This window comes from Pyxicephalus adspersus, chromosome 6 (assembly GCF_032062135.1).
Source record: "Pyxicephalus adspersus chromosome 6, UCB_Pads_2.0, whole genome shotgun sequence".
In the NCBI taxonomy this organism is placed as follows: domain Eukaryota; kingdom Metazoa; phylum Chordata; class Amphibia; order Anura; family Pyxicephalidae; genus Pyxicephalus; species Pyxicephalus adspersus.
Genome location: NC_092863.1, coordinates 43,303,296 through 43,447,474, shown reverse-complemented (window position 1 = coordinate 43,447,474; position 144,179 = coordinate 43,303,296). Strand labels below are relative to the sequence as shown.

The window sequence follows — 144,179 nt, the reverse complement described above, 5'->3', positions numbered from 1 at the left end:
TAGTAGGTATGTAACCAAGTTTTTTTTAACCCCCCAGCAGTAGTCCCGAATGTGACTCGTGGTGGATTTTGTTTATGGACTGAAATCTATTATCCTTCACTGAGTCTGTGGGGTAGGGTAAATATTCGGGGAGGCTTTAAGAGTGTGTATTATTTTTTTTATTTTTAAGTGATAGTAATAAAAAAATCTAGGCTAAATTAAACACCTTTTTTGAACCACAGTTAGGAAAAGTTAGCCTAAAGGGTAGGAAAAGGAAGGAAACAGACAAAACAGAGTCCACGAACAAGGAAAAAAAATAAAATGTATTTTCCTCTAACTCTAACTATAGATCATATAACATTGCTCAATAGGGAGCTGTTCTTTTTTTCCCAATTGAAGGATACATTTATGCATCTATTTCTTAGAAAAATGTATCTACTATATAGGTATGGGAAAATATACCTATCAGCAGGTACTCCAAATCATGGAGCTATTTGATTTTTCTCTATACAAAAAATTCTTCCAGTTCCTAAGTATAGGCTACCAACAAATCTGCAAAATGAAATTACCATCACACGTTTAAACTAACAGCATGTACAGTATGAGGTAATAAATTCACAGTTTTATAATTTATGTTAAAGTTTGCCCCTATTAATGCATTTAACTAATGTGATTGAAAAGCCAGCAAGCAACAATGGTGTCCTAATTGCAACAGTTGTATTGGAATAATGCATAATGGTTGATATAATAGAAGAATAAAGATTATTTACATAAAATGTGAATTTTCATTTTTCATGCATCAAAAAAATACCAAAAATCATGTTTTGGTAATTAAACCAAGCCTGCTGCCAGTTAAAAAAGGCAACAAAATTGTTAGCAGGGCCTGATGTACTTTGTGATGCTACCAACACTTACACACAGAAGGCATATGAACAGTTCCACATAAATATGAGGGGTTGCTGAGAAGTTCCTGGCTTTGCCTAGAATAAAGAGAGACAGAGTTATGAAATAACACATTTATTTAACATATTCCCCCCTAAAAATGATGCACTTGGTACAGCGTAGTTGCAGCTTTTCTAGACCGTTCAAATAAAAGTCCTGGTTTGGCCGCCAACCAGCTCTCAGCAGCATCTTTGACGTCAGAAATGTCCTCAAAATGTTGCCCCTTCAGGTGTTTCCTCAAATTCGGGAATAGATAATAGTCCAAAGAGGCCAGGTCAGGGAGATAGTGGACCAATTGGAAACCCGGGGTGTTCAATTTTGCAGCCACAACGTTGGACATGTGCGCAGGTGCATTGTTCTGCAAAAAAGGATCAATTTGGTCAACTTTCCACAGCCTTTCCTCTTAAGTGCCTCCTTCAGCTGGTCCAGGAGGTTAGCATAATACTGTCCAGTGATACTAGAGCCCTGAGGTAGGTAGTCCACCACCAGAATACCATCTTTGTCCCAGAAAACGGAAGCCATGACTTTTTTGTCAGATTTCTGGTTTCGGAACTTCTTCTGCTGTGGGGCCATTTATTTGACTGTTCCTTGGATTCAGGATCATAGATGTGGAGCCAGGTTTCATCCTCAGTCACTAACCTAGCCAAAAAGTCCTGTGCAGCTTCAAAATAGGCCAAAACGGCTTTGGATGCTTCAACTCGTTCCTTCTTCTGATCACTGTTCAAACATTTCGGCACCCACTTCGCTGAAAGCTTGCGCATGTCTATGATAGTGGTAATAGCAAACCCAACAAGCTCCCGTGAGATGTCAAGTATCTGGGCTATCTTTTTTGAGGATATTCACCGGACCTCAATGATCAGCTCAGGGACAGCATCGCAGGTCACCAGGTCAGTTGAGGTTGGGGGGCGCCCACTGCGGGGCTCATCTTCAACAGTGAAATGCCCAGTCTTGAAACGAGATATCCAGATTTTGACAGTGCTGTAGGAAGGACACTTCTCCCCTAGTGTTTGTGACATCTCAGTGTGAATTTCCTTTGCTGACTTTCCCTGGAGAAACAAAAACTTCATGACGGCCAATACCTTACTAAAGATGTGAAACTTGCTTGTGCCTCTGCCATCACAGCTTCTGACTAAAAGAAAAAACAGTTTTAAGAATCGCAAAGAGCTGATATTTGCACAGTTACATACTAGGATACTAGGCTGTCATATGCCCCCACACTCATTTTTCTATTTCATTTGGAAGGGGGCAAGGCCAGGAACCTCTCAGTACCCCCTTGTAAATGTGCAAAAAATGATGATTAAAACATAATTGTGCCCATGTAGTGGGTCTATGAACAGATTAAAAAACTATAAGACACAATCTTCAGTATTTACAGTAAAAATATATCTTGACTCCATATTATAGCATGGCCTTGGTATAAATAAGTAAAAGCAATAATAAAAGAAAAATTGGCAGTCAATTAGGTCTATTTGTAAAGCAGTGACATTCTGTGAAACATTTCTCGGTGGAGAATCTTCCAGGTCTGTATGTTTCAATGGCAGTAATTGATTCTCCATCAGAGAATGTTTTGTGCTATGTCAGAATAATTGCTTTATAAATAGAGCCCAATGAGCTTAACCAACAAAAGGAGAATGAAAGAAAATACAAAATTAAGTGTTTCATAAAAATAAGTTACATTCATGTAAATAATATGTTTTTAAAATACCAAAAAAGGAAATGCAGTTATAATTTACAACATTGAAATTGCCGCAGGTAATGTGACACACATTGATTATATGCTTTATTTTTTAACATATGAAGAGCTGTCTCCATCACAACAATAAGTATGCACAGTGCTAAAATGAACTCCAGTCTACAGAAAAGCAGGGTCATACTTTCCTGCCATACGGGCTTTCCAGCGATAATATAAGACTAACTCAAAGTTCCAGCGTTTCTGGAAAATTGAGCTGGGAGGAATCTTTATACAAAACAAATGCGAGCGTTGAAAGTGTGAAGTTTTTTGTGTCCTTCAGGGAGGCATGTGTAATTCAAGAAATAAACTGAAGGCAAAAGCTAACAAGGGTTTAAGGGAAAAAATACATTACTTCTGAATTTTAATGCTGCACTCCTACAATAGTTCCTTTAAAATAAATTATGTCCTATTCAGATGGGTAAACTACACTTTGGAATGATGTATAGCACTAAAAAGATTAGAGGAGACTTTTGACACAACACAAGTGAGTTACACCAGCAATCATACAAAAGGTCAGCCTGCCTCAATGGCTAAATAAGATCAACCCTGTAACCCATATGAACAATGCTAAAAAGTTAGTAACAGTACAGTGATACCCTCAAGCATTCATTTTACAGGATGATCCCTTTGTTTGTAAAACAGCAACCTTTACTAGATTAGATTTACTGCATTCATATTTACCGTATACACACACACACACACACACATATATATATATATATATATATATATATATATATATATATATATATATATATATATAATGGAATTTACTTCCAGAAGTAAAAACAATTATTATAAATAGAAATATACAACTGAATCCTTATTGTTTTAATACTAGTATCTTATTATATGTATTATATTATATTACAGCTGTCTTTTTAAGCATAAATTATTCTATTTACAGAAAATCAAACACATGATGGTGGCTTTCACTAAGTCTCCACAGGCTTAAGGGGCAATATGCTGAAAACACAACATGCATTGGAACACATTAATGCAATATGTTCAATGCAATCTCTGTGAATGCAGCTGGATGTTTTGTTATGCTTTGGTTTCATTGCTGAATTAAAGCAAAGCCTAAGCATCCATCGAAAACGGCCCAATTACTTTCAATGGAAAGAATTAAAGGTGTGTTGAAACAACTTAACCAAAGGTGTTTAAATTGTATCAGAAGCAGTGGAGACTTAATAACCAATGCATTTGTGCATGTCCATTTTTTCAATATAGGAAAATGTAACAAAATGCATTAAAGGAAAAAAAGTCAATTGTGATAGATTCAAATATGTTCAACGGTAATGTAAAGAACTATGAAAGGAGAGACTAGGAGCACGTTTTTTAGTGGTCAAAAGTAAAAGGTATGATTATTACATGGATAGTCCACAATTCAAAGTGCAACATAAGTACAAATTATACAAAATAAATCACAGTAATACCCATGGGATTTCAAGGTAGAATATCTAGACAGATGTCTATCTGGCAAACAGAAGTGATGAAAATTCACAATAATGATTGCTGTTGTTGAGTATAGTATGGCAGGTTGTATGAGAATGTCATAAATGCGGGTTAGAAAACCCAACGCATTTGGCCCTATTGGGCTTCTTCAGGGGTATTCAAAATAACCGTACATTGTAATTGGGAGTTTTTTTTACAGTAATCCCTAGTGTAGTTGACACTCAGCTACGTATTCAACAAAAGAGGATTAAGGACTTTATATATAGCAATGAAATGCTTTATCAATTAGAATATCTGCAGATAAGCAGATTTGCAGTTATACAGTGTCTTTTTCTGATAATAAGGGAGTGCTTAATTTTTTTTGTAAGGGATCTGCCGATATGCAGACTTCCAAGACAAAAAAAAAGAAAAGAAAGGGGATGACGATGGCATTGGGCTTGGCAAGAGAAACATGAGACTTGCTAGTGCGGTTTGCTGATCATGTTTATGAAAAGAAACCTAAACACCACTCCATCTCCACTAGAAGAAAAACAATGTTATTAAGGACAATGCAGAGCTACAAGTCTGCATATCAGCAGATCCCTCATAAAAAATGCCAGTTCCTTTCATGATTCTTTACTTTATATTATCTAGGGTTTGGTCAACTAGACTTTTAGCAATATTGGAACTAGCCATGGTATATACTTATCTTACTTCTTCACCTCCAGATTCTATATTCAACTTTAAGATGTTTTGTCTATAGCCAACTTTTCACAAAGATGATTTAGCTACCAGTCCCCTAGAAATTTAAGAAGCTGAATTGCATGAGCACTGACTGCATCAGATAGAAAAGCCATGATGCAAATAACGCACTGGGATTCAGATTGGTATTGATATTGGTAAGTATGGTGATTAGAATAAGCTAGATCTACTTACTGTGGTGGGAAAAAAATGGTAACTAAAATTTTTTTTAAGATCACCCTTTTAAGATTACAGCCTTACCCTCAGTCTTCTACAGTTGCACAGGCTCCTCTCTGCTACTGAAATAATCGCTTTGATATTGCTTCACATAGTACACATCAAAACCTGCAACATGTCAGATTGAGCCTGCTCATTTCCAGCCATACCCTTTTTATACATTCAATTTTAATTTATTTTAATGAAGACTAGCCATTAGGGATGAGCGAGCGAGAATATTAAGTTCGATCTCGCAGCGAATCGGGCCTTTCTCGCTTTCCGAAAATGTAAGCAAGAACGGCCTTCTGGTTCGCCGAGAGTTCGAGGTCTCATCGAACAGGAGGATTTCAAGGGCTGCATTAATTAATCTCTAGTGCCCAGGGATCGCGCAAACAGGAGGATTCCCAGGGCTGAATGCAGCTCTGGGAATCCTCCTGTTTTAATTTACTCTTCCAATGGTTTTGCGAAATCGCTTCGCCGAAATTTTGCGGAACCAATGGAAGTTCGAGAAAATTTTCACGAGAATGCCAAGGGCATTCTTGCTCATCCCTACTAGCCATTACATGTGGGCAATTTCTAAGGCTGTATCTGCTAAATACAGCCTACTTAGGAAAACCTATTCCACCAGACTGACATCCACCAATCTAGGCATTTTGGTACTTGCATAAACTACTACTACTTAAAGCCCAACGAGATCATGGATGATGTCTCTTGAAAAGAGTATTAAGTCAAAATGCTGTGATGATTTGGGAAAGCTATGTACAGCAACCTCCCAACCCCTACAAGATTCATGGTCTTCCATCATTGTAGAAATACAGAAGCCTAGAGATGACATCACTAAGCCTAAAATAATGTATAACATAAAAATTATAAGGTCTCATTTAAATTCTTTATTAACATATTGATAATGGAGGAAAGGAGGAACCAGGAAAGGCTTTATATTAAATATAGGCAGATTCAACACTTATATCTAATGTAATCCAATTAGGTAAACAGCAATGTGGACATTTTAATATTATTTTATAGCAGCTTTAAAATGTGATTCCTTCTAGTGAAATGACAAGGTGACATGTAAGACGATGTTTGCATATTAATACAGTTGGTGTGTTAAGTAATTTCCAATCATATATAGATTTAAATGGCTATTTACTGGAGCATTTACATTTTAAGTATAAAACCCTTTATTTTATTGCTTTATGCACTTCAGATATTCTCCATATTTATACCTGGAATAAAACACACACATATTACATAGAGGACGTAGGCATTAAAATGTCATTGTAATTCTTTTCTTTATTTCCTTTTTATTCACAAACCCAATTACAAATTACTTAAGTGACCCATGATTGAGAATATAGGTACAAATTATTCTATTACAAAATGACATAAAACTCTATTACCAGTTATTTTGAAAAATAGGAGGTAGTTTAATTTAAACATAATAATACACATTATTCAGAAAGTGAAGCAGAATGATACGCTTATGAAGAATCCTAAATGAAAATACTGCTATCATTTTTTTTCATATAATGTATATCAGACGTTTTACATTCAAGTCCTTTTATATCAGCTATGCCTTTTTATTACTTTCAAGATAAGATCCTCGACTTATTGTACTGTATGATGAAAGACAGAAAAAAAACTAAATATAACTAGCAGTGCTACATATTCAGTTAGTGCCTGTTAGCTTTTAACCTTCTGTTCCTCCATTCTTCCCACTTCTAATCATTTTGTCTGTGGTAGAGCACAATAGCCAAATGCAGTAAAGGCAATGAGAGGAAAGGGCTACAGAACTGGGAAAAAAGCTTCACAATAATTATTGTGAAGAGTGAGGTAATGTAGTTTGCATATGTAATTTATTATGTATCGCTATTGTCATGAAACAATAATAAGTAAACCTGAAAATCAATTCATGTTATTTTATTTTTCATGACTGGTTGCTTTTCCTAAATTTTTTTTTTACTTAGGGCTCCTTCCAGTAGGTGGTAAAAAAAATGTGGTTGCCTTACCATTTTTTTATTGAGACAGAAACCTGGAAGTTCTCAAATTATACATAGATGGTGTTTGACAGTTTTATACATTTGTTGCTACTGCTGATCCCACAATTTGCCATGCAGAGGACCAATATGAGGAATGTGCTAAAAGACTGCTGGCTACTTTGCAGTAATGTATTTAGTGCTTTTTTTTAAATGGTACTACTGCAGGTAACCACACTGGCCCCTAAAACTTAATATCATTGAAACAAATGGGTTATATTGTCACTCCCAACTTTTTTTTTCAGGTATTTGCTTGTGGTATCGTTGCCGCACTTTTTTCAGACACTACATGTAGCTGTGAATGTACTATTATTCCATATACAAAAAAATAAAAAAAGCCATGGCTTTCAAATGCAAGCAAACACAAGAATTTGCTAACTCTTTACCACCTCTTGGGCACCTATCACCAACTACATGTCCAAAAGTGGTAAACACTAGTCTTGACATAGCCTTAAGCTGGTCTATCCACCTTATCCCCTTCCCAAAAAATGTTTAAAATGAACTCCATCAGAGTCCTATTAAATAAAAACATAGCTGGTAAATTCCCTCATCTAACCTGAGGACACATGGTCCCCTTTCAGTTTAGTTTACATGTAGTCTAATAATTTCTATGAGTTTCCATTAATTTACCCAGTCTAATAAATTTACAATCTATATATAAAGTCAATATTCTAAGATTTTGCATATTAGGACATAATAAAAAATTATCTGGTTCTTTGCAGATCCTAAAATTAGGTATATACTGTATGTATAAATAGACACAACTTTATTACATTTTGAATTCTTGATAAGATTGGCCCAATATCCTAGAGCTACGTGCTTCACACTGGGCATACCTGGTCAAATTTTTTTTACTGCCAGGCATCCTTATGTGCCTAGTTGCTGTAGGCAAGACTTTATTTATTTTCCACAGCACACAAGCAAAAAATAAAACTGCTATAAGTCTGATATTGGGTGCAAGTAACCTCTCAGACATTGCATGCTTAACATTGTGCAGGTTTTTTTAGGGGTATCTAACCCATGTGTTGCTTACATAGTTACATAGATAGTTAGGATGAAAAAAGACACAAATCCATCAAGTTCAACCACTGGGGAAATAAACACACTAGAAACCTGTATATCAGAAACAGTTGACCCAGCAGAAGGAAAAAATGCTTATAAAGCTTGGTTTAATTTAGTCCAACAGGGAAAAAAATCCTTCCTAATTTCCTAAGGCAATTGAATATTCCCTGGATCAACGGTCTCTGGTGTCATTCATAATTCATGTATTGCCCAGTTATATTCTGTGCTTCTAGAAAAGCTTCCAGCTTTTCCTTAAAGCAATCTATAGAACTTTCTAAAACTGCTTTCTGAGGGAGCCGATTCCACAACCAGAACCCTAACCTTATGCTGAGAATAAATCCCCCCCCCCCCCACATGCATAGAGTGCCCCCTTGTTCTTTGAAATGACCTTGAAGTGAATAATTGAGAAGAGAGTTCTCCTTGTGGACCATTTATATATTTATACAGATAATCTCCCCTGATAGCTGAGCTCCTCCATTCCTTTTATTAGTTTAGTTGCCCTTCCTCATCACTCTTTTTTGAGCTGATGTCCAAAACTGGACTGCATATTCCAGATGTGGTCTGACCAATGCTTTGTACAGTGGCAGGATTATGTCTCCATCTCTGCAGTCTATTCCTCTTTTAATACAAGAAAGTATTGTGCGTTAGCGTTAAAAAATTACAGCTTGGCATTCCATGCTAATATTTAGTATATGATCAATCAAAACCTCCATATTCTTTTCCATTTTTGATTACCCCCCCCCCCCCCCACTATGTATGTGTTCCCTGTAGACTGTTGACAGTATATTGGAATCATAATGTGCCCATAGATGAAATAGCTGCAGGGCTAGGTAGTAGCAGGGTTGTACTTGCAGGTCACTGTCCCGCTGACTGGTAGGACACCACCAGTTTGTATATTTGCACTTTCACTCTCCCTGGAGCTCCTGAGGCACCTTTCCCATCACTGCAGTCATAGATTGTGCAAACACGTTGATGTCTTTATGTGCCTCTATTTTTCTTGCAGCTCCACCATGTAAATCCTTATTATTGATTTTCTAGTCCATCCCCATGCAAATTATTTTGTCCAGTGCAATATGACTGAAGGACTAGTAATGTATGCAGAGATCACAGGTGGAGTGTCACATTCTACCCTATTGTCTGACAACTTCCAAAATATCAATGTCCGTGAAATTGCTGATATTAAGAACTCCTTCTTTTTCCAGAACCACCTTTTCCATTTCTGACATCTCACGGCTTTTCCAAACACGTCCAGCTTTGTGTCACATCAGGAATTGCATTTCCTGGTAGAGGGAAAGCATCAGGTTCTTAGGCAGGGAGATTGTTCTTAACACAATTGCTCTATTTCCTGCACATTGTTTCCTCACGATCTTTAAGGCTCTTCTATTTTGGGGTGAAGGGAGTTTTGGGTGATCACAAGTAGTTTGCCTGTAATAGGTCAATATGCTTTATCTGACTACATAAATCTTATATCTGAAATGGTGTCTAAGAGAGTGTAAAGGTGGTATTACAATGTGCAGTATTCAATGGCTAAGTTTTTTTATGATGAAAAATAGAACAGCAAGGACAGACATTCAATAAATATGCACATATTGTAAAGCCACTTATATAGTATGTAAATGTGAAATGTTATATATTAGTTAGTGATGACCTTGACTACTGCTCACTTCAGTTTGTCCTTCATAGTTCTAAGCTGTTAAAGCTTTGACATATATATCAGAGTGTTGAAACTTCCAGCTATGCCTATATTAATATACAGCGCCTTAAAACTTCACTAATTTACTTCCTACATAATATTGATTTGGTGATCAATGAAAATCACTCTTTAATGGTAACTCCTCTGTATGTTTTACTCTTAGGTCCTCCACTATCCATGAATTAGTTTATTATCATACTATATTATCGTTTGGTAAAAGCTTTGTCCTTTTACTGCAATGATAGGGAGGTGTTTAACTTTGTGACACAAATCTTTATCATCTCTGTGCAAGCAATTTCAAGTTCAATTATTTCAGTTAAGCTTTTGGAGGTACTAAAAAGATATTACTTTTCTATGTCATAATTTTAATTTTGTGTTCATGTTTCTGCAGATGATGAATCTAACTCGGGAAGAAATTCATTGAGGAAAAAAAATATATAAGTAGACATGAGGAATTCACATAATCACTTTTGAAAAAGGTCTAAATACAAATTCACTTTAAACAGATTTAGGCAACACAAAAAATAAAAAAAAGAAAAGTCCACCCCTGAGAAATACCTGCTAGAGAAAGTATGAATATTATGTAAAAATATGCAACTGGTTTCACACATCTTAATTATCTGTATTGAAAAGGTTAAAAGGTTAAAGAGTATATGCAAAAGTATTGCTCTATTACATTGTTTTGACTTGATCATTATTAAATCTTTTTAAATGACAAATCTTTAGTTGTTATTTTTTTTTAATGGTTTAAAGAGAACAACAGCAAATAAAAACAAGTATTAGGATGCTAATGCTGTCTAGCAATCATTGCAAAAAACTTATCTATTGATTAAAGGGCATCTCTGCTGTTTTTAAGGCAAATTGTTTCCTAAATTATAATTATTTTGTACATTTGTATGTTTTACATTGAATGCAGGGAACTTGTGACATAGGATTCCCAGAGCATGATGGATAAACAGCTGCTTTACAAATTAAACATTAACTTTGAGAACAACCTCTGCCTCCTGAGTAAATCAACAACTTCAATTAAACATTTTATAGGAGAAAAGGTTAGTTGAAGGAGCCACTGCTTACATCGATTTATATAGGTGTGTAAATTCTTGCTTTTTACTACAGACAGGATAAGGAGTCCTCAGAAAGATATGAAAATTAGATATTTGTTGGTTGCACATAAAAACCTAATATATTTATCTTTAATATTTCATATTTACCTGGCTAAAAATACCATTAATAAAAATGTTACTTCTTTAGTCCTGACAAAAAAAACTCTGGTGCAGAAGACGCGTCGCCTGTCCTTTTTCTTCTACTGGCTACCTTACCTGATACCGCACTGCACAGCAGTGAGATCTAGTAACGTAGACTACTTTGGAAAAAAAAGAGTGCCGACCTAACTGCTCATCCATGAGATCAGCATTTTTTTTACCATGTAGGAAAAAGCCCCAAAGTCGGGCTTGCCCAGAAGAAGCAGCCAGAAGCCTCCTGGGATGTGTAAGGTAGGTATCCCAGGAGGCTCTGTGCTCTCATTCTGTCTGTACCACCGCAGACAGGATTCACTACAAAAAAAACATGTAAAAATTTGTGATAGGTCCACTTTGTCCCACAAAGCACAATGGCAGCTGAGGACCTCTATTTAGTCCCCACTCCAAAAGCAACAATCAAACCGAAATGGAAACCACTAAAAACAATCTATAGCTAGCTTCTAAGGCAAGGTACATGAAAAAATCTTATATTGTTTTATTTTTTTTTAATGAAAATTTGTGTGCACCTTGTCTTGGTTTTAAATGCTTGGCTTGAAGCCAATTTTGACAATGTTTCTCTATCACTTGCCCCAGCACTGGTAGACCCACCCTCCTAACTCTGACTCTGACAAGGGATCCTCGTCATCACCTCTAAATTATTTAGTGCTCTGCTTATCTCATTTAGAAAATCTACTCCAATACTCTCTTGCTAACAGGACCACAGTCCAAGAAGATGGTGGTGATGTCCTCTACCAGGGGTTCCAGGATGGCATTGTACAACTGAAGGCTCCTGCACAAGTTGCCCAAGTTCAATAATAACTCTGAAAAACGGCATCCAAAACATGCTGCAATTCTACATTCCAGAGGTAGAAGGTGTGGAGCAGGTGACTTGATGATGATGAAGACGATACTGGGAAAGAACAAGCCCGAATCATCTGATCCTGACTAGTTGGTCGATGAAGATTCAGAACCAGAGACCTTTACACAAGCAGGGCTGAATGATCTCGTTTGTGATCTAAATCTTTCCAAAGACAATGCAGAACTTTTTGCTTCAACAGAAGCACTTGTATAACTGTAACTCACTACAGAAAAAGAAATCATAACTTGACAACGTTCTTCACTAGTGATGGCTCACTGTGCTACTGTCATGATATAAATGAACTCTTTAACAGTTTGTCACAAGAGTATGTTCCATCTGAATGGCGTATCTTCATTGATTCCTCTAAATGAAGCTTGAAAGCAGGATCACTGCATAATGGTAATTCCAAACCAAGTTTTCCGATTAACCATTCTGTTAACCTAAAAGAGTCCTATGACAACATAAAGTTACTACTTGAAGCAATCCAGTATAAAACACACCAGTGGAACATCTGTGGGGATCTAAAGGTCCTTGGCTTGCTGATGGGAATGCAAGGAGGATTCACAAAATTTTGCTGTTTCCTATGCCTGTGGGACAGCCAATGTACGGGAGACCATTATGTCAAGCGTGATTGGCTATCAAGAGATTCCTAGACCATACAAAACAAATATAATGGCGCGACTTTTGAGGTAGTATATAAACACTATAAGTATATACAAAAAGAAAAATCTTTAATTTTTAATTAAGCACAAAATACATAAAAAGGTCTAGATTTACACCACCCCAAACAATTTTGTGAGTGTGTAAAAAAGGCTCTAGTTTAAAATGCCCAGTATATTTCATCAGCACAACGAATATCCAAGCTTATTGTGATACTGTAATAGATTCTGATAATCTAACGCGTTTCACAGAAGTAATCAGCTTCATCAAGGATTACACATGTACAGATCATCAAACAATTTAACGTACTAAAATATAATACAGATGAGCATATAATTAATTACTTCATACAAGTATAACCCATGTGTAGAAATTTTTAACATCCAAACAGTAGCGAAAATTCTCCATACATACATACGTACATACCATAAAATGTGTCAATATTCAAGTATAACTGAACCTGGCATAGGATTTAAGACAAGGAGTGGGAGAAACCACCATCCACAGTGAGAGCGTGCAGATGTGTCACCGGATGTGATGCACATGCAGGGGAGTCGATTTTCAACTGCAGGTATACCGACACCGCATGCAAATTTTGCATCCAGAACAGGGAGCCCATGCAGCAAAAGTGAGGACAATTAAGGAGGTGGTAGCAGAGCGGAGGACTGGTAGACAAACGGAGGACGGCGAAACCAGGAAACGGAAGGACAGGGTGAAAGCGGAAGGAGGGGAAGAAGGGAACAAATACAAACAGGAAAAATCAACAGAAAATGAACAGTCAAAAGAAAAAGCAGACCCACAAAGGTCCTGCCAATATATTTTCATTCAAAACTTATTTTTCGTTGACCTGTGTAATCATCCTAATTACAAAGTAACTCGTAATTAATGTTTTTTTAGAATGTGGTTCTAGTTTCACAGGCCACATCTTTCCTTTTCGTAATGTCTGCTCTTAGATTTTTCTACGTTCTTTCATCTCTTCTAGTCAGGCATAGGATGTATTAATTTTACTACTTTAGCAATTGTTTTCAACCATTTCATGGTGCTTTCCTTCCTTAAATTATTCAAGTTGCTATTTGAAGTTTTAGTTTCCTTTTTGCTTATGGATTTTGCTCGATACTAACCAGAGGACCCCAAGGATAGTTATTTTCATTCCCTGATGAACTATATCTATGTCCTGATTTTAGGCAAATTAATACTATTGTTCTAGCTGTCAGTATCAATTAGATATATAAACAGTGTGATACACTAAAGTGAACAAAAATGAAAACATAATGAAGGTAAATAAAACTAACACATACTAAGTAGTAGACAAATTGAGACTGACACCTGCTATTAGAACAATGTATCTGTACCTTCACCTATGTCTACCTAATATATTTAATTTACATCAAAGTACATTTGCCTAGGGTTAAATATTATGTACAATATCTTATCTCAGTTTACATAGAATGATAAAGAAGCACTGTAAATCGCTATATAAATTGTTTATAAAGATACCCATATGTGTTCCTTTTCACACCCAATATCTTAAGGTGTTAGGGAGTTTTCACTGGAGTGAAAGTTCTATCCAATGAAGATAAAGACCAGCATTTCTCAACCAGGGTGCTGTGAAACCTTATGGTTCCTCCAGAGATTGCTAAGGGTTCCCTGAGCAATGAGAAATGTAGGCCTTTCAGGTCTGTTCACCTAACACAAATAATCTTTTTGACTATTCGTAGGGGTGATGTTCTTCCCACTGGCTAGCAAAGTAACAGGCATTCTTCCTGGTGACCACCACACTAATATACTTTGAGCAGTGAATATAGTGATTATAGCAGAGGTTTCTTTAAGACCTGAAAGTTATTTCAAGGGTTCCCCCCTGTAACAAGGTCAAGAAACACAAAGTTCTGATCCTTTCCTGCCTTGTCTAAAGCTTTGGTTGGTGTTTGGCCTTAATGTATTATTTGTTTTTACCTTACTGTATTGACATGTATTATAGACTGATATATAAATAGGGATATCTCATATAGAATGTTAATATTAAAAAAAAGTGTTTGGTTGCAGATCTTGATGATTGGGAAGTGTTGTTAAAAAAAGTCTAAATAGATGATAATATACCACAACATACTAAGTGAACATATAATAATGTCAGACTTTTGCTAAGGTTTAATCGCAGAAATCATCTATGGTTTAGTTAGAACTTCAATATCTACATTGCATTTTACCAGCATGACCTGCAGCCATAAGAACACCACTTTAAAATCAGATCATTACCATGATGGTTTATTTTATTTTGTTGCTTTGTTACTTGTTTCTGTAGCTTATAATTTTCTGGAGGCTAAACTACTGGGTAAACACAACACAATGGCAAGAACAGAAAACATTCAAATCAAATTCACAACCCAACTGTTAAATCCCAAACACAAATATTAAAAGGATTAGCCCAAGGAAAATAAAGCTGGTTTTATTACAGTTTATAAAATCCGAGACGGATGTTATTTTATCGGAAACCGCTTGAACAGATTACAAAATCACTCCTTTCAAAATTCTATGTAAATCCAAACGCTGGAATCCAAATAAAAAGAAGCACCATGAATCCAAGAAAACAGAAGACAGGATTAAATTGGTGCAATGGAACCAATTTTAGAAGAATATACTACTCAATAAACATGCAACCAATAATATTCCTTGGTAAAATTAATTGTGTTAAATCTTTACTGGACAGAACGGCAACGGTTACCACAGTGCAATAACTCTCCTCTTCATAAAGCACTCGCATAGAAGCAGTGTAGTCCCTGCCAGACGAATTGTTACTATTAATTCTTGTGGGTAAATTCTACACACGTGAAGCAAATCTTTTAAATAGCTTTCGGAGCTGAGGTTATTTTTCTTCTACTGCTGTTGGTGGTATAGAAAAGCGAAGCTGTGAAGCCTTTCAAACATCAGGACTTTAGGATAAAATCATCTCTATGTTGCTTGTATAGTATTAGACTTTAATTTGTTTTTTGTATTAAAAAATGAAGATGGTTTTGTGTTCTAGATAGTAAACACTAGAATTTAATAGCACATGCAAAAGAAAAGCACAAATGACATATAAAGGATAGTGAGCAGCAGATAAAAAAAATCAAAATGTAAAGACTCTAATAAACATTGATTAGAAAATGTAGGTAGAAGATGTATCCTAAAATTAAAACTGAGAAGTAATATCTAAATCTGAGCAACAATATTTGAAATGCCAAAGTGTGAAAATCAAGAGATGAATGGCCTGACAAATAAAAATGTGTTTAAATATAAGTATAGGGAATAAAACAATTGGGAGAAGACGTAAAGGGGGGTAGTTGGCTTGTTCTTGGGGTCTCTTAGGTTTATAGAGGAGAGTAGGGAGCTCCCTATTAACCGAATGCTGGCTTCTTCTGAAGTGGAAGAAGTTACTGTATGAGAGATTATAACTGGGGGGACTTTGCAAAGTAGATTTAAATGTACTAATAAAGATTATTAAATATGAACCTTTTACATTGGTGGAATCTCTGTCTGTAGGAGTTCTTGCACTTTAATTATGTAATTTATACTATCAGCCCAAGATTTGAGATACAGTATGTTTGTCAATAAAGAGCAATCAGGCTATCAAAAAAAGTATAGATATGTTTTATTGCTTAGATACACGGACATGTAGAATGGAAAGTAAGGCTATATATTTTTTAAAGAATGGGTGCACTTGGTATGCACATCCAAATATAAGCCAAATTCCAAAAATAGATGCAAGGACAATGCAAACATATGTGCACATATGTTAAAAATACAAATACAGGAACAAAACAATAACGGGAAATTTATTACATCCGGGTCGTATATTGGAGCTTTTCTCCTGGGATTAACTAGTGACAGAGGCAATCTGGGCATGTATATAAAATATTTTCAAATCACCTTTAGAAATTGCATGACCAAGATCTCTTCACCCATTTATTATTATCTGGTATAACATCATATTTATATAGAATAGTGCCACCACTATTGTGAGTTTCATTTTTTCATATTTCAGAAGAGTCAGGAATTTTCTTGGTGTGCAGGTAGTAAAATAGAGGAATGGCAGCTGATGAACAACTGCAGAATAGATGGCATTTATTTTACCATTGATGTTCTAAAGAATTCAGCCCTATATACCCAATTCCTACTTCAGTAAAGCACCATATCTGCTGAAATTTATCTGAAATTTGCTGAACAGAATTTTGTTGGATTTTTTCAGTTAAGTCCAATATTTCTGTTACAAAAACCTATACAGGGGTTTTGCCTGTCTGAAAAACATAATCAATAACATACTGAAACCCGTTGTAACAAGTACTGCAATTGCTAAATAATATATTAAAAGTGCAGACATGGGCTCAGGAGATAAATTTAATGGGGTTTACCTGGATGGAAAAAATTGCCCAAGAATATGCTAAATGACAGAATGCTGAGCAATAAATTTCCTGCTCCAATTCAAGCCCAGGGAGGTGAAGAGATGAAATTAATTGCTCACTTGCACTTCTGAAAATCTCTCATGTATGGTTCAATGTGATCAATCACATGAGATTTAAATAGTGTAATTGAGCTAGATACTAAATTGCCCATGTAGTTATCTAATTATTTTTTTAATTCTTAAAGAGACCCTGACATCTAAATTTGTAAATAGTCAAGTTATTTGTAATATAATTTTTAATTGCTATTACCCACTCTAAACAATGATTTTTCTAATACTATTGTTGTTCTGCTGAACACAACCTCAGCACTGTTCGTTTATACATGCTTTGTTAGACGCTTGCTGTCAGTGGAAAAGTGTTTAATTCTTCCCTGTTTGTATTAGTGGCTAATAAATTTTGGTCCAGAGCAGGAAATAGTATTTAGATACAAAGTCAACAACATACCATTACTTCTGGTGATAAGGCTTTTTTAATCGCTGGATAATAAAACTGGATATAAAAGTAAGAGGTACAGTATGTGTATTCTTACTTGAATCTTGGTGTGTATACATTCTTCAGATCTTTGTAGTAATCTAGCATTAAAAATCCCTGATCACTGCTATGCTCTTGTCTTATATCTGTATGTTTCCTGTTCCTATAGTGGGAAGACATGCTGGATCCATTTTACAGCTCTGTAATATGTAATATCTGATTTCAAAGGCATATGTTGCACGGAAAGTGGATTTATATACTAAGTGGCAATAGAAAAATTAGGTAAAGGATTTTGTTCCTGGTGTACAGGTTTAAGTATTTTTATTTTTCTACTAATATTTTTCATGGCCATGGGTTGTTAAAAAGTAGCTCACTATTCTCCAAGCTAGCAGCAACTTTCTCTGTAGTTTTCAGGTACAGTGTTGTAAAAAGACTTCTAAAACCAGATTCAAGGAATATTTTACCTTTTTAAAGCATTCAGAATTTTTCAAGTAATCAGTAGTAGAAAAACATAGAATTGTGCCTTCTATAAATATGATACCAAAGATCTCAATACTGCTATGTGCTTGAATATTTTTGATAATCAAAATGATGACATTAACCACCTGACCGATAAGCCTGACCTTGGTACGGGCTAAAAAAAGTTACTATTTTCGATAAGCCCGAACTTTTCTCACTGTATGAAAATACAGTGAGAAAAGTTCGGGTTTATCGATCACTTACCTGGTCCCGCTGCGATCGTCCATCCGTCGTGTTCCAGCGTCGTCCGGGGTTTCCCGGTGACGTCGCTGCATGCGTCGGTGCGGGCGGGAGGCGGGGCGGGAAATTCCAAATTTTGTATTGAGTTCCTTTGCATTGAACTCAATACAAAAAAGCTGTATTGAGTCCAATACAAAGAAATCCTTATATAATATATATATAATTGTATTATATATATATTTTTTTTTTTTACATGATTGTGTGTTTCAAACATTTTTTATATTCATGATATCTACTGGAACCCTGTTCGGACATATTTCTGTAAGTTACAGGTCTACAATTTAAAAAAAAAAAATCATTAAAACCTGTAACGTTTTTGGTACAGAAATCTAGACCTCAGTGTAACACCCAGGTGGTTAAGGAGTAAGTACATTATTTGCAAACACTGTCTCATGGCAGTTGTGGGGGTCCCACTGTGGTGGAGATGGAAGGGAACCGTTTGGTAATGCCACCCTTAATGGCCTGGTAGTGACATAAGCAACTGTTGATCTGCCACACACAAATCAGGCTACCTTACTGAAAGACACCCTGACTGAAGATTTTAGGGAGGGCTTATTAATAATGGGCAGTGACTTTAATTTCAGGATGGATAACACTACTACTATTTTACTAACTGGAGGGGCTCAGCTTACTGTAATAGACATAAATTAAAACAATGCCTTTGTAGTCACCAGCTCCTGGATGTATGGATGTCACTCCCGGCTGTGATCCTCTCATGGTCTGGAAGGCACACAAAGTTGCAATTCCCAAAGTTCTTTTTAAACATGGAGCCAGACTTAAAAAGGCCAGACAAACAGAAGTTGCAGTTCTGCTTACATAGATCTACCAACTAGAATCTACTTATACGGCTAGGGGTTAGTTGGCAGCCTTGCCTATTAAATTGTCCACAATCACTCTTGTGAAAGCTAAACTGGTGAGGTGTAAGAGCACCTTTATGAGTTTGGGAACAAGAGTGGTAGGATTTTAGCCCAGGCTTTTAGATCCTAGAGGGAAAGATCCTACATCTTATTCATAGTTGATTGGAAAGGATGCATACAGTACAGAGTCGAAATTATTGTGGCAGAGTTTTTTCACAATCACTACAATAGGAAGGAGCCTATTCTGCCTCTGATCTCTGCCAGTCTGGTACACCCAATTTTGAGGACCCAGATAGGGAATCTCTGGAGAAATCTATTACAATAGAGGAACTTCAATGACTGCTCTTTGCAAGGTACCTTGCTTTTGGGCAAGGTACCCGGCCCAGGTGGCTTCACATTACATTACTACAAAAACTTTTTTGATGGCTTGGCCCCACTTTTTGAAAGATATAAATGCCATTGTAGAGGTAGGTAGCTTCCCACTAGACTCCCTTAGAGCCCATATCCCTGTCATACCGAAGGAGGGTATAGACTGGCTTCATACACAAGTTATAGGCCAAATACATTACTCAATCAACATCTCAAACTATTTGCTAAGACACTTGCTCTGAGGCTTCAAACTTTGTTAACTAAGGTAATAAATACATCTAGACCAAGACAGATTGATGTTCTCCAGAGAGGCCAGATATAACACTCGGCAAGTGTGCTGTGCATATAGTATTGTTCTTTCGTGTTTTTATACAATAATACGTTTTGTGCAGTGTGCATAAGAATCTTCTCCTGTTTCTTTTCAAACTATAGTACGGCCCCCCGACAGTCTGAGGGACCGTGAACCGGCCCCCTGTTTAAAAAGTTTGAGGACCCCTGCACTAGGTAGTGGGTATGCACATTCAAGTATAAGCCTAATTCCAAAACTGGATCCAATGACAATGCCAACAAGTAATTTGGTCCTTGATACACTTGATCTACAAGTTGTGATATATTATTTTATCTAATTTAAGAATTTCTGTATGGCTTTATCTGTCTTTAATCCAATTGCCTGCAGGGAGGATGGGAGCGCAATCTTCCCATGTATGGCTGGAAATATATCTCTTTGAAGGTGTATGGATAATATCAATCATTGTTCTAAAGCATTTAAGACTGTGTTTTATTATACCCAAGTCTACTATAGGTGACTCTATTATTTGCTTCAGAAGCTCTCTGATATATTTGTTTCCCTGGAGCAATCTTATAAAGTACATCTGGAATATTGTACACACAAACACCTATCAATCATGCTTGGTAGTGTTACCAGTTTTTATTTTTGACAATTACTTATTCTGAACATTTAATAAATAATATTACAGTTAATAGGAAACAAATGCTGTTAATACTTTATTTTGCAGATAAGCACAAGATGCAGTCTAATTCTCTGTTAGACCAATGAATACATTTTTCTAGTATTCAATAATAATCATTTCTTAATGGAACTAATTTTCTTTTTAACAGATCCTCAACCATTTCTAAACTCCCAGTATTTGCTTCCATGTGTTGACAGATTGTCACGTGATATTTTAACTAGAAGAAATAGCAATTCAGTTTGTGTAATATATCATCACTTAGCTCAGGGGGATTAATTTGTTTTCCAAGACTTTGAAACCAGGGAACACCAGGAGATCTTTATGCTTCTCTGATGTATTTATTTAATTAATCAACATTTGCGGAAGAAAGATTGATTTAGCAAAACACAAAGATAAAAACCACAGCCACTACCGTATTACACACTGTATGCCTTCTCTTGTATCTGTTGTCAAATCACTGACCCATGCTAAGTCTGGTTTGTAATACTATGTATTGTATCTAATTTGTCATATGATTATCTGGAAATCCTATAAAACTGTGTACATCAGTGAAATGTAATGCAAAACTTTGGAGGATGTGGAATGGGTTTTTGAGTACACTGCAGAAAAGAAAAATTAGGATTTGCCTAATAAATCACTTGATTCACCCCATGACTTTAACATAAGGAAATAAAATATTTTTGAAAATGCTTTTAAATGCGTTCATATAATACGTTAAAAAATTTTTCTTTGCCTCTCTTGCCACAATGAGCTTTTGCTGTTACAAAATTAAGAGGGTAGTTATTTCTACTGATAAATAGAATGTCTTCTTTGAACAGCCCTTGTAACAAGCGCATAATTATTGGGCTCTCCTGCCCCTGTTAATTTACTTTCCAGTGCACAGGGGGAGGGGAAGAACATTGGCACACCATGTTGGCATCCCAATGGCTTTATTGGGATGCATCAGCTGGATTTAACCCTGGCCCCTGGCACACATGGTGGGAAGACAGGGCTCGGAGCTACAGGGAGCTATAACAGTGCCTCATGAACCAGAAGTAAACTGTGTACATTGGATTCAAAGCAGAGTAAAGCTGAAAGTCTGCAACTAGGAGAAAGTGCAGTTGCAAGGCAGTTCATAAAAGCAGATCATAAACTAAATTTAGGATGTTTCATTTCAGTCGTTAAAATTTCTTAATTCATGTAATAGCTTTTGGGTGTCTAGCAATAAATGTCATTATGGGAAGATTCTTGCAAACTAATTAAACTGTAATGTAACAGAAAAGTAATTTAGGGCATCTATCCACAATTCCTGGACTTGCCTAAGCAGAGGACCTTGACCAGACAATCTATTTGTACAACATCAAGATATGATTTATAAAAGTTCTTTGTGAAAGTGTTTATTGTTGTATGATATTACCAGACCAATGTTAATAGCCACTGCAATCAAGTTTAGGGATCTCTTTGCACCTATGCTCTAATATTAAAATATTATAGTACAACAACTAAAACAAGCCTTGATGAAACACTATCCACTATTATTCCCCATAAAAAAGTAAGGATTCTATTTTGTTGATGTTGTTTTTGTTGCAAATAAAAGCCCATAAAATTAAATAAAAAAGCAGCTTTTGCTGCAATACTAACTTTTATCCTATGTTGACCCCCACAGTATTTTATTTCCATCACAACATGTGTTAGAAGATTGTCATCATTCAAATCACATAGCCTGAGCCAGGGGTGACATGATCCTAACCCGAGATGACCAGACAGTGCAAGAGAAGCAGCATAGAGGTGAGCTTATAACACTATGCTTTTTCGTCCTAGCAGATGATTTTTTTGGCTTATAGGGCCTGATTTTTTTAAAGCTCTCCATGACTGGAGAAGATGCACCATCTTGAAAGAATCTGGGTGATCCAGCAAACCATGGATGGAATGGATTGGTTTTTTTTTTTCAAATCATTTGCCATTGATTGGCAAATGTTTTTAATCATGGACCAGATTCAATCAAAGTTTGCTGGATCACTCAAGTTCTCCAATAATAGTTTATCTGGTCTTGGAGACTTTTTAAAAATCAGGTCCATTGTGTTGCATTTTCCTTTACCACTCCAAGCACTACTGTAAGCTGAAACCAGAACATTAGGATTCCTAAAATACTTACATTTAATGATGACTTTGTGAATGTGCACTGTATCTGCCTGGAGCTTTCCTTTAGCTTACCCTTCAACCAAATGTTTAAATTGTTTTTTTATATTACTTTTTCACTTTTCTCTCCATTTATCTACCCATATGCAGTAAGAAGCTTTGGTTTAATAAGTGATTATTTTACAAAACAAAACATAGAAAACAACTTCCTTGAGAAATCAATACTGCAAACAGCAGTGCATACCCAGCTGTGCATTCAATAATGACCAGACGCATAAGGATAGGCAATCATACAAGCTGTTACCAGGTACTCTCCAGCACAGTCACTGCTTAACACCTGTACAATTGGTGAGAATTTAATTCAGCTTTGTTCCTTGAGCACAGTTAACATAAGGATAGTTGCATGCAGAAGCAGTAGAAAAAATTCCATTTACACATTTTGAAAGGAAGTGACTTGTGAAGGATTCAGACATGTAAGTGACAGTTATCTTTGTCTTTCATTTCTTTATTGTAGAATTCATCATGACATAAATGTAATTACAGTTTCCTTGACATGCATAATCATGTACATAATAACTTGCATGTATGCCTTTTTTCTCACATTTCTCATGAATTCATTATTTAGAGTAAATTCAGCAATGCCAGTTTACATAATCTCTTAGCAGTAAGTATTCTTGAGCATAGTTTAATAAATGCTTATTTCTTACAGACACAGGTGACAGAATATTTTCTCTTGTTTTAAGTCTTGGACTAATTACTTTTTTTCAGTTAATCAATTAGCATTCAGATATCAGTGAACAGAACACACAATAAGAACCCCTTTTAAAATCAGGACCCCCTTTTTTTTTTTAGAGTACCCCTTCACATCTAGACTTTTCTTTTTCATCAGAGACCCCGCTTGAGATCCCACATCATCCCCCACTTCAAATTAGTGCTTCTGACTACACAGAAAGGTTGCCTTTTACATAGAAGACTCCCTTCACATTGGATTCCCCTGTAAAATCAGATTCCCTCTTTAACATTCTAGTAATGTTATTGTTTGCAGTTCTCTATTGTCCGATGGCAGCTCCTCCGGTTCTGTGTACAACATTGAGCTAACAGACAGTAGTCATGACAAAGGCACCTACCGGCCCTCTGGAGTAAGGGTCCCAGCCTAAAACAAGACCTCTGCACCCCCTGTTTTTACACCACTGGGTACCACATCATCTAAATATCACCTTCAGTCTGCACATAATGTTTTCCACATGTATTATGAATGTTCGCAGAGTTTTTGGCAACACTATTAGAAAACATGATTTCAATTTAAAAAAACATGCTGGGAAGATCCAGAGAAAAGTGAGTTAAATTCATTGCAGAAAATGTGTACTAAAAGCAAGCAAAAGTTAAGTATTTGACCACTTTTTTTCATCAGGAAGCATAAAAGCAGTTGTAGATAAAATTGCACCAATCTCTGAAATGAGACCATCTGAAATCTTATCAGAGCTGAGAACAATTCTTTAAATGACCAATTACTTGGTAAAAATCATTCCCTTTCTTGCTGATGTGTTACCATTTCTGAAATAACTTTTAATGGGAATCCCAATGTAAAAATGTATTTGACAAAATAAATGAACTTGTTTCTAATGCTGGTACATTAGCATATTGTGAACCCTATTTACCAAATAACATGCAAGTAAGCCAAGCAGCTAGAGCATTTATATGGTATTTACTACACACATACGATTCTTGCTTAGATATGTACAGCTTTCATTGCATATACAAGGCTAGTTTACTAACAAATATGTCTTCTAAAGCTGAGCAAACAGCCAAATAAACATGTTTTTTTTTTTTTTTTTTTTTGGGGGGGGGGTTATGGTTTTATCCAAACAGGATATGAATTTAACTTGTAGGTAACAAAAAGAATCAAAATTCTCCTTGCTAAGCAGAAGTGTGGGTAAAATAAAAAATGTCTAGTATTCTCAACAAAATTGGATTGAGAGCAAAAGAACAACTGCGCCCAGCATATAACAGTGATAAACACATTTTATAAATGTAAAAATAGAACTTATTGTGGTAAAAGATTTATTTTATTAATATTATTATTCATAAAAAGTATTTATATATATTTATATATATATATATATATATATATATATATATAACCAACATATTACACAGCGCTGTACATTAAATAGGGTTTGCAAATGACAGACAGATACAGACAGTGACACAGGATCTTATAATCATACAAAAGAAGGGATGGTGGGAAGTAGTGAGGGTTTTAAGAGACATTGGGTAGGCAAGTTTTCAATATGCATTCTTTCTCCACATCTTAGATTTCAGCAAATTAGATCTGCAAAAGTCCTGAAAGAGCTGTATGCATATTTTTAGCAGAAATATCTCTAAACCAAAGCGATACCTCCCGAGAACACTTCAGGTTGCAGCTGCAGGGTTCCTGAGAATGATCACCGATTTGGTGTCAGCCGGAACTCTTAAAAGCCAGAATAATGGCAAGAGGGAGATTTCAATGGGTACCCAATCAGTTTGAACAGTAGTTTCTCACTGAAGCGGTCAATATTGTAACATAGACAGTGAAGGTTGTAAGCTGAGAAATAAAAGCTAGAATTGTCAATCAGAAACTTTACAAACTAGCTAGATACATTACTCTTTTAAAGGATGTGAATAATGAAATGAGAGACTCATAGATGTATATTTAAAAAGCAGCTTTTTATACTTTTACCAAACATTCTTTGCAATGTGCATATAATTTACCTGACAGTGACTGATTCAATTGCAGTGGGGGATTGGTGATTGTCACATGCCTAGCTTTATAAATATGCTCCCTGATCCTGTACCTATATTTAGCAGTAGTATTATCTAGATCTATCATATTAAAAGTGCAATTTAGTTTTGGACACTGATTATTACCAAGATCAGATGACTTGTTGTATAAGGATATGTCAAATGAACTAAATAATTTCAACCTTGAAAAGAGATAATTAAAGGATATAAACAGACATTCTGTACACATTATTTCTGTAAATGGCACACATAATTTAGCGAAAAAATAAAGGGGGCAATTTACAGCCACATACATTAAGGATTATGTATTTCAAAAGCTTTTTGCAAATGTAGAATAGTCACCCAAAGGAGTTGGTTCACTTAGTAAAATTAACATTGGAGAATGACAGTGATTGAATTGTCTTTGGTGATCAGGAAGAAACTGTTAAAGCCAACTGGATTACATATTATGCATTATTTATTTGCAAGTTTGAGGTTCTGCAAATGCAAGTGCAAAACCTGATCTAGTAATAACAAAATTCCCCAAATCTTAATGTATAATAACTATTACTATTACACCAAAATTGTTATAATTATTTTATACCAGGGCTGTCCAACTCCATTACTCCAGGGCCAGCATCCTCAGCCACTCAGTTTATTAAAATCCTCGCTTGTTTGTGGCCCTCAAGGACTGAAGTTCTACAGCTTGGTATATGCATCATCACATGTTGAACAGTAGGTGGCGCCATAACATGCTTTTTTTTGTATCAGGTGGTTAAATGTTTGGTTGGTGCCTAGTTTTGTTTTGTTTGTTTTGTTGGTTGTTATTGGGTGTTATTTTATTTTCCATTTGTTTCACAGTAAACCATTACTATATACCAAAAATTACCCTAACTAATAGGCAAACCTCTTCAGTGGATACCCAACTGATACACCTATAGGTTTGGTTACAGCTATTGCACCAGTTATGTGGTGTGTGTATTGTAGGGGAAACTAAGGATTGGAAAACAGAAGCGAAAAAGATAACAGGGAGAAATACAAATATATATTACAAACATATAATATATAATAATATAATTTCATAAAGTAATATACATACATTAGTTTGTAACTGTTTAAAATACCTAGTCCTAGGATAAAATAAGCACAAGAACACATGACAAAACCAGGCACCAGGATAATCTCAGTATGTTCTACAATACAATAAATTTGCTTCATGTGTCACAGCACGACTAAAGGGGAAGTGTACTGCCACAGATTATATTGGGACATTTCTATACTTGTAAATAGCATCACTTGGCCAGAAGAAAGGGACTTTGCAGCTGAATAAAATATATATTTTCTAAGCGTGTCCTCCAATCTAGATACAGTCTAAGTAAAAAAGGTATTTTCAAGCAAATCATCCAACATCAAGACTCTACAAAGCAGGGCTTTATGACAGATAATCACTATTTGAAACATACAGCAGTTGAAAAAAAAAACAAATCAGCACCATTGTGATAGTAAAAAACAAAATTAAAAAATCATTATAAAGAAAAAAAAAGAAATGTAAAAAACAAAGCATAAAAAATGGAAGAACCCTTATATGTACTTTAACATATTCTTAAATACACCAGAGTGAGAAGAAAAAAAATGGGACCATTTTCACAGTTATGAGCAGAGCAATATGTCATGGACTGCTGTTATTTTACAGACACATGTAATGTTTTGAGCTAACCAAAAGTAATGCATGTTCCTTTTCCTCCAACCCATGTTAAAGACTATCCTTTTTTTAATGCCTCCTGAAATTATTGATTTCATTATTACAGGTTTGCCTGCAATGAAATGAATTTATAACTGACTGTTCAAATGCCATACTACCTACCTCTGCGCTCTTAATGAACTAAGCTAGATAAGAAAAAAACGTTTACATTTGACAAACTTCCATGTGCATTGCATGCATGGTAACTGTGCTTCTTGATTTCATCTGCCAGTCCATTGCAGTACAATGTAGTGATCTAGTGTCTAGTAAAAACAAGAAAATCAACCTATCATCACGTGTAGTGTAAAGCATAATGACTGCTCATAGGGTGATGTCCTCTCAAGTCAATGCTAATTGGCTGCTGCAGGTGGTGGGCATGTCATTTTTTGGCCCAGAGGGAATATGGGGGAAAGTGCTTCCAAAACCAATTCCAATGCATGCATGGTTGTAAAATGGTGCAAAAACCAATCACAATTAACTACCTATTATCTATGACTTATTACTGGTAAAAGACGTCTTACATATTGGTAGTACTGGTAACATTTAGTGACATATCTGGACAGCTTTTGGTTCACAATTTGCACACTATTTGACGGAGAGCTGTAATAAATACTTTTTCCAGATATGCTTCTTTACAAATGATTTATTTCCAAATTAAACTTAGAAATAAGTAATTGCTTGCAGCATCTTAAACTTGGAAATAAGTAATAACATGCAGAGTTACAAAGACTTTGAGGTGAGTCAGTGACATTGCTGTGTTCACATTTGTCTTTGATTTAATACAGTTTTTAAATAAATTGTAAGCAGTTGAAAAAACTAGGAACAATTCCTAACTTAAAGAAAAAGAATGAAATTATTTTAAAATCACACTTAGGGGTTATGAATTTGTACAAAAAAAACCCAAAAAACATTCAACTATAAAAAAATGTTTTGTTTATTGCACACAAAATGAAACAACTGATCCATATGAGCTAGTTTTTACAGGAAGTATCATTTATGCTATAGAAAGAAACAGATGTCTATTTCCATGTATTTAATATTAATTTTCAACTCTGCATACCCAACAAGGGGCTTGACAAAAGCTCAGCAAAGGATAAATGTATGAAAGAATTAATGACTAGTAGAAACAATTAGATTATGGGATACATTTTTGTAACGGTAATCTTACACTCCAATATGAAATTGTTCAGCATACTAATCATATATTAGTGGAAAGAACCTGTGTATATCCCCAGCAATTATGACTTTCTATCAAAATAATTTTTACTTGATGTTTCCCATAAATATGATTTTTTTCCTGGTAGGACACATTTTAATTGCTTACATTTGATGCACAAAAGGCAAATCTAATTCCCTTCAGAAATAATTGCTTTTTTTACACTGTATCTAATTTTCTTATTGAAACTAAGAACCAATCTGTTAATTTTCTCCCCCGACAAGCTGATGGAATTTACATACACATTATGATGATTTGCTTCAAAGATGCATGCAAATATTTGCTCTGGCTTTTACAGTATTTAAAAACATTTTGAGTGTGACATTAAGTTTAGGATTTAAAATTAGGCATATATATATATATATATATATATACACTGTATATATATTTATATATATATATATATATATATTATATATTATATATATTTACAGTATATATATATATATTTTTTTTTTTTGTCTAAACACCCACAGACAGATGCTGTTCATCTTGCGTTCCATTGTGCTTATACTACTATGTATCCTACTTAACTTTTTAAATCATAAAACAAAATATCTGGGAAATTCTCTTTAATTAGTTTGTTCTGTTTTCTCTTTGTTTGTTTGTTCTCTTTATGTAATAAATCACATAAGTTGGTTAGTGGGCATGCTATCCTCCAACGGCAAACTAATTTTACTACACACAGAGCACAACTGGGCCCCATGTGTATTTTGTGTCCCCATGAGTTCATCAGTTGGGATTTTATGCCTGTTTAAGTTATTCTCTCTAAGTTATACTCTTCTAGTATTCATAAAGATAAAAACTTCACCCATCTTCATGCAGGATGATTTGATTTTACACCTGTCAGTCTTCCTATGTATATCTGTTAATGTATCACTGCAAATTTCATTTGCTTGGCTTGCATTGAGAAAGTTGCACAAAAAAAGTGGATAACAGATCCTAGCACACAACAAAGGGAACAGTTCCAGGCACACAACTTCTGTTCATAGTAAACAATTATAATTGCTTTTTCCATAGCCACTTCTACAGTGTTTTTTTCTGTATAGTTAAAGATATCTAGTGTTAGATTACAGGTATCTCCTAAACCTACAACTGCTAACTTCCAAAAGCAAAATAGCTGCACCACTATGGAATAAGTCTTAAAATTTGTACCTCATAAAAGCCTTAACACGGCAATAAAAAAATACATAAATATAATACAATTCAGGTCCCACCAACAAGCTAAAAACACCCAAAAATGTAATCACCAGTTCCCTGATATGCCAAAAAGAATTCTTCTAAATGCTTATAGAACCTCATTCTTGTGTGTTCATTCTAGTCTGATCATTATCAATATGAATATCAATATCAAAGTAAACTGTGTATAACCTTCCACACTGTGTAAAAACTCAATAATATATGGTCAAAATGAACATATGTAGTTATAATTAAAAATGCCTACAAAGTGCTATACTAATGTGCAATATGCAGTATTGCATGGGGAAATATTCAGAAGGCAAATTGGGGATTACAAAATACATGGCGTTGCAGGGAAAGGCACTCTACACACAAATGCAGCCAATTCAGAATAATCAGGAGGAGCTCCTGACATAGCATTGTTTTTATTTTTCTTCTGTAGGTAGGTGCTACATCTTTTCCTTCTCTTTGCATGTGTACTGATTACTAACATCAAGCCTAGAAACCATTGACTGAAATCCTAACAAGTTTTTCCACTCAACTGCAATTATTTTCTGTATTAGGGAAAAAAAAATCCTAAACCACGCAAAGGTTCATCAGGGTCCTGTTGAAGATTTGAAATAAAAAAGAGGCCTGTAGCTGGTGGGGAAGAGAGGTCAGGGAAAAGCCAACATGACCGGGAACAAGGGAAGTTAGGGATTAGAAAAGTTTAGACACATGTTAGGCAGAGTTGTGGGGAAGTTTGGGATAAAGAATTTGAAAAGGAAGGGTGGGTAAAAATAGGACATAAAAGGGGGGTGGGGAAGTGGGGGGACAGAAGGGTGCGAGCTTTCCACCCACCTGCCCTGTGTTTGGAATACAAGTGGAAGGGGGGGGGGGCATTTTGAGGTGAGCAGTTGAGGTCCTCGGAGGGTGAGCTCTCCCAAAACATTGGTGATTTGGGCTACCTTGAAGTGGTGTTTAAGAAAGAGGGCTGCAAGTGGTGTTCTTGAGCCAGTGGACTGTTTTGCATCTAGAAACATAAGTTAGGTTGGGTAAAGCCCCCAGGGTTATTGTGTGGTGAGCAGTGTCTCCGAGGGCTTGCAACCAGGAATATAAGGGTTAATTCAATTGCTTGATAGTTAATTAGTTGCATTGTAATGTTGTAAGGTAATTGTTATGTTTTTTGGTTATTAGTGTTATTGCTGTCATTGAAATAAATTTTATGTTGAGTTGTAAGTTTTTTTTGTACATACTGTTGTGATAATAAATTATAATAGAAAAAAAAAAGAGGGTCATGAGGACAGCAGGAACCATACAGAGACTTAACTATTTGAATGGCACATGCTGTTAGCACAGAAATATGCTTATATAGCCGAAACGATACTTTTCTTATACATGACATGTAAAAGGGAGGAGAAGGAAGTGTTTAGGACTGTTCCATGAAGCATATTTATTGGGGACAAAATTAATTAATTTTGTCAAAATTAATTAATTAAGCCCTAAGCACTTTTTGCTGAAGAACAAAGTCTTCTACTATTTTACAGTGGAAAAAAAAGTGTCTTTGTTAATAGAGTAATTTTTCTAATTTCCATAATTACTACCAGGACTACTTAAGTACTAAGCATGGTTCTTATAACTCTTTTTTTTATATTATAAGCAAGAATTATTGCACAAGAGCCTATGCAGCTCAGCTCAAAATTTGGAAACAGCAGACCAACAGTGCCTGAGTAAAAAAAAGCCCTGTGTGCTAAAAAAAAAAGAGACATTATTACTTCTTACTAAAATATATAGTGTACTAAGCTTTCCTAAAGAAATTTAATGCAGAATGATTGTGTCAACGGCATTATGAAGCAACTCGTATTCCCTTTGATAACTATTATTAATGGCAGGTAGTACACAGGAAGCTACATGCTCATTCCACGTGAATTTCAATAAGGCAATAGTTCTTGATTAAGAATAAAAATAATGAAAGCAAAATCTGTTGAACAAACAATTCATAACTCACTCTGATTATTTACCAGTGAGATTCTCTCTGTGATTGATTTAAACTGGCAGCAATTTCTTTGTGAACATTTTTTATTACATGCTCTTCCTGTAATGCCATTTAACATATTTTAAATGGACAGATGGAAATTAGTATGCAAATCAGATACTTTTATAATTGATGCAGGTTCTCCATTAAAAGCTGTTCATGCATCGCTTAACTCTGTTATACTGGAAAATTCTATAACATTAAAAGCATGGTTTGCATGTCATAAAACAAACTGAAAAATGTGTATTAAAATAAAGTTTGTAGTTTTAGCTATTAAAAGCAATACTATATAAATAAAATAGAGGGTCATTAACCATACACATCCTGCTCTGTTAATCTGAATTTATTAATATAAGATATGATTTTCAAAAGACAATATAGGCCTATAACTCAGAAATCTGCCTCCCAGCAATTATATTTTGTATAATATATGCAAATATCTTCCCAATTTGACTTCAATGCATATACCTAGGCATTTGCTCACTTGCTGGTTTTCATACACATCTACACATTAGACTGGACGTGCAACAACTGTGCCATATGCTTGAAGGGTTGTTCAGCTTACCTAAATGGGTTTGTGGAAAAGTGTTAGCGTATATGAACTTGTAAGACCCTAAAAACCTGATTGTGGAATATGATGGTTAAGGCTAACAGTTATTTGTCCTATAGAAATGCCATTGTTATATTCAATAATACGGTCCATTATTGAGTAGTGGATAGGTCTGCCAGTAGACTTCTACTTAGTAAAAACATTGAGTTCTAGGGGGATGTGGTTTGATAGACCCCAAAAAGGTATTGCCAAACTGCACTAAAATAATACTATTTTAAAAATATTTAAAACAATTACATATTATGACATAATCAGTGGCAGGTCTCCTTCACAAAGTTACTAAGGAGTATTTAACGACAGTAACCTTCCGTTTAGAAACTCTAAATATTCAGAAAATACTTTTTCACTCTTTGCCCTTCCAACAAGTAGACACCCAGAAAAGTAAAGGATTTGGAAACCTCCTGGAAACTTAGGCCATGAGGTGAGCAGTCATGACTATGCACTTAACAATACTGGGGGGGTGTTTGATTCTATTAATGATTTCCCAGCCTAAAGATATGCTGATATCCCTGAAAGTCTCTCTCCATTCAGAAAATTATTACTCTGATGCAACATCCTAATTCTGAAATTGGTGATGGATATCAGATAGCCTAAGATCACAATGAGTTGGTTGATTCACATACCACTCTTGACAAGGAACTCCAAAAGGTCAAAATTAAATTGGTAGATTTAGAAGATAGAACACATAGAAAGTATGTGAAATGTAGAGGTATAACAGATTTGGCACCCCTGGCTGATTTAAGGTACTTACAATAGCTCTTATTGCAGTTATCACCTGATGTAGATCTTCCTCTGAATATAGCCTATAGACTTCTAAAACCAAAGTATCTCCCTGCAAAACTACCCAGAGCCGTGGTAGCACATGAACATTTTTTACATTAAAGAATAGCTAATGCAGGCGTCCAGAAATATGTCCCTTACCAGATCCATATGCTGGCATTTCAGTTTCATTTCACCAGGAGACTATGGCAGCAATTAATAAATTCCTAGCTGTCCTCGAGATTCTGAAAATGGAAAAAACATCCACTAATTCATCTCTAGATGCCTATTCTTCTAATGGTACTACTTTAATGAAAATAATGTTAAATAATGTTAAAACAAAGCACAACACACATTCACACATGTACATTAAAATGCAACACTCCAGGAAAGAAAAGTGTAAAGAAGCCTTTCCAATGTTTTTCTACTTTATTTAGGTTGATATTACTTTTCCAATGTTGAAAGGAGGTTTGTGCATTAAGAGTTCCACTATTTTCCCAATAGGATTCTGTTACCATCTTTATGTGTAATATTTATTAAATTCTAAAAAAACGAACTTTTTTATATTATTATTTTTTAACTTTTTTTTAACTTTTGTATTTAATTAAATGTACTTTATTGCATTTATTGTTAACAGTGTTAATTTCATTTGTATATGTATATGTGTATATTATTTGCAGCTCTCAAGTCTACTCCTGAGGAAGGGTGTCACACTTACCTCTTCCTCACTAAAGCGCGGATGCATGCGCATGCGGGCAGTTCTGACACTGGGCATGCCTCTGTTTTCAAGCTTTATTGATTCGGTCCAATCCACTGGCCAATCAGAAAATAGCTTCTCGACCAGCCCTGGCTATTTAGTTAGCTCACACACTGCACTATGTGTTCGTGCAACATGTCTCCATTGTGCTGAGTCCCTAGTTCTGCGAGCTAGTTTCTGTTCATTTGGTGCTTAATTCAGTGTTTCCTCTGAATTTCTGCTCCTGCGTTTCCACTCCTGTGTTACCCGTCCCTGTGTCACTAGTGTCTGTCTCCTGGATCCTTCACAATTGTCCTCTGGCATGTGACCCAACCTCTCTTGCTTGCAGCCTGCCTCGACCCTGGCTTTCCTTGACTATCCTTCTGCTTTGTGATTTGGTACCATGTTTTGTCCATCTTGGTGTGCCTAAGGACCGGAACCTGGCAGTGACCAGCAGCATAACATCCTCACCATCAGAGGCTCTGGAGAAAACCTGATCTTAGACTCTGTGCCTTGGCCCTTCACAGGGCTCACATCACCTTTGTGCAAGCCATAGCACCCCCTAGTGGTCCTGTCCATGTGTGACAGTTTGCATGAACCATATATACACCCTCCCAGACCCCAACCAACTGCTCACCCAGAGGCTGGACATCCAGGAAGCTACTCAAACCCAGGTACTCCACCAGCTTTATGTGCTCACTACCCGCCTGGATCAGCTTCTGGTCCCCTCCAGTTCACCTGTTCAACCTCCAGTCCTGGTCCAGTCTCCTGCAATAACAATGGCCTCTGCACTTCACCTACCACCCCCACAACGATTTTCTGGGGATCCCAAGGCTTGCCGTCGCTTCATCAACCTGTGAAATATACATTTTGAGCTTCAGCCACAAAGTTTCCCTACTGACTGGGCTAAAGTGGCGAACGTGATATCCCTGCTTTCTAGAGAAGTCTTGGCATGGGTGTCTCCACTCTAGGAAAGGAAAGATTCGGTCACCTGTAGCATTGAAGCTTCCCCGAGCCTTTTTAGGAGGGTTTTTGATGAACCTGCTCGGGCCTCGGGCCAGCCAGCGCTCTCCTGCGTCTCCGCCAAGAGTCACTTACCGTGGGCCAGTTAGCTGTTAAGTTTTGCACTTTGGCAGCGGAGCTCGTCTGGAACAATGAGGCCCTCCAGGCTACCTTCTGGCAGGGTCTTTCCGATCGCATTAAGGATGAGTTGGCTGGTTGAGAAATTCCGAGTGCTCTGGATGACCTGATCTCCATGGCCACCCAGATTGATATACGTTTCCAAGAGAAATCTCACTCTGGCAAGGTCCTCTCCACACGACTAGCTCCATCCTTGCAGCTGCCTCTGGAACCACCAGTCCCCCCTGTTTCTTCTTCATCAGAAGTACCCACTTGTTGGAATACAAGTGGTACTGGGCTGCTCGCATCTATCTCCAGAGGAAAGATCCTGGTGCCTATCTTCAGGTCTCTGCATTAACTATGGATTGAAAGGTCACTTTATTAAACTGCTCACAGAGGCCAGGAAAATTCAGCACCTAGTATGCTCTGATGGGGGCATGCTAGGTCATTCTTCTCTCCTCTCCCCTCAATACCAATTTAGCTTCACCACAAGACATCCACCGTTGCCCTGAAGGCCTTTATCAACTCTGGGGCAGCAGGAAAATTTATCTCTGCTACTTTTGTCAAGGAGTGCACTTGGCCTATAGAGCCACTGACTCAACCTCTGCGTATCTCTGCGGTGGATGGAACCACTCTGTTCTGCTGCCTAATCCACTTCCAAACTTTGCTCATAAAAAAGTCTGTAGGTGTGCTTCATCCGGAAACCATCACCGTTCTGGTATTGGCTTGGGGCCCCTCCTGCCACTCGCAGTGGTTGACTAAGCTCAAGCCTCTCAACCCGCTCACTCTCTCCACGTCTTTTCCAAATGCCAGGCCAAGCAGCTTCCTCTTCACTGCTATAATGAGTGTGCTATAGCACTCATACCTGGTTCCACACCTTCAAGAGGGCAGGTATACCCTCTCAGTCTCCCTGAGATTAAGGCTTTAAGTGAGTACATCAAGGAAAACCTGCAGCAAGGATTTATTTGCAAGTCTACTTCCCTTGCTGGGGCAGGATTCTTCTTTGTCCAGAAGAAAGATGGAACTCCCTGCCCCTGCATTGACTATCGCGGTGTGAATGCCATCACAATTAAGAACCGATTCCCGTTGCCGCTTATCTCCGAGCTTTTTGACCATCTCTGTGGTGCCCAGGTCTTCACCAAACTGGACCTCTGAGGAGCCTATAACCTAAATCAGATCAAGGACGGGGACAAATGGAAGATAGCATTTAATACCAGGGATGGGCATTATGAGTATATGGGGATGCCCTTCGGTCTCTGTAATGCCCCGGCTGTCTTCCAACACTTTGTCAATGAGGTATTTCGTGCCCTGATTTACATTTGTGTTGTTGTCGATCTGGATGACATCCTGATTTTTTTCCCCTGACTCGCCTTCTAACAGACAGCATGTCAGCCTGGTCCTACAAAGACTCAGAGACAACAGACTCTATGCGAAGAGGAATCTTCATTTTTTATTGTCTACAGCAAACATCCTCGCCTTCCATCTCCTATGCCCTGCTCTACTGAAGTACCTGCACTCTGTGCCCTGCAGAGGAACTTCAACTGGATTTAGGGCTCAACATCAGAACACCTAGAGCAGTCGGCGGCCTGTTACAAGAAGTTTGCTGATTGGCATCGCCGTAAAGCACCTCCAACCTGGGGACAAAGCCAGGCTATCCACCAGGAATATTTGTTGAAAAGTGCCTTCTCTAAAGTTTGCTCCATGTTTCATCAGACCTTATGTCATTTCCGCCAAGGTTAACCCAGTTTGTTATAAATTACGTCTTCCTCCACATCCCAAGCTGCCCAATGCTTTCCACAAGTCTCTACTTAAGCCATTGGTCTTGAATCGCTTTTCTCACCCTCTCCACTGGCTACTCCTGCAACCGATTGTTCTCAGGCATATGAAGTCCATCAAATTTTGGATTCCAAGTACATGATCAACTGGAAAGGTTTTGGCCCTGAGGGGAGATCATGGGTTCCTGCTGCAGATGTGTCTGGCCCTCTTCTGGCTAAAAAGTTCCACCTCCGCTTCCCCTTGAAACCTGGACTCTGGGAGGTAGGGAGGCCCCGTAAAAGGGGGGGGGGGGGGAATGTCACATTTACCTCTTCCTTACTAAAGTGCAGATGCCTCTCTCCGGTGCATTTGGCCATTTCTGACGCTGGGCGTGCCTCTGTTTCCAAGCTTTATCAATTCGGTCCAATCCACTGGCCAATCAGAAAATAGCCTTTTGACCAGCCCTGGCCATTTAGTTAGCTCACACACTGCACTCAGTGTTCGTGCAACGTGTTTCCATTGTGCCGAGCCCCTAGTTCCCAGCCAACTTCCCTGTGCTCCAGTGTTCCAGTTCGAGTGTTCCTGTCTGTCTGTGGATATCCCTGAGTTACCTGTGCCTCCTGTTGCTTCCAGTGTCTCCTTTGTTCCCTGTGCCTGCACTGGCCTCTGTGTCACTAGTGTCTGTCTCCTGGATCCCTGGCAATTAAACCCCTAGCGTGTGACCTGACCTCTCTTGCTGCCTGCCTCAACCCCGGCTTTCCTCGACTATCCTTCTGCTTTGTGATTTGGTACCATGTTTTGCTCACCTTGGTGTGCCCAAGGACCGCAACCTGGCAGTAACCAGCAGCGCAACATACTCACCATCAGAGTCTCTGGAGAAAACCTGGTTACTGCTTAAACCCTGCGCCTTGGCCCTTCCCAGGGCTCACATCACCTTCGTGCAAGCCATAGCTCCCCCTAGTGGTCCTGTCTCTCCGTGCATGACAAAGTGGACTGGTTCCACAAACCCCTTGAGGGAAGACTAAAGACATAATTGCTAAAATAGAATTATGCAAATTGTTGTTTTAATTGTTTTTAGTGTATGTATATTAGTGTTTAATAAATTGTTATGCAAAATACTTTTTTTCAGAATTTAATAAATATAAATAGAATCAGTGTGTAAATGGTGGGATGCATAGCTGTAGATAAGGAGTGGTTGCTGCTGACTTTGGTTGGGTTCTTTTTGCTGTGTGTTTAGGCTAGTCTCAGTTAATGAATCAGGGATAAATAAAAATTAAATACAACTTTTTATTGTCACATGCTGCATGCCACTATATAATTTTGCAGATGAGTAAATCTTATCTAGTTTATTTTATAGCCAGCAGATGCGGTTTGCTTCTCTAAGCTAAATGAATACCTATATACAAACATTATATAACTGACATTTATAGATGAAAATATTTTAAAGCTCTTCTAACAACATCAAATGGTAACACAATTTTCCAGTAATTAATTAAAAGAAGAAAAACAAATCCTAAATGGTTGGAAAGTATGGGTAGACACCGATTGTGGCACTTTTCATTTTTTATGTGCTTTTTGTGTATGTTGATTAATTAATTTAGAAAGGTGGGTAATCAAATATAAAGCTTTTAAACATGTGAATTGGAACCTGACATTATGTGGAGAAAATCCTAGATGTATGTACATTTTAGATTTGCTACAATACATGAGAGATGGATGTCCATAGAGTGTGAAAAACTGCATTATATCTCCACATTATCACTATGCACACCAGTGGGTGCTAGCAGATTCACAAGAAAGTTGTATTTCCAAGGACACATAAGACTAGGTGTATATATTAAAAGATACATACATTTAAAAAATAAAAAGCAGAATGCTATTTATAAAACAGAGAATCAGACATTTCCCCAAACAGTCCCTCATGGGAATCTTCCAGGTCCATGTGTTTCACTAGCAGTAATTACCAACAGGAAACTTTTGAGGGAATTGTAAGATTCCCTGTTTTATAAATAGAGCACTAAGATGCATAACAAAATCACCCCCCACCAATACCACCTTGTGTCAGTACTTTGTAGAACCACCTTTACTTACTTCTCTACTAACTGTGAACATCTAGCCAGGGCAAATATTGCACCCTGTTCTATACTGAACTATTCAAGTTCACTTAAACTGGGAAATACCCCATTAGTGGACTGTAATTTTTAAGTCATTACAAAGATTGTCAATAAGGTTTAAGTCTGGGCTCTTACTAGGACATTCACTTTTTTCCCTTAGCTAATGTGTGGTCAATTTTGCTGTGTACTTCAGGTCATTATCATGTTAGAAAGTGAACATTCTTGCCATTGACAGCATTCTGGCTGGATAGCAGGCATTCTTGGAAATTTGACGGTATTTTGTCCCATCCATTTTTCTTCTATCCTGACCAAAAGTAGTCCTTAATGCAGAGGAATACCCACACAACAGAATGCCACAATCTGTATGCTTTATGGTGTTCTTTGGATGGTAAGCTGTATTGGTATTCCACCAGATGTCCCATTCGGCAAATAGTTTGTTTTTTGCCTCCTCTTACAATAACACCTCTTTCCACTTGGCCTAATATCTTCAAGGTACATTTTGTACAAGTTTAATTGAGACTCAATGTGGACTTTCTTGAGGAGTGGCTTTTTTTCTTGAAAACTTTCTCCATTTGTGGCACCACTCTTTGCCATAAATTCCCAAAACTTCTTTGAATCCCCCCCCCTTTCCCGCTTTTCCATCTAATATGAAGTAACGGCCTAATCTGAGCAGGATCTTAGTACAAGTTGACCTGAGGAGTGCCAGATTTTCAAAATTTTCAAAAATGACGGATTTTTTATGGTTTTATATGCTGTATATACTTAACAGAAAATGACTTTCTCTGCAATTGGCAATGCACAACGTTTACATTTTACACCACCTCTTTTCTTTGTTGAATCCACAATGGGGCTATACAGCAGCACATAAATGAAAAAATGAGAAGGAATGAGCAGGAATGTTAGCACGTGCAAGCAAGACCCAACAGCTGATTCTGGAGTACTGCACCGTCAAAACATAAACCGTGGCTCTTGAAATGCATGCCGGAAATCTGAAGGAACCAGATTATCGATAGCCAGATTTTTAAATGTCAACCTGTATTAGCAAACTTTCCTCTTTTTAAATATAGACTACTTTTAACATTTCATACCCATCTCCTGACTTATGCCAGTTAACACCTTTTGGCAGTGCCTTGCCACTCATAGTAAAAGTATTTTTTAGGAGGGGTTGGTCCTTTCCGTTTTTTTATTTTTTTTCTGAACTGTTATCTTATTTTTCACCCAGATTTCATAAATTGCCTTTAGTAAATCATGCTGGAAAAATCTCCCCTGTGATAGTAAAAAAATGTAGTTAAAAAAATAGTAAAGTCTCTATGCACGTATGTAAAATGTGAGAATGTAAAGAACAGCTGTGTAATTCATGATGAGTATTGCAATCAACACCAAGTGCAAGAAATAATTATAGGACTATTATTTAACTAGTGAGCTGAGGACAATATTGAATATTTGCAGCCTGTAAAGCATTAGAACAAAACCTCCCTATATGCCCTTCTTTGCTAGTCCCAACATGCAAATGCAGAATAGCAGCATTGTTCTGTGCCTCTGCGTTCAAACAGGTGACACTGCATGAAAGTAACTGCTAAGAAGTTATCTCTGTCTTCCGGTAGACAGTCCAGCCTCACTAGAAGTGGGAACTGACTACACGTGCTAGCTGTATTATTTCTGCAGTCTGCTGCTGACTGTTGTGGAAGTATACATTTATATATTATATTAAAATAATATACCAGTAACTAAATACAGAAGTGTCAGCTGCAAACATTTGCAGATATGGTAAAGCCAAATTCTTGGTCACATTGTTTCTGTATCATAATATTTATTCTAATGTATATTCTTGGCTTTACCATACCAAATTTGAAAACAAATTTGAGAACCATGTCAACAATCACAGGGTGACATTCCTAAAAATTCCAATCAAGCAATAAATAGTTTGGTAAGTGTTTCTCTTACCAGCTGTAAAAGTAACAATAAGCATACAACTAGCATATACACACCTGAATATAAGAATGCAGACAAAGACCTTGTGATTCAGCAATATCTGGATTTCTGAAGGAATCTCCTATTGGTTTAAAGTCCACTGCAGCCAAAATAGATGAATCTGTAACAATATATTAAATAAAGTTCAGATCAGATGCTGAATTGTATTGATATCATTGACACAGCCTTTGCTTGGTTTGCTATCCTATCTTTTTAACTGCTCCTTTCAAATTTCTTTAATGGAAATTCTACCTCTCCAACTCTTCACCCTGTTGGTGTTCCCCAAGCGTCAGTCCTTGGACCAGTTCTTTTTTCCCTGTACACTTCGTCATTTGGCAAGCTCATATCCTTCTTTGGTTTACAGTACCATCTGTATGCAGATGGCACAAATCTATTCGTCCACCCCTGACTTGTCTGAGTCTGTATAAAGTTTCATGGATGGCTGACAGGTTTTTGAAATGCAGCCTGGATAAAACAGAACTACGGTAATCATTTTCCCCACTCACTTTCTCACAAAATCTTTCCGTTAATCACAGGGTTATTTCACTTTCTAGAACATCCCAGGTCCTTCCACTTGCACAAAACCTCAACCCCACCTGTCCTCATAACCACCAAACTCCTTGTACATGCTCTTATCATCTCTCGTCTGGACTACTGTAACATCCTCCTCTCTGGTATTCCACTAACCTGACTCTCTCCTCTACAATCTTGGAATAAAACTTGTGTTTATCCTCCACAATCTGGTAAACATGATTTTATTTATGAAGGAATTTCTCTACTAGCTATCCTACCTCTAAATAACATACTGTATTCCTATGCCCTCTAATATAGAATATAAAATATACACTGAATACAATTTCACTTCTCTCACACTTCACTTGAAGTGAAATTAGGCCTCAAAGAATAATTCAAAGTTGTTTTTTAGTTTATTCAAGTTCCAAGCATGTAGGCATATCCAAGTGACTTTAGATGTTTGCTGCCGAGATAGGCAACTACTTACTAACCTCTATATGTGCAAGGTAAAGAGGGAGTAATTAGGTTAAAAGAGTAAATGTGTCCAGTAGGAATGTACCATCACATTAGCCAGGATGGAACGTGCATTAGCTAGGACAGTAGGAGAGGTTTTCATCAAGGATGGGAGGGAGGGCAGTTGAAATAGAGGGGGTCAGCCACCATGAAGAAAGTGTAGGCTAGGACAGGAAGACTCAGCCAGTCTAGTAAGGACCAGTCTAGTAAATCAGCCAAGATGAAGAGGGGTCACCCATGATATACCCTCACTGTCACTCCAATTCCTGGTGCGTATACATTCTCCCTCACTAGCACCGATTCTACCTCCTTACCATAAACCCCTGCACACCCATCTCCTCCTGCTCTTACTTACTGTCTATATGTGGCAATGCTACTGTCCAGGACTGCTCCTTTGCTTCCTTATCCCAGTTTCCATTTTCAGCTCTGTTTTTCTCAGCCCTCTTTTTCTCTTGTGTGCAAGCAGGGAATAGTCATTAGGGTAAAGGCAACTGACCCAGAGGGCAATTTATTTGGCTCTACAGCCAGACTTCCTGGCCTGGAAGCAGAAGGTACCCAGCTATGCTATGTAGACAGAGTTCAGTTACATTTCAGTTTTGGAATATACAGCAATTTAGGTTGTGAGGGATATTTCTGCCTATTGTAGACTGGAAGGTACTGCTTTTACAGTTTATTTTCTGTAAGTCAGTGACAGCAGGACAACAATGAACATTTATCACTATGACATATGTGTATACATATATGGAACCAGAACAGTGACCTTTATTTATACATCCACATATCCTTATTCTAAATCCATTCTTGACTTTAGCAGTCACTTTAGTGTACACTGAAATGTTATTTTTAAGTGCTTCTCTAATTCATTTGTTTGTATTTTTGTATGGCAATACCGGTAGAAGAAAGAGATTAATGATTAATGTGTTGAATTAGGTGCTTCAAGTCAGTTTTAAGACATGGCTAAAAACTGTGCATTACTGCAATGCACAGTATGATAAATGGCTCAAAATGAACAGCACCCCAACAAATGTAACCAGTATAGTACAACTGGCATACAATTTAGCATATTACAGTGCAATAAATAGGTGTCATTTGCAACCCCTATTTATTGTACAGTGCATTGTAATGTGACACTATATAAATACACTTTAATATTACTAATATGTTACAAGCTGTGTTGTGGTGCGTGGGTAGCACCTTAAAAAATAATTGGGATGCCTTACCATATTGCACATGTGTAGTAACACACTACAAATAGCTGTAAGGTCAAAATGAGCCCTAAAGTAACCCTTTCGTTTCATTAAATACCTTATTAACTACAAATTATATAGGTTTGGCAGCTCAACATTAGAATAAAGTATTTTTCTACCAAAATCTACAGCTTCCATGCTTTCTAAACTGAGAAATGTTGTTCCTTGTAACCATTTAACCACAATGTATTACAGGGGAATTTGAGAAATGTTTGTTACTTCCATGTGATCAGGTTACAACATTTTATCCTTAATTTTTACATCAGAATTGATTATGTTTCAGCAGACACCCACTCCCACCTTGTACTTGTACCAGAAAAATAAGGAGTCTATGACTCAGTTTCAAGTGAAAATGAGCAAAGTAAATTTACAATGGCATTGGTTTCAGTCATTGCAAAAAACTGAACTTAAGTGTACTGTTTCCTTCCTAGAATAAAATGGAGTCATACTTTAACGTGTGTTTTGTGAAAACTGTTTAGAATTGTCTGCTTTTTGTTTCATCTAAGAACTAAGTTTTCAAGCCTCATTTGAATTAGATTAATTCAAACTGATGACTGTGAAAAACATTCTAATATTGTTTATTTGTACACCAGGCTCTCTGTATGTGGATGACAGCATGATGCTTTCAGTTGCTTTGTTTGGCAATAGATATCCTACATCACAACAAGGGATTCTTAGATCTAAAGATAATTGAGTGAAAGCACTGGGGTGAAAACTGGTCTGGATGAAGTATAAGTTTATATTTTAGTGCTATCATTGTCCTACTCTCCTAAATACATTTGACCTGCCTTGGCCCTTCATGAAGATGCAGTCTGAAAGAAGTCATTTATTCACACATTTATGTACAAGATATCAGAAGCTTTTGGATGAAAAAGATTTTATTTACTAAATTGGCCGATCCTTATGGGGATTAGAATGCAGGAAACTGTAACCTTGGCATAAGGCCCTATTTTATGGCTAATATGTTTAAAATACTTTCTGTGTAAAGGTCACATATTACTAAAACAATAATTGTTTTGACCTTTCTGTTTACACTTGCAAAAATACATCTTAAAGAAATACATTTTAATTAAAATAATGGTAAAGTTGAGTTTAAATAGCAGTAAGATTTCAGTTCAGGAGGAAATATAAATACACATATATTTTTATATTATATTTTACATAAAAACTAATATGGAGCTACATTTCTTTGAAATGGATTATACTGCTTTCAGGTGTGATAGATAGATAGATAGATAGATAGATAGATAGATAGATAGATAGATAGATAGATAGATAGATAGATAGATAGATAGATAGATAGATACGGCAGATAGATGAGTGGGGACCCAGTGTACATACTCTCTTGATGAATAAACTTTTAATCTGGTTGTGATATCATCAGAATATGCCCAGTTTTTGTCTAATCTCAGTTGAGCTTCCTGCATCCAGGGAACAAAGTTAGCAATGTGGAGACTTGGAATAGATGTTTTTTTCTGAAGCATATTATTGTTGTTGTGATTTTGAAAAATAGGCTGAGCATGCAACTATTCCAAAAAAAAAAAGACTTTCTTCTAGATGGCCTGAGCACTGAGATCCAGCTAGCAGAAGTGCCTTTGTAAAAGTTATCCTACAAGCAGTATTTGCAGCGGAAAATACCCCTGCATCACCCAAATACGATGTATTACGTATTACAAGGGCAATTCAGTTTTGGGCCCTTTCGGGGGAAATATGGTTGAAAGCACACTCCCTTTTTATTGTAATTGATCTAGCAACAAAGCTTTTTACAGCAGTGATGTCCCCCAGGGCTTCCTGCATAAAGGAGCCTGCTGTGATCTTCGAACAGAACAAAACATTGGATAATCCAAATTACAATCACAGAAAAAGATATTTAGACTGATTGTCACTTTACTAACAACCCCCATTTTTAGAAGTCCTACGTTTATTTTTACTGTTGCGCACAGAAGTTGTGTTAACTATTGGACGCAACTGGCACAGTTCAATAGGTACCATGGTTTGACCACACTGTGCAGTGAATTGAGACTGCTGTTCATCTACGCCATAATTTCCAGCACCACATGCATATAGACAGGAAGTGGCTGTACAGAGGCTGCATAGGATTAGTGACATTAGGATGCAAACAATGACGATAAAAATGTCCCAATTCTATTAGTTCTGCAGTGGGCTTGTAGTTTGAATAGACACAAAGGGCTCTATAAATAGAACTGACACTCCCTCAGATATGGGTGGGAATCAATTACTGCAATTGAAACACATAGACCACATAAATACAGACAGTGACACAGGAGGAGAGGACCCTGCCCCGAAAAGCTTACAATCTAGAAGGTGGGGGAAGTAACACACAATAGGAGGGGAGATATGTAGTGGTGGGAAGTAGTAATGGTTTCAAAAGACAAAAGAAGGGTAGGCAAGTTTGAAAAAATGGGTTTTGAGTGCTCTTTTAAATGAGCAGAAAGTAGGAGCAAGCTGATTAGGACAGGAAAGATCATTCCAGAGAATTGGGGCAGCTCTAGAATAGGCTTGTAGCCATGTGACGAGGTTATGAGTGAGGAAGTCATTAGTAGGTCATTGGAGGAGCAGAGAAAGCGGCTAGGGGAGTATTTTTTTTTACCAGAAATGTGAGACAAGAACTATGGAGGACAGGCAAGCACAGGAACTTGAATTTGATTCTAAGGTGAAATGGAAGCCAATGAAGAGATTTACAATGAGATGCAGCAGAAGAGGTGCTATGGGAAGGATATATAAGTCTGGCTGCAGTGTTCATAATAGATTGTAGAGGAGAGAGTCGGGTTAGTGGAATACCAGAGAGGAGGATGTTACAGTAGTCCAGACTAGAGATGAGTGTGTACAAGGGGTTTGGTGGTTTCTGGGGACAGGTAGGGGCGGATTTTGGAGATGTTGCACAGGTGAAAGTGACAGGAGAATATGGGGGGTAAATGAGAGGGCAGAAATCAAAGGTGACACCAGGACAATGTGCCTGAGGAGAGGGAGGAATGACAGTGTTGTTAACAGTTAGATATATGTCAGTGGATTTGTAATTTAATTAGATGGCTGACAGGCAGCATGAGACCTTATCCAGGACTGAAGGAGACAAGTCAGGGGTGGACAGATAGATTTGAGTGTCATCAGCATACAGATGGTACTGTAAGCCAAAGGAGGATATGAGACTACTGAGAGACGAGGTGTACAGAGAAAAGAGAACCGGTCCAAGGACTGACCCTTGGGGAACACCAACAGGGAGCAGAGTGGGAGAGGAGGAGTTACCATTTAAAGAAACTTGAAAGGAGCGGTCAGACAGATAGGAAGCAAACCAAGAGAGAGCAGTGTCACAGATACCAATGGAGCGCATGATTTGTATTAGAATGGGGTTATCAACAATGTCAAATGCAGAGGAAGGATCAAGGAGAAAGAGGAGGGAAAAGTTGCCTTGAGACTTAGCTCTAATGGGATCATTGGCCACTTTAGTAAGGGCTGTTTTAATGGGCATCTCGAAAGCCAGACTGAAGAGGGTCAAGGAGAGAGTTGGTGCTCAGGTAATCAGTGAGTCTTTTGTAGGCTAGGCGTATAGGAAGTTTGGAGACATATGGGAGAAGGGAGATAGGACGATAGCTAGAAGGTAGGGAAGGGTCTAGTGAGATTTCTTCAGGATAGGGAGAAATATGGCATGTTTGAAAGTGGAGGGGTATATACCAGTAGAAAGGGAGAGGTTGAAAAGTTTGGTTAGGGCAGGGGCCAGAGTGGGAGAATGGGCACAGAGTAGATCAGAGGTAATTGGCTCAAGCGGACAGGTATTAGATGGAGTTGATGAAAGAAAAGAGGAGACTTTGTCCACAGTAAAAGGGCTGAGGGAGGCCAGTGATGAATTACAAGTGGAAGGGGTGAGTATGGTTGGAGTGGCCTGGTGAGCGGAGACATCATGTCTGATATGGTCAATTTTCTCTCTAAAGTAGAGAGGGTGAGGTTGCAGAATTTGGAAAATACCAGGTCTAAAGTGTCCGGCGATAAGTGTGGGGCCGTTGATGTTCTGAGTGAGTCCAAAGGAGGAGGTAATGGAGAGAAGTTTGACTGAGGAAGGATGGTTGGGCTCATCCACTGCAACATTAAAATCACCGAGGATGAAGGAGGGCAGGTCATGGGAAGGAAAATGTGAGGCAAAGTTGGCATTAGAAAACAGCAACAATGAGGGATAAGGAGCTGAAGAAATGGACGGAGTGGATTGCAAAAGAGGTTAAAATGAGAGAGGGCAGGGTAGGAAGAACTTTGTATGTACAGTTAGGTGAGAGAATGAGACCAACACCACCCTCTACTCTGTTGCCAGGTCTAGGGGTAGGTGTGATATGCAGGCCTCCATAGGAGACCGCTGCAGCAGAGGCAGAGTCAGAGGAGGAAAGTTTCAGTGAGAGGCAGGAAGTTCAGAGATTTAGAAAGGAGAAGTTTGTGTATGGAGGTTAATTTATTGCCAACAGATCTGGCATTCCATAGACTGCCATAAAAAGGAGGTAAGAAAATATGGGTAGGGTAAATAGGGATGCAATTAGGAGAGGGAAGTCGCTTGCTGAAAGTGTATGGAAGCGAGAGTCTGTGGGGGAGGGGGGGGCATGGTTGGGCTAGATTTTACCAAAAAGTATCAGTAGAGAAAAAAAGGTGTAGGAGCACAGACAGAGAAAGCAGGAGAGTGAAAGGGCAAAGAGACAATGAGTTATCAGACTGGGGAGGAGAGGGAATAGTGCCAGCAGAGTGCAGGGTGAATAATACATTTTAACAGAACATTGAGAATCAGTTGAGTACATTAAACAATGTGGCAAACAGTCCATGAGAGCAGGTCCAGTAATATGGGTTGTAGTGAAGCTTATCAGCTTGTCGAGTTGCAGGAGTGGGATAGGATGAGCCTATCACAGAGATGGTTTGGTGAAATAGCAGTTCAGTATGGCAGCAGCAGAGTGTAATTGTATGTTCAATTCTGTTCTAATCCCTGGTTCAATTCCCTGTATTCATTCCCATTGCATTTAAGATTTGGGCACGTGACCTTGCTTTGGGTCCTGAATATGAATGGACTGATAGGAGAGGACTAGGAATTTAGGATATCAGTTGAACCTAGGGTGGGGTTGGCAGGGCAATAATTATCAATGTGCACTCAGTTGGAACTATGGGAAAGTGAACAGATAACTCTATGGGGAGATTGAAGTTGGCGCAATCATTTTATCTAGGGAGATATATTGGGAGATGTACCATACACAATCAGATGAAGATTGCAGGGGAAAACAATTGGATACATGGGGATGAAATTTGGCAGGCAGAATGGGAGATGAACCTGTAGGAAAGATAAATGCAGAATATTATATATTATTATTATGAATAATTTCCATTGCACTTATAATTTTGGTATTTAAGATTTGAGCACGTGACCAGGGTCCCCAAGTGACCTTGTCTGTTGTTTAAATAGAAGTGATTTGGGCCCTGACTATGGATGGACAGGTAAATAAAATAAATCCATTGGTGAAGTGCCTGGAGCACATGTGTAGGGTATTAAAGCATATTCTAATGGAGACTGAGAGAAGGGTTGTTTCTATCTCTATCTCTTGTGTAAAATAAAGGACACATTAAAAGTCAATATTTGTCATGTTGGGTTTAGCATACAATGTAATACTAATGGGGAAGGCATTCAAATGTTTGAACAATAAATAGGGGACAGTAGAAAGCGGACACTAACAACTGGGAGCAAAAAAGTTGTTGTGTTTTGCCCTGCTCCTGCTGTCATTTCCTATAGGAGTGGATGCAGCAGGATGTCTCCCACCTCCTAGGTGTTTTTAGGTGTTTTCAATACAAGTTGAGCTGGTGAAAAAAAGAAAAATTACATCACTGCTGTATACTTTCTGTACTCATGGACATGCTGGTGACTTGTTACCAGAGCTATGCGTGTTTGGAGTATTTTTGGCCTTGTTCTGCTTTTTGAAATAGAATTATGGATCCATCAAGAAAGCACTAATTCAGCTGAAAAAAAAAAGTTGTTTTGCTGTCCTTTTTGAACATTTTCACAGAAACCTACCGTAGTTCTTTTATTACGCGTGGATATTAGTTGTGAGCTTTAATGATCTGCTACAGCTGATGACCCACAATTTTACCATGGAGAGGACACTTTTGAAAAACCCTTTATTTCTGTGCTGCTTGCCAGATTCCCTAACTCTAAGGTTATATGACACTGCAGGCCCTATTTACTTTAGAACTCGCACTGCCTTTGTACACTATGCCCTTCTCTATTGCGATTGTACAGTATACTAGGTGGTGTAACATGCACTGGGAGTCCTTATTTATCTTACTGGGACAATCAGCGGGACCAGGTAAGAAGCCGGCCGGCATCTTGTGTTCTGCCGGCTGGCATCTTGTGTTCCGCCGGCCGGCATCTTACCGGTCCCGCTGGCACCCGACGCTGGAGAGGGAGATCGACGGACGACGCTGGACGGAGGACGACGCTGGAATACGAAAACGATGCTGGATGAGCACAGGGGGACCAGGTAAGTATGGATGGGAAAAATCTCGGGGTTAACCATCCTAGCCATTTTTTTTTGCCCGAACGAAGGTCGGGCTTAACAGCTAGGTGGTTAACAGGTGCCATTCTTCAATGATGTTACTACCTGAAAATGTTTACAAGGTTGTAAATGCAACTTAAAAATACAAAAGAAGTTTGTAAAAGGACGTGTGGAATGGAAAAAGCTAGAAAGGGACTGGGGAGTAGACAAATTTAGGGTAGTTGGGATTGCTGGGATAAAACAGCCCTAGAGGGCCACTTGGTTTTAGAAAACAAATGAACTTGAACTTTCAACTAATACTTGCCTTTTCACTGTGTCCCATAGGAGGATCCTTTCAGTATTGGATGTTCACTGACAGGAGCTCAGTTGCGGGGTTCTTGTCAGTGAATCTGCAAATGTTCCTCAGTCAAACTGTTGTTGATGTCCCCCATCCCCCAAAAATGGTTTAATCCCTGGAGCAAGTCAGGCACAGAAGCCAGGTACAAAGACGGGACTGCCAAAAGTCAAGGTAGCCAGGTACATGGGCAGGCTACGATAGCAAGCAAAGGAGCCGGGTAAAATTGGAGACTGAACATCCACCTGCTCCTGGCTACGTTTAACCTGGATTGCTCATGCACCTGGCACTCTGTCTATCCTGGCCTGCCTCTACACCTGGCTACCATTCTTTCTAATGTTGCTATGAACATGGTTTCCTTTCTGGTCTACCCAGACACCTGGCTCTCTTTCTAACATCTCCTGCCAATGTTCCTGGCTCCATTTTTGTCTGTGCTGGCTTGTCCATGTACCTGGCTACTTTTCTGTCTATCCTTGCCTGCCCATACAGCTGGTTCCCTTTCTGTCTAATGTGGGTTGCTCATGCACTTGGTTCCTTTGCCTGTGATAAACATGGTGCTCTAAGCCACACTTCTTGCAACCACTAATGCAAAAAAATTAATAAATAAAAATGACCCACTCATTGTTTCCTTGCCACCAGGCATTTCTCTCCTCTCGGGCACAGGTAGTAATGTTCTAGTATGTCCAGACATACTCTCGCCTTCTTGCTATGGTTGGCATGCTATACATCTGCATTGTCCCTCTCTAGGGAAGGTGTGATACCTGTGTAACCTAATATACTAAGCACTATGGACAATATTTCAGGTGTCAAAAACATTTGAAAATGCTTAAAGCGTACCTAAACTCAGAATTGTCACTTTACATAAAAGGGTAGACAACCCTTTTATGAAGGCTAAAAATTCTGTCTTTGTTTAGGTGCAACACACTTTAAAAAAAAAAAAAAAAAAAAAAAAAAAAAGGGGTGCAGCACCACCCCCTAATTCTCAGTCACCTAGGCAGTGGAGAATGAATTGGAGCGCAATACTTACATCACGCATCCCGGGAGGCTCTTGAGTGCTCCTTCTGTGCATGCCTGAGAAACATTTTTCGATATCACTCATCAGCAAATTTTTTTTTTCCATCTTACGTCACCCGATCTCGGGCCTGGGTCGGGTGATGTAAGATGAAGGACCTGAAAGAGAAGATGAAGATGGTGGCTCTGGGACAACGCAGGACACCCCCGGAGTGATCGGACTACCTTTTTTTTAGTTTAATTCCTCTTTAAGCGATTAAAAACACATTCCACAGAGTTCTAAAGAGGTGACGGGCAGCAGACTGCTCATAGAACTTACATTGAGCGTGTGCATATCTGTGAGGTAACGCTGCTTCCTGCACATTCAATGGACCCATTTGTACTTTTTCTACCCTTTCCTGCAAGTGGTATTTAGCACTCACTGCTTTCATTTTCTGAACATATTTACATTTCAGCTGTCTCCGGTAAGCATTGTCAGTCACAGGTGAAATACATTTAAAGTTTACAGCCGTCTGGAGTCAACATACATTCCTGACTGACATTGTGCCTCAAATCCTCCCGCCCTCACCTCAGAGCAGCTCACATTTGGGAGAAGCATGAGGCTGTGTAGGTTTATAGCTCCATTGTCTATGACATCACTGGGTTGCAGCCAATCAGCTTGCGGGGGTGTGTGCGGCATGGAGGAAGAGCTTATCAGCTCTCCGAGATACAATTGCTGGCAGGTTGGCTGTCACTCCCTTTCAGTATCATCTATAGGAAGCTGTCACGTGTGTCTCGCTGCTGTATACATCACATATGGCGTGTAGCAGAATGGCTCCTTCTATCAAGCTGGCTCAGAACATCAGGAACCCCCTGCGGGTCGCCGCACGCCTGAGGTCCTCCACAGCCACAGCTTCTAAGGTGAAAGGGGCTGCTGAGAACAAGGAGCAGCAGACGGGGGCCAGTCAATGGCCTTTGGGGTCCCAAGTAGATCACATTGAAAGATGCGAACATTTGGGCAGGAAGCCTTGTCCTGCAGCCACCATAAACTTTGAGAACACACAAGAAGCCTATAACAGTAAGGCCACCTGGGAGCTGCTGAGGAGCATCATGGTGTTCTGGCTCTGCTCTATCGATCAGGTTGTGAACAGAAACCAGCAGGTAAGTTACACCTAATGGTGGGTACAATCTTATACTAAATGCAACCTGGGATGGCCAGTCTACCATCAGCAGGTAGAGTGAATCTGGCAGATGAATGTGGGCAGTGCCAGTATTCAGCTGAATCATTCATAACTCAGCCCCAGGTGTAAGCTTAATGTAGATCTGCATGCATTATTCAATTGGTGATTCATCAGTAACAAATGTTTATGTTTAGGGTTCCAAGTCAAATGATCTGAGTTGCTTTGATTTGCTTCAGAGCTAAAACAACTCAGATTCATCTGTCTGATCACCATCTCCAAACATATGGTCAGTGTGGAAGTTTTTATGTGAACTTTGTCATGTCATGTGAAGTTTGGGAGGTAAATGAAATCCAGTCATTGGATGGTTTATAATTCAGATCAGAGATTGCTGGGGATTCCTTGATCAATGGGCAGTTTGTGCCTCTCAGGTCAGTAACTGATCCCATTGATATTTTGGCTATCTTTAAGGTTGACATTCTTCCCACTGGTCAGCAATGTAAGCGGCATTCTTCCCACTGACCATCACACTAATGTGCTGTGTATATAGTAATTATAGAAGGGGTTTCCCCAAGACTCATGTTAATAAGGTTAAAAATGATGCTTTAGAGTGTTTTTAGGGTTCCTATTTTTTTTTTCTTAAATATCTGCCAAACTTTTTTAAAATCCCTTTAAAATGTAAAACCACTCCAACTACTGAAGATCTTTAAAGGAACACTGTAAATAAACTACATAATTTTTATTAACTGATCAATGTGAAATACCTTTTATTGGGGAGTAGCAGTTAAAACTGTGGATTTTTTTGCTCCTGGACACCTACTGGCAACTGCAGTTTGGTGATCCTTCCAGGAATCCAGTTCCTGTCTTAGGTTCACAATGCTCACTCACTGAGCTATGGTGTGTTGCCTTAACATACTTTTTGTCCCACCACAGCAACAGTGTTAGGACTACAGAACACTTTCACTCTCTATCTATGCAACAATAGATGGGTGGTATTAAATGTATTTACCAGACCAAATGGGATAAAATCAGAGAAGTGTATTGTTAGGGTTTATATACCCTTTAAAGTGGAAATGAGCTATACAAAAAAAAATGACCTGCCATATTGATTATTGCTAAAGGGACAGGCAAATATTGAGCGCCTCCACCTTCATCCTTGTCAAATCTTCAGCCATCTAGATTAGTCAGGCTGGCATGTCCTGGCATCATACACTGCGCTGTGCATTCATTTTACTAATAAAGAACATCGCGACCAGGCAGGTGAAATGTTTTATTGCAAGAGGCAATAATCCTGCTTGCTTGCATTTTGTTATTATGGAACTTCAACTTAAAATATACCCATACTGGGGAAAAGTGTAGTAAACCAATATTTGTTTTAAAAAGTAGACCCCATAAAGAAGGGTAGTACCTTCTTCTTCCAGTTAACATTCAGCAACCTCCTTTATTGTCCCCTCTAGGGTTCCGGGTACTTTCTGAGAGTTGGTAATTTTATACACCCAGGGGAACTACTTATCTCCCCAACTTTACAGACTTTACTTCCTTTACCTCCCTCATCACTCTGCATGGCCGATTGGGTCTAAAAGATCAAACCTGGGGCTTATACAAGACAGAGGACCATCCCTGGCCCCACTGTTCAGTTGAGCTGTCAGTCACCAAGAAATATAACTGACACACGGAATGAAGGATGGTAAGCTGCATACTCCCCCACACCTAGAACCTTTCAGTATTGTTCTTCTACTAGCCAAAAGAAGCAGAGCTTGGGAGATCTAATAAAAAATAATTACAGTATGTGCACATGGGAGGGTGGTAGTTGAAGCAACTTTGTTGCCACCTCGAAATATTAAGAAAGACCTATTTACATTTCTCCTGGGTGTGATCTGCAGACCCCCATACTACAACAGTGGACATAGTAAAGTATGGGGCACAGAATCCTTTGTAATGGTAGTTTTTTAACAATGTGCAGGTTGACATTAGGACTGATACGTTTAGAAGTAAATCTGCTGCTGATGTCCTATTAGATTATGCTAAAGCTTGTCAAGGTGTGCCACCCTTGTGGGTGTGTGCAGTGATATCATCAATAGTACAGCTGTGTCTGCTTGTCATGTCTTGTTACCTAACAACTCCCTGTGTTTCATTCCACATATCTCCTAAACTGTGTGTTGTATGGACCTTAAAGACCAATGTGGCTTTTAACTTCCTAACCTCTAAAATGCAGGTAAACCCTGTTTGTTTTCATGTTTTTGAACTTGTGACCCCATATCTTTAATCTTCTAAAGTGGATCTAAAGTTCCACTTTAAAAAATGTGATCCGGCAGGGCTTTATTGTAAAATGGAACAGGAAATGCTCCTTGTGCATAAAGCATTCTTACCTGCCTAATCACTCCATGGAGCTGTAAAAAATCGCAGAGCCCACCCTAGTGGTCACTGTAACTTTATGAACTTCTATGCACTTGTGTGGGAGTTACGCCATCTTGGCCCAGCCAATTAATAAGGCCAAAGATCGCAACTATGAAGAGAAGTGAGAAGATGACAGCGCCCTGCACCAGAATGTGTGTTGGTGAGTATAGTGGGGATCTCTTCTCAATAATGCAAGACCACAGGCCCTTGGGGTCCTAAATATGAGCACCAGGATTCCCCAACTTGCATACTCTAGAGACCAGTGGTCTCAAAATAACATCCTCTAAATGAGAAAAGATTCCTGTTTGTTTTTAGGTTTTTCAACTTGTGATCTCATATCTTATAGTATGAAATCACAAGTTTGTAGTAATATTTGCCATAAGGGTCCATATAACACACCATTTAGAAGATAAGGATTCCCACATGTTGGGTATCATGACATCACTGCACACATCCACTAACTAAGATAGCCTAAACCCAATGGGTAGCATGATCTGATAAGACATAGATTAATAGGGTTTTGCCATAATGTCAAATATGCCTATATTCAAAAATATTTCACGTTATGGCCCACTACCTGCCAAAGTGTACCCCACCAGCGCTGACACAGCTGCCATGCCACTCGTTGTAACACCTGTTAACTTTGCTCAGAATATGTTGCTATGCACAGGATTGTGTTGGCATATAATAAGTTTGTTACATAATTCTGCTCTCTGAAGTTTCTGGTTGTGACATATGCCAACCTCTGCGCTTTACTTTTTAGCAGGACAAAACTGGTTGTTAGTCTCGTAAAAAGACATAAAAAGGTATTTCCTTGACAACTAGCCAGCCGCAGAACTGTTTTTTGTTTTAAATACTATTAGGTCCTTTATTGTAGAATAGCAATGTTCCTTCTACAACAAAATAACCTTATCTGCCTGATCACAACTTATTTAAATACACTTATCTCTACCCGTTCTGTCTTGGGCGCTGAAATCTTCTTTCTTCTTCTTTTCCTTGCTTCAATTTTTGGCCATCTTGATTGGCTGAGCAAAATGATGAAGTAACTATTATATAATTTCTTTTTAAATGTTCAGTTCTGCTCTCTAGTATTGTTAAAAAGCATTGCAGCAGGTGGTTATACCAGAGTCTTAATGGTCTGTGCTATTTGGAACACATTGACTTGTATTCACTTAGTCTGGACTTGTAAGAATACATACTCCTTTTTCTAACTATTAAAAACTAGGTAGAGCCGGCTGTGGGCACAGCTTTTTGCACGTGATCCCTGCGGTTTGCATTGTCCTATCAAAGAAGAAGGTTGTGTTCCAACCAGTCAGCATTTCTGCTAACACTTCCAAAATGTCCATTCTCTACACCTACAAAGCTAAATACACCGTTTATTATTGTGTATGTTTTTTGTTTATGTATTTTTTCTGAAACCAGTTACAAATAAATAACAAATATTAGGTATATGATTGGTAGTTTTAGCAGTTTGCTAAAACTACACTATTTAACCACGAAAAAAAATGCCAAAATCTCAGACAGGAAGATCTGCCATGGGATGAGGCAGTCATTGCTGACCTCTCCTTCCGAATAGAGCAATTGACTGGCAGTCCTGCTGAACATCTTGTTGCAATATTCTGAGTCACTGACCCAGAACAACCTTGATAAGGACTAATGATTTACACTGCTTTTGTCACCTGCATGCTCGTTCCAGGTCACTGACTCCACTATTGGAACAATACCTGTTCACTATATTTTGGATATATTATTATAGATATTATGATTGGTATCTAAAGAATCTATTGGTAGTGCCTCCCTATCCCATCTTGCTAATTGGTTTGGTCTAAAAGAAGAGAAAGATGCAAATAGGTTCCTTACACTGCTCTTTCCTCCTGTAAGATATGGTCAGCAACTTGCAGTTGTAAAGCCCCTCTACATTTAGATGGGGAGAGGCATTTTTCGGCTGCTCCTGCCAGTTGGATTCTTGCCATCCACTCGTCTGCCCCAAGGGCTGCATTGATACAAATTTAACATTTTACCGCGTATAGCAGTAAACAGTTCAATTTTGCCTCCATACCATTTTTTATTCTGAAATTGCCATTTTGGCGCTGTAGAAATAAAAGTAACAAAATTAACTTGTTTTAACTTCTGATATTATTTTGGTTTTTCTTTAAAGCTGCTCCAGTTATCAAAAAAACTACTTGGCCAGAGGCTCTTTGAAACGATGATGAAGATGACCTTTTATGGACAGTTTGTTGCTGGAGAAGATCAGGAAACTATCAAACCACTAATAAGACGGAATCGTGCGTTTGGAGTTGGCTCTGTCCTAGACTACAGTGTGGAAGAAGACCTTACTCAAGAAGAAGCAGAAAAGAAAGAGATTGAGTGAGTATCCCAGGTCAGGTACCACTGACACCAATGATCTTTTTGGCTATCTGAAAGGGTTGCAGCCTAGACACTGGCCAACAATGTAAAAGGCATTCTTCCTAATGACAACCAGCGTACTGTGAGCTGTGGATAAAATAATTATAGGAGGGGTTCCCTGAAGACCTGAAAGTTATTTTAAGGGCCCCCCCCCCCATGTTAAAAAGATTGAGAAACACTTGAATAAGCTGTTCCCCAGCTTCCAGTATAGTTTGGAAGAAATGTCTGGTATAGGTGTCTGTCGGCAATCTGGGTACAGATTTGTCTGAGTTGAATAAAGCAAAGACAGATGGATCTGATAAGGCAGTGGTCCCCAACTTCTTGCATGTCCCGGACCACTAAATACACGTACTTCAAACTGTGCATGCGCAGGGAGCTGTGTGGCACTAAAAGGGGAATAAACGCCCCCGATTGACGTCATGATGCCAGAACCCTCCCACTCTCTCATCCCAGGTCTGAGCTCTCCTGACCGCGCTAGTGGGTGCACCGGCCAAAGCCGCAGACCACCTGTCAGATGGCCCAACTAGTTGGCAGCGGATGGGGGGTTGGGAACCCCTGTGATACAGAACAAAATGTGATGAGGATATGTGCAATTCAGACTAAAAGCATTTCTAGTTCTGGATTTTGTCCATTAATCTGTATTTGAACTTTTAGAATCAAATGTCTAATCTAAATTATCTAGAGATATTTAAAAATATAGCTGAAGAAATCACAAGTCTGTTTTGCCACGGGGTCAAAAAAGAACAAGTACTGGAGATTGCTCAGTCATATTCATTGAAAGATCACTCATTTCTGTGGCCCCATAACCATGCATATTTTCCAGTAAAAGTGGTGGAACAGCTTCAATAACTAGTAAGTTTGCTTCCTCTAGGTTTCAGTAAAGTTGGGAAAATGAGCACAGAGAGAGTAACTTGAGTAACGTAATACTAGATAAACGTTTTGTCAAAAGTTGATATTGACATATCTAAGGATCTGTTTAGCAAATATTACATAATGCGAAGATGACGTTCAAAGTCAGTGTTGAGTATTCTTTCAGACTCTGGCATTTGGTACTACAGAGGGTGTGATCACATGGACAGTTGTTTTGCCATAAGGTAATTTTTCCTGTATGCCCTATTTCAACTGATTGGCACCTGGTGGTGCTTGCAGGCTGTTTATTAAATGCCTGAAAAACGTTATAGAAGCAGTTTTCTAACTTTGCAGTTGTCATGCACCGGCACCCGGAATGAAGAGGTTTAGGAAGCAGAAAGATGTCTTGCAAAGCATTTGAAAAGCATTTCCTATTCAAGTCTATTTATTCAGTTAACAAACTCGCCTACCGTGGAAAGTGACACAAAGCATCCTAGCACCTGGATTGAATTACATCGCAAACGTACTTGTTGCCTCCCTAAAAAAAGGAAAAAAAACTCTTCCCTTCTCTCATTGGTTTCCATTATAATAAGAAGACTTCTCATTATTTATCTGGTATTATATCAGAGTCTTGATACTAAAGTTGTTCTGTGTGCACATACAAAGCACCTGGAGGTGCATCAAAGCTTCATACTGCAGTTGCCTGCTAATCCCCCACATTATCTGCTACTGTTGACCCGTATGGCTAATTACTATGCATATAGTACTTTAGAGGAGATGGGACAATTAGAACCATTCTCTCAGGAAAGAAAGGTGGTTATTTGTGTAAAACCCCACGGTTTAAGGCACCTGCAACATTTAACCAAGCTAAGCTGAACTGTAGGCACCTAACATCCCCATGCTATGGGAAGGCAGTGTTTGCTTTAATTTGTTTATCTGGTTCTCTTAAAGTTTATTACATTTTGTTTATAAGGGGTTTCTAAAACTGGTTTTAGTATTGTAGTAAATGTAGTAAAATGTTATTATAAATGCAACAAAACTGAAATGAGTTAATTTATCATGCATCAGATGTCTTTTAACACTGTCATGTGCTGATGACTAATTTATGTAGTGACTTTTTATTTATCTTAGCAGGCAGGGAGGGGTTTGGTCTCCTAAAGCTACGTACACACGTCAGATTTTTATCGCCCGATAATCGGCATCGGCCAATTATCGGGCGAAAATCTGCCGTGTGTACAGTCGGTGTCGTCCATCGTCCGGACGACCGACCTGCCTGATCCACGGACGATGGACGACAGCCGATCCTAATGAAAGGGAAGGGGAGAGCGCGCAGCAGGGTGCCGCTCCGTCGCTCTCCCCCTCCCCTCTCCATAGAGCATGAACGGTGCTGTATGTACAGCACCGTTCATGCATCGTGCACTCCCTCCCAAGTGTGTACGCAGCTTTACTAAAGCTGTGTACAATATAGGAAATATCCTTAAAGCCCATCTTTGGGCAAATGATTTTTATACCTCTTTCTTCCCTTCTTTTCACCCATTCATGGACAAATGAGGAAAAAAAACAAAAACTTTTTTTTATTTACCAGAGTCTGCTATCCATGTTCCTTAGCAGCACTTCTTCTTGGTATGGAGACATGTGATTTAGTACTCAAGCATCTAGAATCTTAGATTTACTGCTGGTAGCCAGTTAGGTGGAGTTCCAAAGAAGGCGCCTTCCACTTTGTTGTAAAAATAAAAGTTAGGAATATGCAGATTTCCTCATCTGTAAACAGTTTGCAGGAAAGATAGTAGCATATAATAGTCAATATAACCCTAGCATGGCAATAAATGCACATGCATTAGTATACATTGCGTTAGGATATTCTGTCCTTTATACCACAATGGATCAAAAATTATGCACACAACATATTTGGCAGCACATATTAGTGCACTGTTGCACACTTTTCAACAACCCAACCGTATTGTATGGTGCACCATTTAAGGATTTTTGTATTAGTGATTTGTTATTTGACTGAAAAGTGGCAGTTTGTGACCTAGGGGCTGGTGAATTTGACTTCACCTTACTTTGTTCTTTTGTCCAAAACTGCGATAATTGGGTCTATGGTTACAGACTGTGGCATAGCTTTGTTTATAGTGTTGGTGTTCGAATTCAGGTTGTCCTCATATTCGACCCGAATATGGCTGTTCGAATTCGGATAGTCCCTACCCGAAAAACACGGGATTCGACTTCACGAGTTTGTGTGTAAAAATAAGTGTAAAAAAAAATGCTTTAGTGTTAAAAGTAATTTATTGAATTTCTGTAATTTGTGTAACTAACTTTTATTTGTTTTTACAGGTTATCCCACAATGACTGCACAGCCATGGGAATCCTCCTGTCAGTGTGGGATCCCCAGGCACTAGAGGTTAAATGAGGACAAGTCTCCCCATTCATTCACCTCTAGTGCTCTGTGATTGGCTAGGTAATGGAAAATCCTGATGACGCTTGAGCTGTCTTCAGGATTTACCTTTCCTCAGCCAATCGCTCTCATCTGAATTCAGTTCCCACGGTCACCAGGCTGTACTTATAATTAAGTACAGCCCGGGGAGCGTGGGAACCTGTGGTCACAGCTGATTGGAGGTACACTAGTGCTTCCAATCAGCTGTGACTGCAGGCGAACTCTCAATGGAGTATCTTCATTGAGAGTTTATCTGCAGTTCAGTTCCCACGGTCACCGGGCTGATAAGAATAGCCCGGGAATGTGGGAACTTGCGGTCACGTTACGCTGTTCTGTGTGTGTTCTTAGAGATTCCCTATCCAAGAAAACATTCTAAAGTTACGCAAGAGCAATCAGGAGAGCAGAGTTCTCAGCTCAGCTCCCCTGATTGCTCTTGCAGTTCTACGCAGTCCCGAATAATAACCCGCCCCCCATAGACTTTAATGGTGTTCAAATTCGGCATTCGATCACCCCAAAAATATCTGGCTATTCGATCGAATAGCTGCCGAAACGAACACTGAGCTATTCGACCAACACTATTTGTTTACTGGTTTTGCAATGATTTCAGCAAACATTGGCAGAGGAAGAGGTGATTTAAAGTAGTCAAACCTTTATTCTGCATGCCTCATCTTTATCAAAATTTGTGTTTCTTATGCAGTCCAGTTGCAGCCAGGATACATTTGTTTCCCCATTCTTTTGAAAAAATGCGTTTTCGTAGTGCACTTAGTTCTTCTTTAAGGTTTGTGGGCAAATAGTTTAAAGGAAACTACTTAGGAAGTGGTGAGGTTTTCTTCACTTTAATATTCTTTTAATGCCATTGCCCCAATGAAATACTTTATGGTTTGACCTGGATAGAGCATTAACTAGCATCATAGTCTACAAATTTCCAGTGCAGGTTAGTATTATGCAATACAAAAGACTATCAAGGAGTTTTATGATTAAAAAAACTGGACAAACTGTTCTCATTCAGGAGATTTTGAAGGCCAAAACAAATATTTTCACTCTGTGGAAGCATTGTTTGCGTGTTCTTCTTTTTACCAATTCAGATTACTTATTTTTTTCTGGCATGTTCTAATACTGATTGTGGAAATAATGTCTAGATGAAGATTAATCAGTAGCAGTCTACAAGGCAGAAAACCTTATCCATCCTTACCCATGCTGCCAGACAATCCCGTCTCCCTGTGATGAATGCACATCTTTGTGTATTAAAATATCATATTGCACATACTTTAATAAAGGACTGGAAATAAACGTTTGAAGCAATCGCACCACTTGGGAATTAAAATGCAGGCTTAAACTCAGGTCTTTAAAGCTGAAATCCTTGCTAAATGCTTTACTCACTAAAAAGATTTGGTTATAGTTGTTCAAAAATATTGCCTTTTATTGCTTTTTTAACCTTTAAAGTGGTTTTGGAAAGTTGGGTTGGCTCACTAGCCTTTGACCAAACATTTTAGTGCCTATTAGTGAAATATTACCAGCACATCTACTTCTTACAAATTCCTTTCTTCTCCAATGAGAACTGGCATGTATACTGAAAGCTCACACATTCTGAGTGGCATAAAAATTGCTTAAGAAGCAGTATTTAAGAATCTGGGCCACTTTATTAGGAACACTTTGCTAGTATGGCATTGTACCCCCTCTTTCTTTGAGAACTGCTATAATTGTTTATCGCATAGATTCAACAAAGCTCAGCCTAAAGCTAGGTACACACGTGCAATAATTGTCAGTCGTTCGTTTTCTAATAATTATGCACGATTATTTTGAACGATCGTATTGTGCACAGTTTTGTACATGCTGTAACGATATGATAATAATGTACACATGCTAGATAGGATTGTTTTAACGATAAAGAAAAAGCACTGCAGAACCATCCACGATCACTGAACTACCGTACACACAATAGATAGCGAACGATCATCACGCAATCCAATCTGCCGGGACGGTCGTTTGTTTCCAGTGACAATCCTTGTTCGTCCGCGTCATTGTGCACCTTTTTTTGTTAACGAATATTGGAGGAACGGTCGTTAGTCGTTTGTTTTCAACGATAATTATTGCAAGTGTGTACTTGGCTTAAGAGCTTGTGGTGGCAAATGTTTACTTTACTTCTTTTATTTTCTCTTTTTTCAAGTTTTAGTTTTCCGACGCTCAGAAATGAATACACTCTGATAATTTATTTTAATGTCGCCAATAATGTGTAAGTTCAAGCATGCAAAAATATGAAAGTGACCTTATTGGTAAACTTTACCTAAACTAAAAACACTATACATTTCATCTACAGCATAACATAATTTTTAGAACACTTGCAATGATATTAATACAAAATAGTTTGGACTTATTTTTGAACATCATTTGAAAAAAGCATTTCGTAGTGTATTAGACTTCTCAGGAATATAGTCAGACTGGATGAACAATTAATTCTCCGAACCGGATAGTTACCATAGGTATGAAATGTTTCGTGGACGAATTTAATTAATTATCCAATTTTGCCTGAGGGTAAGGCTGTTTCATAAACATCAATAACACACTTTAATCAGGCAGTTGACGGTATACCTCGGTTAGGAACTGAAAGATTTGATATGTGTAACAGGTGGTATTTTACTTTTAAAGCAACTCTGTCACAAAAACTCCACTATGAAATAAATCTTCTGAAATAAGAAATCTGACACTTATGTAAAAAGGGGTCCTGGGTCACTTGCTGTACTCAGTGGTACCTCCTGCCAGCCCTATGTCCCTTTATGATATATAATGATTCAGGAGTTTTTTAGGAAGGAGAACATGGCACAACGGGGAACCAAGTAATAGATCCTGCTTAAAATATTTGTTTTCTGATGAGAGACTTCAAATTTTTTTTTTTTTAGTTCATCATTGTGCGTTGCTGGCACTGAAAGAGGTAAATAATACATTTTGTATATGGATATGAACAGAGCTTTCTAAAAAATAGAGCCCTATGATTTTTGTAGCAAAATCGTTAAGATTTGATCTGGCTAGTGTACAGCAGAAGAGTGTCTTGTATAAAAGTTGGTCCACACAACAGAAGTGCAATCTTTATTATTAAACAACATTTTAATAAACAACAAAGTCTGGCCCGCTGGCCAAATCTGACCCGCAACGTCTTTTTTTTTTTTGGCCCCCAAAGGAATCCTAAATATGATATGAAATACAATTCCCGGCATCACTCGCGTCTATAGACCAGCAGCCTCTCTGCCTATGCGTGACCCTGCAGTGGAATGGTGCTTAGACTTTGTCTAAGTTTCTAATTTTGGCCCACTGTGTATTTGAGTTTGACACCCCTGGACTAGACCATTTAAATATTTCCCCTTAAACCACTCCCACTTCTTAAACCTTTGTCCCAGTCTCAAATGTTTTGCACACTGAGCTTGTTTTTCTCCAACTTTCTGAGTATTTAGTGCAATCTATCTTTCCTTTATTCCTAACCGGTTTTACTGTCCCTGCCAAAAAAAAAAAAAACTTTTCTGCAGCATGCTGCTATCACCACCTTGGTGTGGGAATGTGTTGTGGAGTCTTGGCTTAAAGTGTTGGGCTTGCACCACAATGGTTTAATATGACCAAGGAATATTTTTTCATGTGTTTTAGGAGTCCCCCCACATATTGCTAAGTGTATTAGATAAAGTCCAAAGACAATGTATTTTAATTCCAGATTGTAGTGTAATAAAAAAGGCCAAGGGGATAAAAACTTTATTTATTTTTTTTTTTACTGGACTTGCATATAAAAGTTGCTTCTCCTGATGTTCTCGAAGTAATCCCCAGGTTGCTTACGATCAAACTCTACATATATACCCACAGAGCAGCACACCTTCTGCTGTAGTTCCCACGTCTTCTCTAATTTACAGCTGTACCAGTGCGATTTATACACTTCTCCCTCATTGACCCTACAATTCTACTTTAATAGGTGTACTTGGTTCATTAAAACATAGACTTTGAAAATGAAGGTTCTCCTTTTTAAATACCCTGTTAAGTAGTCTCAGGACTTTTGTAAAAAAAAAAAAATAGGTAAATCTAAGAAACATATACTACAACGTTCTCCCCAGCCCCTTTTACCGAGGCGCAACATCACCTACAATTTCTTCCCACACAGCTTTTAAAAATTATTATTTTTTGAAGGTGAATCTTATCTGTACATTGACATTCACAGCCAAGTCTCAGGTTGTTAAAAATATTTTTTTTTTGTAATCTGTATGGAAGTTGAGTTTCACACTTGATACATTTTTTCAGTTTTATTTAAACAGATCTTCATGCAACTGTAAAAATTTGCACCTCTCCAGCTTATTTCTTGAGCTGTGAAGGCTGAAGAAGCAGTGAAGCATGGCACCTTTCATGTATATCTTGGTATACATATTCATACATTTTGTTCTTTTGTCTAATAGTTTCAAATTCTGTCTCTTTTCTAGTTTTTAATCTAATTTCAATGATACTCACTCTCCCTGTCCCACACCATTACAGTAACAATAGCTGAAGATTGAAATCTTCATGCCATTGGAGTTTAAGGATTGCTGCAAATGAAATCCTTTATTACCCATGTAGCAAGGTTTTCTAACCTCTGCCCTGTTTCATCAGTGAGGTACAAATTGGATTTAAATCTATTTCACGTCTGTAACCATCAGCTTTTAGAAGGGAATGTGAATTTTGATTTGGTAAGTGTTAATGTTTAAAGCTGTAGTGGGTGCAATGGAGTGGAAATGTAAATCGCATTCAACTTGACCTAAGTGCTTAACAGAAATGGGTTTCTTAACTGCTTTCCCTCCCACCTTACTATCACAGCTTGGATATTATTCTGTTGGAGCAGATCAGCCCCTGAAATATCATAGGCTTATAGGGAGGCAGTGCCTTTATTCAGAGTACATTGCTGGTTCAGAAATTCTTAGTACAGGCAGTTCCTAGGTAAATAAATACTCAAGGTTATGGTTTGTATTGGCAGTAGTATTTGTGAATGTCATTTGTGAAATGTGTTTGGAAATGCCTCTGTATATCTCATCATCTGTAGAAGAACAAAGGAAGATAAATTGTGTTTTGGTTCCCTTCTAGTCAATGTAATAATAATACAATTCATTAACTTGTGATAAAATATATACCCCCTAAAGTTTCATTTGGGTTCCATAGAATTAGCAGGCAGCAGTTACAGCAAAGCTGCTCTTAGTAATGCGCCCATATCCTCTAGGTCTTTGGCTTGTATCTGTTGCACATAACTGTGACACAATGGGCCTCATTTATTAAAGCTCTCCAAGACTGAAGATCCTTCATTTTCATCAGTGAAGCTAAGCATCCAGCAAACCTGGAATCGGGTCCAGGAATGAAAATATTTGCTAACAAAGAATTACTTTGATTAAATCAATTTTAGGTTTGCTGGATCACCCAGCTTCACTGATGAAAGTGTATCCTCCCGAGCCTTGAGGGCTTTCATAAATCAGGCCCAATGAGCCTAATTCATCAAAGCGCTACTGGACTGGAGAATTTAGACTATCATGGGTGAACCTAGGTGTTCCAACAAACCTGAAATGAGTTTGGTCCACAATTGAAAGCATTTGCCAACTAATAGCAAATTGGCTTTTAAAAATCAATTCCAGGTTTCCTGGATCACCCTATGATAGTCTATCCTGGAGAGCTTTGATAAAACCAGACCAATATGGCAGCAATATTCCTTGCAGCCATAAAAGAAACTGGTCTGAAAAGGTTACTCCTGTACATTCGCAAGATCTCCTTTCTATATTACTGGTCTAGAGCAAAGTATTGCTGGAATTATGGGTTATGCAGAGCCACCAGCTTGCAAGCAAAGACTAGCATGGAAAGTTATAACTAATCACAGGCAGTGATCATCATAATACCAGGGTTGACTAGGTACAGTTAGACCCAGACTGGTTTGCTCTAATAAATAGGTTCTGACTACTGATTTGTGACACTGAACCCCTGGCAGCAATTTTGGTATTCCTGTTCTTTGACTTCTTCCAGTCCTGACATATGAGCAGTCATTTGAAATTCCATGATACCTGTACATTATTTTCCTTACAGTACAATTTATGGTTTAAAATAATTTGGCCATCTTTTTAGATCTCCTTCCAGACTCCCTATCTATCTACAACCTTGGGTTCCACCTGTATTTCCACTTCCTTATGAAACTTAATTTAGAACACCCGATTCTACTTACAAGACTTCAGTCTCACATATAATAGAAACTTTGGCTAATTTCTTGCCGGGAATATACAGACTTTTGAGTTGGTCCTTCTTTTTTTATTCTGCTGAGTTTTACATGTTTGAACTTTTTGTTTTTTCTTTTCCAAAGCCGAGGAACAAGACCATTTGTCAAGTAAATAGCTATAAGTTCTAGGTACACACCATATGACAGTGATCAAAGGACCAGTAAGGAAATTAAATGTGCATCCACACATATTTTTGTAGAAATGGGAAGCTGTGCAGAACGTGATTAGGATGGCAAAGGAAAAGTGAAGCTAACATGTAAATCCTAATTCATTTTAGTCTCCCCACGTACCATATCTCATATCAGGAGTGCTGAAACAGAAAGGTGCGCTGTGCTTTTGTGCATACAGCAGGACTTGGATACATCTGCCAGCAGCTTGTGCCCAGCTAGATTTTTTTTTTTTCTCCTGGAATTTATTTTCATGCATACTGAATTATTAATGCACAGATGATATTTTTGTGGCATGATTTGTCTGCTAAATCTTTATATTCTCCTGTCTTAAAAAAAAAAAAAAAAAAAAAAAAGTTTGCAGGATGAGCGTCTCACAGCACCAGTCCTACTGAGCTTTGTTCATAAGGCTAAAAACAATTGTAAAAACTTATGGATGCTTACTGTGCCCTTTCTAAAGACATGCTATGAGACTTAGTATTGCTAAAAAGGTTATTGTGGGAGATTATACCTGATGGTATTATCTAATAGGGGTTGAAAAATGTTTACTGTTTTTTTATTTTTTTTTTATTATTTTTTTATAAATCTATTGTGCCAAGTCAGTGGCCCCTTGTTACTTATGGTGCTACTCTAAGGACCAGTAAGCAGAGTAGTCCTTCCTTGGGTCTTTCTTGTGCCCAGGATTGTTGTGTCTTTTGACCAGATACTCGATTGAAGGTGGCAGAGACTGGTAAAATCAATGGCACCCATTTTTTCCCTTCTTTAGTATTTGTTTTCAGCAGCGAGAGCTCAGCACGTCTAGTTTTAACAGCACTTAGAACTACTGTGAATAGTAGGTGGTTTTCCCTAAATCATCCCTCTAAAATAAAATCCCTTTTTGGCATTTTTTTTAAAACGATGATACGGGAACATGTTGATCCAAGGATTAAATACAACTACCTATTTATGGAGTTGAAAGGGTTTACTGTTTTTTTGCCTTCCCCTGGGCCAAAACCTGTTGCTACATGGATTTTGTTAGAAATAAAAAAACTACTGTATGTGCAGTGTCCACTTGTTTTATTATTATAACTTTGTTGGCAGTAATTTAATACATTCTGGTGTTTATTTCTGCTTCCTGTAGTTTGCTTTTCTTTTTTTTCATGAAAGCAGAATTTATTTTTTTACCAAGTAACTGATTTTTGTGGCTGATCACAGGCACTTCCAACATTGTATCCCGCTGCTTTGAACATCTTTTAACAGCCACCCATTAATAGATGGAACAGGTGATCCCCCTATCTGTATCATTTAATCTACACACCAGATGGAGTGACTGCTTCATAAATCCTTCCTGGTGATGTTATTCCAGTCTGTGTTCTCTTCTGATTTGATCAGACAGAAACCCTTATCTATCTTAGCTATTGTTTTTATGTCTGTACTCTATGGTGTGGAGCACAGCAGACAGTTTAACAAGCTGCAGGAGACAGGTGTTAGACAGCAGTGCTGGTCTGGGAATTGCTTATATTCTGCTGAGGGAGACTTGACTCAAAATAACCATAACCCATGGTCTCTCTAAGGACCTGACAGTCTTTAATAGTGAAATTGTGACAAAGAAAAAAATACTGATTTATCATTGCTTACCATGCAACTTCTCCGATCTGTAACCTTATATATGACACACCAGTGGATTTTATTATATAACAATTTATATCTTCATTTTTCCAGTGCTTTGTCTTTATTGTCATTCTGCTGTATAATACTTCTCTCTATTACATAGACTACTCCTGTGTTGCGTAAAGCCTAGCAGCAGATGTGACACACTTGTGTATACTGTTCTTTTTTTAATTATATGGCTGTCCAACTTATTCCCAGGGAATGGTTAAATGTTGCAGCATCTGCTTTGTGAGGATATTTAAACAATGAACTGACAATCCAAAAAAAGCACAATGACAGATGCAGTCTCTTAAGACAAGCTTTCTCATAGATGTTCTCCCATGTTTATCTCTTAACAATGTTATGAATTCATTCTAACAAGTCCTTGTCACACTTGATAAAGCAAGGATACAGAGCATCATAGTGCTGCAAGTCAAAAGGAATTACTGCTGGGTTAGCCTACTTACTTTGTAAAAAAGAAAAAAAAAAGTGTTCATAAAAAGTCAATTAATTGTTGTTGCAATATAGGTGTGAACTAACTACTTAAAGGGTTCTATTTATAAAACAGGGAATCAGACATTCCCTCATGGGTATCTTCCAGATTCATGTGGTTCAGTAGCCAATTCAAAGTCAATTAATTGTTGTTGCAATATAGGTGTGAACTAACTACTTAAAGGGCTCTATTTATAAAACAGGCAATCAGACATTCCATTATGGGTATCTTTCAGATTCATGTGGTTCAATAGCAGTAATTGATTCCCACAAGGGACTTCTCTGTTTTATAAATAGAGCTCTAAGTGTCTGTGAAATGTCCTATTAAAGTATATGTAAATCCAATCTGTAATCCAGTACATACCTAAGGGATTTTGGTCCATGTTGACATTAAGGCATCCGTGATACAAATTTCCCATTCCTCTACATCCTTTTAGGTTGAGATTTGGTGACTGTAGAACTGAACTAAAATTTAACTTATTGTCCTATTTGAGCTTTGTGATAAGATGTGTTATCCTTCTGTAAGCAGCCATGAGAAAATAGGTACACTTCATTAATAAGGGGATGGACATGGTCAGCAACAATACTAATGTAGGCTGTGGCTTTTAAATGATACTCAATTGGTACGAAGAGCCTAAAGGGTTTCAAGAAAACACCCCCACACCATTACACCACCAACAGCCTGAACTATTTATACAAGGCTGGATGGATCCAACGTTTCATGTTGTTGACTCTAAGGCTAGGTACACACGTGCAATAATTATCAATTGAAAACAAACGATCCACAGTTTTTCCCGAATATTTTGAACGCTCGTATTCTGCACAATTATGTACATACTGTAACATTCCACCAATAATCTACACACTAGGAATTAGATCCGCCGGAACAGTGAGATTCCTCGTTCATCAGCGTTTTGACAAGTGTGAACTTTTTTTGTTAACAATTATCAAACGATCTTTCATGGATCGTTCGTTTACAACAGGGGTCCTCAAACTTTTTAAACAGGGGGCCGGTTCACGGTCCCTCAGAATGTCGGGGGGCCGTACTATAGTTTGAAAAAAAACAGGAGAACATTCTTATGCACACTGCACAAAACGTATTTATTGTATAAAAAAACATGAAAGAACAATACTATATGCACAGCACACTTGCCGATCATTAAAAAAAAAATTGGCGTTTACTTTGGTTTTAAAATTGCTTGAGATTATTTCTTTGCATGGAAAATGCACAGATAAATTTGAATTTGCACAGTTAAATTTGAATTTTCACATTTATCTTGCATTTTCCATGCAAATGAATAATCTCAAGCAATTCATTAATTTGCTTCTTTTTATACACCCTACCCTACACCCAACACTACCCCACACTTTTTATTAATTAAAAGAGGGCTGCTAAAAAAACTTTGTCAGTGTCTGCTACCTGTCACTCACTGCTGCCTTCATACATGGATCACACTGCAGCACATGTGTACATGATCAATGTGCATAGTATGTTTATACTATTTACAAATGTACATTGATCATGTACATTTGTGCTGCAGTGAGAACCAGCCTGATGTATGAAGGCAGCAATGAGTCTCTGCTCATACCTTCTCTGCCTGATGGCTTCAGCCCGACAGCTCCAGCGTTACCCCGGCAACAGTGGTGTCACGTGACCGGGTTCCCTGGAGTCCTGATGGCATGCAGCCAGAGCTCAGGCAGGAGAAGCCTCAGCAGCCGGCGGGCCGGATGGACAACCTCATCGGGCCGTATTCGTCCTGCGGGCCGTAGTTTGAGGACCCCTGGTTTACAACAACAGCCATTGCACATGCGTACACAGCCTAAATTCTTACCCTACTAGCTCTTCATCAGGCCAGGGAACATTTTTGCTTTCTTTGCTCGTCCAGTTTAGAAAAAGCTGTGTGAATTGTAGCCTTGGGCTCCTGTTCTTAGCAGAGAGTAGTGACGACTAGAGTGGACTTCTGCTGCTGTGGCCTATCTGGCTCAATGTTTTATGTGTTTGGAGATGCTCCTCTGTATACTTTGGCTGTAATAGCTGGTTATCTGAGTTACTGTTACTTTTCTAATACCACAAACCAGTTTGGCCATTTGCCTCTTGCCTCTGGTATCAACAAGGCATTTTTGCTGAGGGAACTGCTGCCTTACCTTTTTTTTTTTCATAACCATTCTCTGTTAACGCTGAAGAAGGTTGTGCATGAAAATCCCAGAAGATCAGCCTTTTCTAAAATACTCTGACCAGCTGAAACCACCAACCATTCCATATTCAAAGTTAATAAAATCAGTTAATAATTTATCTGATGCTTGGTTTGAACTTCATTGACAATGTCTACATGCCTAAATGCATTGAATTGTTGGCATGTGATTGGCTGATCAGATACATGTGTTAATAAGCAGTTGAACAGGTGTACATAATAAAGTGCCCAGTGGGTATGTGCACTATAACAACTGATAATTACAAAATATTGATGAACAGTCCATAGAAAAAAACACGCAGGACGAATAGACTAAATCTGACAAATATATATATTTATAAGTTTTATTGCTCCAATAGCTAAAACGAACAAATGTAAGTAAAATTTATTTATTTATTTTCATGATATGTGGATTTGTATAGTTTATAGGCTTTTTGTTTAACATACTTACGTATTGGATTCCCATAAGAAACTGCTTCTGGGACATCCAGAAATTACAATGTCCAAAATGTCACCTTGACATTCTGTGTTGTATTCTCCCTCCTATAATCATACATCACAGTGAATATTGTGGTTTTAGTAGAACATTTTTAGTTTATTTGTTGACAAGTGTATAGTAAATGTGATGTAGGTGAAGGAATAAGTTTTATATATATGATTTTTAGTAAGCTGCAGTGATGAGCGTTCTCAGAATTTTGGTTTGCTAGCTTTGTCTGTTCATGATCTTCTGTAACATTACAGTCTGTGAAAAGAAAAAAAAAGCTTCTGTGCTAGACTATTACATAATACTGGAACGAAAACATCACATTCACACCCCTCTCACACCCCCTCTTCCTACTGGCTAGAAAAAGGGAGGCAGTTGCTCAACTTCTTTTTAAACACATGATTGAGTTTACGTCAGTGAAAGAATTTGCGTTAAGAATGTTATCTGACACTGTGACTTTCCATCATGCTGAAATCTTAGGTTTTATATTCCGACCTACTAAAATGCTAACAATTATAAATGTCATCTGTTTGTCAAAACATTAGACCTTTTTCATTTGTTAAATATAACTAATTCTGCCATTTAAAAAAAAAAAATTTAATAATGACTTTTCTACATGAGCTACAATTAACTTGGAAATGTTTTATTTTCCTGATCAAAGAACAAAGTTCTGTTCTTTTCCAAATTATGTTATCCTATAGAATATTTTATACCATGCAAAGATTTCATGAGTTTAATACTAATGGGTAACTGTTTGAAATTTTATGTGATGTATCATGATGTAGTAAAAATGTATAACACTTGTTTAGAGAGAAGTGAGCTAATGTGGTTGATGTCTAGAAAGTGACACAAACTAAATTTGGAGCTACAGTGCACAGCAGCTTTTCTCAACTTTCTATTTCATTTGAAATAAATGTTACATCCCAAGAAAACACCTGCCCAACTTCTTATCTGTTGCATGTCACTCTTAGCATGATTAGTTGTAGACATAATAATAAATAAAAACCCGTGGTGTACTTGGCATATTTGACACCAGAATGGAACAGCTGTCATAAAATACCACAAATATTAATGGCCTGAAAAAAAAACAAATTTGTGATTATTAGATTAGGGATCAGTGGGAGAAATATTCCCTTATATTGGGAGACATCATACAGACATCATTAGGTATTCACCTGAGGGTTAAGAATTTTTATTGGCCCCATGCTGCTTGTTCAAGTGACGTTGGTGTGGAAACTACAGCCTTCAGGCATCATCGGGCACGTCAGTCCAGCACTGTTTGAGGAACTCCTGGCAGCCTCTTGCTGTAGGGTAAAGTTAAAGCAGAAGTAAACTCAAAACAAAAAAATGATCACACTTGCCTCAATCCCGTAGATCAGTCTATTTATCTGATGGTTTCTTCCATAGGGTCCCGCGTCATCTGGTATCTGTCTTCGGCACAGCAGAGGGGGCGCCGACCTCGTCTCTTCTTCTTTTCCGCGTTCCTCTTTCTACTTCATGTAGACATAGATTGGGAAAAAAAACTTGACTATATCACGGCGCATGCGTGAGATAGGAATTTTTTTTCCTATTGATGAAAGGGCTCCTTCTGCTCATGCCCGAGATGCTTGGGTATGCGCAGAAGGAGCAGCCAAGAGCCGTCCGGGATGCGTGACAAAGGTATACCGGGAGGCTCTGCACTCCCATTAATTCTTGATCACATAGGCAGAGCTGCACCCTTCCTCACCAGCTGCTCCACACAATTATTCTCCTTTAGTACAGTTGTCTATCTCCACCCTCAGCTGTACACGATTACCCAACGCCTACAGAGGCAACACTATAACTTTATTATTTTGTTCTGCTAACTTAAGAATTTTTTTCTATCTACTTACCAGACACAATTGACATTTTCCTCCCTGACCAACACTAGGCCTTCTTTCTCCCATTACCCCAGGCATTTTTATTTTTTTTTTTTTTACTTCCCCCTGACTAACAATACCGGGCATGTTTTCTATCATTGTTCCCTTGGAAACATATATATATATTTTGTTGTAAGTATGTTGTAAAAATCCTTTTGTTTACAAAGATCAGTAGCTCAAATTGGTACACACACAAAGAAATCCCTAATCTAATACACCAAATACATTTTTTTTTTTTATCCAAAGCAGAAGAAAAAAGGCATCTCTTTTGCTAAATTTTGTAAATACACCATGTACTCCGTAAACATGGCAGTCTGTGAAATCAAGCTTTTAACTTTTGTTCTTTTTGTCTTGTAGATCGTGTACTGCTGAAGCTGAAAAGGAAAATGTCGGTAAGGGCTCTTATTTTTCTATTGTGCTAGTGTTGTTGTATAGGAAGATTGTGTGAGGAATATTGATTTGGGTTGATCATGCTCTGCTGCGTAGGGTCACAAAGCCTGTGTAGTGATCACTTTGGCTCCAGCCGACAACACAGATCAGAAGAAGATGTTCTGTCCTGTTTCAATTATACCAGGAACTTTGCATGTACTCGCACACTGAACTCCAATTACACATGTTCTGCATGACATTTTAAAATAGTAGCAACCCTGACCAGTTCCAGCTGCTTCTCTGCGAAAGAACCAACACCTAAAATGTAAACTGTCAAACTGGAAACCACTGAATAGGAGAAAGCTCCTACAGGGTTCAACACCTTACAGGGTACATAAATACATTTGCTGTTTAAAGGTAAATTCTAGTATGAGTAAAATACAAATATGGATACAGCAGTTTTTTATTTAAAAATAAATTATTTTCACATGATATTATTATCTTGTATTTTATAAAACACCAACATATTATACAGTGCTTTATATAGTCCCTTCCCTTACATCAGGGGTCCTTAACCCCTGTCTGACAGCTGGGCCACAAGAGTACTGAGATTTACTTAGTGAGGGGGTACAGCAGCAGTCCCCAACCTGTGGTCCGCGGACTACCAGAACATTTTGGTGGTCCTTGGCACTGGCCAGAGCCACGGACTATGTCTCCCATATGCATTGCGGGTTTAGAGCGGTAGGCTTAGACCTGCGATGGGAGAGTGGACAGGTTCTGGCAACAGTACATCACTCTGTGGGAAGTTTCTTCCCCTTTGAGTGACACCCGGCTTCCCGCACATGTACAGTCCGATGTCTGTATATTAAGTGGTTTGTGAAATCCAAAAGATAGGGGACCAGTGCCTTACATAGTAGAAGGCAATTTAGGAGGACATTGTTAGCCTGCTGATTTGTTTTTGGGACGTTGGAGACACACAAACACAGAGCCCGCACCATCCAGTTTCTTTAAGACCAGGGCAACATGGCGCTATTTAGGAATCTAGGCTCCCAGAGCAATGTTGCTGCAACAATGCTCCTTGTGTACCCATGACACTGTCACCAGTTCTCATGTTGTTTGTCCTCTGTTGGACCAATTTTTGATAGATACTAACCACCAAAAGAACTATATGCAATCCTGTGCCTGGTGGCATTGTAACAAGGTAATGTACTTTATTCACCCTACCTGTCAGTGGCCTTAATGTTTTTTGTTTTAATAAAATAAGTATCTTAGGTTTTACACTCTTTTCAAAACTCTTTCTCTTTAAAAAAACTCTTTTTAAAGAGAATGGAACTGAGGGATACGTTTCTTAGTTTGTACTATATTTATATAGGGTTAGGCATATTGAGTAAACCTCCAAAAAACCTGGGTTATTCTAATTGAGTATAAGCTGAAAAATAAAAGGACAGACAGTGTGACCATATAGATAGTATATGAATTATTTAATACTATCGTTACCGTACATGGTTAAGTATAAACCAAGATTATTCCCCCACCCCAAATATCTTTAAAAGAAAAGTCTGTTTAATTTTGAATCAGACCACTAGATGGTGGTGTGGCCCAATGTAAAATGTGTAGCAAACTTTTGACTGACTGAGACATGAGCATATTTCACACTTTACATGGGGACACAGTGCCATCAAATGGTGGCCAATATTATTGCACAATGGATACTTTAAGAGCAAGTGAGCCATAAAAACCAACTCAAAAGTACAAAATACCTTAACCTGCAAAAGGGAGGGAAAAAGATAAACAGATTGAGCCCATGCAACTCAATTTTTTATTTACCCTTTTAAATAAATGTTTTAAAAACAACATGCTATGGATGTATTTATTAACACAGAACTAAAGCCGCATGACTTGCCTATCTGTGTTCCATCACAGGGTGCCCCCATCTTCCTTCTTTTCTTCCCCCGAGACAATCTTTGGTCATTATGCTTTGGTGTGCCAGAATGATGCAACTATTTCATTCATCCCCGGCATACACAAGAGATGCTGGGATTTTCTGGCAACCAAAGCTGATGCTACACATGTGAAGCTCAGCTTTGTCGCCAGAAACCCAGAAAGTAAAATTAGGTTCCTCTTTTTTGTTCAAATTGGTTGATATTTGAGTATTTACATTATATGAATATTATTACAATATATATTTGTCTCATTACATTTTTGTTTTTTCAAAAAATTGTGAAAAAGTAGCTTGCTGTGATTTTTTTTTTTTTTTTTTTTCACCTCCTTAGCCCAAGCAGCAGTTGAAGCAAAGGTTCAACACTAGGGAAGGACTTCTGGGAAAGCAGTAGTCTTTCTGCAGCAGTCTGACAAGCCTTTCCTCCATTCAGACAGATTTCATAAGAAACAGTTAAGGAGCGCACGTATTATCTGGTTGCAGATTTGTAGGTCTACCTTAAGAGGGTAACATAGTTGTATGAAGCAAAGTTGAATCAATTTATATATAAATTGTCTATATATTTGAAATCTAAAAATTATTTTGGCACAAATTTTTACTATTGCGATTTTCTACTTATTTATGTTCTCTTTTTTTTTCAAATTAAGTTTTTTTTATATTTATCCTCTGCATATATATACATTTAGCTAGCATATAAAATACTTGAACAAACACATATCTATGTAATTTTCCTTAACATTAGATTTTTACCAGACTTGAGTAAGTCGTAGAAGAAATTATGTTTGGCTCTGTCTCTTCCCTCTAAGGACTCTTTTTCTGCTGAAGCAGACCTCAGATAGCAGTTTAAGCTCATCTGTCTAGTATATGGTACATTTGTGTGTTCTTGAAGCTTTTTTTTTCTGGTTGGTCGCAGCGCTTAAGTATTAACTCTCCAGACCTAACCATGATATATAGCTGTATCATAATTTCCAAGGTCTCCATTCTGCTGAATCCTTTCAAAGCCATTGTGAACTAGATTTGTTGGTGACTATTACAATTGCCTACACTATTTTAATGTCCTCTATAGCCCGACCATGAAACCTTATATTATTTCTTTGTTAGATTATAGCCTGTTCTCAACAGTATTTCACAAAAAAAGAAATACTATATACTTTTTGCAATAAAAAATGGTTGTTTGAGATTTTTAAAGCCTAACTTTAAAGCAAACCTGATTCAAACTTTCCTTCATTTTATGCCTGTTCTGCATACGTAAATATTGTTTCACTTGTGCACAATGTTATCGCACCTTGCTAAACAAAGCGGCAAACTTTCATGGGGGCTTACATCTTGCTTTCTACAAATTCCAAAAATCTCATTACCTGTATAGTAGACTTTTGAAATGTACAAACAAAAAGTTATGTGATTTGTCTTTGTGAGAGGAGCTCTGCTATAAGTTTTTGTTAGTATAAGCAATTCTGAGTTTGGGTACACTCTTAAAGCTGGTCCAAAAGTGAGGATTTTCACAAATACTGCTATTCTAAATACATATGCACATACAATTTTTTAGTAATGAGAATATATAGTGCAGGGGTCGGCAAACTCTAGCCTTTGGGCCAGATACAGCCTAGCCGGTAGTTCGTTCTGGCCTAATGCCCTCTTGCCGATCTGGCCTAATGCCAGCTGGCAACCTGCAGCTCCGGAGCCGCAGTTTGCTGGCTGGATCTGCCAGGGGGCATTAGGAAGGAGGGGGCATACGGAGGAGAGGGAGTTCACTTTAGGGGGCATTCCCTGGTGGTGGGCGGAGCTGTTGGGGCGGGACTCAGAGCTCTGTCTAGTGTGCTCCCACCCACCCCTGAAATGGCAGTTTGCCGACCCCTGATATAGTGCATGGTTTCTCAAACTTTTTTTTAACACGGGGGAGCCCCTTTGAATAACTTTCAGGTTTTTTGGGAACCCCTTCTATAATTACATTAAAGTGGTGATCAAAAGGAAGAATGCCTCTTACGTTGTTGGCCATTGGGAAGGCTGCCATCCATACATAGTTTAACTGATACCAATGATCTTTTTGACGGACCACTCATTGCTCAAGGAACCCCTAGCAACCTTTGGAGGAACCCTGGTTAAGAAACACTGATATAGTGTGAGATATGGCAAAGTGACAGTACCGGGCATAGCAATTAGGTGGACCGCTCTCTTTTCCCTACACTTCTTCCTATGCTTTCTGGCTCTTGAAAATGTCTACAGTTCTTCTTGAAGTAGTACAGGCAGCAATAATCAGGGGTTTTGGCTTGTTCAAAATATGCAGTCAGAATTGTTTAATACTGGGGAAAACCCAGTAAAAACTGCACATATGAAAGCTGTAAAAAAGCAAATGCTAGAATGATGGGGCCTTACCTTAAAGCGCACCAGGGCAAGTGGTGAATACTCCCAGTATGGTTATTTCTGCACATTTTTCCTGTTACCTGTTTATGTACGTCACCACATCGTAGTTTGTTATTATTCTCCTTATAAAAGGCATTATCTTAGCAGATCTTGTTACTGTAGGGGTAACAGGGAAAGGTTTGTGTACCTACAGACTCCTATGTGTTGTAGTGCTGGAAATCTGGCCCTGGAGATCATAACCTAAAACCATGAACTTTAGCACAGCTATACTTTTTTTCTGGAGTTGTTCTTTAAAGCATACATTCATAGTCCATTTTAGTTTTATTAAAATCTGCTTTACAGACATTTATTGGAAGAAAAAGTGTTGCTGTATTCCCAATGTTCTCTAATTAAATGTTATACTTTAGGAGCTAGTGGGAGCAAAATGCACACATTGTGCTAATGCCTGTTTACTGCAAGCCTTAGGGGAGCTCATATAAGCTGTTACTTCTTTAATTGAAGTTCATTGGATATATCCACTTGAAACTTTAATCCTCTGCTTATTTTATATCCAGTCCTTCCACAAAACAAAAGGTGTTTATAATTGTCTTTTAATAAGTGCAGACTGTAATGTTTATCCAAAACGACATGTATAACATTGCTGCTTAAAAATCCATTTATTATATGTTATGTGTTTCTGCCACTGTAGGAAAATGAGATAGTTATTGATCGACTTTGCTTCTCAGAATTGTACGCCTTTATTGGAAAGACCTGCATCTCGTCTAAACCCCTTAGGAGTTTCATAATCTATTTAAACAAAAACAAGTATTTTCTGATACTCCCTGGTAATAAATCTTTCAAGCAATGCATGGCAATTTTTGCCTCCTCTGATATGCTCCATTGCTCAAGTAATGTGGATAATAGAATAGAAAAATGAAGCCTGCATTTTTGTATGTGCCAAAGACACTGGCAGTTTATTATATCACTGGCTGTGGTGCAAGGATTGATGAAGGTATTGTTGTCAAAATTCAGGTTTGCGTACTTCTATTCCTAGGGAAGCCTTAAGTCCTGCTTTAATAAATCACCCATTTCTGACTTGTCTCGCCGTTCACTGAGGGATACTGCAGAGTACTTTTGCAAAGGCATGAAGGAATGTGTTTCTCTTAATCACATCTGGGGGAACAGGAACAGTAATAAATTAACCTATGTCACTCCTTTTGACTTCCAAAGAATATGACCACAACCAATAACCCTGTGCATGAAACCTACTAGAAGCAATATAAGGAATCTTCCATGTCCGTCTACAAAAATTGCCAAAAACCAGCACACATATGTGTGTTTGTGTGTATATATATTATTTTATATGCTGGTTATTGTCTAGCCTAAAATGGATTCTTGTGAATATTACTCAGAGTTTCTGTATATTTCTTCTATATAAAGGAGCCTTAATTGAATAAAATTGGTATAACAGAATAGTGTGTGCCTGTTGTTTCAATATGTCCAGGTGTGTTTCCTTTTGTACTGAATGTTGAGTAATATATTTCATTGTGCTGAAGGTACATTCTCTGTATGTTTTCCTGTGAATTCTGATATCTCAACAAGCCAACCTGCCTGCATAGGAAGAATGTACTTGTACTCAAGTATTGGTACTATACTCATTTGTATCAGTTTCTATATTTGTGTATTTAATGCATTGGTGTTTATTTTCAGGTTCTGTGCAGCGAGAAAAGAAATACCAAGTACAGCCTGGCTTTGGTGACCGACGTGGAGGTGTCATAAGCGCCCGAACATATTTTTATGCTGATGAAGCAAAGTGTGACACTCACATGGAGACCTTTTTAAAGTGTATCGAAGCATCAGGTGTGTTAAAGCCCAGATTTCAAAACCTTACTGAATTTTCCATGTTGTAGATTTTTATGTAGTGTATACATTAGTATTACTAGAATGTATGAAACCTTGTGTCAGCTTGCACTGTTTTCCCTAAGCCAGAGAAATATACAGTCTTAAGGTACATCTTCTTGTGAGTGCTAGAGCTGGGAAAGTTTGCCCTAGGGAAACAAGTTCAATCCAAGACAAAAATGCATCCACCAGATAACTGCTTCTGCCTAGATCTGTTTCCCAGGACAGTAGTTTTTTTCACTTAAATATATAGCATGTAGACTGAGATTTGGTGTCACTATCAGGCTCCTTACTGTTCTGCTTGCTGGAGGCTCTGACAAGCAACATGGGGCCTCGACCAACATGACTGCCTCCATACAAAGACATATAACAGTTAGAGAATATTATGGTAAATGAATAATGAAGAAAGATTAGCTATAGAGAGGTCCACAGGCAGTACTGGCACCTTTTCCTTTGTCATCTTCTTGACTTCGTGTTGAGGTAATAAGATATTTGGTGAAAAGGTTGGTGTAAAAATGTATTTTTTGGCCCAGAATATCTTCTGCCTCCTGGCAACACTTGACTTTAAGTTTTCCACTCTAAAGCCAGGCTCAAATCCTAAATTTATATATAATATTTTAAAGGCAAACACAGAATTTGAGGGGACTTTTGAATTTACACACTGGGTGGTTGTTGCTTCACAATATATGGCTTGTAGTGTTTTACATTCCCTTTACATTTAGAAAATAGGTCCTGAATACATTGAAAATATTGTGGAGTTAAAAAAGGCCCTGTTGTTGGTGTTAATGGCCGCAAGAATAACTCAATGCATTGGTGCATGTGATATCAGTTTAGGAGTCTACCATTAGTGCCGGGGCCATCAATAATATTCTCCAGCAATGGCGTTATATCATTAATTTCAGAAAGTGTAATTGTCTGCAATGCTGACCCCCAACATTGTTCAAAGTCATCATTAGCTCTGAGCAATAAACCCCGAAGGAATTGTTGGTATCAGCAATAACTCCCACTTTCTCTCCCTTTTGCATAGTGTTGTATTGATTACTAGGTGGAAACTTGCTTTGTTCCTTGCTTGGCTCTAAAGCACCAGTAGTCCCACTTCCCTGCTGCCTGTTTTCTTCCTGGAATAAACACCCCCTGCTTTGCCTTTGTGCTTCCTTTTTTAAACAGGTGATGTGAGCAACCATCCTTCTCTGTTCATTGGGAACACAGACAGTAATAAATTCTTGGGAAGGGGCTTACAGGTACAGAGCTTGGGTGGGCTTGGAGTACCATTACGGCTGTAACAATTACACTGCCATCTCCCTACAATTTGTGCCTTTTGTCTAGTGGGATCAGCATAAACTAGTTGTGTTCATTTAGTGGCACTTATCTTTTGTATAATTTAGGGGAATACTAAGGTTTTAATAATAAATTTGAGTAAATACTGTTATTGCTGGTGAAAAATGCCCACCTGATTCTACCTAATTCACATGGCACCACAACAATCATCCAAATTCAATACCAAGTCATTGCTAATTCTAAATCTGCATCAGGAATACATGCACAGCTGTTACAATACTGTTGAAAATGATGCGTCTCTGAATTTCACACAGTTTAGCAAAATTTAGGGTTTGTTATTTTATTTAACATTTTACATAGTAACTTTTGGTGCGGTATGGTCCTACAAAACAACATACTTTTTATAGAGAATGATTCCTTTAATTTATTTAAATGGGATTTTCTGCTGTTTCGGTACTTTGGCTGAATGGACAGGCTTTCTTGATCTGGAATTCCAGCTGGTATTTATTTGTTCTGTCTTGCGTTTTCCAGCTGAAATGAAAGTGCACAGTGTGGAGCTAAATAACATCTCTGCAAGGAGTTTGGATGCATTGTGTTACTATTTATTCTTTGAGCAATTAATGCATGCTTTTTTCCCCTTGTATTCTGCTGAAGACATGAAGGTAAGATTATGTAGGAATAGAAGATGAAAGCTTGTGGACATTTTACTTTAATTCCTTTGAGGAAAAGTCATAACATTGTGACCTTTTGTAGATGGCTTAAATAGTTCCAAATCTTTAGAATATAAAGCTCTTTTCATGAAAAAATATTAAGTGTGCCGACTGTTGTGAAGATGCTTTTTTGTAACATTTAATTAAATGCAATGCGTTGGCCGCAATTACTGAACTTTTTAGGAAACCAGCTGTTGCATTCTTGTTCCAGGTCAGCAGCCAGGCAACTAGCAAAGTCTGTGAAGTCATGAGTCTTGACAACAGTTTTGAGATATATAAATAAAGAATGTTAAGGTTTGTTAATGTTAAGAATGAATTAATGCTTACTAATTTACTATAGAAAATGCTGCTCCAGGCTTCTGAGCCTAGGCATTCAGCAGTGCTGAAATCAGGTTTATATTCAAGTCAAGTATTTTCGGTTTTCTTTGTTTGTTTTTTAGGGAAAGTTAGGTACCTTTTGGATCCATGGGTAGTGTGTGTGTGTGTGTGTGTGTGTGTGTGTGTGTGGATCTGCTTCTTGGGCTGTTTGTACTAATAGTCGAGGAGACTCTAAATAAGCACTTAGGTTAGCACTTCTTTTTCTGTTTATATATTCCAGCAGGGCAGCTAATGTAGCTTTAAGTAAACTACTGAATATAGATTGGCTTCAGTGCTCATAGTAAGTTTTTTTTGTGGGGGGGGTCAAATCAATGTGGAGTGCTTACTTCATAGATTCTAATGGATGCACAAGGCCCATAGGTAAATGAACAAACGTATATACAGGGAAGGCTTAATTACTTTTAAAATTAGTGAACTATATTTATAATGAATCAACTATAAATGTGTTTGGGCAGGAGAGCAAGAATTTTAATTGAATGTTTGTTACCTTTTTTAGGGCAGACTTCTTCCCAAGTGGTAGCATTTAAATGTTTAAGTCTTGCTGAGGTTGATAAATTAAGAATAAGAGCTGGAATACTTCTTCCTTGATATATGGTGATATTACATCTCTAAATGCTTGTACAATCAGTTGTGTATATATTGCACTGAAGGGATCCCAAAGTAGCATTTCCTCCAGAAAAATGATAATGTTTCATGGTTACCCCTTCTATTACTCCCTTCCCAGCTAGACTTTAAAATCGGCTTTAAGTACAAGCCCCACTGTAGGTCAATACAAAGAACTAAGAAGGTATTGTTGTAATGTTTATATTGCAGGTGGAAGTTCTGAGGATGGTTTTTCTGCAATCAAGCTCACTGCATTAGGGAGACCCCAGTTTTTGGTATGCCTATGTTGGTTATTTTCTATATGTATTTAGTACATAACAGGCTCACTTGAAAAAATCCTTTTTACTAACCATATGAAAGTTATTAATTGAATTAACTTTATCAAATCTTTTTAATGCCACTTTTGTTATGTAATATATAATTATTGAATTCTAAATGTATTTAATCCTAATGCCTGCTTGTAATAGAGTTATTACTTTCATCCTGATATAATAGCATTGGCTAATATTTATGTTCTATTTACTCATTTCTTATCTGTAAGTAGCTAAATCTTTGTGCCAAACATGTTTGAAAAGGTCGAACACGTATTCACTCACCTTCTGCTCTTTTTTTTTATTCTAACTCAACATGTAGCTATATGCTTGGAAAAAGAAACCCTAATAAGTTGTCTGTGTGATTATAGCACAAAATGGCAATACCACTATTTATTTTAAACAACCCATGGAAGTATGGATAGTAGGTGTGGAAGGGATGAATGTGAAATGGAAATCTGAGATCAAAGCTTACAAGATCAATCTTGGATAAAGCAGAACATCTCCTAAGAAAGGGCACATGTAGACAATAAAAGTAATCTTTTACTGACACTTTTTTTTAATGTAAAAGTACTCTGACATTTTATTTTAAAGGGTTATTTATTATTCTGATTTCAATTGTTGAAATAGTGAGTTATCCATTCCTTGAGATGCTCTGCCTGGCTTGAATGGAGCAGAAACAATCACTGCAGAAGATATTCATCACATGATGGAAGCTGCCAAATACTTTTCATCCTCAATGATCTTTGATGCATGCAGAAGATGTTAAAATTCAGTTGGTAAAATCATCAGGTATATTTCCCCTCAACTCAATGTGTCTTGCAGAAATTGCAGGAGCTTACAAAAAAGAAGGAAATTCACATCACATGAAGGAAAGGATACAATAAAAAAAAAAAAGTGTGCAATAAAAATGGTGACCACAAAGTTTTGGCATACTGATACATATTTTAACACAATTTGAAATACATTGCCCATATAACTGCTGGAAGCAGCACAGGCAATGAAGATTTGGTATTAGATGTAGATTAGTTTACAGTTTAAATTACAGTTGTGTGTAGTATTATTATTATTATCAGTGTTCTCCCCAGAAATTTTTTTCAGCCGGGTGGTAGGAAGCTGTAGCCAGGTGGTAAAAAAGAGGGTGTGGCAAAACACGGCAAATTTAGTGCTCCCAGTTGTTTATGCCATGGGTATCCAGTAACTTCTTATTGTTTCAAGTTTCATAGGTATAGATTTGTGACAGGTAGGTATATATTTAGTGGGATTTCATGCTAGGTGTGTATTTTACAGAAAAGGCAGGCCATATCATTTGTGTCAACTGTAGATTCAGTCTTTACAGGCCTTTCTGTGTCTTTGGCTTCCAATGTAATTATAGATAAGAGATCAGTTTAGACTGCAGATACACATAGGAACAAGGAGGCCTTGGTGAAGGAACTGTATATAAATGTTTAATAAGGTGAAAATTGGGCCGAGACGTTTAATAGAGTTTCTTGGACTATTATTAATGCAGATCAGTTTGGTATCACTGTGCTTGCAGTCCTAGTAAAGTAAAATAGGTGGCTATAAAGGTATAAGGAAAGATATACCTTGAATTAAAGCTTCTTCGCACACAGTGAAAACACTAACATTGTTTTACCTTTCTGGTAAATAGACTGCTACTTCTTATTTCCTTTTTCTATGTGTAGATATGTGTTGAAGATAGGAAGAGATCTATTCTGTCCAGTTCTATTCACAGTGCTGAGCCAGTAAGATTATCATGGGTTATTGCTTCCTAAAATACAGCTTTAGTCTTGTGATAACTGAGTTTTAACAGCATTTAACAGTTGAATGCTGATTTTATTCTAAAACTTAAATCTCACACTTACGTGATAGCTGGGAAAATATTTTATTAAAATATAGGATGCAGTTGAAGCCTACAGATTCAGGACAAAGGTGCCTGTAGTGCCAAATGTTCTCCAGTAGACATCCGATGGCCAACAAAGACCATTTTTATGGGGGAAATGGCATGACACGATCAGACAGAATTTAGATCTGTTCTGAGTAAGTTACTGATGAGCCCTTATTTAGCTTTAAGTTATGCAGTTTAGTTGACTAAGCCCAAAATCTACTTTCAGAGTTACTTACGTCTAATATATACAGTGTAAAATAAAGGCAGTTTGTATATTTAAATCTGAATTGTATTGCTTTTCAGGAAAGTTTGGCTAAACTAGGAATTGCTACAAAAGATGAAAGTCACAGCTGGTTCACTGGTGAAAATCTTGGACTATCGGGGTATGTTTCACTGGAATTGATAATTGATTTGTGGGTTTCTGCTGTATGGACCTTGGTCTACCAGAACATAAAGCCAACTTAGAATAGCATGGTGAGCCCACTGCTTCAATTTAATATTAAAACATATTGTGGGTTTTCAGGGCTGTTTTTAATCTCCGCTAGATAATAGTCATGTTTAAAACTGCACAAAGCTGAATTGTAGAAAGTTTTCATGATGTCAGCATGCGCCATCAACCAAAATGCTACTTTTTATAGTGAATCCTCATTTTATTTGTCTGTAGAATGACTCTTTCTTTCCAAAAACAAGTATCCCTTAGTACAGGGGTGTCAAACTCCCCCAAAAGAATCCTAAATATGAATTGTAGCTGGCCCGCCGCTGCATTGAAACAGCGCTGCTACTACAATTCCTGGCATCACTCGCGTCTATAGACCAGCCGCCCCTCTGCCTTTGCGTGGCCCCACATTGGACTTTTTTATAGACTCAAGTAATGCCAGGAATTGTAGTAGCGGCATTACTCACGTCTTTAGACCAGCGGCCTTGTTTTATGGAGGCAGGGAATTGTAGTAGTTGTGCTATTTCAGTTTCAAGTTTGGCCTGTGACTGTCTTTTTTTTAATTTTGACCCACTATGTATTTGAGTTTGACACCCCTGTCTTAGTACACCCCTGTCCCTGTCCCCCTTGACACCCCTGTCCCTGTCTTTTAGCTGAAAAATGTGTACATTTTTCAGCTATAGCCAATTTCCCTATAACACAAAAGGATTGCTTTGCGTATAAACTAATTGAAAAAGTTTTACCTTAAAACCTTTTAAACTATTTTAATGTGTGTCTGGCACCCTCTGCCTTTACTGGCATTGTGTTAAAGACTTAGGGATATCCACAGTCTCTTGGGTTCTTTACAACACGTGTCCCAGTAGGTTGCAGACCATTCCTTTTGCACATGCCTGAGATTGGGCACTGCACCATCAGAGGCCTTCAACAATATGAATGAACCATTACATGTTTTCATGCATGAGTGAGGTTGGTGCATAGTTCTTTACATTGAAAGAACCTGTTGGAAGGAACTTCACTGGATCTCATGCATGTACCAAGTGCATCGGACATTATCTCCAACATCATCAGGGAGCCAAAAGAAATAGGATAGTGGCATGGAACATAGGAGGAAGACTGCTCCCTGTAAGTGCCATGTGCACGTTAACAGAAAAAAAGTAGCAAATAGGAGTCTTTTACAGACCCCATTGCCCATTCTCTGTATTTGTTGCTGATGTACTGCAGATCCACCTGGATGCCTACTGATTGCATATAGTATATTGCCAGGTTTAGATGGCCTCTGAGGCTCACAGAAGATACATTTTAGCCGAAAGTAAGGTACTATTTGAGTGGCTTTTGTAAAAAAAAAAAAAAAAAAGTTTAAATTACCAATTTACCATTTACATCTTAAATATAAAAGCTTAATATACAAAAGCCTGGTGTCCTAATTTCCATTCATTATTCATAAACCTTTTCACTGCATTTCATCTATGTGTTAAAAGCCCTAAAGTTTAAAGATATTACTGCTGTTATGTAGGTCAGACTTCCATCTAATATTTAAACTTGTTTTACGTTTTGCTTTTTACCAACATTGTATTCACACCATTTGTGTAATTTCATTCATTGTTGTTTTCCAGTCATTTTTAGATGTTCATTATTAGAACAATAGTTTGTTGTTGAATGCATTTTGTAACTCTTTTGGTTGTTTTATTGATTTGGGTGTTGTGATAGCAAAATCTATATATATAAATATGAACTCTAGAGAACTATATCTGATAACTATTCCTAATATACTCGTATGAATGTCTACTGTAGTATGCCTACAGCATTCATTAATAAGAAATTCTGCTGTATGTGGAAGTATTTTATATACACTATCTTTCTTGTTATATTCCAGCTAGAGTAGAAATGACCAAGACATTTAATTGTTGAAAGAACTGTGCTAAGAGAAATGTGTAGGCTGTCATTGCTGACTGAAAATGCTAATTATCTGGCTATTGTTGGGTTATAATGGCGTTAAATCTTTGTATATATTTATAAATCATTATGTATGTGTTATGTATTGTAGTTATGGTGTGAAAACAAAACCTCAAAGGGCACTCCAAGAGGTGATGTAGTCTTTTAAATTTTATTTGTGCAATACCTTTTCAGAATTATAGTTGTGGATTTACATATCTATAAGTAGTTACTTATTGATATGTAGATCTATAGATATGTAGTTATAGATTCACACCACTAACTATGAAGGCTGCCTTGCTGAGGGCTGGCCCAATGTTATGACAAGATACAATCCACAGTTTTTAATGGACCCAGCTTACATGAAGGTTCTCCATTGATATTTACTGGGTGAAAATGGAACATGCTGCATTCGAATACAACACAAAGGTCTCTTTTTATAAAACAAGGAATGGGACAGAATTTCTGATCATATCTAAGGAATATTTATATAATAAATATATAGTTTTAGGTTTGTATATATGTATATTCAGGTCCTCCACTTCCCAGGGATTACTCAAAAAATATTGAAAAACTTTTTTTTTTTTTTTTTTTTTTTTTACTTTTATCCTAAAATACCTATAGGCTCTTCTCTGAAATATGAGCAATAGCCAGTTTTAAGCCATGTACCAACCTCCCCTGGGAAACCTGGAGCTCAGGGAACAACTCATCTCTGGGCCCCACACAATCAAGGGTATTGGGGACATCTATCAACATTTCCCCTATTGAATTACCTACCTATTTTGTTTGTTTAGGATGAGTTTTTTTGTGTTTTCATTTATATATGCATTTTGACTTGTATATGAACATATACATGGATATTTCTACTCTCTGCTCTAAGGATTATATTTATTTGTCTTAGTACTAACAGAGGTAAAGGTACTGCTAGTGGCTCCCCTAATAATCCCCTGAGGAAGCCTTTACCGGCGAAATGAGCTGGGAATCGGGATCCAGCCTTACTGCTTAATTACATGCTGACCCTATTTATTTTGGCAGTTGATCTCTGTCTAGAAGCAAACCCTTATAACCCCCCTTTTTATTGTCAGGGGGCAAGGACAAGATTAATATTTTTTTATGATTTCCCTTGTTTATTACATTCAAAACGGATATTGTTCATTTATATATGAATTGTACATAAATCTACATGACCATAAATCCCCTGCTTTCTTTTTTTTGTCTTATCTCAAATTGTACAAAATCACTGACTCGGACTTCGATTATGAAAAAGTGGCTGACATGGATAGACCATTTTAACAAAAGAAAAATGTAAACCTGAGCAGATCAGACAAGCTTGTTGTGCTGGTGTATGTGAGGTCAAGAACCTAATAAACAATACCTGGAAAAAATAATTACATTTCTATTCATTTAGCAAAATACAATGGATAAGTGAAAGTGTTATATAAGAGTATATCTTGGATTAAATTCTATTGTAAAGGACTTCAAAATGTTTCTGCAAGTCTGGAACAAAATTTATATTAAAGTGATTTTTGAAAATAGTTCATTAAATTTGTTGAACCGTGATCAGTAATACTGTTAGGGGTCATTGGTAAGTAATTATAAGGAACCTATCTCAAAAATAGCTAAATTAGTCAGTTTGTGGCGAATAGATTTCCTTCTCAGGACATTACTTACAATTGCTCAGCACCTGCGCTGAATTGTGTACTGTTCTGTGCCTTTCTTGATTTGTTGTCATGTTATAATATAAGACATTAGGTGCTTGAGAAAACTTTCAAATAGAATATTGTTGTTCGAATAAAGTGGATTTTTCTAGTGGTTCTCTACAGGCACAACAGTCATTCTTCTTGAAAGCAAAGTGATTGCAAAAGATGATATAAATAGTTGTGTCTAGAAAGACTTCATCAAGAACTCGGAGACTTACATTTTGCTTGTCTCAGGCAGTGTAGTTAGACTGGTAAAATAAAGATGGATGTTGAAAACGGGGATGTTGAAAACTAAATTAAATTCCTTCTGAAGCTTGTTACCAGCACTGTGCCAATTTATAAGTGTTTTTAGCCTTGGTAATTTTGGTGTAATTTTTTAGAAGAAGGGAACTAAATCAACAACACCATACAAAGTCCCAATAACAAATGCTATTAAACAGAACAAATATATATTCCACCTGAAAAACTCAGCCTTATACCCTCATACAAGACATTAACCCTAAACCTAACTCTCACATGGGCATCAGCATGCCTCTTAATCCCAGTTGAACTCGTAACTTAAAACTAAAGTTCAGGGCAAAATTTAAAACCCATCAATAATATGTATTTAATGATCACAGATGCAGTTTACCTAGTAAACTTATTTGTAGTAATTTGCAATAGAAGTTTTTTAAATGTCATGAAAAAGAGTGGAGGAATTGTTGTTGGAGCCACCTTTCCCCAACCATTGGATTTCATAGTGGTTTGTTGTTGGCTTCATGAGTTCTTCAGCACCTGAACATTCAGCTGGCTGCCAGACATTAGCCTCACATTTTAGCCCCAGGGTCAGTATTAAACTGGGCAATTGATACATTGTTACTTGCCAGACAATGACTGAGCACACTCTAATACACTGGGCTACTACTGAATATATAGAATCAAAATGTAGTAGACCTATAGTGCTTTGGTAAAATTGCTTTAAAATGTTGACATTGCTAATGAGAATACTGAACCGGTGTATGCAGGCATTGATGCAAGATACACTCATGCTTAAACTTTTGACACAAATCTGAACTTGATCAGAAACATTTCTTCAATGTGTATCAAACATTTTAGTTTTAAGGTTTGAAATGTTTAAATTTTGGTACTTTTAAAAAAGGTCTCAGATTGGTGATTGCTCAAAAAAGGGAGGAAGATAAAAGTTTTTTTATAGCCAACAAGAACAAAGTAGTTCACTAAAAATCTAAAGGCATGCTCCCTAAACATCATCCACAAAGAGGCTCATTTTTAAATAAACAAAATGCTTGGGAGCGATCGGGCCAGAGACTGCCCAGGGGCCAATTGGGTCCTAACCTCATAGTATGCTGCCAAAAGCAGCATACCATGAAAAAAAGGAGTAGTTCACTCAATCGTGCTACATAGCCTGCATGTGAAGCACTACAGGGCAAATATTCAGGCACAACAAAAAATACAAAATTAACATGAAGCCACCAGATAATGTAGCAAAGATTTGTTAGATCCACATACTGAGATGGGGGTAAGCCCCAAAACCACCATCATCAAGGCCTATCACATTTCTGGGTGCCTATGCTAATGGTGTACTTATTGCATTATGTCCGCAGGGTGGTTAGTAATTAATTAGCAGAATAAAGGGGAGCTTTTCCTTTAATAGTTGATATGTGTTGCCTTTTTGTATAAAGAGCATTATCATATTAAATAAGCCTTATCAATCTTTAAGGCTGCCAGTATCTTGGTATGGCTTATTTGATGCTGAAGTTTGCTGCAACAGCTTTTGATAATATAGAACAGATTTATTTTGCACCCCTACAGTCAAGCAGAAAGAAGAATCTTCTCCTTCCATACTACCAAAATAAAAAAGGAGGCACTTGCAAAATATGTCAGCATTTTTCTTTCAGTTGTAGCGTTGGTCAGACAGTCTCTTAGGGCTCAGGACCCTGTGAGTGGTCTGGGTAGTTGGCATGAGGGACCGGAATGTTCACTTCTCCTTGGCCTGGAAAGGAGGTTAAATGGCTGATCGTGTTTTTAGTTGTATATCAGGATGGGAGTGAAAAAGTTTAATGGAGGAAAAGGTCCTCTGAAAGGGATCATCCTGTTTGTACTAGGTGTGACACATAGTAATATACTAAAAAGATATAACAAACTTGTATTAAGAATACTATAGAGCTAGAGAGAAAGTAATGATGCAGGATATTCTGAGGTGGAATAAAGATGAAATTGAGGAGGCTTTTAGTTCAAATAAAAAATCAGTTACTCCCAGGTCCTTCTCATCCAGTGTCAGCTGGGGGGGTTCAGTTTCCTCTTCCCTCGGGGTAGTTTTTTGTTTAGGAATCAATTGAGTCAAAACAGGTCAGATTATTCCTCAGACAGGGAAAATTGAATACAGGGAATAAATTGCTTATTTATTTCACAGGATATTGATCTTTTTTAATGAAGTAGTTAGTTCAGCCATGAACAAAGAAGTGCTTTAACCTAATCAGGAATATATGATGTTCAAAGAATACACAAAAAAACCTGAAGTATTTCTAGAGGATTAAACCATTTTTAAGATTTTTTTTTCTATCAATGGTAACAACCTGAAAGGCAGTGGTATGTGTCAGACAAGATTTTGGAAAATTAAATCCTTTGATTATAAGAAATATCGGCCTGAGGATACAAAGGTGGACGCATTTGTTAGTTGGTTGCTTAGGTTCACTACAGTCCCTTTTAGAAGATGGTTTATCCAAAGGAATAAAGGTGATAATCTGTTTATAAAGAGACCTTTTAAGAAGACTGTATTTTCCTTTTTCAACACTTCGATGTTTCGACAGCTTGTGTGGCCGAGTCCTTAGGAGTTTGCATTCAGAATATAGGCTCCTTCAACGTTCAGCCAAAGGAAAGCAAGCTTTGCTCATACTAGAAAATCATGGTTCTAGCAAAGGAAACAGACATGTTTAAAAGCAAAATTGTCTTTCAGAGAATTTGGATTGATACTCTTTGCTACAAAGTCTATTGGTGGAAGGTCAGATGAGTCATTTGCAGCTAAAAATTTTAAAGATATGAGACAAACCTAAAATATCTGGACTCATTCTTCCACTTTTTATTTAAGACAAGGACCTGTTTTATATGGTGGACTTGGTCAGTGCACCTGTCAAGCAGAAAATCCTGGCTTCCACAAAAGCGAACCTGCATTGTCACAGATGCCTGACATTTAGGCTGGGGAGCTTGTTTAGGCAATACGTATGTTCAGGCAGTCTAGCCATTAAAATAAATTGGTGGTTCAATTTAGCGTTAAGGGTGGTTGTGAAGGCTTTACAATGGTTCCAGCGCCTAATTCAGTCAACAAAAAGTTCTTGACCCCCCTCCCCCTTGCACCTGGTTCTAACACCCTAACCTATCCATTGTGTTCTAAAACCCTCCGCTTTACTTTTTTTTTTTTTTTTGTCTCCTCTCTGTCCTAATTATAACCTTGTTGTTTGTGTACTTTACACCTACCTGTGACAAAATGTATAATGTAATAATTGCTTATCAATGTGTGTTAATTGAAATGGAAACCAAAAAAAACAATTAAAATATACTTAATAATGGAACAGGAGGCATAACATCTTTTGGTGGAGTTATATCAAGCAGATTTCCCTGTAGGGGGTGTCTATATTGTCCCCCTCCCAGATCAACCCAAAACTAAAATCACTTTAGTTCACTGGTGCCCTAGGAAAATGAAAAATGGCATTAAATGAGGGTGGGTCCTTTACTAGGTATTACTAGTTTTTTTTAGAATGTGTGTGGAAGCAGAGATGAAGAAATAATGGTTTCTTAGTTGTAGCTTTACAGTTTAGCTTTACAGATCAGCTGGTAAGCAGTAAGCAGGACTGGTAAGCAGTCTGAAATATTTTAGGTTAAATTGAGCCATGTATTTTTTTTTTTTTTTTAAGTAAAAAAGTAACTTTCGGATCTCATATATTCTAAAGTTAAAGTTGCAGGTACATCACTATGTTTGGAACTAGAACCACCATAATTCTGTTTCTATTTTTATGGGTTTCTACCGAGTGGTAGAATGAGGTGCAGCACTATGAGCAAATCGGAACACAATACACTGCTGCTTCGTGATGCAATTTTAGGCAGTAGAGGCAACAAAACAATGTCAGCAGGTATTTTTTCCTATCAAATGAGTAACTACCCTTGGCAGCCGGTATCCGACCATGGACATAGGAGTTGTATTCTGACACTGTTTTTTACTCCTTTCTGCTCCATGTAGAAAGACAGGTTCTCATTACCACAAAACGTGGCTGTGTTTTTTTTTTCCATGTGTATATATAATAGGAAGAAAAAAATTGTCAAATAGCTTCAGTAAAACTATGAATTGTTTTTCCACTTGCCATTTAATATCGGCATTAAACATTTATGAGCTGTACAAGCCATATTAGACAATTCTTGTCTCTTGTAATCATAAAAGGGGTAGTTGAGTAGATATCGTTCAGAATCAAGTGTCAGATAAAATGCTCCATAATGTAGCCATAAATGTCCATTCAGCAGTACAACTATTATTAACGGGCACACTGCATCAATGTATTCTTATAAAAGCTTACATTCTGGATCGCTAGCAAAGACATACTTGAAATTACATGTATAAAATGATATTGTTCAGTCAAAAAGTTACATTTTCTGGTTCTGTTGCTTTAAGTAATAAACATGTCCTTCCTTCCAATGCCATAAAATATGGACACTGGCATTGCTGGAGGCCACTTTAAAATACTACTTACCTGGTTGTTATTTTGACTCAGTGGCTTCAATACCTCACTGAACTGAAATGTGCAAACTAAACTCATTATCTGCATTCCTGTTCCAGGTTAAATAAGGCATAACAGCTAGTCATCTAGCATTTCCAGAGTAGAAAGTTGGTATGAATATGAAGCCCCCTAATGAGAAAATCCATTGAGGCTTTTCTTGAGTATATTCATTTTCCCTTAATTGTATGTATGAAATGCAATATACTTATAAAGCATTTTATTGCAAGGCAGGGGGACAGTAAATATCTGTATTTTATCAGTGTAGTTATCCTTTAACATGTTAACTGTGCAGTGGAAAGTTGCTTGTAGACACCCGACCCCTCTACTCAGCAAAATCTGACTCTGGAACAGATGCTGCTTACATCTCCTTAATATTATAAGAAACACTGAACATTTTTTTTTTTTCCTTCTTTGAGAAAAGAAACCCCATACATCACACTGCTATCAATGCACATGTTCTATACATACCAGACAGTTTAATGCAAACTAAATATAGACAATATGGTTTATACTGCATAATGTGTAGTACTCAGTGGATCTGCCCACTATGACTTCCGCCTAAGCAGAGAAATACATTTTTTTGGAAACTATATTTACTGTACAATTGTAGAGCCTCCTCCCCTGTACCAACATTGCTGAGTACTTTTAGCTTCTCTCAATTTGCATTAGAATCTGCAGTTAATCAGGTACAGCCTATCTTATTTCCTGGCTCGAGGTTGTCAAAGTTCATCTAGCCTTTACATCCCCAGCTGAGCTTTCACTAGCCTACCTCTTCCATTCAATGGATTTTGATTGTTTTATCATGGGAAATCGGCATCACAGCTTTCTGTTTTAAAGAAGTTATATACAGCACCTTGTTACACTACCACCAGCCATGATCTGCATTTATTGTAGAAACATGATGAATATATCGCTGCAACTAAACTGAGCTATGAAATTAAAATGGCAAGGTTTTAATAATTTTTAGCATTTTATTGAGGGGACAGAGGAACCAGAGAAGGCAGTATATTAGTAGATTAAACTTCAGATTTATTATTTCTAAGATTACAAGCTCTCTACACATGCATGTCTTTCAGCCTGACAGCATGGTGATTATTTTGATATGCAATAAATATTTAGACAAGCATAACTTCACTGCTCATACTTTCTCTAGTCTGTTGCTTTACTGTGTAAACTGACTGATCTGTCATTGTTTAGAACCGTGGATTTGCTGGACTGGAACAGTTTGATTGACAGCAGGACCAAGATCTCCAAACTTCTCTTGGTGCCAAACCTGCAGGTATTTTGTTTTTTATTAATGTATTTTAAATGTTGTGTATACATATGCACCAATGGGGAAAGTAGCCAAAGAACAAAAGATTTTGTTTTTGCAGAATCAAGTCTTTAGGTAACCCTGGATATTTCCAATACTGCAGATGGTGCTTACAGAACTCCCGTAAGATCTAAATTAGTGATAGAATTTAACCTAATACCATATCTGGAAACTAGCTTTTCATAAAATAAGTGCTTATACAGACACATGGAAGTATCAAAAAAGTCCCTAAAACATGCAGTTAGGTTAATTGGCTACCCCAAAAATTGACCTTATTAATGCCATATGACTATGATAGGGACATTAAATTGTGAGCCCCTTTAAGGGATAGCTAGTAGCATGACTCAAGACTTTGTACAGCGCTGCATAATATGATGGCGCTATATAAATACTGTGTGATAAGAATAAGTGAAAGGATGAAGTGCCAGTCCCTTACTTTTCACCTTAGGTCAACAAAACGAAGGAGAATTCAGAGGCTCCACTTCAATTATCGGACAAGAACAGCTTCTATTCTGTGCTTGCTGTGTTGTCAGTTATCATGATGTATTGTATAGGTTGTGCGCAGCTGAAAATTGTCCGGTATGCTAGACGTTGAATTGTGTGTAGGTTGCAAAAAAATAGGTAATAGGTGGATAGGTAATACTGTGGACATAGCTGCCAAACAAAATCTGTCTCTTTCTTTTGTAATCTTCAGCAGCACACTGGCTTCAATAGCCATTTACAGAATCTGAGGCCCATCTTCCCTTCTCCATTCAATCCTTTGGCCTTCTATCTTGGTGCCAAAATCACAAACCTCAGGAGATGCCATGGCGAGGAGCTATTGGTGCATATAAAGGCCAGCCCATGCACTTGGTCCAGAAGAGCATTATTGTGTTACTGCTCCCCCCTTTATTAAATTGTAAACAGTTTGCAACACTGTTAACATTTGTTGAATATGGCTTTTTTGGACTGCCATCTATCTGAAGAAAGAATGGTAGATTATGAGTCAAAAACTTCCTACAATGACTTAACTCCTTAGTTGCCAATTTAATGGCTATTGTCCCTCTCTCTCTACAATGCTAAAATACTGAACAAACTTTTCCAAAATCCTGGGTTGTGCAGTGTTGGTTTCAGTTCTTAAAATGTCCCCCCTGCATTAGTATGCCATTGAACCATTGGTGAATTCTTCTCTTCCCACATATTAACAACATGCCGAAAAAAACCCCCGATATATCCTTATAATATATTATTATCCTGATATTATGCCTTAGGGTTTGAGGTGCCTTCTCTATGCCTATAAATATAGGTAATTAAAAGGTAATAGTTTAGTGGAATAGTTTTTACAGTCCTCCAATCTGCATACTTCCTCTGGGTTGGGAATAAAACTTAAGCTATTGGGTGAGTATATCTATCTGGCTACGAGCATTACAGAATGAGAAGTAGACAAACGACTTCCCAGAAGCAAATCACTTACCCGGGTATTGATGTTTGAAAGTAAAGGTAACAGAGACTGTTGATCCAGGAACATTTGATTGCTTTATGGGATCAGGAAGGATTTTTTTTTTCCGGTTGGAGCAAATTGAACCAGTTTTTTTTTGTTTTGTTTTTTCCTCTGGATCAACTATGTCTAATAGGTTTTATCTGGGGTATGTTTATTTCCCTAGTGGTTAAACTAGATGGAGTTAAGTCTATTTTTCAGCCGAACTGACCATGTAACTATCAGCTGAAATGAAGTAAGATCAATGTGTGTGTGCTCCCCATCAACAGTGCATTTGCATATTATACCATATTGAAGATGCATACAAATATAATCCTCTTTTAGACGGGCAATTAAAAAGCCAAGTTCCGATTAGTTATATGTTATAAAACAGTAAGCATTTGTTGTACTTTAAAATGTTCTATCCCAAAATCATACCATGGATTATTGGCTTCCGCCTAAACATATTTCCTATATTACAGACATTACATTGTGATCTCCTTGTAGTGACAGTTAGTGACAGAACTTTGGGCTTTGTAACGCACTTCATAAGAGCCTGGTGCTATACAAATACATGATGGGAATAATATTAGCTTACGGGTTTGTTGTTGGAAATGTGTATAAACTACAATATGTAAGAATAAAAATCTTTTCATACATGTGTCTGTATCTGTGTAATAGCTCTAGGAAAGCATTGTGAGAACATGATAGCAGCTGAGAAATGTAACACTTGTTACTGATCACTTCTGATCATTCTTAAAATATCTCCATGCAGATATGGTTATTTATCACATGGAAGCACAGACTTAATAATTATATAGGGTGACAAGTATTAATCGGTTTGTTTTTCTATCCTAGTAAGGATCTTTACATTTAATCCTCTGTACTGTTCTCCGCTCAGGATTAGCCTTACTTTTAATTCCAATTTTCAGTTATTGGAGCTTCATTCACCAAAGAGAGCCTATTCTTTTCCACTAGAATTCTTTCTTGTGTTTCTCCTTTCTTCTGTGCTCCTGCTGCCCTGTAGCTTCAGAGCTATACGTTTTTTGGGCATATTTCTAACAAAATGTATTAGAGAAAAATATGAGGGGGGGAAATCCTATGGGATTTGCCACCTGCACGATGTGTGAAATTCCAGGCTTTGGTTTTTTATCAGCATGCTAAAGAATTGAGCAACTTTAACCCAATGTATTGCAATATGTTGAGAAATTGTGCCACCATCTGGCCATTTGAGGAGCTGCAGGAGGCTTTTTTCAAGCCAAAGACAATTGTGTCTGCTGTGTGCTGCAGCAACCTGCATGCTTTTAACTCCTCATGAATTCCTGACCTTAATGATGACTATTGGGTCATGAATAGTGACATTGACCTTTTATTAGGATTATTATAGAGGTTTTATGCCAGTATATTGGTGCAGGAAGATTTGAATTTGCTCCTTCCAGCTAGTTACAGCAGGATTTCCTCTTTTATTACATATCTGTGCACTTTTATAGCTTGCCGCTCCTATTATCCTTCTCCTAATAGAAGTATAAATTGATAATGTTTTAATGCTCTTTGACACTTTTAATAGATTGGGTATGCTGTTTCCTATTCCCTTAAAAAAATCCTTTTGATTGCATTTGTTTTGTTTTTTTTTTACTCTATAATGCTTTCAAAACTACTAACCTTTTCCTATCAACAGGAAAATGAGCTATAAATAAACATATTTATGAGCCTGTCCATTTTTTATATGCAATAAGGCAGAGTAGTTAAGTTGTAAGGGAAAATAAACTCATTTTTGTGTTGATTTGTATCTCGTCCGTAGGGATGTATTTGCATAAATTAGGCAGATTTTTATTCACACCTGAATAAATTTGCAGTGGATGAATAAATCGAACTGACAAACCATTTCCCCACTGACGTGCTTATGGTTAGAGGTTTCTGCAGACAATACATTTTTTTTTTAAGTTTTAAAAATAAAACATTTATGGTTTGGAATGTAAGAGGACATTTTTAAATTCAATTTAAAGAAACGCTATAGCTCCATACAGACATGCAGCATTGCACTTATGAAGCTGTATAGATATTTAAAGTGACTCTCTCACTATAGTAAAGTTCTCAAAGGTCCCAAGTTTTAATCTAGGCCAGTACATTACCTACATGGAGTTTGTAGTTCCCCCCGTGTTTGTGTGGGTTTCTTCCGGGTACACACCGATTTCCTTCCACATTCCAAAAACGTGCAGTTAGGTTGATTGGCTTCCCTCCAAAATCAGCCTTGGCCTGTGTTAATGACATATACCCATGGTAGGGACTTTAGATTGTGAGCCCCTTTGAGGCACAGTTAGTGGTATGGGTATGGAATTAGGCTGCGTACACACGTTTGATTTTTGTCTTTGGAAAGGAATTTTCACAATTGTTTCCATCAACAAAGACCGAAAAATGATTGAACAAGTGCTGTACATAAAGCGCCTTTCTGTTCTTTGGAGAGGGGAGGAGGGAGAACGAGCGAGTGGCACCCCACTGCGCTCTCTCCTCTTCACTTTCACTGCGGTCATTCGCCTTCTGCCATTCATGGATCCATCCTGGCAAATCCATGAACGATGTCACAGCCACTGTGTATATATCAGATTCTCGTCCACTGACGAGTGTACGTAGCCTTAGTAAAGCCCTGTGTAAAATGACGGTGCTACATACCTACAAGTAAATCAAATTGTAGCATTTATCTTGTCTCCGCTGCTAGAAAAGCTCTTTTGGTCATCATCCTCATCACCTGCATGATTATAAATATGAGGTTTAAAAATGGGGTGGGGGTTGTATTGAGTCACTGTACTTTGAGAAGTCTTATGAATCTGCCTACAAGATATTGTAATAATTTAGTTTTGAATTGACTTGCTGACTTTAGCCTGGTTGTATGCTTACAAAATATGTAATGGAAATCTATGTGTTAATGTCCCTGTATATCTCACTCTATTTTTATTTTCTAATAAGAGCGGACAGTTGGAACCTCTCCTGTCCAGGTTTACAGAGGAAGAGGATTTACAAATGAAGAGGATGTTGCAGAGAATGGACGTTCTTGCAAAGGTCAGAAACATAATTCTGTCTGGTTTACTTGGCACACTGCATATATTATACAGCACAGGTTACAAGGAATATTATATTACAAAGAAGCTAAAGGACTCCGATAAAACATGGTGCCTAACAATAATAAACATGAATGCAGGAGAGTCCATAATCCGAGGAGACGGAAGTGGAGATGTCTTGACAGTGTTACAATAAGTCTAGGTTAAGTGCTTGAGAAGTATTAAAGCATTCTGATAAGAGAACAAACAGGTTGCTGAATGAATAATTCTGTGATACATGTAGCTATAGAAACCTAGAATTAGAGGGCATATTAAAGCTACTTGCACAGCTTACACCCACTGTCATTGTTCAGAGTGAAGTACTGAGACTCGCACTACTTCTTGCCTAAATCCTCTTTTAAAAGAATAAATGACACATCTTCACTCTTCTTTTGTGCTCTTAGAAAAGCTGGTTTTAGAAAGTTGTTATATTGTAAATTAAAGAATTCTCTAACTGCATTGCTTACTTATTTTGTACCCTTATTCTTTGTAGTGTCTTACAACTAACTGACTGTAATGCTCAGAATCAGACTTTCCTATTCCAGCCTTCACTGCAGACACCATTCTGAAAAATTGTCTTAGGGACAGACCATCACTTCTTTAGTAGATATCTGTGACATACACATCTCCCTGATTTAGAGATGGTTTAGAATTGTTGTAGTTGGGTAAAATACTGATCAGTTAAACTACATATCACTGTTGTGCTATGATACCAGCTTCAAAAGGTTAACTAGTCGGTGCTAAGCTATAAGTTGTTGCAACACAAACTCAAGACAGACTGCAATAGGAGAGGTATTATGCAGCTGTACAAAGCTACTCATTTGATAGAAGTATGAGAGCCACAACTTTCCACTTTTTTTTCTTTTTATCCTTCATTTTTTAGCACGGTCACCTTCATTCCCAGACTAATTAGAGAGGAACTTGGGACAATTATGTTTACATTAGATAGTGAAACATCACAAATGATTGTCTCCAGCAGCAAAAATTGAACGTGTTTATGCAGCCTGATTGTTTTTGTCACTGGAAACAATCATTTGTGATCGGTTCCAGGGACTAAAGACAAATAAACAATGAGCAATCATTGAAATTATTCATTTATTTATTTTATAAAACAATCTTTATCTATGAGAACTTGTACAGTAAAAAAAAAAAGAGTACAGAAAGCTAATAAAACTGAACCGGGTCAGACCTCGTACTTATCCCTCTACTATATTCCTCAGATTGATTCACCAAGCCTGGTGCCTTGTAGGCATCAAAAAAGATATGGCGCTTGAAGTGCCTACAAAAGGATAATCTGCTCCAGCTCTGATATAATGCTTTTATATATACAAACAGGAATGCTACATTACAATACCATACCACACACCTAAACCAACAAGGACAGGGATACTGGGAAGGGGGAGAATGGTAGAGACAGTGAAGGGGGGGGGGATCCATTCTCCAGTATTTTACAAAGTAGCCCTGGGGCAATACTGTTTAATAGTAAACAGGGTCTCTGCAGAATCTTTGGTGGGTCCAGGGGGCTTCCATTATCTGGAGAGGATAGGAATTGCTTCCAGTAATACCATGTGTTGGAGAAATTCAGTTCCCCTAATTGCAGAAGTGAGCTCTATATAATTTTAATTTCTTTTACCCTCTGCACCCACAGCTGCACCTGTGGAGGCTTTGGCAAATATTTTCAGAGAACTTTTAAAGTAAATGACAGGTATAGTGATGTTGTCATAGCCAGAAAATGACCACTGTCCTTGTCTAACTCCCAGATTGGCTGCAAAGTGACAGGAACTGGGCTTATGTCATTATGTAGAGTCAACCATGTAAAGGGTTAGCCAAGGGCCGCTGACATTTATATTCTGCATAGGCCGCTCACATATTTCTATTATAGTATGTCCTCTTTAAATATGTTTTCTAATTTGTTGAAGATCTGTTTCCAAAACCAGGTATAAGTCAAGTGTTGATGAATTGGGGATGATTTACAAAGTTTAAGCTGTTTGTTTAGCGAAGTGAATTATCTTGCAGCAAAGGATACTGCTGAATATTGATACTGATGCTTGGTGAAAATTAACTTTGCAGAAAGAGAATTCTTCTTTTAAGAGTGATAATTTACTCTGCTAAATAAACTCCTTTATTTGACAGCCATAAGTGCAGGCACAAAATATAGCATTTTCTTGTCTTTTTGCCCTTGCATTATGGTAATGTTTGAAACATTTCATTATTTGAATTTTTTGACCTATACCAAAAATAACATTATTTGTAAAAACATTATGGAGCAACATTGACCACAGCTAATTAATATCATAGGCTTACAAAATGCCTTTAGGCAATTCATTCTGTTAGTTTCCCTTTCTGAGCCTACTGACATACATAATTTACTTTTTTAAAGGACCAAAAAAGTCACATAAACTATTCAAAAACAGTAAATCTCGTAACACGTATCTCTAATATTTTAGTACATTTTAAGGTTGCCTATTTTATGTAATAGTTTTTCCTTTATATGTTTGTGTGTATAGATGTGAAACTGGTAAAAGAAAAAAAATGGCCAGTAACCAGCATTAGAAGACTCTACAAGACTCATTAATATTTAAGCCCAGCAGGACTGTGATGAGCTGCATAGTTCATGGCTAGGATTGTACCGTAAATCAATGCTACAATATTTCACACATCTAAAAGGGTAGGAACAGCCCTAAGAAATGCCATCTATATCAGGAAGTCTTTGAATTCCCTTAATAAGCACTAATTTAAATAAATGCATCAGTGCTGAAATGTAATCTTTCATAATGAAGTGCAAACAAACACGTTCTTTTGAAGTTTGATGAAAAACAATATCAGCCACTTGTTTGTGCCATAAGTTATCAGCCGCTTTAAAAGAGGCTTTTATTGCTTCTTAAAACCAAATTGATTTAGAGCAGGTACTTAATTTTCACCTTCATGGAGAAGAAAGACTTTAGCTTGCAAATTATAAAAGGTCTGTTTCTTTTATTTCTCGTAAAATGGAATGGTATTCTGTAACAGGAATACTGAAACACAGCCTAATATGCAAGGCATAACAAAAGATGCTGGTACTAGTGTCCATTGGGGTAACTGGGAGGTTACCTCTGATGTTGTGGGGTAACCTGTAGTGTAGAAGTACTTCCAATAACAATATTTCAATATGCTGGACAGAAGCATAGCTGCAGATTATTCAGACCCATCACAATATCTTTAATGGGCCACTGGTGAACCTCTGTAAAAACACTGTCACTGGCAGCTCCCCTACACCAACCCTGGATAAAGAACATATACCTGTTCAGAAACAATACAAGCTTACCAGATCCAAGCACGATCAGTTACAATTTGGTACTTTATGTGTAGGTAATTTTGTTACCCACTCTAAAGATTGTATTTTGTTATGTGCTTATTCCTTGTATCGATTATTTAAATATAACAATATGATCTACAGTTTTCCTTAAGTCCGTGTTGATTTAAAGATTTTTTTTTTTGTGTATTGTATTTGTGCGTAGGTTTGTATTGTGACATAGAGATGACTTTTAGATGCATTTTTAAATATTTGACTTGATAACGGAACAATATATGTAAAGTGGGGTCAGGTCTACCCTCAGAGCAGCAATAGAAGAAAGTCTTTTGACACGGGTCATTTTGGTTTAGAGCATTGTATGTTGTGCTTTTCTCATTTGTGATCTTTTAGCCCAGTTTCCCTTCTATTATTCCAATAACGCATGCAGTGCCTTTTATTGTACCCTGTAATTTGTATTTTAGAAAGCTTTGGAAACAGGTGTTCGCTTGATGGTTGATGCAGAACAGACCTATTTCCAACCTGCAATCAGCCGTCTGACATTGGAAATGCAGCGTAAATTTAACAAGGACAATCCCATTATCTTCAACACGTACCAGTGCTACTTAAAGGTGAGAGGCTCCAGAGCAATAATGATTACTGCTGCACGCACAACAGCGCAGAATAAAGATATGGTGGAATTTACGAGCTGGCATACGCTAGGATTACTTTGATGCAAATTCCAGAATACATTCAGCTGTCTGATCAAAAGAAATATCTGCATTAACTTAAGGCCTTTCACTTGATTTGTTTTTTTCTGAACATGTTTTTGTAATGTTAGTTGAAAAGCTTGCTAATGTAACACATAACAAGTATCCATTGCAGCCTACACTGGCTGTCACTAATTACAGCTATGTCTGTGGTTTACATTGGCAGCCTAAAAAATTGAAAATGACTGTTTAGTATGCAAACGCTGGATTAATGCCATAACCCTAAAAGAAAACCATATTGTTGCAATATCTTACCCATGGGTTTTAAAACATGTTGTAGTATTTATTTTTACCTTGTATAGCATGTAATGTAAAGAAGCGGTCACAACGGGTGGCCAGCGAGAACATTTTGGTGATCCGCTGCTCTGGCCATTGCGCCCCCAGCGGAATCAGGAAAAGGCCAAAGCGGTGGAACAGGTCTTCCGTACGGATTGTAGGCTCAGGGCGGTTGGCAGGTTGTGTCTCTGGACACAACCCACCCACTCTCCCATCGCAAGCTCAGACATGTGATGGGAGAGAGGATGGGTTCTGGCATCATGACGTCACTCAGGCAGTTTCAGGCAGTTTCTTCCCCTTTGATTGACATGCCCCATGCATGGGCAGTCTGGAGCCCGTGAGTTTAATGGTCAAAAAGGTTGGCGACCACGGATTTAAGGCATGTCCTGTTTTCAATAGATAATTTCGATGTTAATTTGGGGTTTCCCCTTGAAATCACCCCACACATTTCCCACAACCTTCCTAAACATCTCGTCATGCAAACTAATAACTTGATAGTGCTTGGTACCTGATTAAGTACACTTGGAACAATATGAATTCTCCTGACAATCATCTGAGATCTGAGAAATTCATAAAGTATTGTTTGTGTTTTAGATTATTTCACCTTCATAAAGTACTAATTAAGTTGAAAGAATGTATTTCTGAGCCACTACATTAAAAATGTGTAAAAGGAAACTTATCCACCTTGTTTTGCAGAACAGTTTACCTAAGCTGCAGGAAATTAATTTAATCATAGAATGGTTTACATTCAAAAGCCCCCTAGATAATTCTAATAACTTTTCAAGCTAAATAAAGGAGGTGCAGAAAAGGGGCTCTTAAAGGTTTTGTTGATCCCTCATTAGAATTGCTTAATTTTTCCAGCTATCTTTGACCCATTTTAACCCGTATCTCCCAACATTCCGAGATGAGTAGGAGGGATACCTTGGAACACAAACTAGGTGGACAAAATATACACCCATAGTTGTGCAGGCTGTGAAAAAAAAACAATATGCACAAAAATAAAACCCACTAGTGTTTTTTTCTTACACTGGCTTTTCAGAATAACAAGTATATGTTTTATCATATGCAAGGTTTAGTGTAGAGGTCTGTAAGAGTGACAACTGAGGAGGACAGAGGTGCAGAGATCTGGCTTTAAATAGGGAACAGATGGGAGCTAAGCTAACACAGGCTTATCAAGAACAACCTCATTAAAGTGCACTCTGTGAAGCTGAGGGGTTATGAATATGCTTAGCTAACAACAATTCCTTGTTAAAATTCAGGAAAACAATATTTTATACATATACTATTGAATTCAGTCTGTGTAAAAAAAAAAAACATAAAAATAAAGTGCAGTAGTCCATACAAACATTCTCTTTTCACAGATGCATGATTGGTTACTGAACTTTGCATTTAACCCCCTTTACTGTAATAAATCAGTAAACCTTAATGTACATAGTGATTTAGAGTACATACTGCAATAAAAAGTCCTAATCCTGAGGTCCCTGTGCATAAATATATATTTTCAAATTGCCTGTAAAGGTATGACTTAAAAATGAATTTTTACCCCTTGCTTTTAGGAAGCTTATGACAACGTGACAGCTGATGTAGAGTTGTCGCGGCGAGAAGGTTGGCATTTTGGAGCTAAACTTGTCAGAGGGGCCTATATGCAGCAAGAAAGAAGTCGTGCAGCCGAGGTTGGCTATGAAGACCCAATCAATCCCACTTATGAGAAAACCAACGAGATGTATCATAGGTATGTGTGCAGAATAATAATTTTAAGGTTGTAGGTAAAATGTTACTGGTAATAATTATGATACTACTGTAAAATATAATTTACAGTGGACAAAAAATAAAGTAAATGTTTCAAATAACAGTTGCATACATCTGTAGTGCAAAAAAAGTAAAACCCATATGTAAGTTATTTAAACTGTTAATGAACAATAAGCTATTAATATTAATAATATGATTATTATTATAATTAAACAGTATTTATATAGCATCAACGTTTTACCCAAAGCTGTACATATAATAGGAGTTTCAAATGACAGACCGATACAAACAATAATACGGGTTGGGAGGACCCTGCCTAGAAGAGCTTACAATCTAAGAGGTGAAGTATGTAACACACAATAGGATTAGGGATATGTAATGGTGAGTAAGTAGTGTTTAAGAGACAGAAGAAGACGGGTAGACATGTTTGAAAAGATGGGTTTTCAGTGTTCTTTTAAAAGTGCAAAATAAAGGAGCAAGCTTCATGGAAGGAGAAGAGAGTACCAGAGAGTTTGGTAAGCCCTAGAAAATTCTTTGGAGTTGTGCATGTGACGAGGATATGAGTGAAGAAGTCAGTAGTAGGTTGTTGGAGGGAAGAGTGTGGTTAGAGGCAACACCAACAGGGAGGAGAGTGGGAAAGGAGGAATTACCATTAAAAGACTTGAAAGAAGCAGTCAGACAGAAAGGAAGCAAACCAAGATAGAGCAGTGTCATTGATACCAATGGTTGGTTCGTGGTTTGAATTAGAAGGGGTGATCAACCGTGTCAAAAGCAGATCAAAAAATCATATCTGCTTCTAACGATTTTATTTTTAAAGTAGGTAGTTATGTCTTGGACAGAATTGTAGGGGAGCAGGTGTGGGGTTTAGGAGGGAGTCAGTTGCTGAAAAGAGGCTGTGTAGTTTGGAAGCTTGAGATGATATGACGGTGGACGATGGAGAAAAATATGGTTTTACAGGATTTCAAGTAATCATACTTGAAATTCAAATAGTTGAGGTCTGCTTAATCCCATTTTCACCTTTCTGTTACAACTGTTCTTATAACACCAGTTCAAATCACACCTTTTAAACAATCCTACAGCTGATATAAAAAGACGTAAACTTATATTACCTGGTAAGGAAGACACTTTATACTTATTTGGTCTGGCACAGAAAATCCTTGCTCTCTTGTAGTGACGTGGGGCTGGTGGGAGCAATTGTAGTGTAAAGCAGGGGAGGTAAGCACCTAGCACACTGGGAAAGTCTGAAGATTCTTCTGCCAGTAAAGCTCTGCAGCAGTGTGAAGATTACATGAATGTCGGGTCTAGGGAATATAAAGTCTTTTTTTTTTTTTTTTTTTAGTTGTGTGTGTTTTTTGCCCCAGTTACATGGTCATGTTGGGTGTCTATCCCTAATAAGACGAAAACTTGACCAACAGAACTGTGGGCTTACTGTTTGGAAATAGGTTACTAAATATCAGCAGTAGAAGCAGATTCCAATAAATAGAACATGGGGCCCATTGGATGCCCAGCAATACATGTCTAAGGTACAGTGGAAGCTGGATAGGTAATTGTTTTGGGTGGTAGCCTATTAAACAAATTTCCAAGCCATTTTAACATTGCCTGATATCAGTTCTTGCCATTTTGATAAAGTTGCCTAATATATTTCGTATGTATAGTTTTTGCAATTAACATCTACATTCTGCCAACAAGGATAATATTAGTTGTAATTTTTTATAATGTAATGACATTTTTGTTTTGCACTTAAATAGAAGCTATTATATCTTTACTAAATGAGTCGCCACACCAATTATTTTTTACATTACTTTTACCCCTTTTTTATATCCCATTTTTTTTATTACTTTATTAAATTCATCCCTTTTCCTTTCCAGAATAGCTTAAGGCAACAACAGACTCTAAATGTCAAGCATATACTTTGCTTTACACAGATTCAGCCAAAATCTTTGCCAGATAAATAAAAAAAAACTGTATCAAACTGCCAAGAATCCGTCCAGTTGCACACTGCTCAGTTAATCAGCCAGCTGTATGAGAACACATTTGAATAGAAGTGTGATGAGTAAATTACTTATTAGCATAATACAGCATCCAATTTTTGCAGTACTTTTATGTGGCATAACATTTTCTCATTGGCTTGGTTTATCCCTTGAAGTGAATGAAATATTCTGAACTAAAAGAAGGGATGTAGAAAAACTTTAATAGTTGTTAACTTTCCAAGTCAAAAGGTCACTTATAATACAATGTTTTGTCTTTATTTGATGGTACAGTATGTTAATATTGGGGGAAATGACATTCATAGGGACTCATTTATACCAGGATAAAAGAGACTCTTCTATTTCATTTCAACTCATTTACACCAAATTTTAGCAAGGATTACAACAATCTAGTAAAATACAGAGGGATATTATCCCAGTCTTTAAAGACTTTCTCCCTTGTTTGCTTACCACAAATTTTGCCAGTAATTTCTGGCAGCATAGTCTAGAGGCCAACTAAAGAAAGTTGCTTAAGGATCTATTTATAAATGATTTGCTATGATTTGCCTGATATCTGTATTTTGCAAAGTGTGCTTCTTGTTTTTACAGCTGATTTGCTGATCACATTTGACCATATTTACCCATCAGCAGTCACATACAACATAATAGAGAGATTTCAGTAACAAACAAGATTTACCCATTTGCCACCGCATTACGCAAATCATCTTTAAAACAGTGCCCGAATGACCAAAGCTCTTTTGGTATTTGTATTTAGCCGCTGTTGTTTTCTCAGTTATGTGGTTTTCAAGTTATTATATTGAATGCAGCTACTGTTGGATGAATCTCCTATTGGGTGAAACTATTTAGGGCAAGTCATCTGGAAATGATGGGCAAATTTCTTAAAATTCAGGTAGATGATTGTCTGCCAATTATTGCGGGAATCCTACATGACATATTTTCTATATAGCCCTCTTAAAGTGTATGTTTTTTACAGACTTTCACAAAAAAAGAACATGGCATTCAGTTTGTATTATCTTAGCGGGGGCAAAGTGTTGGGTAATGGTCACTGTCCTTTTACATCTCTTTTTCCCTTTTTTCTAAATGCGTTTTGTGTGTGTATACACGTGTACACTCATATTTTCCCATTTTTGGGCATTCTTTGAAAATCCTAAAGATGGTTGGATGTGAAAATCCCAGTGGATCATCATTTTCTGAGACCAGCCTGTCATGCAACAATAATCATGCCACATTTAAAGTTTCTTAAAGCACCTTTCTTTCCGGGTCTGATGCTTGGTTTAAACTTCAGCAAGTCGTCTTGACCATGTCAACATGCCTAAATGCATTGAGTTGCTGTCATGTGACTGGCTTTGGTATATTTGCAGGTCACTTTTTCATCATGCTGATGGCCTTCAAATATAAAGAATATTACAAACTCATGTTATTTTCAATTGTTTGGACTGTGGCAGCTTTAAAAGAAAAAAGGAAAATGTTTTTATGGTATCCCTGTGGTGTTTTTTTACTCTATACATTGTTTATGTAAAGAACAGCCCCCAGGAATATAATTTAAATTTGGTGAGGTATTAGCTTAGGTTAATGGTTTTTCCTATTACAACACCAAGATTTTACCAGTTGGTTATAATGAAGCCTAGCCCTCCCTTTTCGGAAATGAATAATAATTAAAGCAATAGAGCAATAGATTTGTTGTATTCTGAGTAAAGCATGAATCTGCGTACATTTTTGCAAAACTTAGACATAAAAAAGCTAAAAAAAAGTAGTATGTAATATTACTGATCTCTTAAATTTGTGACCCCTGAAAAGTATGCAATCAAGGAACAGAGAATATTTTGAGTTAGTGACTCCCAAACTACTACTAAAGCATTTTAAACTGCAGCCCGATAACTAGTATTTTTAGAAAGGTACCTTAGTAATGGCAGCCCCGTATGGATCTTTCACAGTAAAGGTTTCCTTTAGGAAGTCCTGCCTGTCTCTTGTACAATTGATCCTCTCTATAATGTAAGCTATTTAAATGTGAGTTATGCAAATGAAAATTATCTAAGATGTTTTGCATGAAATTATGCAGTGTTGGTTTTATTCTAATATAGAATATGGATTATAGCTCTCTTTTGTTTAAACTAGAGGTACAGTTTAACACCGTCGGACCATAAAACACTAATAGGCTTGTTAGAAAGCTGTAATCTGCAGTATTTGCCATTTGTACTAATTATTTTACACTCTGCAAGCACTTCTAGTACTCTTATCATGAACAAGGGCGTGCTTTACATTCTGTTTGGAAGTTTAGGACATATGCTTTACAACACGTACAGACAGAAGAGAGAATAGCTTATTACAGCTTGGTAATAATGAATTCTGGATTAGTTTCAGCACAGCAAACTGTATGTCTTCGCTAGCCAAGAAGGGAAAAGCAGCAAACTGGCAGACCTTCATCTTTTAGGTCTTTCTGTTCTCTGTTCAACAAGGGCTACCAGATTCATTCAATAGACGTGTTCGTGTTCTTGATCATTTTCCCATTTTAGGTACTGTTCTGATTTTATATGTTTTCTTGTTGTATTACAATAAAATGTATAGAGCAGTACATAAAATAGGAAAATGATTAGGAATGTCAAGAAAGTCTTTTATTCCTTGTAATCATAAATCTAAATTCTCCATTTTAAAAGGCCACAAGAACCATGTCCCTACTATTTAGATTTAATAAACCTTATGAATGGTGTTGCTGAATGTGCATGTACTTTTGGTTGTTTTTGCCCAGTCCAATGATGTGCATTGTAGTTTATCTATTGTGTAGTGTGCATCGGAGTTTACATATTTTTTATATATTTCTGCATTTTGTGTAGTAAAGCTGCACTATTATAAGTTGTGTATTTCACAAGCAAAAAGCCTTTAATTCTTCACTCGCATTACATTCCAACATCTAAGGTTGTTTCATCACCAAACTTGCAAGTTAACAGTTCTGGATTTAGGAAGCTGAAGCTGAAATCTTGTACTGGAAAATAGGGTTACTAGTAATGTAGGCAGTTATGGCAGTACTGTTACCTGTAGTGACATAGCTGCCAGCAAAGGTACATCAGTGCTCTGTGAGGAAGTTTCTCTTTAACACACTGAAAGGTCGGACAGCTTGGTTGGGTTGCTATGTCTATGTGAAGAACATAATCGCTGTCTGCTTGAGAAAGTAGTATTGTGTTGGCTTTAGAAAGTTATTTTATGCAGGTGACTCAAAAAACTTTAATGAGTTTGAGTCTGTAAAGCTTCCTATTAATATTAATAACTTGTATTTATATGGCACCAACATATTATGCTGAACTTAATATGGTACCCACATATTATGCTGAACTTTACAAAGTCATATCACCTACTCATGTCCTGCAAATGGGCTCAAAATATTATATTACTGCCCTAATATTACGTCATTACCACAGTCTAAGGCCATTTTTTTGAGGGAAGCTAATTAGCCTCACTTCATGCTTATGGGATGTTGGGGGAAACCAGAGTGCCCAGAGGAATCCCCTGCAGATAGTGTCTTGCCCTACTATGAGGGAGTAGAGGAACGTCTTGCCATGACAGTGTTCTGGTATAGGAACATACTCTTCAAATATACCTCATGGCCCATTGGTGGGAAACAGGGGTTGCTTAATATAGTTGGAAACTATACAAACAGTGTATAGGTAATATGCAGACGTGGCATGGGTAATTGTTGTTCTTGGTCTTGTCATTTTCGGGTATATGTAAATCACTGTAGCACAGTGCTAGCCTACCCAACTGTGCCTACACTAAGTTTGTGTTTACATTATATTTTGTATTTTATTCTGGATTTATTTGTGCACCAGAGCAAAAAAGATCTAGGAAGTCATACAGTGTACTGTTCACCTAATGATTCTGTATCAAGCAACAAAGGTATGAAGAGTTGATTTTAAATGAATAAATTATTCATTGGGATGACATTTGATAAATATGTTTAAAGCTTCCCAAAATGGATCTAGCTATTGAAAGTGACTTTCCATAAAAAATACCAATGCACAAAGGATATTGTGCTACAAGTAATAGAAATTTCTTTTTTCCTCGAAGGCTGTTATAATAATCGTGGATAGATGCCCACATCATCTTGTCCATTGTATGATTCCTCTGTAAATCACCGGTGCCATTCTACATACTCATTATGCTTTCTTTGTTGAGCAGATGCCTTGATTATGTCTTAGAAGAGATCCGGCACAATCGTAAAGCAAATGTGATGGTAGCCTCTCACAATGAAGACACAGTGAAATTTACTATGAAAAGGTAAGATTTCTCTTACTATTCAATATAGAATTATATAATTCACTACCTGCAGAATTTCATTCAAAAAAAGCCCTAGAGCAGAGGCTTATGAATTTTATAAAGCCTAGTAATTTGCTAGTAATTGAAAAGTAGTTGTAGTCGCAATGTCCTGCTCCATGAACAATAAAAATATAACTGTAAAACATTTCTTTTCACTGACACACATACATTTATCCTGTTAAATACATATCATGCTAGCACTTGCTAACCCTTAACAGCAATAAATAGTGTACTTATCCATGTGCAAGGAAAAATCAGTAGACCAAAATTGCCAACCATTCTGATCAATTTCATCCAGAATTTATTTTCCTGAATATATGTCACCAAGCAAAATTATTTCTCCACAGTCATTTCCTCCCAAGCGTCCAACCCACGCAAATAATAATAATAATAATAATAATAATAAAATAATAATATCAATTTAGATTGCACTTTACTTTATTTTTGTCACTTTTTAGTATGCCAGTTTGACACAATGTTTTGAAGATAAAATTCAGATAAAATTATTATTATTATTAACTAGTATTTATATTGTGTCAACATAATACACAGCGCTTTACAAAGTCTATAGTCATGTCACTAACTTTCCTTCAAAGGGGCTCACAATCTAATGTCCCAACTATAGTCAGCTGTCTAGAATACAGTCTAGGGCCAATTGGGAAGGGGGGAGCAATTAACCTCACTGCTTGTTTTGGGTATGTGGGAGGAAACCCAAGTACCCAGAGGAAACCAACACAAACACGGGAGAACATGTAAACTCCATGCAAATAGTGGCCTGGCTAATATTCAAACCTGGGACCGAGCACTGCAAAGGCCAGAGTGCTAACCTCAGAGCCACCATGTGAAAAACCTTCACAGAAGTCCATGCTCCAGGAGATATTTTAACCACAACCACTCAGAACATTATTACAATGAAGGGTTAAAGAAGAAAAATCTGTAAATATTGCCAATCACATGACCTGCTTAGACCATGTCGTCTCCTATCATGGGGTTATCTGCTATGTTAATTTATATATCGGCAAGAAAATACAGGTCACAGTGTGGAGCAGCATTGCTAAACATACTAGAGGACAAAATGGGCTATGCAGTATGTAAAAGAAGGCTTAATTTTAGGACACAAGGCATTTTCTCCCAATTGTTCTTCTCTGATTAAAAAAATCAAAGCAGGTTTGCATTAAGTTTACCACACATATGCATTGCTAGACTAGAACACAAATGTAATTCTGGATCGACGTATGAAAGGAAATGCCCTATGTGATTCTATATAAACACGGAGTTCCATAGTTGTAATATAAAACACAAAGACCCGTTGGTCCATAGACACATCATGTCTTTCTATTACACAATAAATCTATTTCAGTGGTAGCCCTTTACCTATTAGGACAGTGAAAGTCATGCACACAAGGGTTCCTTTCACAGCATTGGAGACCTGCAGAATAAAGTGTTGATGTCTGGTAAATATATTATTAAAATGAGGACATTTTGTTTTTATTTTCTGTTTCATATAGAAAAATAAGTCATTAAAATGCATGATGTTACAGAGATACAAAGATTTACAGATTGCTGTATTCCATTCTCTGAAATTACTTTGAGTCTACATGAAGATTTTTAAATTCTCTTTATATTTTTCTTCTTGGTAATCCTTCATGATGCTTGGTCTATAAATCTGTTTAGGTGCACTGTAAAATACATGTAAAAAGGTAGTGCATCTATCTTATGCTAATATTATCTTCATACTGTGACGGAAACTGCTTACAGACTCATTACTCAAACAATGTTGGACAAATGTTGTAGCCACATTTCTTGTTAATGTGTCAGCCCTGATGTATCAGGTACAACACAGCTACTTTAGAATTATTTCCCTTTGCATACTCTACACCCTGTGCTTTCTAAATTTCATTATACTTTGCTGAATACGTAATAACATGGTTGGTTTAATGAGCCTGGTGTACCCAATGCTGCAATAAAGTCAGCATTACTTTAGTTTTTAAAAATCTTTTTGCACAATCTACAGCACAGAGTTAAAGCAAGAGTGTAGTCTCTGATTAGGAAACACATTGGTTAGGCTATGTGGTATTCAATTCCTGTGGTGCTTGCCATTGACTTGAAACTCAGGTGCCTGACCTGACACTGGTGACCCCATCTTTAACAGAAGTTGGTATTATCTTGTGACAAATGTATCCTGCTGGTGATGATTGAACTATATAGATAATGACTAATTCACTTCACAATTCATTCATGTATTTAGTCATTTTGGACTTTAACTTTTTTAGCTTTCTGATATGTTAGGTAATTCTGGATAAAACATTCTTTTTGTATTTGTAATGCATTGATTATTCAATTCAGCTGCATAAAAACCTAATAATAATTTTAAATTAGATTTGCTAGATTCTAAAATCCACATTCATTTGTCTACTTTTGAGAATCTAAAATAACTTCAGACAGTGGTCCTCCTGTGTATGTGTAGCTTAGCCATAGTACATAGACCGCTTTAAAAACTGTTTTTGGTATTTTTTGTGGACTTATATTTTTCTAGTTTTCCTACATAAAGATTGTACATTCCTTTGGGGTATTCTGCACTAAATAATCGAATATGACCACTCACTGCTATTCTTTACAGTCTAAACCTGCTAATATCGAAACTAAAGTTCTATGCATATGGTTGTATGTGCTAAAAACAAGTTTTTTTATTCATTATAGAATGAATGAATTGGGCATTTATCCTGAAGAAAAAAAAGTATACTTTGGACAACTGCTTGGCATGTGTGACCAAATAAGCTTTCCTCTTGGTAAGTGTTAATTTATAGTTTATTATAACACATTACCCTCTTAAAGTATATAAAATGTTTCATTCTGTTTCACTGATGTTAATAGAAAACTAAAAAGGTTTTAGGTCAATTTATCTTCGAGTTAATTGTTTAGCTTACAGTTTTTTACTTTTTAACACGTACCTAAACTCAGAATTTTCACTTTACATAAGGGGTTATACAACCCTTTAAAAAAAAAAGTAAAAATTTAGTTTTACTGTTTTTTTTTTTTTAAATGCAACACCTTTTTAAAAAAATAAAAATAAAAATGCCGCACTGTCCCCTTAATTCTCGATCACCAAGACGATCAAGAATGAATAGGAGCGCAGAGCATTCTGGGATACCTACATCACGCATCCTGGAAGGCTCTTGAGCCCTATTGATGAAAGGGCACCTTCTGTGCATGCCTGAGATGTTCGGGTAGGCGCAGAAGGAGCCCTTTCATCAATAAGGAAAAGGCGCAAGAAATTGGCAAGTTTTTTTTTCCCCAATCTACGTCACCCGATCCCGGGCCAGCACAGCGCGAGATCGGATAATGAAGAAAGAACCATTAAGAAGAGAGGAGAAAATGGCGCCGCCTTGCACTTCCTCTGCACCAGGCTGAAGACAGATACGGGGGTGATGCGGGACCCGATAGAGGAAATCTCCCGACAGACAGACTGATCTGCGGGTTTAAAGGTACAGTGAGGGAAAGAAGTATTTGATCCCGTGCTGATTTTGTATGTTTGCCCTCTGACAAAGAAATGACCAGTCTATAATTGTAATGGTAGGTTTATTGTGGGTGTGAAAGACAGAGTAACAACAAAAGAACCCTCAAAGACCCAGTGCTCAAAGTCAGAGCATGATGTGCATTGTAATGAGTAAAATAAGTATTTGATCCCCTATCAACCAGTCTGGAGACTGGCTGGACCACTCCAGGACCTTTATGTGCTTCTTCTTGAGCCACTCCTTTGTTGCCTTGTCTCTGTGTTATGGGTCATTGTCATGCTGGAATACCCATCCATGACACATTTTCAATGCCCTGGCTAAGGGAAGGAGGTGCTCACCCAAGATTTGACAGTATATGTCCCCCCTCCATTGTCCCTTTGATGGGGTGAAGGTGTCCTGTCTCCTTAACATAAAAACGCTCCCAAAGCATAATGTGTCCACCTCCATGTTTGACCGTGGGGATGGTGTTCTTGGGGTCATAGGCAGCATTCCTCCTCCTCCTCCAAACATGGTGAGTTGAGTTGGTAAAGCTCAATTTTGGTCTCATCTGACCACAACACTTTCACCCAGTTCTCCTCTGGATCATTCATATGTTTACTGGCAAACTGCAGACGGGCATGTACGTGTGCTGTCTTGAGCAGGGGACCTTGCGGGCTCTGCAAGATTTTAGGCCTTAATGGCGCAGTGTGTTACCAATTGTTTTCTTGGTGACTATGGTCCCAGCTGCCCTGAGATCATTGACAAGTTCCCCCGTGTAGTTCTGGGCTGCTTCATCACCATTCTCATGATCATTGCAACTCCACGAGTGTAGATCTTGCATGGAGCCCCAGACCGAGGGAGATTGACAGTTATGTGTTTCTTCCATTTGCGAATTATCGTGACAACTGTTGTCACCTTCTCACCAAGCTGCTTGGCGATAGTCTTGTAGCCCAGTCTAGCCTTGTGTAGGTCTACAATCTTGTCCCTGACATCCTTAGACAGCTCTTTGGTCTTGGCCATGGTGGCTAGTTTGGAATCTGATTGATTGCTTCTGTGGACAGGTGTCTTATACAGGTACTGTAACAAGCTTGGATTAAGAGCACTCCCTTACAGAGGGTGCTCCTAGTTTCGGCTCGTTACCTGCATACAGTGAAGACACCTGGGAGCCTGAAATCTTGCTGGTTGATAGGGGATCAAATACTTATTTCACTCATTACGATGCACATCATGCTCTGACTTTTAAGCACTGGGTTTTTGAGGGTTCTTTTGTGGTTGTTTTGTCTCTCACAGCTACAATAAACCTACCATTACAATTATAGGCTGGTCATTTTTTTGTCAGAGGGCAAACGTACAAAATCAGCAGGGGATCAAATACTTATTTCCCTGACTGTAAGTGTCATTTTATTTTTTGGGTTTACTTCCGCTTTAAAATGTTTTTATATTTGTGTCTATCATACATGACAAAAGATTCCCAGAGCACTGCTGTAGTTGTTTTTCAGACACGCTGTCTGTTGCTGTAGTCTCTAATGCAGGAAATCCCAGAAATCAGACTAGTAAATTTAAGCATTGGCTGTTCAGCTCTAATGATTACCCTTCTTTTACAGCTAATTAGGTACTGAAAAGCAAAATAAGGTGCCCAAGCTTAACCCACTGGCTGGATATAAATAATAAATTGTATTTATTTACAATATGTTTTTATAACTATAGCCAAAATAAAAAAATCGAAGTACTGGTGTCCACAAAAATTCAATAGTATGTATGTGTCTTTTCGTGTAACCATTAATTTTCTCAGCAGACGCAAATTTGGCTACATTTGAATTATTTTTGATGTTTGAATCTAGGCTAGCCATTAGGCAAGGGTTGTAATAATAATAACAATTGTCATGGATCTAGTAAAGGAGAATGTTTGACCGTTAAAGTTTGTAATGAAGTCTTTAAACCAAATCTTTTTTCCTAACTAGGTGCTAGGCAAAATTTTGGTGCATGCCACTATTTGTAATTTCAAACAACTGTTTTTCCAACCCCAACCCAATACTATCCTCTTTTTATTATGTAATCCAAAATATTATATCCATAAACCTAATTCCAGGTATTTTTTTTGTAATGCTTTATTTAGTTTTTCAGAGAATGTCATTTGTGCTCAGTTCCCACTAAACTTATTTTATACACCTCTAGATGTGGAAATTTCTTGAAACATTCATATTCTTATCCATTTCTGTTAAAGGGATATTGTAAACCAACATGTAACTTATTCTTAGTGCCCCTTAGGTGGCACTTGAGTCATAGCCGAAATTAGCAATGTTCCTGGATTTCTTGGCAGCTGTCTATATTCATACAAAGGTACATCTAATTTTTTTGTTGTGTCGGTGTGTTACTTTGACAGGCCAAGCAGGCTACCCTGTTTATAAATATGTTCCCTATGGACCTGTCAATGAAGTTCTGCCATACCTATCTAGAAGAGCCCAGGAAAACCGTGGCATCATGAAAGGAGCAATGAGAGAGCGTGAGCTCCTGTGGATGGAGTTTAAAAGACGTCTACTCACAGGCAACCTCTTCTACTCCCCCAGATTCTAGATGGAGAGATGGCAGCGTGGAGCTCCGTGGTGAAAACTGACAAGGATGACAGTCGCATGCATAATATTTATACTAGTTTTGCCAATAGCCAATCATGCTTTTAAAAAGAAAACTATAGGCAATATTTTATGCTTTTTAAATGGAACCAAAAGCCAAAGCAATGCAGTTATGTTTTAAACCAAATCCAGTCTTTAAGCTTTAAAGCAATTGTTATTTGCCATGACATTACAGAAAAAAAAATCAATTCTCTCTTTAAAAAGACAAATGTTATTACAGATTATATTGTGGTTGAATTTTCTATACTTTAAAGTTTATTTTCGTCAGAGATGCAAGGTTTTAAACTACAGTGATCTGATGGCTTGATAGAGTTGAATAATAACTGGAAAACATTTGTAATTGTTATGGAGTCTTGCAACCACGCCCAATACATCACAATGCACTAGTTCTAAGAATAAGTTAATATGAACTCCATAAGAAAACATAAATTTGACACTGGTTACATGTGTGTGAAACAAACACATTTATCCCTAAGGGGGGTCTCGGTGGTAGAATTGAGCTTTGTTATAGTCTCTGATTGGTCATTATCAACCAGGCAGGATTGAAATCTCTAATAATTAGGAAAGTTATTACCTGAGAGCTACTTGCACTTTTGTGATAACACAGTAGAAAAACTTATAGCTGGTTAAAGATTATGAATTAAAAAGTCATTTTACATGGAGCAGCCAATGAGGTTGGGGTGGCCACTTGATGCCCCTTGTGAATTCAGGCTTTGCAGTGTAGTTTTTCTTTACCTTTTTCTTTTCTTGCATTGTGTGGACTTCCAACTACAATATATAATCCTTACAGACCCTGCATTTGTTGCAAAGAGCAGTGTAATATTGTGCAGTGTTTAATATATTCTTTGGTGTTTGAATAATAACATGATGTGTTGTGCATATATATGATACATTCCATGGAAATGCTTTGGATCCTAAATCTTCTTTATCATAAAGAAGCGTAAAAGCCTGATATTGAGCTGTTACTGTAGATTACAGTGTGTGTACGTATAGCAGCATTTCCCTAAATCTGTTTCTTTACGATAGCTTTGTACTTTTTGAACATCTTTTAACAGTTCCTGTTATTCTTTTCACACACGATTATGTGCAGTGTTAAGATTTTGTTGGGCAGTATTGTGAACATATGTTTTGCCTAATTAGCATTTTATATCAACAGCTGCTATTGGCTGCTATAAATTGTTCAGAGATGGAAATATATATCTGTAAACTTCCAGTCTTTTCCCATTCAATTCCAGTGACCTTCGCTAACTAAGCCTTGTGTCCATTCATTTAAAACTCTTTTGTTCAGTCAGTAGTATACTGCAGTTCAAAGGACTTTTCCAGGCAGTGATTTTTGGAACACTGATATTATCGGCCTGTCTGGAGCTTTTCATGAAGGAGATTTTTTAACAGGCCTACAACACTGCTAAAAGGATGGTGAACAGAATAAATATAATATAATATCCTGCCTATTCACAGAAAACAGAAGTAAACTTCATTGGTGGGGGTGAGCTTTTGCCATAATCACATGCACTGCAGATTATGGCAGCATCTTTGCTGTCTTCTAATAATGATGGGTCCAGAATACTCTTTACCACTGCCAAATGTTTTAGGGTAACTTGTTGCTCCTTTTTAACCCTTGATTTGTGTGCAGTTCATATGGCCCCAGTGCGAAGAGCCTGGCTATACATGCCATGCACTAAGCAATGCACTTAGAAAAAGGAAAAAGACTTTACATGTCTGTTCTGCTGCAAAATTCTACCTCTAGGTTTTAAGGTCAAATGCAGATTTGGGATTTTAAAAATAATCACTGCTATCTATATAATGTGGAAGGGTTTGTATTTATGAGTAACTATACACATTGGCCCTGATTTATTAGCTGGGTGATCCAGCAAACCTGCAATGGATCTAGTCAAGAATGGAAAACATTTGCTAAACAACGGCTAATGAGGTTTTCTGTTTAACCCAGCTTCACTGATGAAAGTGTATTCTCTCCAGCCTTGCAGAGCTTTAATAAATCAGGGCCAAGTTTCAGAGACCTCCACAGCCCACAGGTATTGTAGGTGAGTGCAGTATATTTCTTGTTTGTTGGCAGGTGAAGATGTGGGCAGTGGTCGTGTGGACACTGGACAGTATTTACCCACCACTCTAAATGTATACAAATTCTGCACCCATCCATTCCCAAGCATACCTGCTTTCCTAATCTAATGGGACTTCAATAAAGGTTGCTTATTATGCATAAAATAGAAAGCACATATATGCAAAGTGTTTTACTGCTGACTACGTATGCTACACTGTTACAAATAATTTATAATGTTAGGCTGTGTGTCTTTTTTAATGTACTTATTTAATGCAGTGCATGCACTCCAATGTTACCTCTCTTAAAATGTAATACTTGCTGGTTGTGGTACAGAGGAGTCAGATTTTATTGTTCAGACTAACTGGGTATTGTTATATTTGCTAAATGTTACAGTATAAAGATGTATTCCTTTGATCCAAATGAAGTTAATTGTCCCAAATCTTGTCTATCCATCTGCTATCTGACAGTGATATATAGAATATGCATTCTCCAATTCGAAGTACAGAATAAAGCCCATAGCCAAAGTACCTGCAATATGTACAGACAGAAGGACAGAAGTACCTCTGCAGTAAAGAAGAGTTGTTCATGACTGTTCTTTAAAAAAAAAAAAAAAAAAAAAAACATGGTTTCCTGGCTGTCATTCTGACTGTGGTATAAGTACTTTAAGCCATTGGCCCAGATTAAGGATAAAGATAAGGAGTTCTGACCCCAGGTTAGCCTGTACATAACGGTCATAGTATTTCCAAAAGGAGAATGCAATAGTGGCCCTCTTATTGCAGTTATAGCAAAGAAAACTCTTTCCTATATCTACTGTTATTTTGCATTACACCACATTATAACAAATAGGTCTGCCTTCTGTGATTACTGTGTCATCTGTACATGTAAAGTATCTGTGTGGGCTGTATCTTCTATGGATATCGGTGATCCCCTTGTAATCTATATAAAACACTGAAACTTTAAATGTCTTGGTCATGTTATTACTTATCATATATTCTTATTTGGTTATAGGAACACACTCTACTTCATGTATAGAACATAAACTAATGTAATGAAAGCTTTGAGTTTTCTGTTGCCCTATTTTTTCCCAAATGACTGTCAAACAGATTTATTATGAATTTTACATTTGTGCTGCTTAAATAGAACACTGAAATCTGTTGCTCTAATTGTGCTAATGATTTATAATTAAATGGGATTCTATAGTAAAGAGTTTATTTTGTATAAAATGTAATGCGTTTATCTTTAATAAATAAAATATTAAAATCCTGCCTTGGAAATTATATTACTTTTTTTTATCTATGAAGGTATCATTATATTAAGTTTTTTTTATTAAACAGAAGCTTCATTAAAATAAGATACAAAAAGGGATTATGTATGATCTGGTACTTGTAATTTATGTTGGTTCTAAAGTTAATATAGCTGGCATATGAAGACATTAAAACCTGACAGTCTTGTAGACACTTTTTCTTTAGGTGTTTTCATCCCATTCTTTACTATTCTACTTCAGCATCTGTTTTATTAGGAGTTACACAGCTGCTATAATACCCACAAGGGACTGCATTCAATAAAAGAGCAACAGTCCATTATTAATAACTGCCACTCACATAAAAGATCATACTAGCATAGTGGGAATAGATTTGTAAAACTCATTAGGGAAGAGTTTGGTAAGAAAGACAGAACACACAGTTACATTAATGTTGGATTTTCACTGCATTTTTTAGGATATTTTAAAATATGGCATGTACACATAAGCCCAGACAGACTGATATGTTAATATCAAAGCGAATCTGGCAGGTCTCCCTGATTATTTTATGATGCATGCTTACAGGGCTGTCATTTGTATTTGTGCTTCATATGATCCTTGCTATATCATTTAACACTGCATATGTGTAGAGAATAAACCATATAGTGCAACCTCTCATGTCACAAATCTTTACATAACAGTTGTGAAACTTTGTGAAAAAGCAGCTTTGCTTTAAGAGATTTAATGTCTTCGAAGTATGCCCCAATACAATAACCTCTTCCTTTCCTTTCCACAAATAGCTGCATTTATGTTTTTTCCTATTGACCAAAATGCACATGCACCTTCAAAATGCACATGGTCTGCAAAGCAGCACAAGACAATGCATGATATCTTGTGCATTGTGCTGTGCAAAGAAAAATATATATGTGCTAAGGTTCAGTTTAGTGTTGCATTTGAATGGGAATGATTTACCAGAGTTCAATGTGGATAATATAGATAAGTTATGGAGATTTAGGAATCACAATGTGTATCACCTCGTGACAACACATGTGCTGCAGAGCAATGTAGTTCAGTTGAAAAACTAAAAAAAAAGTGTTAGAGGGCCACAGAAAATAAAGCCAGCCTAGTGGCCAATTGTGTTGGATTCAACTCTGGTTAATTTAGGCAGATCTTGTGTCTAACTAACTATGCAGTATGCATCCAGTGTCACAGGTATGTAGATATACAAAGGTTATGTATTTGTTACCCTACATAAACATTTTTTGACTAGTAATTTATTTTGCAAATAATATACACTTTTTTTAAAAAAATCTAATGCACTCCATGGTCGTTAAACAATGTCCAACATTGTAAAAAGGTCTAATAAGTGGTATTTGGGATAAGACAAGCCCTTTGCTGCCTTTTACATAGCTTTTCTTTCCCAGCAAGAAAAGTGTGCTCCTAAACTACACCACATTATACCACTAACCTAAAGCACACCCCAATCCCTCCCATGGATAAGTCCTACTATCCCTAAATAAAACTATCCTGCTTCTGGTCTTTTTAAAACCATATCCTTATCTATATCTGAGTTTTTTTTAGCAAATTCTAGTCTGTGCTGTGCAATTCTAGTCTCCAGTAATTTAGCTCCAGTCTTGCTTTTTAAAACTGTCCTCCTGCATGCCGGTTTTACACTGCTATATCATATGTTGTATATTTATGTGCTGCCAGTGTATGCTGTTGATGTTGCTGTTATTTTACATTTATATTATACAACTTTAGTCCTGGTCTCTACTTGCTTTGAGCAAGTTTTAGGCTGTGTGGTAAGGAAAGGCAGCATGCTTCAACTTTGCTTTCCTTCCATTTCAAAAACACATAGGCCACATTTTCACATTCAGAGGTTGCTAGGGGTTCCTTGAGCAATGAGCAGTTTGAACCTCTTGGGTCAGTTACCACTAACACAAAAGATCTTTTGGTTATCTGTAAGGGTGACATTCTGCCCACTGGCCATCATTGTAAGAGGTATTCTTCCTATGGACCACCATGCCACTCTACAGGGAACTGTGGATATACTACTTATAGTGGTGGTTCCCCAAGAATGTGCTTAAATAAATGTGTACTTTCAATGCCTAAAGGCATTCCCTAAGCATGCGTTTAAAAGGTTTGATGTGTTTTAATGGTGCCATTGATGCAGTGTGATAACCCTCTCCCAGCTATATTTTTTGTATTTGTATATTTCCTCCTTGACAGTGACCAGCATTTTTTTTAACATTGGTTTGCCTACTACCCCTTTAACGTGGGCAAAATTTAACAGATTCTGCCCTCTAAAGACCTCAATGGCATTCTCCTCTACGCCCAAGTTTACCAGACTGAACCTGGGCCAATTACTACTGATATCTGTCAATCTGTATCAGTACTGATATCTGTTTTTTATCCATCAGGCTTTTTTGAAGACTTAAAATTATGTTTTTTTAATCCTTAAAACAGAACTAGCAGAGTAGAGGGGATTGCATACAGGCTAACTTCCTTCATAACCAATAAACTGTAATTTCTTGCAAAGAAATGCAGAGAATGATATTTCTAGCCGTCAGTAGAGACATTACAAGGAGGATTCTTGTTCTACACCACCTAACATAAGTATGAAAGCTCTATTCTTGTTAGGTGCTTTATGTGGCCGGGTGGTTGTTGATTAAAAATGATTGCCAAGTCTATAAACAGAACAACATTAAAGACAAATGCTGCCCTGGCATACTATAATATGAAGGTAAAGGTGAAATCCAAGTAGAATTCCTTGTCTTGTAAACAGATATTAAGCCTTTAACAGTAAAAACCAATTCTCTTTTATCTTCAATAAGATTTCGTTTTCATTGCCTTAACAGTTCACAAGCTCAAAATTACTTTTAGCACAGGTTGAGAGAGCTTTAACTGCAGACAATATTTCAGTAAGGTCATGCTTCCAGTTCTCTTTATAGAAATCTATTTATTATAGGATATGAAGTAGAAATGTATCTCAGCCCCAAAGCCTAACATATTGTAGGATGGTATGAGTGTGCAGAGAAATTGATATAATCAAATTATATCAGTGTATTCAGGCAACCCATTCTCAATAAAAACTGTTCTCATATACAGAAGATGCTGTTAATTATTGCAATAATAATAAAAAACAAATACATAAAGCATACTTATTATACTAGAATTACTTTACTGCAATATTTCACAATTAGTATTACAGATTAGAAAAAAAGGAATTCAGGTCAAAACTAAAACTATATAGAAATAGTTTGTAGTGGGCCCAAATATTCTTTTAAGACAGGTTTTAAAAATGTTCCATTATGAGTAGAGAAATGATGGTACTGTTCTATTCACCCCATTCATTAAAGTGGCATTTGCGTCTAATCACTGGTTGTTTTACTACTATTGTCACGTTTATAAAGTGACAATCACTATGATTGCTATTCTATTGGGTTTGCTTCTTTAATACTAACATAAACTTAATTAAACCTGAATTAAAACTTGAAATGCCTAAAAAAGTGTTTGTTTCTCACTGCCTACCTGCCTTTCAATTATATTTTTGCATTGTCACCGAGACTTCTAATGGAGACAACAAGTGGATGTTCAAACACACATTACATAGGCATTGTTCACTGTTGGCATCATTAGTAACCCGGCTTAAGAAATGGCACGCAGCCATCACTAAAGCACATTTATATAGACAGGAAGTGGAAACAATGGTCCTGATTTATTAAAGTTCTTCAAGGCTGGAGAGGATACACTTTCATTGAAGAAAACCTGGGTGATCCACAGACCTGGAATGGATTACTTAAAGTAATTTGCTATTTTGTTAGCAAATGTTTTCAATCCTGGACCAGATCCATTCCAGGTTTGCTGGGTTACCAAGCTTCACTAATGAAAATGTATCCTCCCCAGCCTTGGAGAACTTTGTCAAATCTGACCCACTGTGGCTAAGGGATAAAAAAAAGGTGAGAATTGTATTTCAAAAATAACAATTGTTACCTAAACTTAGACCTAAACTAAAGGTTATTTAGCTATATACCCTTGCTAGATGACTGTCACCCAAGACGAACAGTCATGATGGTCTCGGGCAAAAACCTAGAAAATGTATACCACCCCTCACCCAATGTCTTTAATAAATCTGTGCTGGCTGATCAATGAACAACTAAGCAAGCAAGACCACTGTGATTTTCTATAAAGGAAAGTACAGCAGAGTGCTGCATGCTCATCCTCCCCACTTTCTTTTCATAGAACAGCGTTGTGTATACAGCACTCGTTTCTTCTCCTGTCACTAGAAGCAAAATCTGACGTCTGTAAAGGGTATTAATTTACTTTAATTTTATGATTTAAAGCCAAAGTCAGTGAACCGGTTATCTGCTTACAATTAGTATCCATTACCTATAGAAAAATGAAAGTTCAAGGTACTACCCGTTAAAAAGTGCTGCTTCCTACAGTAGAGGAAAAGTGGTGACCATAAAGGTGTTTTATACACCACAAGGTTTACTATAGTGTTATGATCAGGACTCGCAGCCAATCACTTTAAACCTGAGATTCCCCTATAACATTTCAGAAATAGTTTTAATAAAGAATTTCACTTTATTCTTTCCATTAATAACACATAAGATGTATGCATGTAGGCCAGTTTTTTGCCACAGGAGGGAGGAAGACACTAAAAGAAGTCTGTAGTCACATTCCAGAGATCCCACTACATGAGTTTGCAGAAGTACCAGTGGACAAGGCTCCATTTATGTTCATGTATACCTCAGTACAGACTTACTACACCTTTTTAATAAATGCATTTAGAATGCTAATAAAGAGACATGCATAAAAAGTAAATCCTGTCAAGAACCATTTAAAATTTAGTGCTCATCCGTTCATAAAAGTAAAGAACTCCTGACATGATTGCTTTTATGAATAATCTTCAGTTTATTTTGCTATTGTTCACTGGTGGTTCAGCTTCAACTGTCACATTAATTAAGTATGATTTGGCATAATTGCCCTAGATCACAATGGCCCACAACAGAGATGTGAGATTTGAATGTACTTTTGAAAAGTAGCTTATGTGGGTGCTATGGAAATGATTGGGCTGCATTTTCCACTTCCAAAAATGGTAATCCGTTTTTTCATTCAAATTAATAGAGCTTCACCAATTCAGGATATCTATAAAGGGTCGATGTTTATATTGAAATTTATTTTTTTTTTCAATCAGTTATTCTATTCAAGTGAATTGAGTTTTGGATAATCAATATAGGATTTATATAGTGTGGCAAATTATACTGCTATACAAAATCTGATTGCCCTTTAATTCATTTTTTAGCACATTTTTACAAAAAATTTGAAAGATTTATAAAACACAGATAAACAACATATTACAAAACCATACTCATGTATCAAAACTATTGCTGTTACAAAGACATTCATAAAATGTAAACAGACAAAGAAATAAAAGTACCTAACCACTGAGCGCCTTTGTGATGGCATATGCCACCAATATTACAAACCGTGACAGTAAACATGGGATTGTAGCATAATACAAATTGATACTCTAATGAAAGAGATATAAAATCAGAAACTAGAAACTCTGTATCCTTTAGCTTCTTCGTAATAAACAATCCTGAATGTTGAAACATTCTCATAATATCAGTTAGTTTCTCTCTAGTCAATTCCTCAATAGAATTAAATACCAAAGCCGGGTTCAGAAAAAGGTGTTTAGTGTATGAATCAATGTTCCTGGAAGATTGTAGTTTGTCAGTAAACATTAGTTTGTATAAATAGGGTGGCAAAAGGGTTAGCTAATGAATTAAAATAAAAAATAATGTTGTAGCATCCACCAAACGGGTTCAATGGAAAAATTGAAGAGCTGGGTCAACATTGAGCAACCCTGTCTGGTTCCTTATAGTCTGAAGGGAGAACCAAAAATAAGAATCTGAGCCACGACTATTTCTAGCAAATGTTATCAAAGGGTTTTTCAGGCAGAAAAGCCAAGAGCAAAGGGGAAGCAGGGGTGTGGTCGTAAAAAAAAGAGGGGACATGGTACTATCCGCGGCCCGTCTCCACTACACACCTGCCTATGTGTCACTCAAAGGGGAAGAAACTTCCCCCAGAGTGACCTCAGGATACCAGAATTTGGCCACTCTTCCATCGCAGGTCTAAGAGACAACCCGCCCACATGGTCCACAGCCACCAAAGAACTTTGCAAAAAAAGAATGGGCACGTGTGCCCATTCCTGAAAAAAGTGAGGGCATGGCACCTCTGCCCACCCTACTACACCCCTGTGGGGAAGAACCCAGTAAGCGAGCATATTCCTATACCAATGTAGTCTTCATAACATTGGATGTTGCTGACCATCCCTTAACAAAACCAGATTAAGAAATTAAGAATAACTTTAGAAGGAGAAGAGCAGGAGCAAGAAACTTCACATCCTGATTTATTAGGAAGGTTTATCTTTTTTTGGGAGCATCAAGCCTCAAAACCTGTAAGCAGACAGTCTCAGTTATCTAAAATATGAATAAATAAAAATACAAGAGAAGGATGCAGGTCAGAGAATAACATTTTATAAATATCTGTGGTAAAACCATCTGAACCCGGTGATTTTGCTTTGAATTGTTAGATGAACTGCATGACTTCCTCTGGGCATTTAATTCCATTTAGAAAATTTAGATCCTTCTCCATAGAGGATGGTAGAGAGATGACTTCATGAAAATTTGCTCCACTTTCAGGGACTTTCACAGATACAGAATAAAATCTGCTATAGAATTGTCTAAAGGTATTATTTATTAGCATTAGGTCAGTAAGTGCATGGATATGTTCATCCCTAGGATGAATAATATGGTTAGGTGTACCCTTCCTTCGGCCAAGTTAGCGAAGAGCCATGATGATTTATTCTCAAATATGATAAAACCCAGCTATGCTGGCATCAATTATCACAAAAATATTTAGCCAGGCGACATTCTGACCCAACTGAATCAGACATATAATTTATTAGGAAACATGAGCTTGTTGAATACTATGGCATGCATTCATGTATTTTGACAGTGTGCCTGTTTTTCATGAGATAGTATAAGCAAACATTTTGCCCCTCAGAACATCCTTTCCTGCCTCTGAAAACAGAATTGGATCACCGGCATGCTGGTTATTACAAACATAAAGTGGATGTGTGTTGTTCTTCCCACCAGGCTCAAGATGACCAGGTAATGGTCTGAGATCTGTTTAATGTCCACTTCAAACTAAGCTTAGTATGGAAAGACACATATTTAGACCTAAAAATGCTTCCCGGTGGTGAAAGTAATGGGTAAAGTCTCTTTTCAGTGGATGAACATCATTTGGAAGGGGTGATTCTGGGGATCAAAGAAAAGAGGGTGAACAGTCCTACAAGAGAGACACCACTGAATGGTCCAATGGCATGTAAAGAAAGTCCTGGAAGAAACTTTTTTCTGTGATTTGGAACCATATGCACAATTAAATGTACTTTCCAACCACAACAGGCTTCCAGTAAACAAATAGTGTATAATACCTTGTTCTCTGCACCATACTCTGTTCTACACTATTCTACCTCTGTGAGGAGGCAGAATCTGGTCAAGGGCCTGCAATATTATTATGGGAACTGAGGGGCAGCATTTTTAGTATCTGCAATCAGATTCTGCTGGGAACCATAAGGAAGCAGAATGTGTTGTCCATCTAAAAACTCCAAATACCTTGAATGATCACCGGACAAAACTGATGTCAATTCTTTAGGCTCATCGATTTTGGTAGACTCATGACCCTCAGGTTGTTTCTGCATAAGCTGTTTTCTAAATCACCTACTTTTTCAACCCAGGGAGCTTGGGAATTCAAGGTAGGTTTCACAGCAGTAGTTGTTGTTGTTGTTGGAGGTAATAATCTATGAGATATGAGCCCTAGGAAAGAGGACACAGCTTCTGCTAACGTACGTCAGTGCCCAAACTTTTTCAAAACAATGATAACTTACCTCCTGACTCCCCACTGTCTGAATGTGTGGAGTCCACTGGGTCCACCATCCTGGATGTTTCTGCTGAAAAGCACCATGAAAAACTTTCTTGTTTTTGTTTTCCATTTAGTTTGTCTAAATATGATGTCACTGCATCTTGTAAGCAGTATGGTAATTATTAAAGCAATAATCAAAGTAGTGATCAACGTAGTACCCTGCCCGTTATGGATTCTGGTGGTAGGTTTTTATCCTCTGACCCAGATTTTAGGTTTACTTTACCAAATTTCAAAAACACGTTTGACTCTTCAAATGATGTTCTTCAACATAAATATGTGAGGCAGGTGATATCTCTTTGGTCGACAACAAGATATTGAATTTTTAAGTGTTTATAAAGTCAACGTGTTGGAACTTGGTCTTGAAAAGAGTAGGCTTCAGAAATACATTAATTTGGCCTTGCAAATACATTCAACCCACGAGTGTCAATCCAATATCTAAAATATCTGTTTGGAGTTGTTCCCCACCTTCCTATGAAATGATTTATCATACTGTATCATACCATTAGTTCTGTCTATACCAGGGGTCAGCAACCTTTACTATCAAAAGAGCCATTTTGCCTCCTCTTCCACTAAAGAAAAATAGTCTGGAGCCGCAAAACATAACACAGTTTATAAACTTTTAAAAGTTTTAATATTTTTTTAATTTTACCTGTTACAACAAGTGTGCATGTGTAGGCCTACTTTGAAGTAAATTAAACACTGAACTATGCCCCTAGAAGCCTCCAGCTTCTAACGTATCATCCTGTTACATTAGAAGCTGGAGGCTTCTAACGTAACGGGGTAGATTTTTTTGATGGGCAGAGTTCTTTATGTTCTGACGATGCCTTAGCGATGAAATTTTAAGGGGTGTTAGCCACAGGTGTCCCTCATTTGCAGCTTTAATTTTGTTCACCTGTACCCCCCAATCTTGAGTAATTGGAGTTCAGGTGCTAGAAGCCTCCAGCAATGTGTAACAGGGTAGATTATTTTGATGGGCAGAGTTCTTTATTTTCTGACGATGCCTTAGCGATTCAATTGTAGGTGGTGTTAGCCATAAGTGTCCCCCACTTGCACCTCTATTTTGGTCACCTGTACCGCCTCCCCCCCGTTCCAGAGAAATTGGGGTTCAGATGCTAGATGCTTCCAGCAATGTGTAACAGGGTGGATTTTTTTGATAGGCAGAGTTTTTATGATTTTTTAGGAGGTGTTAGCCACAGGTGTCCTGTACTTGCACCTCAAATTTTTTTCACCTGTACCCCCGTTTCCAGATAAATTGGGGTTTAGGTGCTAGAAGCCTCCAACAATGTGTAACAGGGCAGGGTTTTTTGATGGGTGGAGTTTTTAGGAGGTGTTAGCCACAGGTGTCCCCCACTTGCACCTCTAATTTTGTACCCCCTTCCTGTTCCAGAGAAATTGGGGTTCAGGTGCTTCCAGCAATGTGTAACGGTAGATTTTTTGATGGGCAGAGTTCTTTATGTTCTGATGATAGCCTACCAAAAAAATTTTAGGGGGTGTGAGTCACAGGTGTCCCCCACTTGCACCTACATTTTTGGTTTTGTACATCTCCCCATTCCAGAGGAATTGGGGTTCAAAGGAGGGGGATGTCATTGTACACACCCATTTGTACACGCCCCGTGGTAGATTTATTTCACTGGTAGATTTTTTTCATTAGAACACCGGATAGGGAATCCCCCTTCTCCGCAGTGTCTTGGGAGGAAAGGGATCCCCCATCAGAGATCTCCCCGCGGCAGCCGAAGGGAGCCACAACAAGGAGGCTAAAGAGCCACATGCGGCTCCGGAGCCGCAGGTTGCAGACCCCTGGTCTATACAAACACACACATCACATGGGGATACCTTCATTGTAAAGACATGGTAACTCAATCATTCTTCCAAGCCTGTTTAAAGTATTATTGAAAGTATAATTGGGACTTAGCACTACTTTCTGCAATCACCCCTTGCTTGATGCTTCTTCCGAAAACGTAAGGTAGATGTAACAACTACACTTGAATAATATGTCTCACGCCTGAATATCAATGTCCTCAGATGTGCCATAAACCATTTACTTTAATTTCTTACTGGTATTCATGACAGTGTTCAACCATCTTAGGCGGATCGTTAAATCAAAACTGACAGCCCATGAAAGACCATATGGTTATCTTTGATATTAAATGTAGAGCTTCTCTTTACAGCTTTTAAGGGAACAAAGATAGAAAAGTTCAGCTTAAGACAACACAAATACATCAGCTGTGTCATTCATGCAATGTTTTCACAGTTTGGTTCAATTCACAAGGCTGACCTTTTATCCTGATCTTCGAAATCCCTTACCATCTACAGACACATCTGTCATCCGTTGACAAGCACACTGGACAACATAGTCCCACCAGAGGGACAGAATTGGATATTTCTATTGATCATCCTCATAAACCGGAGCCCACAATCCATCCATAGCCAGGTGATGGCTGTTCAAACTCTGAGTATAGAAAAAAACAGACTGTACTAATTACTTGGCATGTACACAATCATTAGGGAGCCGATAATGAATAATTCCATGGCTTCCTCACTGTTCAAAATCATTGTATGGCTTGTATTCTTCCTGACAGCTATGCAGAGTCTTCGCTGAAAACAAACATATGAAATATTCTTTACTTTAGTATTTCATTATAGAGGCAATCAGCTGCTAAGGGAATTTACTGCTAGATTTGCACATGAATTAATCATTTGGTTTATTCTCAAAATTGCTGATATACAGAGGCAGTGTTTGGGGATAGACATACAGCATCCAATTTGCCAGCCTGACCCCCTTATTACTCTCAGATATCATACTGTTAAGGTTGGGTTTAGGACAATGTTGTGATAAACAGATATAAGGATAAACTGCAAAATTGTATGATTCCTAAAAGGATACAATGGCATGGCGCATGTGGTTGTGCCAAGTACAGCCAGTACCCCCTATTCCCAGGTATTGTTACAGTGAGCTGTGGATATAGTAATTATAGCAGGGGTTCCCTGAAGATCTAAAAGTTATTTCAAGGGTTTCCCAATGTTAAAAAGTTTGTGAAAGATTCCATTCAATTACAATGAATAATTTTATGTAAAACATTTGGGCTGGGTGAAGACTAGTGGTACTGCCCCCGGGCACCTAGGAGTGGTAACCGGCTGTCACTACTAGGCTTTATCAGGTGTTTGCACATACATTTTTCTTGCAGAATTGCCATCTGTTACACAGTTTTCCAGTGGAGACTGCAAGTACCCATTTCAACTTTTGTCATCATCAGCAGCCCAGCTTAAGAAATAGCATCCAGCCATTAGTGGAGTTCATCCCCCTGTACAGAAAATGGTTGCAGGAGATCAATAAACAAAAGATCAAAGTGAAAATGCATGTTTAATGCTTTAACAATACAATTGTCTTTTATTAGAGTTTACATCTACTTTCACACAACCTACTAGGAAGTTGTGGCGAAGAATCTTGCAAGGAGACAGTAGACAGTAAGCACTTCTCAAATCTAATTTTACTGATGACAGAACAAAAGTGATGATTAGAATAAGTTACCATGCACTCATTTCCAGGTCAGCAAAGTTAGAGGAGCCAATATCTTTTCTCCAAAAACCGAGTTAGGGATCCCAGTGTAGCACTCTCTGATTCTAATACTAATGTCAGTACATGAGCAACATTCTATAGGCATAATAAGGTGCTTGTAACCATAAAAGTGCAATTGCAACAACAACAGAGTAAAGTACTGTCTGTGATAATTTATTTCCTTGCTCTAACTTACAATTTCAAGACAAGTTTTCGTGGGTCAAGGCTGGCTTTTTAGTGGGTAACTGGTTCCTCATGTGGTTATATTGAGTATATTCCATCATGCTTAAGGTGATTGCAGCCATATCAGTGCACTTGCAACACCAACACTGCTTGGACCAGAAAACAAGTGGGGGGTAGGGTAGATTAATGAAAACTTAAACTATAACTATGTAATGAAATGATGGCGTTCTTTACCACCAGGGGGTGCTGTCTTTTGCCTTTTGTATAGATGTCTCCACTGAACAACTTTGTAGGTCATGGTTATACTTCCTATTCATACATGCAAAATTTCCCAATTTATTCCCCAGGTGATCTCTGAGAACTGTGTTATTATATGTGAATATTTTATTCTGATTTATTATATCAGATCAGGTAGACATTAAGGTTAACCATAACACCATACTTCTTTTATTGAACTTTTATTGATTGAAGGATATCTTTTCATATGTTAAGTATATGGCCTGAAAAAGAATCAGTTCAATGACTTCACTATCTGGTCTTTGTACACATATTTTCCATGGTCTGGGGCTTTAGAACAACTGATGTTGTTCAGTTAAAACTTTTCCCTTGCAATGTTCAAGGTAGCAACTGTTCTTCTGCAACAGTCTGGATAAATGTTTTAATCAAAGAGTTACCAAACTTTTACCAAAAAATGTACACGCTTTTATAGTGCATAAAAAATGTATAAAACATGAGAAATGATGATTGACACATTTTCCAAATGTATTCAATGTGAAATTTGATTAAAAAATCTTGGTTGAAAACATTTTTAAAAAGACCCCTGTGAGTCAATAAAAATGTATTTTCAAACATTATAAAGAGATTTAAGATTGCTTTGTTATCTCCTTGTGAGTTCTACATTCATCCAGGTAATTAGCATTCTTTAGAATGATTTCAGTAATGGCAGCTTACATTATCTCTCAGTGGTAGGTCCACTTTTATCTTGCCAGAATCCCAGTGTTCTTGTCATTTACTGTTATTTAAACAGACAGAAAAACCTTTCTTATCTTTCTCGTATAAATTATTAAAGCAACAACTGCAATGTATGTATGAAGAACAGTGACAGATATGTTTGATATTCAGCCTGTGTAACAACCATGACTCCTTCTATAGATACAGTGGTGAGGTGAGTGTAGCAATGAAAGGTCAAGAATCTGGTTATCTCCCACAGGTGAAAATAAAGCCTAGGGAATTCTAGGTTAAAGGTGGTTAAGGTGCACCGAGTCTTATCATAGGGGTCTCCATCTGAGCTTTTTAGAATGCTAGTTACCTGACTTTTGGTTTCTTACCCAATTTAGTGTGCAGACCAGAAAAGACAGAATGAGTTCACTTGGCCAGTCACTCAATGGTCATATACAGGTTTCTGTCCCACCTGTGGCTTTTGGTGGGTGGTGGGGACTCTTTGATGTCCTCTTGCCATTGAGTTTTACATTTACATTGTTGTTCTCCAAGCTTCCTTTGGTACTAATATTTATCTGGCTGCTCCAGAGCATTAGCATTCGTGCCTTATTGATCCATTCAGGTGAGCTGTAAACATCAAAAGGTGTGGACAGCAATTGACCTTCAGATTAGTCCAGACTCCTTTAAAAGGTTATCAGCAGCCTAGGTTCATGCCATACTCTGAATGATGCTTGGTCCTGCTTTCTTGGCTTTCTGAATCCCAACCTCTGCATAGAGCCTGCAGGCTGTCTGAATGACTGATCACCTGGATTCTGCTCACTCCAGTACCAACAACTTGTCATGACATTTGTACTCTACATCAGTGGTCGCCAACCTTTTCGGACCCACGGATCACTAAATTTACTGGCTCCAGACTGGGCATGTGCAGGGAGCTGGGTGTCACTCAAAGGGAAAGAAACTTCCCCATAGTGACGTCATGATATCAGAACTCACCCACTCTCCAATCGCAAGTCTGAGCCACAACCCGCCCAGAACCCTGAGCCTGCGATCCAGGGGACATGGTCTGTGGTTCTGGCCGGTGCGCCCCTGCCCAGTGGGGTCCTTCTTCTGACCTCGCTCAGGGGCGCACCGGCCAGACCTGCGGACTACCAAAATTTTCTCTGGTCCATGGACCACTGGTTGGTGACCACTGCTCTACATCATTGAGGCCCCACCAATGATGCTGCAAGAGAAGTGGTAGCACCCTGCTATATCACTAGGACTGGCCAGAAGACAAATGAAAAGTACATTTTTTAATTCCATATTAAGGCCATGGAGGAAAAGGAATTGGAGCTTTAAAAATTTATTTTGGGTTTTAGGTTAGGTGATATTTGGGAAGCTCTGGGTGCTTGTTGTGAAATGTAGGATGGTTCTCATGCCTAAAAGACTATAAACCAATATACCATATACAGATAGTCCCCAGGTTGCATACAAAATAGGAACTAAAGGTTTGTCCTTAAGTTGAATTTGTATGTAAGTCAGAACAGGTACATTATTTTAATAAATGCAATTTGAACAGATGCTTGTCAGTGGTGTCAGTTACTGTATAAAATCCTCACTGTGAGTTAATCACAAACAAAGCAAAAAAAAAGCCCCCCATGGAGCATAGACATTCATTAACTCCTGGAGCAAGCTGTGCTTTAATATGCAAAAACAACTGCAGAGTTTGTCTTGGTCATTAAAGAGTTACAAGAGCTTGCAGAAGAGCTCAGTCCTTAAGATCATCCAAAACTTCAGCTGTGTTTAGCAAAAGATTTCTTCTGCAAGTCATACAAACCGCCCCCTCCAAGCCTCCGTCCTGCACACGAGCGAGCACGGAAGCCCCGTTTGTATCTAGGAGTTGTCCGTATGTCGGATATCCTTAAATCAAAGACTACCTGTAATATAAATTAGCTTGTGTTCTTCATAATAAGATTGTGACAAAAAGATAAATGCCTAAAGTATTGTCTGTTAGACAAGCACTTCTCTCTGAAGCAACTACTTTGACTCTGTGCTGCTTCTGCCCATCTCTAGCTAGACAGCCTGTATCTCTTACTGTGTCCCATATGGTGTTTTATCCACCCAATTGTCTGCTGCTGACCCTGGTAGCTTGATTCCTGAAACACTGAATAACATCTATTGGATTGCTGGATTCCATGTCCTGGAAATACTCTTACTGCAGGACTCTGCTTCTGGGTTGGGATCTTGGTACTTATGTCCCTTAGTGCCCATTGCTTCTGACCATCACTTACTGGTGGTGTTCGTGCTGAAGGTACAAGAGAAGCCTCCCTTAACAATTCAGTACTCATCAGGTACATACCACATGAATATAGATACTCTACAGTTAACCATCTCCTCCTGATACAGAGGACCTTCAATATTTTTCATGTTAGAACTTGTTGTATAATAACCATTATATGGACTCTCAGCTTTGGGCAGAATTATCTGCTCTCCAGTACAAAACCCGTGCTAGATACTTGGCTTCAGAGACTCACCACCAACTCCACAGATTCTGCTCTGGGCAAACCAAGTGTCAGATGATCCCTTTCCTTCAGCCATGTTGTTGCAGGTTCTTGTTGTCCACCTATGTAGCATACTTCCTGACTTTGGAAAGCAATATCTGATGCTAACAAGGCTGAGTCACTGCCTGCTGTCAATCAAATATTAAAAGAGTGTGATCTCAGCATAAACACATCACTTTGTACCTAAAGGAACCAAAGGAATGCATGGCGGCTTCATTTGCTGACATGTCCTTCTGCTAGCTGCATGGCTGTCATGCTGACCTTTTTACTTCAGTAGTTTACAATCTCTGATCTGTAACAAGCATATAAATAAGAATTTCTGACATTTACTGGATTGGTAATTTGGAAAGTCCTGAAACAAGTAGGATATCAACAACAGCAGCCCTCATATTGCCCACATAACAGGTTTGATTAATATGAAAACTATATTGGATATAGGTTGGTTTTATTTTATTAGTTTACATTCACAATTTTATAAGCTAGTTTTATATTTTTAATTGGCATAAAATGTTTACCTAAAGTAACTCTGTCAGGAATATAAAATGCCACATAAACCTGTTATCTGAAAAGAATTTAGTAAATATTCACCTCCCCTATCACCAAATGTCACATGGTTTATGAGAAATCATGTTGAGCACAAAGGAGTTTGAAAAAATTCTGTTTTACTTAGTGTTCTTGACAGTTTGTAAGTGCTAAATATTCCACATATACTCAAGTATAAACTTGAGACTTTCTTTTTTGCCCTCAAAATGTCATTAGAAAAAAGACTTGGTTTATACTCAAGTGACACCTAGTGGCAGGTTCTGGAACTGTATCTGTCTCTGGTAGAACAGATCAGAGCTGTTAAAGACAAGCTGTAACACTGTACAACACCAACACAAAACCAACAACCACAAAAGATCATTTAGGAACAGAATGGTTAAAACTATTTCTCTGTTAAAATAATTTAACCTGTAAAAAGGGGGAAAAAGAATATGCAGACTGAGCCTATTTAATTTTATTTTAATTTTTCTCCTTTTTGATGGTATTTTAATAACACATTGTATATATATTCATTATTATTCTTTTAAATGGCATTTGTATTGATTACTATTTTGAATGTTACCAATGACAGCTACATTTTTATGCCCAAGGTTTATACTCGAGACTATTTCTTTTAATACAATACTTTTAATATAAATCCATTCATTAATATATAATATAGGCAGTTATATAATAATGAGAATTTACTTGTAAATGTGATCTACAGCCTGGCTGGTGACCCTGCCATTTGTGTCTTTGTTCAAGCACTTCCTGTTATGAAATGACAACTGTCTCTGAGTTGTGTTCTTGTGTTGTCACCTTGTTACAGGCACCCTTGACATGCACTGTGCAGCCAAATTCCACAGTTAAGCTAGTCAAAAGCAATGATTTACAGTCCATGGTGGAGCATGTGCATGTAGACAGGAAGTGTTTCAAAAGAGACTGGAGACAGTGGTGCTGAAATGCAAAAAAAAGAGATTTTTTACAAAAATAAGGCTGTTTAAGACTTTAGGTACAGTTCGTTACACTTACTTACTGTGACTAATTATCAGTTTACATTTCACTTCTATGAATTAGTATTTACAAGTTGTCATTTAGAATATATTATGCAGTGTAAATTACCGCCATCACTGGAAACAGTGACCCACAGTGACCAGAGCATCAATCAACTGCATGCAGACACCTCTGGGCGATGAAAGAGTTAAGCAAAACAATTTATATAAACAAAGCAAGGATGTAATTATTACCCTTCTGGGACTACACTCTACATATGTTCAGAACACTGGTGCTTTGCAAAAAGACATTTCCATGGTTTAAAGGAATGGACTCTGCGGTCAGAGATCTTGTGATTTTGGCTTCCTGGTCCCTTGACTCAGCCCTTCATGTGATCTGGAATACATTCCTGTATTTTACAGGGTATTCAACAGACTTAACCCTTAGGGCTCCCGAATGTTCCCACACTCTTTGTGGTCTGTGACAATATTGCTGCTTGCCAATGAACTGCCTGTCATGTTGTAAAAAAGAGGCAGCAGGGGGTCCCCTGCTTGGCTCTGATCATGCTTGGAGCAAAAAGTCTGCAGGGAATATGAGCTTTTAAGGCATTCTTAGTTTCAACATTATAACCTTACCATGTGGCACTCATGAATCCAAGGCAACATCATAGGGATGCATAAATACTTTTCATGCTTTCTAGTGAACCTTCAGTAAGGTGATCAGATCTTTCCCTTATGGCCTGTGAGCAGCAATTATTTATTTTCATACAGTCCCCAGCATCTGTAAACAGTATTCCTTGTATAATGTATAAATGTATAACTCAGCAGCTGCTTCATTCACTTAATATTTTACTGGAACATTTTACTTAGTCATATGAATGCTGGTGGCTCAAAGATCCTGTTATTACAATTCCAGACATGTAATATTTTGTGTAACACAAAAACTTGACAGCTTGAGAGTAGCACTTCTATTAAAGTTTGCTCTACTCATAAGTCCACAATGAGAATATCATGTGTAAAACTTGCTGTAATATACAGTTTTACTGACATTTCTGCATGGAATGAAATTAAAATACTGTGTAATAGTTTTCAGATGCTCAAGTTACATTCGCAAAATGGCTGATAGTTAAGCAGACTGGAAACTTTACAGTGAGTCTATACAAAGAAAAAACTGAAGTCATCTGACACGTTCTGGGATTTTAACTAGTGTTCCATATTGTAATCATGTTCTAGAATCTGGACTTTGCCTGTGGCGTGTTGGTCTGTGAACCAGCCAGGATGGCAGTCTGGCAGGAAAAATCAAACTTTCTGTACTTCCAAGTTGGAAAACTTCCTGGCTATCAGGATCTGGACTCCTGTCCCATGTGATATTCCAAGTGGTACTGCTAAGAGTAGCACCTGATTTATACTTTCATTTCCCACTAGGCCCTTAGTATTTTAAACTGTGTGAACAGAAGTTTCCTAATTACACTGGCACAACTGGAAACATGAGCACATGTGTAAATGAGCCCAGCACATGAACCTGAAAATGTATTTAACCTGAAGCCGTTAGTAGCTGTACAGATATCATCAACATGTCCATTCTTGTGCCACAGATGACCTCTGGTCTTTCTTTTGTCCTCTTTATCCTTCAGCCCCCCAAAAATAAATGGGCAAAATAGCCCAACCCCTATTCCTTCTGGGCTGCAGAGTCCAAGTGCTCAGTTCACCTGTTGGCCTGGGCACTTACCATTGAGGCCAGTGGCAGGATCCTAACATGATTTTGTTGTCGAACCTTACCTATTTAAACCAAAACAACAAAAAAAACTTTTGGCTTTGCATACGCTCTAAATAAAAAAGGGCTTTAGAACATTTTTTTATTTTGTATGGGTGGGAGAAGAATAAAGTGTTTTGAATTTGCCTGTTGTCATATTGCAGATGGACTTAATAGGAAAAGCTTTTTATACAAATAAAAACAGATATCTAAAGTTACAACATTTCTAAGAAATAATTACACACAAATTACAAACTTAGCAACACAACGTACATACCCCAACTGTGACCTTATAACATCCCCTCCTCACCCAATTCCTCACATTGTAAGGAACATATGAAATGTATTGTCAATTTTTGATGTGATTTATGACTGTTGATAACTACAAGTGTGGTACCTTTAATTTTAGTTATATAGCTATATAGCAGTCGTTATATAGCAGTTATTGATTTGCTCATTCATATTTTTGATTCACAGTGCCTCACTATCCTTTACCTTGATACGAATAAAAGTTTTTATTATTTCTATAGCATCCTGAAAATCATAATGCCAATGAGCATTTTATTGTTTTTCAAACTGATCTGCAGGAAACACAGCATGTTCAGAAGCCAAATCGCTGGTGTCAACATGAAGTCTAATTCTACCTACATCCACTGCCCGCTCCCTGTTCTCATGGGCTTTCTGTACCCCACATCTCACAATGTGTAATGTCTTGGCACAATGGAGAGAAGACTTGTGATGACTTATAATCATGACAGATATATAATTACCCAGGAACAGATATACAGTTAGGTCCATAAATATTTGGACAGAGACAACTTTTGGTTCTGTACTTTACCACAATAATCTTAAATGAAACAACAAAGATGCAGTTGAACTGCAGACTTTCAGCTTTAATTCGGTGGGTTGAACAAAAAGATTGCAAAAACAGAAAAAACCCATCTGAGAAATTGCTACAATATTAGGAGTGGCAAAATCTGCAGTTTGGTACATCATGAGAAAGAAACAAAGCACTGGTGAACTCAGCAACCCAAAAGACCTGAACGTCCACGAAAGACAACAGTGGTGGATGATTGCATGGTGATTGAATGGTGAAGAGAAACCCCTTCACAACAGCCAACCAAGTGAACAACACTCTCCAGGAAGTAAGCATATTGATATCCAAGTCTACTATAAAGAGAAGACTGCATGAAAGTAAATACAGAGGGTGCACTGCAAGGTGCAAGCCACTCATAAGCCTCAAGAATAGAAAGGCTAGATTGGACATTGCTCAAAAACATCTAAAAAAGCCAGCACAGTTGTTAAAACATTCTTTGAACAGATGAAACCAAGATCAACCTTTACCAGAATGATGGCAAGAAAAAAGTATGTAGAAGGCGTGGAACAGCTCATGATCCAAAGCATACCACATCATCTGTAAAACATGGCAGTGTGGTGGTGTGCATGGCTGCCAGTGGCACTGGGACACTAGTGTTTATCCATGATGTGACACAGGACAGAAGCAGCTGAATGAATTCTGAGGTGTTCAGAGACATACGTTATTTCATTTAAAATTAATTGTGGTAATGTACAGAAACAAAATTAGAAAAAAGGTGTCGCTGTCCAAATATTTATGGACCTAACTATACCTGGAGATTTTATGACCATATTAAAGGTAGCCCAAAGTATAAATAGCTCTATACTTCATTTGTTACAGTCAGTTAGGGTCTGGTACACACAGGAAGATTATGGATCTCATATCTAACAAAATATTTGGTTCTGAAGTAATTATGATGTAAAATTTCCTGTCCAGCAATTGCATTAAACAATTTGTTCTCTCCTTAATCAGTTACAAAGTGATCAGTTGTGTAGATAAATTCCACATGAAAATCCACTGAGATTCCAATCACCTTCTGTCAAAAAACAATTAGAATATTGTACACGTGTGCAGTGCTGTTGGTCTTCAATTCTATCAATTACATTTTTGAAAAACAATCAGGTTGTTCAGTTGAGCACAAAATTGACGACATATCTGGTCATGTGTACCAAACCTTTTTATTTGCACTCCCCATTATTAAAGCAGAGGGGAAGCTCAGAGTCTTTTTATCTTTTGTTTGGATAACAGGATATTGGTCACAACATTGAACCCTTGGCTTGTGACAAAGTGATATAGTCTATACTTTAAAGGGGTTTTTCAAGAATTGAAATGCCCTATTCTCCTACAACATAGCAAAATCACATAAGCAGTCCAAGCTTGTGTATACTCCACACAAGAATGTTTATTTGTTTGTTATCCATTTTCTATACCATTAAGGAACATTTTTATCTAGTTTAATGTTCCATCAACATTGTCCCAATATTCTGAAATCCCTTGGGTAAGCACTTCTCATAACTAAAATGCTGTAAACACTTCTCCGAAGCAAATTGTCATTTGTAATACATTCATGCATCTCATATACAAACATTGTCTAATAACTGACAGTTTGCAATGACAAAAGAAATCATTTAAGTCTCACTGCACTAGACCTTGGTAATTATGGCGATTTAGACAAATTGGCATTTTATAGCTTATCTAAATATACAACTCATGGCTAATCCGAACATTTATTTTACAAACACAGCTATCATAAAAGGAATTTAGTTCCTAAAAGTCATAATAACTATTGCCAGTGTCCATTTCAAAGTTTCATTGGTTAATACACCATGGTGATTTAGAAAGAAACCTACAATTTTCCTACAATGTCAAGCAAGTAAACAGTTATGATACCAACCATTACTCAAGGGGGATTCTGGCTGCTGTATCATGCACCCCTCTGCCATAGCAGATTTGCCAGGAATTTTATTACACTAATATTTAAAACAACAGAATTTCAGCAGTCTTAATTAGTAGCTTTAGAAGGTATGAACTAGTCTAATTGGTAACTAAAGACCAATTAGGCTAAGATGAGAAGTTGTTATTATTTAAAGGAAAAATAGGTTCACATGTGCCCCATGTCCATTTTAAACATTATAGTGTTAAAAATGTTAAAATAACTCAATTAAAAAAAACAAAAGGTTAAAAACCTAGGCTAAAATTTGATTGGGTACTATAGAAAATATCATTTTTCTTCTGACTTCTTTGCTTTAAAATACAGCAGAAAGTCTAGTACAGATTGCTAATTAAAATGAATATAGCCAGTCTTTGCATTTAAGTTTCAATTATCTTTACATTTTCTACAACTCCTTTTCAAGACCCAGAGGGATTCTATGTTCAAAGAAAGCGGTTGCATTGGCCTTCATGAGGAAACTGGAACCTTGATAAAGATCTGCCTGGCTTTTATCAATGTAAAATTAATTGAATTAAGCACTGTCGTCCCAAAACATGAAATCTGGCAGTGTAATAACTTGATAACATTGCATTAAACAGTAAAGTAATCAGCACTTTTATTCTCATCCAAGACTTTTCTGTTATGTAAAAGATAGCTTTTTTTCTGATGGCCAAAATATTCATTTTGTATTGAAAGGATAGACTGCATTATTGGTACAGAAATGATTCTTAACCCTCATTGGGACCTTGTAGTCAATATATATTTTTTGTTACATTTTGGTTCCACTGTTTACTATGTCTTACCAAGGTATCCACATTTATTTAGTTTTTTAGGGATATCCAAAGCTGAAAAAAATCAGTAGAGGCGTCAAACCACCTTCTTTAAAATAATCCATTATTCTTGCTTGGTGGCACTACTACAAGATTAAAAAAACTATTCAGCCAAACATTAGTCCCCTGTCTGATGTTGAACTTCAAAACACATTGTTGTGTGACTATAATAAAGCAGATAAATATATTGGTACAATGCTAGATACATAAAGTAAACAAGAAAGAAACTGTCCTTTGTAAAGTATTCTGGATTTGTTCTAAAAAACACTGCCATATCAACAATCACCGATCTGTTTTTAAGCAGCAAACAAAATGGAAAACTACATATCATATCAGGTGATGCTTTTTGGAATGAGACATGCAGTTCCCCATCTGGCCCACTGGTTGAAAGGAAAGTAGCCATGGCTAATGTGGCAATTCCGGACTGGGCCCATTACACTGTGGATGCACATTTATTAGGACAAGTACCTTTGTAGTTCTACAAAGGGTGAAAGAACATACTGTTTGATGACTTGTAAGGGTAACACATTGCAGCCAGACTTATCCATCTTTCCCACCACTTGCGCTATATAAATCCTGTATAATATTAATATTAATAATAAAAATAATAATATTAATAATAATAATTTGGTTATAGCGGTATTTAAATATTTGATTGTTGATTGGGTATGTATTCCTTTTTGCCCTGAAATGGACAAAGCATTTATTGTAGATTTAGTAGTATCAGTCTTGCCAGTTGTCTTTTGCTAAATTACTCCAACCATCCAACTCCCAGATCTCTTCAACATATACCAAATATATGAAAAAAACAAGAGGTCGAGACAGGGCACAAAAGTTGTGAGTGCAT

The 144,179-nt window shown here is 37.5% G+C and overlaps 1 protein-coding gene across 1 annotated transcript; it reads left to right on the top strand.

The window, feature by feature from the left end:
* The first annotated feature begins 51,409 nt into the window (after positions 1-51,409).
* On the top strand, positions 51,410-121,264 carry PRODH (proline dehydrogenase 1). Its single transcript, XM_072413922.1, has 15 exons — positions 51,410-51,832; positions 56,405-56,613; positions 73,406-73,440; positions 79,407-79,556; positions 82,775-82,867; positions 83,247-83,299; positions 84,561-84,620; positions 85,067-85,146; positions 94,792-94,873; positions 99,327-99,419; positions 103,211-103,357; positions 105,328-105,503; positions 111,679-111,777; positions 114,517-114,605; positions 117,694-121,264. Exons 1-15 carry the CDS (start codon positions 51,488-51,490, stop codon positions 117,882-117,884), a joined length of 1,902 nt encoding a protein of 633 aa, XP_072270023.1. The 5' UTR covers positions 51,410-51,487; the 3' UTR covers positions 117,885-121,264.
* The last annotated feature ends 22,915 nt before the right edge of the window (positions 121,265-144,179 follow it).

Excerpts from the sequence above, each read along its gene's own strand:
- PRODH (XM_072413922.1), top strand. The coding sequence starts at position 51,488 with ATGGCGTGTAGCAGAATGGCTCCTTCTATCAAGCTGGCTCAGAACATC. Across the intron at positions 56,614-73,405 it reads GCAGAAAAGAAAGAGATTGA|ATCGTGTACTGCTGAAGCTG; the intron begins GTGAGTATCCCA and ends TTTGTCTTGTAG. Across the intron at positions 99,420-103,210 it reads GAATGGACGTTCTTGCAAAG|AAAGCTTTGGAAACAGGTGT; the intron begins GTCAGAAACATA and ends TTTGTATTTTAG.